Here is a 144,179-nt window from a genome sequence, read left to right as displayed (position 1 = left end):
TCAGAATTAATGGAAACGAGTCCTTAACTGACATAGACTAAGAATAACTAGCAAGATGTCCGAAAGTTGTCTACGTGAGATGCGGTGGACCTGGGCACGACATTTAATGGGGGAAAAAGGGGAAGGTCGGTTCTACAGAGTGTTGTTTACAGACAATGGGACTAGGGAATGGGGGATTGGGGATAGTTGGGGAGTATTGGGGGAAATAAGGGAATATTTACAAGCGGATATGGAGGCCAAATTCCATATTCGCAACAGTATGTTTCTTGGTAGAGGATACTATAAACCAAAGAGACAACGGGGTGTTGGACATCAATTTCGAAATAAAGGAGATGGGATAATTGATACTCCAATGGGTATTGGTTCAACCATTCTTAAACATAAAGACCTAATTGGTTCAAATGCTTCTGCCGTGGGCTCAGTTGCGGGTGCTATAAAGAGTATAAAAGATGCTCAAAAGGAGTCTGATAAATTACAAGCAATCAAAGAAATAAAAAAGGTAAAACTCAACTATCTTCACAAGAATGACAAAAAATCATTAAAATACTTGGGTCAGGGTTTCAACAATTTTAATGCTATATAAATACAAGTATGGAAGCGATTGATAGTATCTATGATTTGGATGATACAATTATCATTTCAAACTCCACTAAAAAGGAAGACTATTTCAAGGTAAATGCGATAACAGGAACAGACTGGAATTCAAATGGAACAAAAAGTTTTGAAATAAATAATCAACAAACTTACTTGAATATAGCTGATAGTTTCTTGCTGTGTAAATTTAAATTCACTAAGGCTGCGAATAATACTAATGCTACACTCGTAAATGATTTCTTCTGGAAAATGTTTGATAGTGTCCGCCTGTATATTGGAACACAAGAGGTTGAAGCGGTTGATTATGTCTCTGCTACATCTGAAATGATGAAATTTACACGATATACGTTTAGTGATAGAATGGGTAAGGGAGCTGTTGAAGGTTTTATTCCTGATATGTCAACGGGAACAAATGCTGACCCTGGTTATAGTCAAAGGAAGTCAATGTATAATGATGATACAAAAGCAGAGAATAGTTTTACCATAGCAGTACCTCTTAAAGGTATATTGGATTTTGTGATTATGATAAAGTTTTGTATGGGCTTAAAATTAGATTTCAACGACAAAGGAATAATAATGTAAATAGATTGCTTTTTGGGGCTCAAAATGCTTTTGGTGATAATAATAAATTTGTTATTAATGATTTGTGTTGTTATATTAGTGAATATACTCCTAATCTTAAAACGGAAGAGATGTTAAATAGAATACTTAACTCAAAGAAATCACTAAATGTATCATACCTTAAAAGAAGATGTCAACACGTTAAACTGGAACACACTACCTACACTTGGAATTTAGGTGTTCTTCAAGGAAAGCCACGATACCTATGGCTCATTTTTAAGAAACCAGATGGAGATGAAGGTACTGATAAGAATAATGCGCTGAGTGATAATGCTAAGGTGAAACAACTTCGGGTTTCTCTTGATGGTACATTTTATCCGCGAGATAGATTGGAAATTGATTGGGAAAAAAATGATTATGCAGAAGCCTACAAGTCTTACCAAAAGGTGTGTGAAAGCAACGGTAATAATGAGCCAATTTTGGATATGGTTGCGTTTCAAAAACTTTATACAATCTACGCAATTGACCTGAGTTCTCAAAAGGAAACTATAAAGTCTAATAGAGTGGATACTTCTCTATACATTGAAAGAGGAGAGAATGCAGAAGTTGATGCTTATTGTTTGCTTTTGGAGGAAACAGAATTACAGATTAATACAGATAATGGTATTATGATTAATATCACATAGGTTTTTTCTCATAAATAAATGAGTCGGAAAGAACCGGTATATGTTAATCAAATCAATCTTAATAAATTAACATCTTGTATTCAAAATCAAAAGCCTTGTATTATTAATGTTAATACAATTCAAAGAAAAGGAGCAGTAAGAATTGATGTTTTACTCACAAGAGAGCAGGTAAAAACACTAAATGATGCTGGATCACTTAAAATTAAAATGACAAAACCTATGTTAAAGAAATATTCAATACAAGAGGGAGGATTTCTCCCGTTTCTAATTCCTTTATTTGCTGGTTTAAGTGCGGCGGGAGCATTGACTGGTGGTATTTCAGCAGCGGTAAAAACTGCTAACGAAAGGAAGGCACAACTAAAAGCTCAAAAAGAATTGGAAAGACATAACAAGGAGTTGGAGAAACAAATTAGTGGAAGTGGTGTAATTGTAGATTTTGCTCAAAAACTTGAAAGTCTACCTGATAAAGCTAGATTGTTGGTTGGAGATATGCTTTCCTCTATCGCTCAAGCGGGTGTTAAACTCACTAAACGGGGTAATGGATTGTATCTTTCTCATAAATAAATGAATAAATGGTTTAAACCATTTGGAAAGACTACAACGTCAAATATAGAACTAGCTAAGTATTGTAAAAAACTAAAAATTGATAACGTGGTAATCTGTATGAGAGATGAATTAACAAAGTTGTCCAAGAATACAAAAAATATTATTATGAATTTAGACACACAGAATGGTTCTCATTGGGTTTGTATTCATAATAGTCAGGATAAATATTATTTTGATAGTTATGGTATGCCACCGCCTGTTGAAGTAATGTTTATCAAACATTTCAAGTTCAAGAAATTGAATCTAAATGTTGTGGTCAATTATGTTTATATGTATTATTTCAACTCAACAATAATGAAAATTTTAATGATATCATTTTTTATCTAATATAAATGACTTATGTTGGAAAAGATGGTTCTATCTTTGGAGAATCCTCTCAGGATATTGATTTATCAAATTATTATACAAAGGCCCAGGCTGAACGACAAAAAATATAGTCTAAGTAAAAATATTAATATGAAGAATACTTATAAATTAATCAATTATCCAAACCCTACAGATGCGAATGACTTAGATACAGTGATTTATCACAATATATATTTTTAAAGAAAACAGCACGTTTTGTTAAACAAGTAAAATTTACAACCACAACACCTGGTTATACTGACCATACACCTTTCCTCATTGAATTTAACTACCTGCTTACAATTGAATTTTATAAATAAGGACATATAGTTAATATGCGAATTATTAAATGGGGGTATGATATGCCTGATTTAGGGTATAATTGGTCTTTTTCAATAAACATAGAAGACCTACATGATTTTAATCAGTCTCGTAAAGAAGAATATTATCCGCTTGGTGAGGATAAGGATTTATGTGGAAGTACAATTAATAAACAACAAATACATGGTTTTAAGAAAAGAAAAATATATGATAGTATAGCGATGGTTAGCATGACAAAGAAGGAAGGTAATGAGATAAGGATAGAAAGCCGAGGAATACAAACCGATTTGGTAGTGGGAAGATGGGGTGGTATTACCTGTCATAATATTAATCTCACATATATTTCTGATACATAAATGGCAGGAAGAAGACTACAAGAGAATTATAATTTTTGTATTCAGGGATACCTACAAGAAAAGGGCGCTCAGTATTACATACCTTATGATTTGGAGCATATACATGGAAATTTTCATTAAAAACTGGCCTTATACTGATATTGCTAAACCCACAAATAGAGACTTGTTTAAAATATTAAATAAAAATGAACTTCTCAAAGTTATGAAATATAAAACTCTTTTAGAAATCATCAACAAATCTTATTGGTATCCTATTATGATAAAAATAATTATAGATACAAGAATATCTCAAAATCCAGATGAGTATATGTATAATATTCTTTGGGGCTCAAACTCAAGGGTAGCAAGGAATGAGGAAGGAGTTGAAGAAGAGAAGGAGGAAAGAGAGTAAAAGGAGAAGGAGGAAAGGGAGAAAAAGGAGAAGGAGGAGAGGGAGAAAAGGGAGGAGGAAAGAGAGAAAAGGGAGAAGGAGGAAAGAGAGAACAATGAGGAGGAAAGGGAGAAAAAGGAGGAGGAAAGGGAGAAAAAGGAGGAGGAAAGGGAGAAAAAGGAGAAGGAGGAGAAGGAGGAGAGGGAGGAAAGGGAGCAAAGAGAGAGGGAGGAAAAATATAAAAAGATGGAAATCAGTGAGATTCGTAAAAGATTGAGTGTATTACAGCAAATAAATCAATCTCAACACACCGAAGAGGAAAATAAAGAATTAACAACTCTTACTAAGATAATGATTTTAAAAATGGTTGAGATGAGTTCAGCGAGGAGATTTACATGAAGAAGACAAAGGTCATATAGTTGATGATGTTGGTGTTATTGACTTTAGTGAAGTGTGTGGCTGTAAAAAGTGCCAATTCATCTCTCCTAAAAGTGGAGGAGACATACAAAAGTTTCTGTCAGGAAGTAAATTTACAACAACTGGAATTCCTGGGGAACTACATCTACCTGGATATTCTTTCTGTGGTCCTGGAACAAACCTGGATAAAAGATTAGATGAGGCTGACAATCCTAAACCTTGGTCCAAGCCGATAATAGGGTTGATGAAGTGTGTATGAAGCATGATATTGCTTATGGGAATACCACTACATTGGATGAAAAACATGAAGCAGACAGAGAAATGTTGTATAATTTGTCCTTGATACGAAATCCTACATTGAGAGAGAAAGTTGATCGGTTTATTGTGAAAAAAATGATAAGTGTCAAATTGAAACTTGGTCTTGGTTATTTCCCAAAAAACTATTAAACTCCAATGATGTTATCAAGACTGAGGAGCTTTTGGCTAATGAATTACATAAACCTATAATCACAAAGTTTAAAAGAAGGAAAGTTTATTCTAAATACACCGACCACATATGGTCCGCTGATTTAATCGAACTAAATAATGATAAGGGATACAGGTATGCTATAACCGTTATTGATTTGAGGAGTAGATTTGCCTGGGTTGTTCCTTTGAAAAACAAGAGAGGTAATACTTTAATGTTAGCCTTTAAGCTAATATTTGATAGGAATAAAAGGAAACCAAAGAAGTTATGGACTGATGAGGGAACAGAGTTCTATAACAAAATATTTATGAAATTTCTTAAGGGGGAGGGTATTAAATTATACAGCACCTTTAATGAAGGAAAAGCAGTTGTTATTGAGCGTTTTAATCGTACTTTGAAAGAGAGACTATATAAAAAATTCACACAACTCGGTTCTCAAAAATGGGTGTATTTAATTCAGGATATTGTAGATAATTACAATAATACAGTTCATTCATCAACAAAATCAAAACCATCGGAAACATTTACAAAATTAGAATATGAAAAGGAGATTAATTTGAGAAAGCCCAAGTTTAAAGTTGGTGATATTGTAAGAATATACAAATGGAAAAGTCATTTTGAGAAAGGTTATACACAAAAATGGACTCGTGAATTATTTAAAATCATTGATGTAATGGATACAGTCCCTTGGACCTACAAATTATATGATTTAAATGGAGAAGAAATCTTGGGTTCATTTTACTCGCAAGAATTACAAAAAACACAAGTAAGCAGATAATACCCTTGAAAATAATAAATAAATAAATAAAATGTAATGGGGATACGTTTTTAAATCTGTGAACCCCAAACACAGAATCCCACAACTTTTTAGTTGGGGCTTAACTTTTGTGTGTGTATAATGGGGACATGTTTTTAAATCTGTGAACCCCAAACACAGAATCCCACAACTTTTTAGTTGGGGCTTAACTTTTGTGTGTGTATAATGGGGATACGTTTTTAAATCTGTGAACCCCAAACACAGAATCCCACAACTTTTCAGTTGGGGCTTAACTTTTGTGTGTGTGTATGTGTGAGTGAGTCATAATAATATACAAACCCTAACCCAACCCCATCCCTAACCCAACCCCATCCCTAACCCAACCCCATCCCTAACCCAACCCCATCCCTAACCCAACCCCATCCCTAACCCAACCCCATCCCTAACCCAACCCATCCCTAACCCTCACATTCAAAATCCCAACCCTAACCCAACCCCATCCCTAACCCAACCCATCCTTAACCCTCACATTCAAAATCCCAACCCTAACACAACCCCATCCCTAACCCAACCCCATCCCTAACCCCAACCCTAACCCTCACATTCAAAATCCCACCCTAACCCTAACATAATCTTTTTCTTCTTTTTTAAAATACGTATTTCATTTATTTTTTTTCCTCTTCCTCCAATTCTGTCTTTCAAGGCTTTCAAGTTTGAAGAAGTAGAAATGGGAAGAAAGAATTTTCCAGCATTTTCTTCCTCGAACTTTCTTGATATTGCTTAAATCAAGCGTCATTAAACAAAGAACATTGTTCATTGCTTTAAAATCCAAAGAGTCTCCAAGATGGACCCCACAGGTAGAGTCTCCAAAATAAAACCAACTTTCCAAGTTCCCAAGGTATAACCACATTCCTGTTGAGCCTCCAAGATAGGTATCACATTCCGAGTCATCAAAACAAAACCCCCATTCCGAGCCTCCAAAAATATAACCATCTTTCCAAGTCTCCAAGGTAGAACCCCAATTTTCAGAAATATTGGGGGTTTCCGTGATAAGTCTCACATAGTATAACTGCGGACCATCAGGGAAAACTCCCTTTCCCAATTTTTTAGGGTTTCTATGATGTGTCTCACATAGTATAACTGCGGACCATCAGGGAGAAATCCTGTTTCCCAATTTTTTAGGGTTTCTATGATGTGTCTCACATAGTATAACTGCGGACCATCAGGGAGAATTCCCGTTTCCCAATTTTCTGAAATTTGTGGGTCTCCAATGTATGACTTGTATTCTGGCTCATCAAGGTAGCACTTGTTCAGTGGGTTTTGTTTTGATAACTCACAATAAGTATCATCATGGTAGAACTCTTTTTCAGGATTTTGTGGATCTCCAAGGTATAACTCTTTGGCTGGGTCATCAAGGTAGAACTCGTTCTGGGGGTCTTGGTTGTTCAAAATGTCTTCAAACAAAAAAAAAAAACTTCATCCCAAGTTGTGTTAAAAGCAGAAGTTTCATTTCGTATCTCAGATACAATTTCCTGTGAAAGAAAATAACAATGTATTAATTTAATTCAATATTTTTATTTGTATAAATCAAGCTCTATGAATATTAAAATAAACTTTGTTAACTCTTACACGAGTCTCATCTAAAAAAAAACAATAAAAAAAAACAATAATTAAATAAATAAATAAACAAACTTACCTCCATTGATAAGAGGTTCGAGTCCAGTTCATCAATCTGAAGGTGGAGTTCTACACGTAGTAGGACTCCAAGGAATAGCAAAATTATCCCATTCCATTTCGGCATAGTAGTCCATTCTCAAGTGAAGCAGAAAGCGTGTTTGAAAAAGCCTGTGTGGTCGGTGCCTTTTATAAGGACAGGGTGTGTCATTTCCTGTGGAAATTCCCTGGGCATGTCTTAACTGGAAATGATGTGATGAAAATTCCCTGAAAATGATGTAATGTCTTAACTGAAAATGATACAATGGCAGAGTTTATAAAGTGGGTGGGGCTTAGCAAAATGGGCGGGGCTTAGCAAAACGTGGGCGGGTGAGTAAAAAGTGGGCGGGGCTTAGTAAAAAAGTGGACGTGGTTTAACAAATAAGTGGGGGGAACTTAGCAAAAAGTGGGCAGAGCCGACCAAAAAGTGTGTGGCACTGGAGGCGCTCAAACAAGAACATTGAGGGAGGTTTATCATTTTATCTTAACTCAGTTAAAATATCTTAATAAAGAACCAAAATCAAACATCTTTTTTGTTAATATATTAGATGGTGAAGGGAGTGGCAAAAGATTTAAATTATTTCCCACGCATAAACAAATATTTGTAGGATCAATGTTTGAGTGGTCTACTCGGGATCATTGATAGTAAGAGTACCATAAGACCAAGGGGGGATCATTGTTTGAGTGGTCTAATGAACAACATTAAGGATAGGTGTCAAAAGGCTAAAAGGTTCGTAAAGAGGTGAGAGGAAAATTAACATGTAAGTGAATGGGTCGATGTTTGAGTGGGTCAAAGATAATCTGCCAGATGATATGTAGAAGAAGGATTATAGGTCTATAAGGGAAAACAAATATTTGTAGTGTTTGAGTGGTCTAATGAATCCCTGGTGTTGGGCTAGCGGCTAGGGTGCCGGCTTAGGATCCTAGGATCCTGGGTTCGAATCTCGGTCGATCGCCGAATTAATGCCAGGGGGGTTGACTCAGCCTGTCATCCTTCCGAGGTCGGCTAATTGAGTACCAGTTCACTGGTAATTCCCTGTTTGTCGTTGAAGGCGGCAAAAAGGGTTGGCGTCAGGAAGGGCATCCGGCCGTAAAACATTGCTTCAAAAAGGGGACCAAAAAACAACAACTACCACGGTCCCCGAAAAGGCCAACCCCCGCTTTGCGGGGAAAAATGGCCTCTAAACGGTGGGTTTTTTTTTGGGGGGGGGGGGTTTGAGTGGTCTAATGAACAACATTAAGGATAGGTACTATAGACAAAAGGTTCATAAAGATTAGGGTGGGAGAAATAGAGGTGTTAATGGGCAATGAGGTTAAGAGGAAAATTAACATGTAAGTCAATGGGAAAATGAGAGTGTCCCAGAAGCAACATATATACACTACTTATATATCGTTTTTGGCCCTATCACTCAATGGTGAAGAAGCACTTATATTTTTAAGGCGTTGCCCATCTGGCAAAGCCGTCGAGAACAGTGTTTGTCCATCTGTGTGTATGTTCCCTCAAACGTATACCAATCAGAGCGGAGGATCTGGTCACATGACAGGGTGATGTGATTACATCTGATGTCATTATGGCATACAACGGCTGACTCTCCACAGTGCGCCATTTTGATTCCAATGTCGGTCAGGCCGAACATATTGTTGCGGATATGGGATTTGACCTCCATCCATATCCGCTTGTAAATATTCCCCTATTTCCCCAATACTTCCCAACTATCCCCAATCCCCCATTCCCTAGTCCCATTTTCTGTAAACAACACTCTGTAGACCCGACCTCCCCATTTTTCCCCCATTAAATGTCGCATCCAGGTCCACCGCATCTCACGTAGACAACTATAGGACATCTTGCTAGTTATTCTTAGTCTATGTCAGCTAAGGACTCGTTTCCATTAATTCTGACTCTTCGTTGCACCAGAATGTGATTGTATGGCACCGTTAGAAAGTTTAGGACCTCCCAATACCTCCCCGCAGCTCTTCCTCATGGTACAACAACAACAACAACAACAACAGCGGCGGCGGCGCGGGGAGTGTGCGTCCTCACTCCGGCTTGGTCAGCCGCCATTGAACATGTGCTCCGACGGGGTTACTACGCAGGGGCTCGCTGTCAGCTCCTCGTCAAGGGCGGAGCCCAGTAACCCCCCGCACCCAATGGAAGCGGCGGACCGATTCCATCTGGGGCGGAGACAATGAGCCGAGGGCGTGTCACTCCCCGCTGAGCATGCGCAGAAAGAGGGAGGTGACGTCAGATGCGCCTCAGCTTGGAGAGAGAAGGACGCCACCTCCGAGCGCGACAATACCTCCCCGCATCTCTGGACCGGACCGTGTTGATTCTGCCCCTGAGCCAAGGTGCACCTTGTGCTATCGACTGCCTGTCCTTCCCCGCCATCAATCCCTGTGTAAGTCAGTCTTGTCCCGTTTGTCTGTGGTCTGTCGGGGATAGATAAGACTGTGTCTAAGTGCCCATCTTTTCTGTGCTTTACCTCTTACCGTGTAATCTACCTGTTTCTGCATCACCAATTATATCCTCCTCCGGAGGTCTTGAGAACTGTACCCCTTGTGTCGTTGCATTTATCCCAGCCGTTGTGTCCTTTCCTTCATTGATTGATTTAGCGTAGCGCGATTCGGCCAACGTTCGAGTGGAATCGGGTGAGTTGGGGAAGAATCGGGTGAACTGTGCGAACACGGCGGCCATTCCGCTCGGTCAAGCAACATCTTAAGTCGTGTCCGTAACAATATCGTCGATCCTGTCATATATCACAATTGCCATGCTCTACCTTGACGTTTTTCATTCTGTGGGGAGGAGGCAGCTTTGAGGAGGAAGTGGGAGGGGGATAATTTGGGAGGGATGGTTGGGGAGAAGATTTGAAGGGGAGGGGTTGGGGGGGAGTTTTGAATGGGAGGGGAAAGGGGGGGTTTCGGAGGGGAGGGGCAAGGGGGGATATTTGGAGGGGAGGGGCAAGGGTGGAGATTTGGAGGGGAGGGGCAAGGGGGGAGTTTAGAAGTGTATGATTAATGAAAGACGAACATTTATAACAATTTGGGTTTATTGTGATTTTCAAGTTAGCGATCCATTTAAGAATGATGGAGGAGGGGTGGAATGAATGTGAATTTAGAGCATGGAGTGAAAAATAATTATAAGAGACTGAATATTTTTTTTTAATGAAATGAGTTGGAGAGGAAATTGAAAAAAGGCTTTTAAATAGGAAGAAAAACAGCCGGTTGTGATATACCACTGAATAACACTGCAGGGGAAAGTTTAAACATATTTAAACAGAACCGTGAAGAACAGTCTTTATTCACAAAAATACCAATGGGGAGATAGTCCGGCAGCCAAACTGGGTTTTTGGCCCAAACTTGCACTGGAGTACCTACAATTTTATGTTGCAGATTATGCATCTATGGACCCTCCATATCAAGATTCCGAGTGATGCCAAGCTGGCATCATTGAGCATTTTGAGAAAATGGCCTGTTTCCATGGCAACCATTACTAAAATCGAAAAATACAAAAACTCAAATATCTCAGGATGTAGATGAGCGATTTTCACAATTTTGGTGTCTAAACAAATATTTGAGAGGATGGTCTATCGATTGGGGTCATGACCTTGATGTTTCAAGGTCAAGGTCATTGCGAAAATCCAAGGTCAAACTAAAGCGCCGCCCCCCACCCCCGCGATCGTAACACATATATTGTTAATGCCATAAATTATGATATTGGCATTTGTCTAACGCTCTGTCTCTCTTTTCTTTTCAGATGTGAATCATGGAGGAATGTGTCTTTTCCAAGGTGAATTTTTGCGGAAATCCGAGGAAGCCATTGTCTGATGCGCCACCCCGGAGAATTGCTTATATCGTCATTGCCAGTAGGATCAGGGATGATGGACTATATTGTCACCTGGAAGAGAACTGGCTACAGATCCGAACTTCAGCGTGAAGTTCCATAGAGACTGTGTATCAACATATACATCAAAACATCACCTCGAGAGATTGCCTAAGAGGGCTGTTTCTGCACACTCATCCAGTCATGACGCAAAAAGGCTGAGGCGATCTGAACTTCTTCCGTTTGACTTTCTCCGCCATTGTATATTTTGTGGTAAAGTTTGTGAACTTGAAAAGGACAATAAAAATCCCTCTCGCTGGAGACGTGTTGTGCTGTGTCGAACAGCAGAACACGGTGCACAAAAAACGTTCAAAGACATTATCTTAGATACCTGTGATTCACGCGGAGATAGGTCAGCTGGTGAGGTCCGTTTGCGAGTAGAGGGAGCTGTTCGTGACTTGCATGCAGCCGATGGACGTTACCATTTTGATTGCAGAACAACATTTATGGCTCCAAGGGCCGCCCAATTTGCCGCTTCAAGTAGAAGTGAAGCCCAGGAATCCGACAGCAATGACGAAGCATTCTATAAGGTTGTAAAAGCCATAAATGAGGACAAAATGCAAATCAGAAATTCCATCGATACTTACGAACTATACAAACATTTTGGGGGGAAAGTTCTTTCCAGAAGGACGCTGATCTGACTTGTCAAACCACTTCGGCGACGAGCTTCTTGTTCTCAGAGCGTCATGTCAATAGCGTCATGTCGGTATCAGGATCCGATGGCGTCATGCCGATAAGCGGTGTATAGACACTTAAGGATGGAGGGCTCATTGAATGACCTTCTTCTCTGGCCATTCGACTGTTGAAGCCATTCCACTCTGGACCCGGGTTCTCGCCTCTAACTTCTTCAAAGAAGGCGAAGTCCTTTGCTCTAGCTCTTCTTTCGGCCAAGACCTGTGTCACCAAGATCTTCAGCGATAAAACCGACTTCCTTGCTCTCGCTTGGGGCATATCTGGTTTCTTTGGTCCCGTAAATCTGAGGACCTTTACATCGTCTTCTACTTGCTTGACCATTTCTTCCTTCTTTATGTGGCATATGGTCTCGGCATGTTGAACACTATAATCTTTGTTTCCCGGCTGTGTGAGCAGCATAGCAAGGGTATGTGTTGACTGCAAACCATTCTGACTGGATATGTTCGCGTCAAAATTGTCTGCAATTACTTGAACCATTCCTGCGTCTGGTTGGCATACTTTATGACTTCATGGCTCCACAGTGGGAGTTAACCCTCTGTTGGTCAGTCGTTTCGATGCATGAGCAGCCGATCTACGAAATCTTAGAACCTCATCATAGGTACATACCACTCCAAATCGGTTTAATTCCAGGATTAGTTCCTTCTCATTGATAAGAGTGCCAAGGGCAACCTGCAGCGGCGTTGGGAATTTCGTATGCAGGCCAGTGATCATGTTGCACAGCATTAGAAGCGGAGGTTTTCTGTCTTTTACGCCTGGCAGCAGTGTGCTGAAGAAGTCAAGCAGTGTGTCGCTTACATATTCTTTGGCTATGTCCACATTCATCCTGCACTGATAGCTATCCTTGTTTAAGGGAAGTGATTTCAGTTCTTGTTGTACATGCTTTGCAAACCTACCGATAGAAAGTTCAATGTCACCCTCATCCTCACGAGCTACCACTTTGAAGACTTCTTGAGCTCTACTACGAAACGCTAGAATACTTACACAGCCTGCTGCTCTGAGAACAAGAAGCTCGTCGCCGAAGTGGTTTGACAAGTCAGAGATCAGCATCCTTCTGGAAAGAACTTTCCCCCAAAATGTTTGCATAGTTCGTAAGTATCGATGGAATTTCTGATTTGCATTTTGTCCTCATTTATGGCTTTTACAACCTTATAGAATGCTTCGTCATTGCTGTCGGATTCCTGAGCTTCACTTCTACTTGAAGCGGCAAATTGGGCGACCCTTGGAGCCATAAATGTTGTTCTGCAATCAAAATGGTAACGTCCATCGGCTGCATGCAAGTCACTAACAGCTCCCTCTACTCGCAAACGGACCTCACCAGCTGACCTATCTCCACGTGAATCACAGGTATCTAAGATAATGTCTTTGAACGTTTTTTGTGCACCGCGTTCTGCTGTTCGACACAGCACAACACGTCTCCAGCGAGAGGGATTTTTATTATCCTTTTCAAGTTCACAAACTTTACCACAAAAGATACAATGGCGGAGAAAGTCAAACGGAAGAAGTTCAGATCGCCTCAGCCTTTTTGCATCATGACTGGATGAGTGTGAAGAAACAGCCCTCTTTGGCAATCTCTCGAAGTGACGTTTTGATGTATATGTTGATACACAGTCTCTATGGAACTTCACGCTGAAGTTCGGATCTGTAGCCAGTTCTCCTTCCAGGAGACAATATAGTCCATCATCCCTGATCTGACTAGCATTGACGATAGAAGCAATTCTCCGGGGTGTCGCATCAGACAATGGCTTCCTCGGATTTCCGCAATAATTCACCTTGGAAAAGACACATTCCTCCATGATTCACATCTGAAAAGAAAAGAGAGACAGAGCGTTAGACATATGCCAATATCATAATTTATGGTGTTAACAATATATCTGTTACGATCGCGGGGGTGGGGGGCGGTGCTTTAGTTTGACCTTGGATTTTCACAATGACCTTGAAACATCAAGGTCATGACCCCAATCGATAGACCATCCTCTCAAATATATTGTAACGAATTTGAGAAGTGTAACGGTTTTGAGAAGTGTAACAATTTTGGAGAAAGTGTAACGAATGTGAAAAGTATGGTTTTGTTGTGTGTAACACCCTCGTAATGTAAATAATGGTCGCAGCCGTCCTCCTAGTTAATTCCATGAAACTTACACACAGGCCACGATATATCTTTTTAAATAGTTTATTTCCTTATTCTATGTAGGCTAAATATGTGTTTCCCACTAGATCGACTCTGCATTGCATCAAACGAAATAAAGCGTAGGCCCCTCCGATGATCCATGGCAGCTCAAGTGCCAGGGATTCCCCCACTTGAGCTTTGACAGCAACCGTTTATTGCAGTACTGAACTGCTGTGCAATGTGACGGCGCCTTACCTGCAGCTGCTGACCGGTTTTCGCCATTTGCGGCCATTACGAACAAGGGGAGTGGCTAGAGAAGACGGGTCGCCCCCCTCGTCATAGGGGGGAGGAGTAAGTCGGCCCCGCTCATCCAACCCAGAACAAGGGGTTTGGCTAAGAGAGGGCGGAGCGGGAACCCCCGAGAAAGTGCGCGAAGGTTCGGTGAGAAACCAATATAAGCTGCCGCGGGACGCACTCCACCCTCTTGCTCTGACCCCGTCCTCTTGCTTGCTGTCGCTCGTTGTTGCTGGGGAGAAGGAAGACGCCTGAACGAGCAGGTGTGTGCGAGCCATCGTGCGACAAGCTGCGCTGCAGCTAAGGGGGCAGCTAAGGGGCCGCAGGTCACGAAAAGGACGCGCCAGGCAGCAATCCACGCTGGTCCCTCCATTGCCTCCCAAAACAACCATCCATCCTCAAGCCATACCTGCCTGCAATATCCCCCATGTAAGTGTGAACGTCGTCTGTCTTGAATGTTGTCCTGGGGTTTTTAAGTAAATTGAATAGTATAAGCTAACGATTCACTGTGTGACTGCTTCTTCCATCCATTGCTTGTAAATAACTTTGATCGCTCCTTCTTTTTGCTTGTGTGTATAATAAATCCTGTTATTCCTCCATACTCTGTCTTCTTCTCTCTTCCTCTTTACATTCGGTCGCTTTAGAGGTTTCCCGATTGAATGCCTGTGGCGCGATTGGTCAACGTTGGGGGAGTCGGGCTAATCGGGGATCCTGTAACGGTCGCGGTTGACCATCCGCTCGGCCCAAAGTAACATCTTGTCCGCGACCCGTAACAATATGTTTAGACACCAAAACTGTGAAAATCGCTCATCTACATCCTGAGATATTTGAGTTTTTGTATTTTTCGATTTTAGTAATGGTTGCCATGGAAACAGGCCATTTTCTCAAAATGCTCAAAGATGCCAGCTTGGCATCACTCGGAATCTTGATATGGAGGGTCCATAGATGCATAATTTGAAAAAACATTTTGTAGGTACTCCAGTGAAAGGTTCACCCCCCGGGCTGCCGGACTAAGAGGGAGCCCAGAGGGAAACCACGAGTCACGTGAACAGGGGAAAAGGTGGAAGGCGGGGCGAGATAATGGGGGCAGGGCGAGACAGCGCACCTGGACAGAAGCACACGATGGGACACTTCACACTTGGAGAATGGGAAATAATTATTATTATTTTTGTTGTTTGTTTTTTTTGGGGGGGGGGGGGTTAAAACGTTAGTCAAAGAGTAGATGTTCGGGGAAGTTTGGGTTGGGGGAGAAGGGAAAAATCTAAGAACCAAGCAAAAACAGCGAAGGAAGAAACAATCTTCGACGGGTGACCGGGGAAGCCTGAGGCAAGGCTGCACACGCGCCGCAAACAGAAATGATTAATTTATGAAGGATTCAAAGGAACTTTTGAAAGATTTATGAAAGATTCAAAGGAGCTTTGTGAAAGGAACTGAGATTGCCTTCATTTGGATTTGCCTTCCATGAGGCAAAGGCAGCTTGCTTCACGGCAACTGCCTCACCACAAGATTCTGTGTACCATGGATGGGAGGAAGGGTATGACAACTGAAGACAAGATGGGATAAATCTGTGCATGAGAGAGCAATTTTCTTTAGAAGAATTCCCAAGATGAGTTGATGTCAGAGGCAGTGGAGATGTGAGACCAGTCCAGGTGATTGATGGCTGCCTGAAGACCGTGTCAGTCGGCCTGAGGGAAATGTCAGACTCGTCGACACTGAGGAGGCTCTCTGAAAATGGCCATAGAGATGTCCACTTCAACAAGCACATCATCAGAAGAACTGATTGGAGCAGAAGAAGAACAGCAGACATTTGCAAAGAATTTGGTCATAACCAAGTCGAGAGAGATGATGTACCGTTGACTGAGATCCTTTTGACTGAGAAATTGACAGATTGCGTCAGTCGCAGTGAGTCGCAGAAGTCCTTTCCTGAGGTGCCATGGCTGGTGAGAGAGGAACCCACACCCAGCCAGCTGGCATGATGACAGTTGAAGTCACCACATATGAGGAAGAGAGAGTTTGGATGAGTGGATAGAAGTTGGTCCATGTTGTCAGACAGCGAGATGTAAATGGAGTCATCAGTTTGGTGGACGATACAGAACACATATGCAGAAAAGGTGGGAGCGGAGGGGAAGCCGTATCCAGAGGTACTCCTGCGGGTGTGTTGGAGAGAGGGCAGTGCAGGGAGAGTGAGGAGGAGAGTTTTTGATAAAAAAAAAAATAGCAACCCCACCACCAGGACGAGGCCAGGAATTTATTGATTAATCAATTAATTACGTATTTCATTCATTTTTTTTTCAGTTACAAATTCGGATGAAACGGTGGTGCTTTTGGGATTGTATTAGCTAATTGATTAATGATTAATTGTTTTACTATTATTATTTATTTTCATTATTAATCACTTATTTATTTTCTTTCTCAATTCAGCAATATCTCAGGCACTTTTTGAGCTGGGATGCTGATATTTGGACATGACAGTGACCAAGGGATTTGGCTATAAAGGGTATTTTTGATATTGTCCTGTGATTCCCCTCGGTGAAAACAGGAAAATCACGGAAAGCCAAAGCCAGCTTTAACTCCAAAGGCGTTCAGTTCAAATTGCAGATTTTATATCTACATGCGGGTGGAAGAAAGAAGAAGAAGAAGCTGGAGGCTTTTATCTGAGCGATCCGCCGAGCAGTCTTCAACCCTGCAAAAGTAACTCAAACGAAAACCCGGGTTTAAAATGTACAGTGAAAATAATACAAGGCGTTATTGTCACGGATGCCGATAACAAGAATAAGCGCCGGTTACTTAATAGGGTTACTATATGGAGCGTTCCCACACCAGACGTATAACATGGACGAAGGGAAAATAAATGTAAAGGAATGGGTGTGTGATTTAATTGTGGCACTCAACTCAATTGGTGCCTTGGCAGCGATCGTCCAGCCCCGAGCGCGCAGTCCGTACTTGGTGGGAAGTCGGCCTCCTCCTGTGGCTTCCCGCGTGAGGTGAACGAGCAGGCACGCAGCCGGCTCCCCTGGGCTGGTGTGTCCGTCCTCAGGTGTTCGGCACAGGAACTGCGATGCACCCAACATCTGTATCAGAAAGGAGAGAGAGTCGAGGGTGAAGGAAGGCGTGAGGGCAAGAGGTCGAGGTAGAGGAAGAGGAAGAGGAATTGCGAGGGCAGTATCAAACGAAGTCTGGGCACGAAGAGATCCAAAAACGAAAGGGACAAAATGCCTGCCAGCCGTGATTTTTATGTCCTGTGTCCAGACGTCATCGGTCCTCCCTTCCAATGCCCGCAGGCCACGCAGCCCAGGTTCACCTCTCCCAATCAGTGAGTCACCCACATTCGTAACGCAATCCGCCTCTCTCCACCAATCCCAGCAGGCCAACCTCTACAGCCTTAGCTCTCCACCAATGGCCCTGTCGCCTCTCCCTCATGCCATCAGTCAGTGGCCAATCAGTGCGTCACTTCTCTCTCTACCAATCGGCGGCCTTCATCCTGCCTCGTGTCTTCCTATTGGTCAACTCCCGCCCAATGGGGTGCTTCTGGGCGTGGCTCTCGGCCTGCTTGTGCTGTGTGTGCCTGCCAAGTCAAGGGTTGTCAGCCCAAGTGCGTCATCTGGGTTCCGGTTAGTTTTATTGTGGGGGGGGGGGGGGGGTGATTTATTTTGTGTGTGTGGTGCGATTAATGGTGGGATTCCTCACTCGTGTTTATGCGTGGTGCCCTGAGCGACAGCGGTATGATCACAAGGTCTCATACACAGGAGAATTAACATAATCCGTTAGGTGCTTTTTAGCAAACTCCAAGCGGGCATTCATGTGTCTTTCACTGAGGAGAGGCTTCCGTCTGGCCACTCTGCCATAAAGCCCTGATCGGTGGAGTGTTGCATTGATGGTTGTCCTTCTGGAAGTTTCTCCCATCTCCATACAGTATCTCTAGAGCTCAGCCAGAGTGACCATCGGGTTCTTGGTCACCTTTATTACCAAGGCCCTTCTTAGTCCTTGAGCCAGACCAAAAGTAATGCTCCGGCGGGGGGAGTAATTCTCATTATGATTTTCCATTAGACCAATGTCTCAAGTGTCAGAAAAGGTGTGATGGACATCTGAGAACGGTAGCTTAGTGCCCGGATGGACGCCATCTTTGAAACCACCCAGCTCGAAAATGCCCATTTGGTGGGGTACATTGTTGCACGTGTATCTGGACTTCTATACTAGCTATCGATGTGCGGTTGACGACTAAATATACGTCCGATGTGTACCGTCTAAATAAAAAATAATATGAAGCATTTTGTTTTAGATTAATTATTATAAAAATCAATTATCGAAAAAAAATCATATATTTTTCAATATTTTATTATTAGACTTGTACTTTTTTTAGTGAAACAACACTGGTATGATTTTCCAAGTTATGCATTGTGCTACACCGTTTATCTGTCTATAAAAATAACTCAAAAACTAAAACATATCATCCACCACGAGTTTACAACAAATAAATGTAAAGAGGCATAAAATGACTTAGGCCGCCGCTGGCATTATCTATTCTGACGATAACGCAAGTTAGGAATGTCGTACGGAGAGGATTTTAACACCATACGATATCTAATAAGCAGGCGGAAATTGTTACATAGGAAATCTGCACTTTGGTGGCCATCTTGGATTTCAAAATGGCCGCCAATTATATTAATTATTCATTACTAGAGTTTGGAAAGACGTATGGAGCTGATTTTAACACCATACTAAAGCGCGGCGTTACGCGCGCTGCTTGTGAGCAAGGAGGAAGCGGACAAGCGGTAACATATAAACGTCTTTATTGTAAGACTACACTGTAACACTGTACCGCTCCGGGCTGGGCGCCCGGTGTATATCATGAGGCCACGCCTACCCCTCGGACGTGGCCACCGCCCACTTGGTGCGTGGAATGATGTCACCACGCCAGTGGGCTTTTGTGTCCGCCACACGCGCCCCCCCAGAATTCCCGCGCACCTGGAGGGCCAGTTTGCGGGGCAGACGAATGACCCGGCCGAAGCGCCCCCTGGCGATCGGCGGCGTCCGGGGTGCAGGGATGCCAGGTGGGATGCCCCTGGCTGCTCCTGGGATGGGTGCAGGACCGGGTGGCGGCGGGGCTGGGCGGTGCCGGGGGTCCGCCCGCAGGAGGGCGGCCCCGACGTGGGGGTCGGGCCACTGGCGGTGGATGGTCCACATCGAGGTGGGCCGGCTTGAGGCGGTCTACCGAAACGCGGTCAGGAGTACCGCCGATGTCCAGGGTGAAGTGCTTCGCCCCGGTCTCCAGCACGCGGAAAGGCCCGTCGTACGGGGGCCGCAGTGGTGTCCGATGGGCATCGTGGCGGACGAAGACGTACTCCGCCGTGCGAAGCTCCGGGGCGATGTGCGTCGGTGGGTGCCCGTGGCATGCCGTTGGCACCGGGGCGAACCTCTGGGCGGTCTCTTGCAGAGCGGAGCGCTGCTGTGCCGCGGACCATGGTGCCGTGGAGTCGGGGAGGAACTCGCCCGGCACCCGCAGCGGTTGCCCGAAGACCAACTCCGCCGCGGATGCGTGCAGGTCCTCCTTGGGCGCCGTCCGGAGGCCCAGCAGGACCCAGGGGAGCCTGTCGACCCAGCCGCCGTCGCGGAGGGTGGCCCGGAGCGCGGCCTTCAATGAGCGGTGAAATCGCTCACACAGGCCGTTAGCCTGGGGGTGGTAGGCCGTGGTTCGGTGCAGCCGGACCCCGAGCCCCTGCGCAACCGCCCCCCAGAGCTCCGAGGTGAACTGGGGGCCGCGGTCGGATGAGATGTCTGAGGGGGCGCCGAACCGGGCGACCCAGGTGGCGATGAAAGCCTGCGCGACATCGGCCGCCGTTGTCGACGCCAAGGGCACGGCCTCCGGCCACCGGGTGGTGCGGTCCACCATGGTGAGGACGTGGGTGAAACCCCGCGAGGGGGGCAGAGGTCCCACCAGGTCCACGTGGACGTGGTCAAACCGGCGTTCCGGCACCGTGAACGGGGCCAACGGGGCCTGGGTGTGCCGGTGCACCTTGGCGCGCTGGCACGCGAGGCATGTCCTGGCCCAGCCGCGGACGGCCTTCCGGAGGCCATGCCAGACGAACTTGTCGGCGATCAGCCTTTGGGAGGCCCTCGCGCCCGGGTGGGACAGGCCGTGGATGGCGTCAAACACCTGGCGCTGCCAGCCCGCGGGCACAATGGGGCGAGGACGCCCGAGGGAGATGTCGCACAAGAGGGCCGCGCCCGCGCCGTCGAACGGCACCTCGGTGACGCGGAGGCCCGTGACGGCGGTCCGCAAGGCCTGGACGTCGGGGTCAGCGGCCTGGTCTGCTGCCATCCGGGCATAGTCGATGCCGAGGTGGACTGCGTGGGCGACGGCCCGGGAAAGGCAATCCGCCACCGGGTTGTCCTTCCCCGCGACGTGCTGGATGTCCGTCGTGTACTCGGACACGGCCGAGAGGTGACGCTGCTGCCGGGCCGACCACGGCTCGGTGACCTTGCCCATCGCGAAGATCAGCGGCTTGTGGTCGACGAAGGCAGTGAACGCCCGGCCCTCGAGCAGATGGCGGAAGTGCCTGACCGCCAAGTGAAGTCCGAGCAACTCGCGGTCGAAGGTACTGTAACGGCGTTCGGGCGGGCGAAGCTGCCGGCTAAAGAACGCCAGCGGTTGCCAAGCTCCACGCACCCATTGCTCGTGCACCGCGCCCACCGCGTAGTCCGAGGCATCGGTGGTGAGGGCGATCGGTGCATCGGGCGCCGGGTGCGCGAGCATGGTGGCGTTAGCCAAGGCGAGCTTCGCGCCCGTGAACGCCGTGTCCATCTGCTCGGTCCAGGTAACGTCGCCTTTGCCCGGCTTACCTCGGAGAGCTTCGTGCAGGGGGCGCAGGAGCTGGGCGATACGGGGCAGGAACCGATGGTAAAAGTTCACCATGCCCAGGAACTCCTGCAGCCCTCTGATCGTGCGGGGGCGCGGAAACCCCTTCACTGCCTCCACCTTGGCCGGCAGGGGGGCGGCTCCGTGCCTGGTGACACGGTGCCCCAGAAAATCGATTGTGGCGGCGCCGAACCGGCACTTTGCGGGGTTCACAATCAGGCCATGCTGGCCCAGGCGTTCGAAGAGCGTGCGGAGGTGGCGTAGGTGCTCTTCGCGGGACGCGCTGGCGACGAGGATATCGTCCAGGTAGACGTAGACAAAATCCAAGTCGCGCAGGACGCTGTCCATCAGTCGCTGGAACGCCTGAGCCGATTCTTCAGACCGAAGGGCATGCGCAGGAACTCGAAGAGTCCGAATGGCGTGATGACCGCCGTCTTCGGGACGTCCTCCGGCCTGACGGGGACCTGATGGTAGCCGCGTATGAGGTCCACCTTCGAGAAGAAGGACCTGCCCGCCAAACGGGCGGAAAAGTCCTGAATGTGGGGGACGGGGTAGCGGTCGGGAGTCGTGGCGTCATTGAGACGGCGATAGTCCCCGCACGGTCGCCATCCCCCGCCGGGCTTCGGCACGATGTGCAGCGGCGACGCCCAAGCGCTCTCTGAGCGCCGAACGATGCCGAGTCGCTCCAGGGTAGCGAACTCCGCTTTTGCCACCGCCAGCTTCGTCGGCTCGAGGCGGCGTGCCCGGGCGTAGACCGGTGGCCCGACGGTGGGGATGTGATGGGCCACCCCGTGCTTGACGGCCCCCGCCGAGAAGGTGGGCCGCGTGAGGGCCGGGAAGCCGGCGAGGAGGCGGGTGAATGCGTCCGCTGCCGGAAGCGTACAGACCAACGTGGCCGGAACCGAATCGTTCGGCAAGCCGCTTGGCAAGCCGCTCGTTGAGCTGGGCAACGCACATGCGAGCGAGCTGAACGTCTCGGCCTGGACAAGCCGTCTGCGCTTGACGTCGACCAGGAGCCCATTAGCGCACAGGAAGTCCGCGCCAAGCAGTGCCATGGGCACGTCGGCGGTGACGAACGTCCATCGGAAAACCTGCCCTCCAAACCGCAGAGAGAGGCAGCGTTTTCCGTACGTACGGATGGGCGTCCCGTTCGCGGCAAGCAGCGCGGGGCCCCCACCCGCGGCGTGCTTGTCTGACGTGCCGGCGGGAATGACACTCACCTGTGCTCCCGTGTCGCACAGGTAACGGCGCCCGGAGAAGGTGTCCGTTATGAACAGCAGGCTGCTCGAACGGCCGGCGCTCATCGCCACAATTGAGCGCCGGCCCGGGCGTTTCCCGACCCGTTGAAGGAGCACGGCGGATGACACCGCCGAGCTTCGTGGCCGAACTTGGCGTGGAACCAGCACCAGGTGGTGGAGCTGGAGGAGCGCGGCTGGCTCCGCCAGGCCGGTGGAGTCGACGGGTTTCCCCGCGGTGGCGGTTTTCGCCGAGGCGGTGGGCGGGGCGTGGCGGCGTTCACGAGGTGCGTATCAGCATGCTGCTGAAACTCAGCGTGCTGTAGAAGATGATGCTGTGGAACAGCAGCGTCGAAGGCCGTGACGGCCACGCCAACGCTCGCCCGCGTGTCCGAAGCGGCGAAGTACTTGTCCGCCTCGGCCGCCAATGCTCGGGGTTCCGTTAGCCCGGTCCCGGCCAACGCGAGGCGAACCTGCGCTGGAAGTTGGCGACGGAAAAGCGCCCGGAATAGCGAACCGGGGGCTTCGTCGCCCAACAGTGACAGCATATGGTCCATTCGGACCGACGGGCACGTCTCACCGAGCTCGGGGAGATCCAGGAGGCGGTCGGCCCGTGCGTCGTCCGTGAGGCTGAACGTGGCTAGGAGTAGCCGCTTGAGTGCCTCGTACTTGTGGCCGTCCGGTGGGTGGCGAAGGACGGACACAACTCGAGCGGCCGTGCCGGGCCCGAGGGAGGCGACGACATGGCAGTAGCGCAGGTCGTCGTTGGTGAGGCGCCGAAGCTGAAATTGGGCTTCGGCTTGAACGAACCAGACCTCGGCCTGGGCCTCCCAAAATTCGGGAAGTTTAATCGCCATTGACTTGTCGTTGGCCATTGCAATGGCGTCGTGTTCGGAAGGATCGCTACGGCAGATCCAACGTCGAGGGTCACCAGTAAAGCGCGGCGTTACGCGCGCTGCTTGTGAGCAAGGAGGAAGCGGACAAGCGGTAACATATAAACGTCTTTATTGTAAGACTACACTGTAACACTGTACCGCTCCGGGCTGGGCGCCCGGTGTATATCATGAGGCCACGCCTACCCCTCGGACGTGGCCACCGCCCACTTGGTGCGTGGAATGATGTCACCACGCCAGTGGGCTTTTGTGTCCGCCACAATACGATGTATATTCCTAATAAGCAAGCGGAGGTATCATTGAACATGTCATGTTTTAGTCAAATAACACCGGTATGATCTTCCAAATTATACATTTTGCTAAACCGTTTATCTGTCTATAAAGATTTTCAGGCAATTTGGCCTGCATTATAATAGAGAACAACATATGCTATACAATATACAGTGCACACAAAGTTAATCATCAGAGTCGCCATCAGAGTCATTGGCATCCTGAGCCACGATAGCATCATCCTGCACCATGTTGGAGCATCCCTGCAGCTTACACACAACAGTGCACTTCAACCCATTCAGTATGCAGGAGCAATCTGACGGTCGACACGTCCTTCTGCATGTGCATGAGATGAGATTCAAGACGACATCTGGAGCTGGTAGACCCGCCATCCATCGGATTGTGAGCGAACCGCCATCATCGAGTTCCCAACCATGTCCTGCTGATGGTGTTGGGACGTCTGGTAGGTTTTCAAGGCTGCGTCGCCAGATAGCCGCCTGATAGTTGGCCCTAAGCGTATGCTGCATCAAGAAGTCTTCACAAGGTGGCAATTGTCCAGATTCGATCTGGCCCTTCTTTGCACAGAACATGTGATAACGGAGCGAATTAACACCGACGATCTTCGTGTTCTTGGCGTACAGCTGACACGTGAAGGCCTGAATGCTATTGAAGACGTCTGTTGGTACATTCCACGAAGATCCCAGATCTGTGAATGCTTGAAGATACAGCTCATTCGCTTGCACAAGCTTCAAAGCCTTTATCTTTCCTTGGCTAGCCAGAGCACTCACAGTGTCACACCCGCTCCATGCATGAAGCCCTGGCAATGCACTGCAAACTCCAGACCCCAATACCGCAGCCAACTTTCCAACGTCGATCATTCTGACTCGAACCTTTGTTCCTCGTCTGATGAAGAGCTGACTATCGATGGTTCTGCTGAGATGAAGACTGATGATCAGAACGTCGGTGTCATCTGCCACTAAGATGATCGTCTTGTAGTGGGTAGCGGCGTGCTTTGCGTGGAGAAACATACGCGTGTCTGCTTCCTCGTGGCTACATTCGAGTGCTTGCACCAACTTCCACCTATCGCGGGTCAGTACCAGACATTTTTCACCACAGGTGACATACAGTGTTCTGTTGCCTAGCTTTTCGCGATTTGTTTCATGTTTCCACGACTCCGCCAGAAACACAACCAGTTTCTCCTTTGTCTGGCTGCAAGCAAGGAGACGCCGCCAGTTCATGATTTTGTGTGCGGGTCTGATCTCGCTGAAACTGATGCCTTCATTTGAACCGCGGTTCACACGCTCAGCTGCTTTGATGGATTCTTCTGTGTATGTGTCAAAGACAACATCGATGCGCTCACTGCCTTGACCGGCGTGAAGCGCTGCAGCAAGGATGCGGTCAGATAGTTCTTCAAACGTGTCGTTCTCGCCATGCATCTTTTGTATGAGAGCCATCGCATCAATTATTGTTGCACTTCGCTTGTCAACGTTCTCGGCTGGTTCCACAAGACCTTCCATGTGTTTCGCAAGTGCAGCTTTGTTCGTTTTTTTCATTGACCCATCAAAGTTTGCCAAAGACCATGGTAACGGCCCTAGTGGGTGACAAAGGACAAGTTGCATGTCGAGGTTCCTTGTCTTGGCGATGAGTATCATGGTGGCAAACAGTTGTCTGTCAGCTCTCAGGACGATCTCCTTGTTTGTGCCCTTCACAACTTTCTGCTTGATCTTACCAAAGGTCTTCAAGTTTAGCTTGTTCAATGTGTCATGAAAGCCTGTTCCCTCTTCAAGACGTTTCTGGAAGCTTTGATACACCGCTTCCCCCCTTTTGCAGGGTGTTGAGTAGGTCATTAGAAACGTCCTCCCTCGCAGCCGCTCCGGTAGATATACTGAGAAGACATGACGGATCATCGGCGAATGGATTGGTCCAGTCATTTTCCAGTAGATCACAGATAGCTGTGACGCCAGACTCATCACGTTTGATGCGAGAAGTAGACAAGTCAGGGTGCTTGGCGTGAGATGTGTCGCTGCCATTCACAAGGATAGTTTCTCGTAGTTGCCTCAGTGCAGTAGCCCGATTTTCTGCAGTTAGATAGTATCGTGACACAGCCCCTTGTCGAAGACTAAAACCTCGTGTTCCTCCAGCTGTTTGCGTATCTTTGTTTACTGTTTCTTCTGTTGTCTGATCAACAGCGATTCTGGCAAATGGATTCCCTGGTCTAAGCTGTACGGAGAAGTAGCCTTGATTGAAATGCCTGTACAACTCGGGGCATGTTTCGTGGAGTTGCGTCATCTGTGCATAGTACACTGGTAGATATCTAGCATAGTTCACCTTGTTCATTGCGAAACACCAAGGGATCACTCTTCTGACACAAGCCAAGTGAAGCATCCAGTCGCCTTCTCTATCCGCACGAATCAACCCCAGCAGGGTCTCTACCATATCAATATACATCATCCAGAAGCGAGCCAGGTCTCCATGTTTGGTTCGCAGAAAATGTAGGTATTTCGCGAACATGTCAAAGCTCTGTACACATGAATCATCATCGAGAGCAGCAGCGAGAGTCTCGTGGCAAACATCCTCCTTGATGCTGCGAATTTTGAGGTCAGTGCTTTGAATCTGGGGTTCCTTGTCAGGATGATTGCTTTCTATCCACACCTGGAAGCCCTTCCAAATGATGCGCATTAGTGCCTCGTACATCAACTTGTGGAGTCGCACAGCACGGTTGTATTGCTTGCCTTCCAGAACCCTGTTGATGGAACCTTCAGCGATTACTCCTGACTCAACAGCTACATCCCGAAGGCCTGCATCTCCAAACATTTTCCCAATGCTCGACATGAAGTTACAGATGGTATGGAAGTTCCCCATCATGAGCACGATTCTTCCATATCGATCGACATCTTTCCATGCTATTTCGGTCGCCTTAGCAAATAGTGCCTGGTCTAGCACCACCGGTATACGCTCAAGCTGAAGTGATGACATGATGTTCAGAGCTTCTCTGAGGATTTCTTGCACTGTTGCCATATCTGTGGCAGGCGCGTTTATAGTCGGCAGGTAGCCAACTACATCCTCCGTCACCTGAACACGATCTCTAGTCATGATGTTGAAACCAGTCCACGAACTGATTGTCTGGTCGCATGGTTCCAGCATGCGAGTCATAATCCATACGTGATTTCGGCGCTGCGCAAGGGATGTTGCGCCTGCAAGAGTGTCAGAAAGATCTGCAGGCTTGATTGCAGGTGGGCCCTCTCGTTTCCCACCGCTGTATATTGGAACTAAATCGCTGGATGACGGGATAGATCGCTTCTTATCTGCTTTGGATACTGCCGATGGAGGTTGGGGCGGCAAACACGACTGCGACTTCGGTTGGACGATGATACCGTTGACGCGATGCGATGTTCCGCCACCACTCAGCGATTCCTCTAGCCTGTCGATGTTATCGAATGCTAATACAGTCGGGACCGAAGGGTGCACATGTGACGGAAGTGGTACTGTATCTTTCTCCACACTTGCTAATTTGTCTATGCATAGCGCTGTCTCGATTTCTTCCAGAACTGTGTACGAACATCCGTGCCCGAGTCGATTCAATATTCTGATGACCTCTGTATTACCGGTGAGCGTTTTCATGACCCACGGAAGTAGGACATGCTTCGATGTTCTGATGGTACCCCGGTGTACAGCATTGATGATATCTTGAGCCATCGACCATACCAGTGTGTCGGCACGCGCAGAGCTACCCCCACTCCCGCAAATCAAAGTATGCAGAAATACACGAAGAGAATCTGGTATCTTCACGTAATCTGAAGTGAGTTCTGCTGGCTGAGGCGGCCAACGTTCATTGTAATGAGCATCTTTGATCTGGTGTCGCAGTGAAGAAGCTGCACGCACAATGTTACTTTCACCGTCCGTTCGTTCAAATGCTTTCACTTCTGCTTTCAGGTTTACGCACTCTGCAGCAATCTCTCGCTTTGTCAGATTATCGGGCATCAAGTATACACGGTGTTTCACATTGAAGAAGATGAGCGATTCTCCAAACTCTCTTTGTAATGTGCGCTGCAGATTCTTCTTGATGGAGTCACGAACATCAACTGAAAATGTATCTGAAGACAGGATATCTGTTGCAACATCAACTATTGGAACAATCCTCGGGTTCAAGAACAAGTCAGTGCGAATGAAATTGAATATACATCGTATCATTTCTTTTTTCTCGATATTATCTTCAATGTCAGTTTCTACTTGAGGTTTTTGGGGCCGTGTGTAGTTTCTATAGCAGGAGAAGTGGTAGTGAGCCTCAGCTGCAACCATATCTCGTGTAGTCAATGCCAAAACTCTCTCATCATTGCGAGCTGTCGCAGCATCTCTTATTGTCTTATCTGCTCGAAGTTCAACAGCCAAGACAACTGTTTCACGGGTACGACTGCCTTTTATGAATTTTGAAGCACGCTGGCAAAAAATGCATTTATCATCGTAGACCGTTGAAGTTGATCCTGTCTCTTCCCGTGATGATCGCCGTCGCACCGCATCGCCAGTATCAACTGAAGAACTTCTAGCTGCATTGGTCAAAGTAGCTAGGTGGTTTTTGTGAGTGAAGTCTGATCTACAAGCCCTATGGTATAATATTGGAATATTAGGAAGTTCAACTGCGCCTTCTTGGACTAGCTTTAGAATTGGATAAAAGTTTCTAACCGCGGCTGCGTCACACAATGTCTTCCAAGAACTGTTGCCCGCTGCCTTGCTTAGTTCAGAGAGTGGCGACTTTTTGCTGCACAGGATGCACGTTCCGGACTCAGGTTCAATCTTCGCCCGTTTCGCCTCGACACCGGCCATCTCAGCTGAAAGAACAAAAAGACTGACGTTAGATTACTCCGATATCCGAAAAGCTCGCCAGCTTACATAGACATACTCATCCAAGTCAGTGAACATGTTAGATGGCGCCACAATACAACTCTATAATAGAGTTGTATGTGGCGCCATCTAACATGTTCACTTTTAGTTCTTAAGCCACCCACCCCCCCCCCCCCCCCTCAGAAATTAATCAGGTCACCGCAACAAATCTCAGACTGAGATATAGAATATAGAATATAGATATAGAATAGACTGACGTCACTTTCGGCACTGGGTTCTGTGGGTTGATTATTATCGGCGGGAAATTCCAACTGACATAGTTTCGGTTTGTGGAAAGTGCATGCCTTTTCATATATTTTTTGTGTACACTCGTGGTGGATGATATGTTTTAGTTTTTGAGTTATTTTTATAGACAGATAAACGGCGTAGCACAATGCATAATTTGGAAAATCATACCAGTGTTGTTTCACTAAAAAAAGTACAAGTCTAATAATAAAATATTGAAAAATATATGATTTTTTTTCGATAATTGATTTTTATAATAATTAATCTAAAACAAAATGCTTCATATTATTTTTTATTTAGACGGTACACATCGGACGTATATTTAGTCGTCAACCGCACATCGATAGCTAGTATAGAAGTCCAGATACACGTGCAACAATGTACCCCACCAAATGGGCATTTTCGAGCTGGGTGGTTTCAAAGATGGGCACTAAGCTACCGTTCTCAGATGTCCATCACACCTTTTCTGACACTTGAGACATTGGTCTAATGGAAAATCATAATGATAATTACTCCCCCCCCCCCCCACCCCCCCCGGAGCATTCACTTCAAAAAATGGCCGGTTGGCTCAAGGACTATCTCCCCCGATTGCTCAGTTTGGCCGGGCGGCCAGCTCTAGGAAGAGTCCTGGTTGTTCCAAACTTCTTCCATTTAAGAATTATGGAGGCCACTGTGCTCTTGGAAACCTTCAATGCAGCAGAGATTTTTTGGTAGGCTTCCCCAGATCTATGCCTCGACACAATCCTGTCTCTGCGCTCTGCAGGCAGTTCCTACGACCTCATGGCTTGGTTCTTGCTCTGATATGCATTGTCAGCTGTGAGACCTTATATATATAGACAGGTGTGTGCCTTTCCAAATCATGTCCAATCAATTGAATTTACCACAGGTGGACTCCAATCAAGGTGCAGAAACATCTCAAAGATGACCAAGAGAAATGGGAGGCACCTGAGCTAAATTTCAAGTGTCATAGTAAAGGGTCTGAATACTTATGTCAATGTGATATTTCAGTTTTTTCTTTTTAATAAATCTGCAAAACATTCTAAAATCTTGTTTTCTTTTTGTCATTATGGGGTATTGAGTGTAGATTGATGAAGGAAAAAATGAATTTAAACGATTTCAGCATAAAACCTACGTCACACATAGGCGGATTTGTCGGCGACTACTGGCGACTGGAAAAATCGCCACCACCCGCCGACAAGCGTCATGAAACCGTAATGGACGGTCTTCTGTAGTCGTGGTTATCCTCCCCAGGTCGGTTGCAGTCGGCAAGAGCCGCAAAGGGGCCAAATATATTTTTAAATGTTTAAAAACGGCGCGCTCAGTCGTCCTCAAAAAATATCCGCCATGCTGTCGTGATGGAACCGCCATGCTGTCGTCAGTATCCGTAATAAGACCGTAAAGCGGCCGCAACCCAGTCGCTCATAGTCTTCCACAATCGCCCCAGCATCGCCCCACCAGCTAGCATGGCAGAGATGCGAATGCCATACGGCCTTCCTGCGGCATCTTCCCGACTATGGGCCGACACTGTTGCGGCTGCATATCGACTACAGAAGAACTGCCACATCTCCCCTGCGGCTATGGGAGACTGACGACGACAGCAGTAGGACTAGTGGCGGCCGAGTTACGGCCATTGGCGACAGAGATACGACTGCCTGGCGACTGCATTACGACATACCACGAATCCATGGCAAGACAGAATGGTGTGAGGGTCTCCGTGGAGTGAGGTCCTGTGGTGCCGACAAGGATATGGCGTTATTGTTTGGACTTGGGACTTTTGGGAACTTTCTTTTTGGGACTTTGGTCCTTTGGAAACTTTATTTATGGGACTTGGGACCAGTGGAAATAATTTGTTGGACTTTATTTCCATTCTCTCTCCCTGCAGAAAAGTTTGATTATTACATTACAATGATACATCTTTATTAACTTTCTTATTGTACATCAAACATCTTTATGCTTCATGTCATACATCATTGAAATGAATAAAGTGAAATGTAAAATAGAGAAATAAAGATTTAAAAAGTTGTGTGAATCGTCTCCAATCGCCGGCGGTCTTATTGCAGTCTTGCGGACGTCGGAGTAAACCGCCACCCGGCCCCAATGCAGTCGCCGCGATCCGCCATCGGTCGTCATCTAGCCGCCAGACTGTCGCCACGCGGCCACCATGCATCCGCAATGCAGTCGTCGTCGATCTTCAACAGTCGCCATCCCATTCGGGGCGTCGTCGCAATGCAGTCGCAATGTGGCCGCCTGCAGTCGCCATACTGCCGCCTGACCATATTTGACCGCCCGAAATCGCCAGTAGTCGCCAAAAAATCTTGATCGCCGGCAGTCGCCAGTAGTCGCCAAAATATCCGCCTATGTGTGACAGGGGCCATAACTGCAACATAACAAAATGTGAAGAAAGTGAAGAGGTCTGAATACTTTCTGAATGCACTGTATAAACGAGAGGGCTTACCTCAGCTAGGGTGAACAGTTTACATTTTGTTTCCCTCCGATTATTGATAGGTCAGATCTGGATCCAAACGTGACCCAAAATCGAATTGGCTTGTTCTTTTTGCCCAACCAACTCATCCACCATGTTTGCTCATAAGTCATCTCCAACTTTTTGAAATGTCATCCTATATATCGTTTTTGGCCCTATCACTCAATTGTGAAGAATCACTTATATTTTTAAGGCGTTGCCCATCTGGCAAAGCCGTCGAGAACAGTGTTTGTCCATCTGTATGTTTGTTCCCTCAAACGTATACCAATCAGAGCGGAGGATCTGGTCACATGACAGGGTGATAATGATTACATCTGATGTCATTATGGCATACAACGGCTGACTCTCCACAGTCCGCCATTTTGATTCCAATGTCGGTCAGGCCGAACATATCGTCGAACCTGTCATACATCACAATCGCCATGCTCTACCTTGACGTTTTTCATTCTGTGGGGAGGAGGCAGCTTTGAGGAGGAGGTGGGAGGGGGAGAATTTGTGAGGGGTGGTTGGGGAGAAGATTTGAAGGGGAGGGGTTGGGGGGGAGTTTTGAATGGGAGGGGCAAGGGGGGAGTTTCGGAGGGGAGGGGCAAGGGGGGAGATTTGGAGGGGAGGGGCAAGGGTGGAGATTTGTAGGGGAGGGGCAAGGGTGGAGATTTGGAGGGGAGGGGCAAGGGTGGAGATTTGGAGGGGAGGGGCAAGGGTGGAGATTTGGAGGGGAGGGGCAAGGGGGGAGTTTAGAAAGTGTATGATTAATGAAAGATGAACATTCATAACAATTTGGGTTTATTGTTATTTTCAAGTTAGCGATCCGTTTAAGAATGATGGAGGAGGGGTGGAATGAATGTGAATTTAGAGCATGGAGTGAAAAAGAATTATAAGAGACTGAATATTTTTTTGAAATGAAATGAGTTGGAGAGGAAATTGAAAAAAGGCTTTTAAATAGGAAGAAAAACAGCGTGTTGTAATATACGACTGAATAAAACACTGCAGGGGAAAGTTTAAACATATTTAAACAGAACCGTGAAGAACAGTCTTATATTCACAAAAATACCAATGGGGAGATAGTCCGGCAGCCAAACTGGGGTTTTTGGCCCAAACTTGCACTGGAGTACCTACAAAATGTTTTTTCAGATTATGCATCTATGGACCCTCCATATCAAGATCCGAGTGATGCCAAGCTGTCATCATTGAGCATTTTGAGAAAATGGCCCGTTTCCACGGCAACCATTACTAAAATCGAAAAATACAAAAACTCAAATATCTCAGGATGGAGATGAGCGATTTTCACAATTTTGGTGTCTAAACATATATTTGAGAGGATGGTCTATCGATTGGGGTCATCACCTCCATCATCGGGGTCATCGATAAAGACACCTGTTCAACTTTGCGAGCCTCTGCCTAGCCGAGAACCCATTCAAGAATGAGGATGGTACAAGGCTTGATGAGTGTCTCCCCAATCGAGTGGGGATTTTTCTTCTTTGCAATTTCAAGAGAAACTTCATAAGAAGCCTGGACAGTTGCTACATTTTGTTGTTGAAAAGCTCCTCCTTCATCCAACTTCTGTCGCTTTAAATTTCTTTCATGCTGCTTGAAAAATTCGGGATCCTGCTTTGCATGTTGTGCGTGATTCGTCTCGAGGTGCAACTTCAACTTGGATGACCTCATGGATTCAGTACTCAAAACCTTGTGACCCAGCACACATTGTGGTTTCTCTTGGCCAGACACAGTGATGGACGTGAATCCAAGCTTTGAAAGCCTTCTTCCTTTGAAAGACTGATAACTCAGCTGTGTGAGCTTTATCCATCATTTCTCTTGGGAAATCATTTACATTGTTCTGCTGAACTATTGTTACGTGCTCCTCCCCGACCCCCTGGTCACGGTGTACCTCCGAATCCCGAGAGGAGCCACGGCATAAAAATTATGTTATTCTGTGTTAGAAATCAACAGTGAAACCACACCAATGATTTTCAACAAACAAATATTGTATTAAAAATCACACACAAGAATAACAGTACAACCCATAGCAATCCAGAGTGCACTCTATATATCTTAGGATGGTACCATCAACTAAAGTCAGATAACTCACTGCGCTCCACGTGAGTGACAAAGGACACTCCTCAATGTCTCTATAACCTTCTCCAAGGCGAAGTTAATTCGCTCCGGCGAGTAGCGATGAGGCGAAGAGGCGATGAGGCGATGGGGTAAAGTGTGGACCATCACGTGGTCCAACCAGAAGCAAACTGGCTTCGGAAAGGGAAATCCCAAAGGCGCGATCCAGCCGTACACGTTCCCAGCTCAATCCACAAACCGCAACGTAATTGGAGATGACGCGGTCGCACACACACATCCCTGACAGACAATAGGATGTTTAAGAGAGCTGACGCTTAGTAAAACCTTTGTCGGTGAATGACGCACGAAGTTCAAAATGGCCGACGGCTCTTACTTGAGTCGATGCGGCCAGGCAAGGATTCGTCGGAATCTCAGCCTAAGCCTGACTACGCAGACTTCTCAATCCCAGCGATAATACCTATCACAGGATGTCCTTTCAAGGAACTCAAAATTCCCCTTCCTTTGTTACCTTTGTTAGACAACGCATGCTACGGAGCTCGACGTCACGTGTCTTGTCTGACTTTTCTCGCCACCTCCTCCTCTTCTTCTTTTCCCTCGTCATCTTCCGGTTCCCGATCCAGCTTCCTGTCTCTTTTTAACAGTAACGCTTTTAACCTTTGCAAACTGTTCATGAACAATAAACCTTTTTACATTTTGATTATACTAATGGCCATTTCACTTAAACAATGATAATAATAATACATATAACCAGAAGTGTGTCAAGTGGATGAAAACCACAACAGCGGAAGTGACGAATCCGTAACACTTCCCCCCCCCCCCCCCCCCCTCAAGAAAGAAAGTTTGAACACAGCGAGAACTTTCTTTGCAGGCAAACTCTTTAAACAAACAAAAGTAAACTCACAACCCAAATCATCAATTCCCGTGAGCAACAATAATCAATATTCCCCAAAAATAAAGCAACAAAACTTCGAACAACCCACAGAGATTTCCAAAGTTAATTCACTCTGGACAAAGCGTCAACAACGACATTGTCCCTGCCCTTTACATGTTCAATTTCCCAGTTGGACTCCTGGAAAGCCAAGCTCCATCTTAGCACCCTCTGATTTTTTACTTTTAGTTTCTTTTGAATGAAGGTGAAGGGGTGGTGATCAAAAATCCAAAGTCAAGCAAATCTACAGCACTTTTTCCGGGAGGCCGAGCTGAGAGCCAGGTTCCATGGTGGTTGGGTGGTGAGGCCTGGAAGTATTCACCACATGGACGCTTTTAGGAACGTGGAGTTCACGGTTAATCTGTGTAGGAAAGTTCACAACATGGATGCCTTTAGGAACGTGGCGTTCACGGTTAGTCCGTGTAGGAATCTTGGCTTGGCTGCTCCGCAGCATTCAGTGCTTCAACTCTTCCGAACTTTCATAATAATCACGGTTGTACCGCTTGTCACTGTAGTCACATGAATAGCAGTCTCCTTCACGGCTACTAATCTGAGAATCATTCCTTCGGGACCTGCCGTAACTCTGGGAGCCTCCATAGTAATATCGACTGCGGCCACCACAAAAACCACTACTTCCCTGTTGTCCTCCTCTTTAGCCCCCTCGACACCTACGAAAGGCCTTCTCTACTGTTATGGTCCGACCCTCCAACTCCTTGTTATTCAGATCCTTTTCTGCATCTCTGGTGTCCTTTGTGTTTTCAAACGTGACAAAGCCAAACCCTTTTGACTTTTGTGTCTCCCTGTCTTTTATCAGCAGCACTTCCAAAACCGGGCCATATTTGCCGAAGACAGAGGCCAGAACATCTTTCCTTGTTTTGAAGTTCAGTCCACCTACAAAGAGCTTGCCAACATTGCCTCCATCCCTGACTTGGGTAGTGTTACTTTCCATACTCGGCTTTTTAACAAACATCGGCTTACCAGAAACTTGACCACTGGCCAAATCATTCCCGATAACAAAAGATACTCCCTCTACAGGAAGAGTGGCTTGTAAACCTACGGTGACTGGTCCTGACACCAAATCAGACTCTAAATGGATGACATGAAGTGGAGCTTTAACACAGCCACCAACCCCCTGTAAACGAACACTAACAACAGTTGCCGTCTTCTCTGACAATGGCAAAATGCCTTCAAGCATCAAAGATTGATGTGCTCCTGTGTCCTTCAATACCCTAACCAGTTTCTGGTTAGTCGAGTCTCCATCCAGTGACACAAACCCCTCTGAAATAAATGGTTGGTAACCCTTTTGAGGGCGATTTCTCACATTTGCCATTGCATTCGGAGTTGTACTAGTCTGACTCCGCTCCTGATTTTGCCTTTCCATAGCATAACATCGGGACATCAAGTGTCCATGTTTCTTGCAAAACCCACAAGTAGGCCCGGAGGAGAAACTCGTGGTTTGTCTCGAGCCCCCCGGAGGATAAGTCCGTCTTGGAACTGTAGACCTCTGATCCCTAAGAGTCGCGGTATCAGATCTGTCCTCATAGTCATCTCTAGGCCGCCCCCATGAATCTTCGTTCTCCGCACCGGATGCATCATAACTCTCCGGGTGAACTTTAGGCGGGAAGTTGGGTTTATGGAACCTCATCCTGTGTGTTAAGGCATAGTCATCTGCCATGGTTGCTGCCTCATACAACTTGGGTACTTTCCTTTCCTCCAGATGTACTTTAATGTCCTCGTGGACACACTGTTGGAATTCCTCCACCAGGATCAATTGTTGCAATAGATCGAAGTCTTTCCCAACCCCTTTTGAATCACACCACCGATCAAACATGGTTTCTTTCATTCTGGCAAACACCACATGGGTCTCACTCTCCCTCTTCCTGGCATTCCAGAATTTTTGCCGGTAAGCTTCAGGGACCAATTCATAGGCTTTGAGAATGGTTTTCTTAACTATCTCATAATCTGCACATTGGTCAATCAGTAAAGCCAAATAAATATCTTGAGCTTTACCCACCACAACACTTTGCACTAACATGGTCCAGGACTCCTCAGGCCATTTTAGCATTTGAGCCACTTTCTCAAAGTGTGAAAAAAAATTGGCTACATCCTTTTCATTGAAGAGTGGAACCAGCCTCACATGTCTACCAACATCCCAGGTGTTCTGACTAGTTGTCGAACCAGCCGGCATGGATGGTACCTTTCCCCGTTCTTTCATTAAATCCAGCTCCTTGACTTTACTTTCCTGCTGAAGCGCCATTTCACGTTCCCTTAACTCCCTTTCGGCATTTCTCTCCTCTGCTTCGAGTTCCCTTGCAGCTCTTCTTTCCTCTGTTCTTTCCTGTTCTCTTCTTTCTTCAAGTTCTCTTTCCTGTACGGATCTTCTTTCCTCGAGTTCTCTTTCAACTCTCCTTTCCTCTGCCTTTTTCTCTTCTAACCTTTCCTGGCTCTGCAGTTGCATCTCCAGTTTCCAGAGCTCCATATTTTCTTGTTCCTTGGGTAACCAATCCAAGGCTACCTCTTCCCATGTTCCTTGTCCCATCAGAGATTCTATCACCAATCTCTGCATCTCTGCTTTCTTCAGATTAGCTCGGACCTCCAAGCTAAAATGTCTGGCCAATACCAAGAGGTCTGATATTTTAAATGCTTGGAACTGTGCCTCACTAGGGGATGCCGCAAACTTTCCTGCGTCAAACACCATGGTGACTATCCGTTAACACCTGTTAACCTTCACATATATTTTTTAATTTTTTGAAAAATTTGGGAATGTTGGAAAAATTCCAAATTTGGGAATTCTGGGAATGTTAGGGAATTATTTCCCAGACAAGATTTAGGGAATTTAATCCACAGTACGAGATTTAGGGAATTTAATCAGCAAAGCCGAGCCCCCAATTTCTCCACAGTTCGAGCCCCCAATTTCAATCTGGGTCAATCCCGAACGGATGTTATTAGGGAATTTGATCCCGGACGAGCCCCCAATATCTGTTATGTGCTCCTCCCCGACACCCTGGTCACGGTGTACCTCCGAATCCCGAGAGGAGCCACAGCAGAAAAATTATGTTGTTCTGTGTTAGAAATCAACAGTGAAACCACACCAATGATTTTCAACAAACAAATATTGTATTAAAAATCACACACAAGAATAACAGTACAACCCATAGCAAGCCAGAGTGCACTCTATATATCTTAGGATGGTAACATCAACTAAAGTCAGATAACTCACTGCGCTCCATGTGAGTGACAAAGGACACTCCTCAATGTCTCTATAACCTTCTCCAAGGTGAAGTTAATTCGCTCCGATGAGTAGCGATGAGGCGATGAGGCGATGGGGTAAAGCGTGGACCGTCACGTGGTCCAACCAGAAGCAAACTGGCGTCGGAAAGGGAAATCCCAAAGGCGCGATCCAGCCGTGCACGTTCCCAGCTCAATCCGCAAACCGCAACGTAATTGGAGACGACGCGGTCGCACACACACATCCCCGACAGACGATAGGATGTTGAGAAGAGCTGACGCGTAGCAAAACCTTTGTCGGTGAACGACGCACGAGGTTCAAAATGGCCGACGGCTCTTACTTGAGTCGATGCGGCCAGGCAAGGATTCGTCGGAATCTCAGCCTAAACCTGACTATGCAGATTTCTCAATCCCAGCAATAATACCTATCACAGGATGTCCTTTCAAGGAACTCAAAATTCCCTCGCGACCTTCGTTAGGCAACGCTTGCTACGGAGCTCGACATCTTGTGTCTTGTCCGACCCTTTCTCACCACCTCCTCCTCTTCTTCTTTTCCCTCGTCGTCTGCCGGTTCCCGATCCGGCTTCCTGTCTCTTTTTAACAGTAACGCTTTTAACCTTTGCAACATGTTCATGAACAATAAACCTTTTTACATTTTGATTATACTAATGGCCATTTCACTGAAACAATGATAATAATAATACATATAACCAGAAGTGTGTCAAGTGGATGAAAACCACAACAGCGGAAGTGACGAATCCGTAACACTATGTTTCTGTAAATGGTGTTCCCAATTGCATCTCTTTTCAGTGCACATCTTCTCAATTTTGCAGGATATCATGTGACCCATGACTGCTTGCAAACACCTAAAATGGAGCAGATTCTGTAAATCATTCTGGAAGAATGACAACAGCATGGCATGTGCCCACAAATGATTTCTTCTTCGAGTTCATTGCCTTCACACATTTACGAGGAGAGATTAAATGAAGTGTGGAGGAATAAAATGTTCATATACAGACGGCATTTAATATGGAATATTTTTTTTGTGGGGGTGAACTTACTTTTCAAGATGTCTTAGAACCAAAAGTTCATTGGAATTATGTTGAAATTATTCTACATTTTGTTAATGTGACCTTTAAAAGAAACAAAAACCACATTTGACATTTCGAAACAAATAAATTGATCCTTGAAAGTGATGTAAACTGATATCGAACTCAATTCACGGACAGTACTGTGTTAAACTTCTGTACGTTTTCCAGAAGTATCTCTTTAATTTGCACATTAGCCAAAAATGTTTTTAACAAAAACAAAAGTTAAATTACGACTGGGATAACGGACAGTAAAATTACAGTTCAGTACTTCGTGTAACCCCCACGAGCATTCAGGAGAGCACGTACACGTTGAGGCATGCTGTTCGCGAGATTTGCCAAGGTTTGGACAGGAATTGCTTGCCATGCAGTGACAATAGCCTGCTGCAATTCACGCACAGAGGTCGGCTGCTGGTCCAAGTGGTCGATTTGACGCGTTTATTTTGCCCACAAGTTCTCGATCGGATTCATATCCGGTGACATGGCAGGCCACTCCATATGCTCTACACCACGGTCAGCAAGAAAGTGTTGGATCATGCAAGCAGGATGAGGCCGTGCATTGTCATCTTGGAAGACAAAGTTTCCTCGAAAGGCTGCACGAGCAAATGGAAGCAATGTTTCTTGCAGAATGGCCCTGTACTTGACCTGGTTCAGGTTTTCTTTCAGAACAACCAGGTCAGTTTTGCCCCCTGCATGAAAAGCAGCCCAAACGGTCACCCCACCACCTCCAGCTTGGACTCTTGGCACTATACAATCTTTGTTGTAGGCTTCATGCACTTGTCTGCGCACTCAGACCCGGCCATCTTGACGATAGACCAGAAATCTAGACTCGTCACTGAAGATCACGTGATTCCAGTGTCCTGGCTGCCATTGACGGTGCTCTCTGGCCCACTGCAATCGGCGCTGGCGGTGTTGTCTGGTCAGGCGTGGCTTTCTCAGGGGTCGCCTGTCACGATAGCCTGCTTGAACCAGTTGTTGGTTGACTAGCCTTCTGGATACAGGCACATTTGTCAGTTGCTGTCACTCAGCCCTAAGCCGATTAGCTGACTTGGTGCGGCCATTGCGGACTAACCGATGCAGCTGGCAATCATCGCTCCTTGTGGTTCTGTGGGGATGTCCTGGCCTCGGTATTGGAGTAGGGACACCCCTCTGAGCATTTCGTTTCAGGATCTTTGACACCTGACCTTGAGTGATGCCATACTGCCGAGCAACAGCATGCTGTTTCATGCCGTAATTTCGTAAAGCCACCACTCCATGAGAAACAGCATTGTCGAGTTGACGGACCATCTCCAGAGGAAGCGGCAATAACTTTTGGAGACGTGCAGCAGTTGTTTTCCACTAATACAGAACGCAACAACCCTTGTATACCCAACTGTGAAGCCAATCATCAAATGCACCTGTCCATACATTTTGCCACGCCACCTGTGATATAATCCTGTTGTTGACTTCTTGCTGTGACAGACAATCAGTGACATGGTTCTTTTAACAAAGAAATCACCAAAGTGTAAAAGAAACTCACCAGATTGATATACTGAGTTAAGAAAGTAAACCCAAGTCAAGAAAAAAAAAATATTCCATATTAAATGCCAAGTCTGTATATATTGACAGTTGTTAATATCGTATCTCAATGTGATATTGTGTAATAAAGTGCTTTAAACCGTGTAAAGCCTTGGAATAAAATATATAAAGAGGCAAGTTATTGCCCACTGCTAAATTAGTATTTAAATATCCCTCATGTGCTTTCAAAACTGCAGTGTGAGCAAAGTCTTGGGGATGGACCCAAAGCGATGACAGGGCGCCTGGAAGAGATAACCTTTGTCCTTCCGCCAAACACGTACATCCGCCAAACACGTACATCCGCCAAACACGTACATCCGCCAAACACGTACATCCGCCAAACACGTACATCCGCCAAACACGTACATCCGCCAAACACATACATCCGCCAAACGCGTACATCCACCAAACGCGTACATCCACCAAAATCAAACATCAGCCAAAAGCAAACATCCGCCAAAAGAATACATCCGCCAAAAGCAAACATCCGCCAATTCCTCCCCCCCCCCCCCCCCCCCCTCCCCTTCCCACGCCTCCTGCCCCCAAGCCCTCTCCCTCCCACACTTCTCCCTGCTCTCAAATGTTGTGTTTGTGTGCTTCCCCTTCTCTCCCCATCTTGTTTTCCGCTCCCTCTTTTTGTGTGTTTTGTTTGTCTGGTTGATTTGTTTGTGAAGTAAATGTTAGGTCTTTCACGAGCCTCGATTCGGTATACAAAAAAAAAAAAAAAAAAAAAAAAAAAAAGCTCAGGGAAAAGTGATGACTTACCCTGGGTAAGTCACAAGAGTCAACTGACTGAGATTAATTTGTCAAAGAATGTTGACCTGTTTTGGTCCAAACAATGACCCTATTCCCTTTTTCCATGATAGTTATCTTTTGTAAATGTCGTTGAGTGAATGAGAATGCTGAGCAGATGTGTCTTGGGGTCAGAAAGACGAAATGCTGAGCTCTGTGTTGATCTTTGAACAAGATCAACACATCAAAGGGGAAAAGATCTATTTAACCATCATGCTCGGAGAGAAGGAAAGTATTCATCTGAAGACGCGGTACGAGAGGAACTGGTGATGGGAAGAAGCAGAAGAGAGGGCAGGAGGAAGACGACGCGACGTCATGGTTATTTGTAAAGTATAACTGTATTTTCGTGTAAATATTCGTTACAAGATATAAATAAATTTATATTTAACTTGAGTGAATCTTATAGAGTTTTTGGCTGAGATGCGTCCAAAAAGGGTCACGAACGAAGTTCCCCGACAGAAGCCATATTTAAATGAACAGCAGATGAGCAAATTCAAACACAATATTCATCTGTTTAATCAGTTTTATTTGCAGAAACAAGACATTCATGCAAGAGCATTACACAAAAAGTATAGGATGAGCAAGCAAATCAGAAGAAGAATGATAAAAGGTTAATTGACGTGCATAATATGAAGAATTTGTCAAAAGACTGCCCCATTATTTCACTGATGAACCCAACAGAATACCATCTCCCAATTATTCAATAAATCATTCATATAATTATGTTAAGCATACCATTTGCACAGAGACAACATTAGCAGAAATGCTGAATGATCACACATTTATTGGATACGTGGCGCACTAATTTATTTATGCCTTTGGTGTGGTGGCTCCAGGTCCAATTCGATAGGGTAATGGTCCATGATACACAGGCCCTGTGGGAGTGTGAGCAAGAGGAATGCATTAGCAAGGTTACTGTCAACATGTCATCATAAACATTTCAAAGCTCATTTTTTCTTGTGAGATAACATCTATTGTTGAGAATTTTACACTCTTCTCTGAGTATTTCACATTACAAACAAACATTGGTCATCTTATGTGTTTACGATGGACATTTATCTCCGCCTGAAATTTTGGTCCAGGTTTATTGAACCCTCAGTTACAATGGGGAAAAAGTGTAATCTTAAAACAGAGATTTAAATTAACTGGGATAACCAAAAAAATAGTTGTGTCCATGGAACACACACAACTGTATTAATTATAAACCTGATAATTCTAAATCAAGTAAAAATACAACATTTTCATCCTTTGAGGCCATGTAAAACCCGATTGGTGTACTTCTGCAGATTGTATGGAACGCCAGGTATAACCAAGTACAAAACAATGAACCGTCAATATCAAACTTCACGATGAATAATCGGTATGTTTTGAATCTCCCACCGGTGGCAGGTATACACTGCATCATACCTCCTCCTGACTGAGAGAGTAATTGATCAAAAAGTTGAAAGGTTTTGCTGATCCAGGTACAACAGCATTTTGTACTTTCGTTCCAAAAGCAACAAATCTGTAAGTTGGATAACACGTGAGTATTATGTCTCAGAAATGAAGGGGAAATGTGGGGGCAATAAACCCTTACACAGAGTAGGGCAAGGAGGGATGATGGGGACGGGATTCAAAACTGGTGTTGCGATATACTAGGAATAGCGACATGGTGTGTCCCGGAAATAACTGGTCACATGGGTCATGGGCACCATTTTATACAAAGGGTGTTTCCCTGAAGAATGTCTCTTTTCCCGAAACGAATCATCCGGTTGGGAAAAAAGGCATTCTTTCGGGAAACACCCTTCACATTGACTGCTCATTCAATGAAAACACGACAGCTCATCGCTATTTTTACATTTAAAAAAAAGGAAAAACCTTGAGGGATGACATCGCACAAAACAACCAAACAAGGAAGGAATGACACCACAATACAACACCACTTATGGATGTTCTTATGGATGCTCTTATGCAACTATGCTATCTGATGAACCCTTATGGATGACCATATTTTGACATTTTGCTTTTGTTGTGGGATTGTGATGGAATACAGTTTCCCTTGTTTCCAATAAGTGATACTCATTTTGCCAACCTTAGAAGGATGAGAGACTGAGTCAACCCACCTGGTGTTATTGAATAGCATGATAGGGGTTTGAACTCAAGACCCTAAGATCTTCAGCCAGCCACCTCAACCGTAAAGCCAAAAGCAGGCTTGCGTATAACAGCTGAAGGTATGTCATTGTTGCAGGAAAAGGAACCAAAAGGAAATAGGTTGAGACCAAGGGATATAAAGGAAAGGGAGTAGGGGTAGGTCATATTTAAAGAATCAGAAAAGAGTGTGGACGGGAGAACTGCAATTTTGCGATTTTTGTGAATGTTGAAACTGAATATTCCCAAATAGTATAATCATAAAGTATTGTCGGTGCTCATACTATATAATGTCCCAATGCAATTGAGGAATAGCAAACAAACCGGTCATTTGCGTAGTTGATATCCGTTTTCACCATTGTGTCCATTTTGCCATCAATAAGCCATTGGAATTTGCCAGAATTCATTCTTTGCTTCTCATGCGTATCCAAATATTTTGCGATGGTGGAAAAGTCTCCAAGAAACATGACATTCTGTATAGAGAATAAATAGAAAAAGGTCACATTCTCTCTTTGAATCCTCCATCACCAGAATTATATATTTAATTTCCATCCTTCTTTCCAGTTTAAGGATTGAGGGATGTCTGATCGTAGTTGTGAAAATTTATTTGAATCCAAGAAACTCCTTTAATGACAGCATTAATGGCGTTTGCTTGTTGGATCCTTAAAACAAGGAATGCATCCAAACACACGTACGTATTGAGGCCGAGTCTTTGCAACATGGGTATTAAACTTTATGGAGCATGTCTCAAAGTTTTATCAAAGATTAAAGGAACAATATTTGATTATAACCTCTTGAATTTATAGTTGTGATAAAAATATTTCAAGAGTCCTAAAGTATGTAGAAAGGCTATTCAATTTGCAATAGGACAGCTGCCCAAGTGATAAAAACGAGTTTTCTATTGTTCTTACCAGGTTGGACCAATGCTTTTCAACTGAATCAAACATATCAAAAAGTTCATCAACTTCTTTTTTCACGTTTGTAGTTGTCAAAACAGGGAAAAGAGTGCAATCACCGATACCTGAGAAAACCAAAATTTATTGTAGTTTCTAATTGAGAAACTAAATTCAGTAACAGACATGCACAAAAGGTACCATCCGGTGTATCTCCAATAGAATTTCAGGTCTCGCGAGATCTCGATCGGGGCGGTCACGGATTTTCGAAGCTGTTCCACGATCTTCACGCACGCTCGAAGCTAAGTCATTGTCACATTTGTATTCTTGTCTAAACTGTTTATCTTACGTGTGTGTACCTTTTAAGTGTCCCTCGGAAGTTTTATCGGGGTTAATCTTTCATACCTGTAAAAAATAGTCGAGTATCTCGTGCCGCGCGCGGCCACGCGGCCTAGTTGTTGAAGCTTCCGACCTGGAGGCTTGGTTTCTCTCCAGGCATCCAAAGTGGTTATTTTTTCATTCGTGTGTTTGTCAAATTTCAACTCGTTACTTTATCGTCCATGCTTTATTGTTTGTTTATAGTTAGTTTTGGTTTGAATTTCCTGTAACTCGTAATTAATTATCCTGTTCTGCGCCTCATGTGCGGCCTTGTACCCCTGTCGGTGTTTGTTAACTTAAGTCCCCTACATCGTGTTTTGCTTGGCTCTCAGTTTTTCCCTTCTACACCGAACGTAATACTCTCTGTCTAAGGTTTTAAATCCCCACCCCACCCCCCCCCCCCCCCACTCCCCCAAAAAAAAGAATTTTTTTTTTTACCTTTCTCCACGTGTGCCGTTGTCTCATCCTGTACTTTCTGTCCAGGTGTATCGCGGTGCTTTTCGCCCCGCCCCCATTATCTCCTTGCCATCCACCTTTTGCCCTGTTCACGTGACTCGTTGTGGTCCCTCTCGGCCCTGCCCCCGTTGGTATTTTGTGCATATAAGATAGTTCACGGTTCTATTGAAATATTATTTTAAATATGTTTAACCTTTCCCCTTCAGTGGTTTATTCAGTGGTATATTACAACACGCTGTTTTTCTTCCTATTTAAAAGGCTTTTCTCAATTTCCTCTCAAACTCAAAAAAAAGAAATTCAATATCTTATACGTCTCCCTCACTACATGGTCTAAATTCACATTCATTCCATCCCTCCTCCATCGTTCTGAATCGGATTGCTAACTTGAAAATCACAACAAACCCAATTTGTTATCAATGTTCGTCTTTCATTAATCATCCACTTTCTAAACTCCCCTCTTGCCCCTCCCCTCCAAATCCCCCCCCCCTTGCACCTACACTCCTAAACTCCCCCCTTTCCCCTCTACTCTTAAACTCCCCCCTTGCCCCTCCACTCCTGAACTCCCCCCTGCCCTTCGCCTCCTAAAGTCCCCTCTTGCCCCTCCCCTCCAAATCCCCCCCCTTGCCCCTCCACTCCTGAACTCCCCCCTTGCCCTTCCCCTCATAAACTCCTCCCTTGCCCCTCCCCTCCAAATCCCCCCCCCTTGCCCCTACACTCCTAAACTCGCCCCTTGCCCCTCCACTACTAGACTCCCCCCTTGCCCCTCCCCTCCTAAACTCCCCCCTTGCCCCTCCCCTCCTAAACTCCCACGTCACTCCTCCCCTTCAAAACTCCCCCCCAACTCCTCCCATTCAAATCTCCCCCCATACCATTCCTCTCAAATTCTCCCTCCTCCCCCCTCCTCAAAGTTGCCTCCTCCCCACCTCGTCTCCCTTCTATCTCATGCCTCCACCCCCCCCCAACCTTCTACTGTCCCATGCCCCCCCTCAAACAACCCCTCACTCTGCCTCATCCCTTCACCACCAAACCTTTCATCCTCCTCATCCTTCCCTTTCTTGGAACTCTTCTGTAATCTCTGACACACTATCAACTGCTCTCCCTACCTCCCCCTCTCATCCTTCATCTTACCCTACTCCTCCCCTCCCATGTCCTGTACCGGATGCTCCCCCTCTCTCTTCTTTAACGGTATGGACCTCAAACATCCGGGGCCTTCGCTCAAACCTGACTGATCTCTCCATACAGGTTGCTTCTGACAATCCAGACTTGATCTGCTTAACAGAGACTTTCCTCCTTCAAGATGTCTCTGATTCCTCAATATCTCTTCCTGGTTACTCCCTCTTCCGGTATGATAGACCTGAGCCTCGTCCTGGTGGTGGGGTGGCTATCTTTATCAAAAACTCTCTTCCTCACTCTCCTTGCACTGCCCTCTCTCCTCCTCACCCCCAGGAGTACCTCTGGCTATGGCTTCCTCTCCGCTCCCACCTTTTGTTCATATGTGTTCTGTACCGTCCCCCAAACAGTGATGACTCAATTTACATTTCACTCTCTGACAACATGGACCAACTTCTATCCACTCATCCCAACTCTCTCTTCCTCATATGTGGTGACTTCAACTGTCATCATGCCACCTGGTTGGGTGTGGGTTCCTCTCTCACCAGTCATGGCACCTCAGCAAAGAACTTCTGTGACTCACTGGGATTGACACAATCTGTCAATTTCCTGACCCGGATCTCAGCCAATGGAGTTTCTTCTCTTCTAGACTTGGTTATGACAAACTTCCCTGCTAATGTCTGCTGCTCTTCTTCTGCTCCAATCGGTTCTTCTGATCATGTGCTTGTCAAAGTGGACATCTCTCTGGCCATTCTCAGAGAGCCTCCTCAGCGTCGAAGAGTCTGGCATTTCACTCAGGCCGACTGGGACGGGCTTCAAGCAGCCATCAATCGTCTGGATTGGTCTCCCATCTCCACTGCCTCTGACATCAATTCTTCCTGGGAATTCTTCCAAAGCAAACTGATCTCTCTCATGCACAGATTTATCCCATCTCATCTTCAGTTGTCTTACCCTTCCTCCCGTCCATGGTACACCGAATCTTGTGGTGAGGCAGTTGCCCTGAAACAACTTGCCTTTGCCTCTTGGAAGGCTAATCCAACTGAAGGCAATCTCAGTTCCTTCCACCAAGCTCGGAACAAGTGTGTGTCTACCCTCAGGAGTGCCAGGAAGCACTATCTCTCCTCACTCAAGAACGAACTCTCAAACCTGTCTCCTTCCTCCAAATCCTGGTGGTGTCTGGTCAAATCCGTTTCTGGTGTTTGTTCCCCCTCCATCCCCTCCCTTACCTCAAATGGCCACACAGTTGACATCGCACGTGACAAAGCCGAATGCCTCAACTCTGTGTTTGCCTCAAAATCTTTAGTCCCAAACCCATCTCTCTCTGTTCCCACCTTTCCCAGTCGAACCCAACTGCTCCTGGACTCTGTGTCCTTCTCTCCTGACAAGGTGGAGGAGTTTTTGTCTAACCTCGACTCTGATTCTGCACCTGGACCAGACGGCATCAGCCTACGGGTCCTAAAATCCTGCTCTGCCGCTCTATCTCACCCTCTCTCTGTTCTTTTCACCCTATCTTTTGCTCAAGGTCATCTGCCAGCATCCTGGAAATCAGCAAACATTACCGCTTTACACAAAAAAGGTGCAAAAACAGATCCTTTTAACTACAGACCGATCAGCCTGCTCCCAATTATCAGCAAAGTCATGGAATCCATCATTGCTTCGGATATGAAATCTTTCCTCTTCTCCAATGGCTTGATCTCTGATCATCAATTTGGATTCAGACCAGGTCACTCTACTCTGGACATGCTGCTTCTCCTGTCTCAACAATGGATGGAGGTCCTCAATGCCAAACAGGAAATCAGAGCTGTCTCCCTTGACATATCACGTGCCTTCGATACGGTCTGGCACCCCGCTCTGCTAACCAAACGCTACTCCTATGGTATCCATGGAAATCTCCATGCATGGCTTGCGGCCTTCCTCTCTGGTCGTAGTCAACGTGTGGCCCTGAATGGATTTCTCTCATCTCCCCTTCCTGTTCAGGCTGGAGTTCCCCAAGGCAGTGTGCTGGGCCCTGTGCTTTTTCTGGTCTTTATCAGTGATCTCTCCGACTCTCTGGAAAATCCTCTCTATCTCTTTGCTGATGACTCCACTCTCTGCCGCTCCATTCCTCTTCCCTCAGATCGGCAGTCTGCAGCCTCCTCACTCTCTGAAGACCTGGACAAAATCACAGACTGGTCAAACAAGTGGAACATGTCTTTCAATCCTGACAAATCTCACACTCTTACTATGTCTCTCCGAAAAGATCGACTGGACAACCCTCCCATCTACTTTCTCAACAATCCTCTCCAAGAAGTTCTGTCGCTCAAGCTTTTGGGTCTCACTATCTGCCATGATCTTTCTTGGGAAAACCACATTTCCAAGCTGGCCTGCAAAGCCAGTCGCCGACTGGGCATCCTCCGTCGTGCGAAGTCCCTCCTAGGCACACCTGAGCTTCTCACCACATACAAGGCTTTCATCCGCAGCTCAATGGAATACTGTTCTCCCCTATGGGCTGGTGCTCCTGCCTCACACCTAGCTCGGCTTCATGCTGTTGAAACCAAAGCTTTCAGAATCATTGGAATCTCCCGCGATGAAGCTATCTCTGAGGGCCTTTCACTCACTCACCGCAGGCAGGTAGGTGGTCTTTCTGTCTGCTGTCGACTCCTCTCCGGCCTTGCTCCCCCAGCTCTCTCTGTGCTCTGTCCCCCAAATATTCCTACAGGTCGCACAAGATCTGCCAGCAAGCCTCTGATGGTTAAACTGCCGAAATCTCGGCTCTCTGCTCACCTTCACTCCTTCATTCCTCTTTTCTCCCGCCTCTGGAACAAACTCCCACACTCCCTTCAATCCCACTCCTCCCTCCAGGTCTTTAAAACAGCTGTTCACCACCATCTCTTATCTTCCCCCATCCAAAACCTTGATCTTTTCTACCCCCACTAATTCACCCCAGATCCACCTTGTTTGTAATTCCAACTTCTTTCCTGGTAGTCCTGGCAGTGTCCATATGTTTTATGCCTCTCCCACCCCCTTTCCCATGCCTCCCCCCCAAAGCCCTCTCCCTCCCACAGATCTCTCGATGTCTCCATGTCTCTCGGTTCCTGCTCTCAAATGTTGTGTTTGTGTCCTTCCCCCTCTCTCCCCATCTTGTCCACCGCTCCCGATGTTATTTGTTTTATGTGTCGGTTTGTCGGTTATGTGTCGGTTTGTCGGTTTGTCTTTCTGTGTGATAAATGTTCGCTCTTTCACGAGCCTCGATCTTGTATACAAAAAAAAAAAAAAATAGAAACAATATGTCTATATAATAAAAGGAAATGTCTGTTTGTGGTGTCGTTAGGTATACAAATCTGTATGCGCCTACTTCGAGGTCTCAATGGTGCGCAACTCCTGGTAGTTTTCTACTAGCAGAAGTACCCGGCTTTGCTGGGCGGAGAGGGGAGGGGAGGGGAGGGGAACGGGGGGGGGAGGAGGATAGGGGGGAAGGGAGGGGAGGGAAGAGGGAAGTAGGAAGGAAGGGGAGGGCAGGGGGGAGGGGGAGGGAGGAGGGGAGGGAGGGGGAGGAGAGAGAGGAAGTGGATGGGGAGGGGGAGGAGGGAGGGGAAGGGGAAGGGGAAGGGGAAGGGGAGGGGGGGAAGTGGAGGGGGAGGGGAGGGGGAGGAGGAAGGGGAGGATGGAGGAGGGGGTGGGGAGTGAAGGGGAGAGAGAGGGGGGAGGGGAGGGCCAGTCAACAATGACGTTGCATTTCTCATGGTAGGAGAGCAGTACAACAATCGCGACATCGTCCTGCATCTTCGCGACAACAGCACGAAGCGGCTTTTGGGGACTCACCGATCCTATGATGCCCTCCAGTACCGGCATTGCCGGGCGGGGGAAGGGAGACCCGTACATTCCCAACCCGTACAATCGCCTTCTCGGCTCAAACTCACTCGGACAAAAGCCTCGCACAAGTTACACCGTGATATATGGTGCGAGTCTGGTGGCGAGGATGGAACATCACGTGATCGCTCTGAGCAAATCAGCGAGCTGCTCTGGCACAGGCCCAATGGCCATGTCTATGCCAAAAATCAAGTACGTGAGCGAGTCTGGCACACTGAATTGAAAATATATAGAACGCTCATACTCCGTGAAAAGTGTAGCCGCCGTGTCGCCATCTTGGCTAGCATGACTCGACCGACTCGCTTCGCGGATCTTGTTTGTTTTGAACGTGTACCAGATTTTAAAAGCCAGACAACTGTTAAAATGCCATTTTGTGTGGCAATAAACTGCTCCAATCGGTTACAGAAGGCTTGTGGAAAGACGTTTCACAGCTGTTTCAAAGACATTTAATTCATATCGCACAAAATCGACAAAAATCGACACAAAACACGATCGCACAAAAGGTGAAAAAACGCAATCGCTTTTCACTCTGAATTACGTGCAAACGTATGACGGAAATCACCATCGCCCCGCATCGAGTGCCAACCAAGATGGCGCCCGGTAGCTGCACCTCCACCTGTGTGGTGTGAATGGCAATGGTCATTCTATCTATTGTCAGTTCAGTGGTCTGGCGGAGAGGATGGAACATCACGTGATCGCTTTGAGCGAATCAGCGAGCTGCTCTGGCACATGCTGAGATTCAGTGTATAATGTTCCTCGCTGAAATGCGTTGAGGTAAATATGATTTAAAAATATGGATCTCGTCATCGGAGGTCATTTTTAGGTGGGCCATGTCCTTCCAAGGCCCAATGGCCATGTCTATGCCAAAAATCGAGTACGTGAGCGCATCTGGCGGCGAGGATGGAACATCACGTGATCGCTCTGAGCGAATCAGCATGCTGCTGTGGCACAGGCTTCGATTCAGTGTATAATGTTTATCGCTGAAATGCGCTATGTTAGCTATAAATAAAAAATATGGATCTCGTCATCGGACATCGGAGGTCATTTTTAGGTGGGCCATGTCCTTCCCGGGCCCAATGGCCATGTCTATGCCAAAAATCAAGTACGTGAGCCTCTCTGTTTAGGGGTCTATAGGTAACACACAAACAAACAAATTGTGTTTTACATACTATATAGATGGGAAATCCAATGGCAGTCTTTAAAATTACTGAAATCGCACCCCCCGGGGTCGAACTCAAAAAAAACCCAAAAAGGCGGGACCACGAAATATTTGACCTTTCTAGAACGGTCAAATTTTTTTACCCTTTTTCTATTGGACAATTTAAATAGTCTCCGCCTCCCTAAGGTTTCCGCCCCTCCTAATAATCCTATATAAGCCGTGGCGTTACTTCAACATTCATTTTAATAGCAAACGTTTTCGCCACGTTTCTTCATTATTATTATTAATTTCTATTTCTCCGATTTATTCCTATTTTTTTATTCCGATTTATTCCTACCTTCGAAAAATCTCCGATTTATTCCTAGTTTATAAGTAAAGCGAACGTTTTCCATAAAAAACGAGCGTTTTCCCCACCTCTTCCCATTATCAAACGAAAAGTGACAGTTTTCCCTACTGCGATGCCACCCAAAAAGCAGCCAAATTTCGGAAAGTCGCCTGCAGCCCTCCATATGCAGACACGAAGAGAAGCACGGACAGATGCGGAACATCAGCAGGAACTTCAAACCCTGGCACGCAGGCGATCAGCTCTTATAGACCAAGAAACACTCGAGGAAAGACAGTCACGACTCCAAAGAAAACGCTGCCAGACAGAGCTGAAAGGCAGCAGGAAGCACTAGAACAGAGGCAGTCTCGCCTCCAAGAACAGGTCTTCCGACAGTCAACTCGACGGCAGGAGGAAACTCCAGATGAACGTCAGACAAGGCGTCAAAGAGATAGGACAAGTCATACTGAGGTAAGATCTCGACCATTCACTACCCAACAGTGGTACCAAGGTGCTTTCAACTATGATCCAAGCCATGATTATGCATCACACGAATTAGTGACCATTGGTTCCATGTCTAAGATTTGTGACAAGTGTAGCGCCAAAAACTGGGATAAAGAAACACCAGGCATGTGTTGCAGTCATGGCAAAGTTCAGCTGACTATGCTTCCTGAACCACCTGAGCCACTTAAGGATCTTCTTCTTGGCACCACTCCAGAGTCCAAACATTTCCTTCAGAATATTCGGAAATACAATTGTGCCTTTCAAATGATGTCATTCGGCGCCAACGTCATCACAGAGGGAGGATTTATGCCAACATTCAAAGTGCAGGGACAGATTTACCACAGGATAGGATCCCTCCAGCCTCTACCAAATGAACAGCCTCGGTATTTGCAGATATACTTTGTTGGAGATCTTCAACAACAGGCCCAGAGTAGATACAACAGCAACCAGGGTACAAGATTTGATTTAATTTTGAAGCTGCAAGAAATGCTTCATTCAAGTAACAGCTATGTCGAAAGTTTTAAATATGCCCTTGAGAATGCTCCTACCCTGGAATTTCAGATCATCATTGATGCTGACAAAAGACCATCCGGTGAGCATGCACGCCGATTCAATGCTCCAGAACGTAATGAGGTGGCTGTCATTATGACTGGCCAAGAATATGGCAGAAGAGACATTGTCCTCAAATGTCGTGACAACAACCTTAACTTCATCAGTCAAACCCATAGGTCTTACGATGCCCTCCAGTGTCCTTTGCTCTTCGTGAATGGAGAAGATGGCTACCACTTTAATATTCCACAGGCTGGGACAAACTCAACAAAAACTGTCTCTTGCATGGACTTCTATGCTCATCGCTCTATGGTTCGTGGCAATTCCTTTAACCAAATTCATCGAAGTTAGAACCTCTTCCATCAATTCGCTGTGGACATGTATGCAAAGATTGACGCAGAGAGGTTGCGTTACATCAGGATCCACCAAAAAGAATTAAGATCTGACTCCTACATACACTTGCGAGACGGAATGAACAATGATGTGGCTGGAGGAAAGCTTGGCCAACTCTGCATCCTACCATCAAACTTTACAGGCAGCCCCAGATACATGCATGAAAGAACTCAAGATGCAATGACATATGTCCGCATTTATGGGCGACCTGATCTCTCTATCACATTTACTTGCAATCCAACATGGAAAGAAATCCAGGATGAGCTACTTCCCGGACAAACACATTTTCACAGACATGACCTCACTGCCAAGAGTATTCCGTCTCAAAGTGGTGAAATTAATGGACCTTATCACCAAATCACATATTTTTGGATCAGTACATTGCCACATGTACACCATCGAATGGCAAAAAAGAGGATTGCCTCATGCACACATTCTAATCTGGCTTTCCGCGAAAATTCGTGCCAACCAGATTGACTCCATTATATCAGCAGAATTTCCAGATCCAACGAACGACAAAGATCTGTTTGAAATTGTCAAAGCACAGATGGTTCATGGTCCTTGTGGTTCACTTAACTACAACTCGCCATGCATGAAAGACAGAAAGTGCACCAAACGTTTTCCAAGGCAATTCTTGAAAGAGACACAAACAGGAGAAGATGGCGACCCCTCTTACTGACGAAGAAGGCCTGAGGATGGAGTATTTCAGACAAAGATTGGACAACATGAAATAGATAACAGATGGATTGTCCCCGACTGCCCACTGATCACTAAAACCTTCCATGCACACATTAACGTTGAGTTCTGCAATTCGGTCAAGTCAATCAAGTATATGTGTAAATATGTGAACAAAGGATCTGATGCTGCTATGTTTGCACTTCAGCAGCAAAATATTCGCGATGAGGTTACACAATATCAGCAAGGCAGATACATCAGCAGCAACGAGGCTTTCGGGAGAATCTTTGCCTTTCCCATACATGAACGACATCCTGCCATACAGCAGCTTGCTGTTCACTTGGAGAATGGACAGAGAGTTTACTTCACTGCTGAGACAGCTGTACAGCAAGCACTAGCTCCAAAGGACACCACACTGACCGCATTTTTCAAGCTGTGTCAGCAAGATCCCTTTGCTCGAACATTGTTATATCCTCAAGTTCCATCGTACTACAAATGGAACAACAAAAAATGGATCAAGAGAAAGAGAGGGGCTGCAGAACAAGGTCATCCAGATATAAGTTTTGACAATTTTCTGGGCAGAGTTTACACTGTTCATCCCAGTCAGCATGAGTGCTTTTCCTTACGACTACTTCTTCACGACGTCAGAGGTCCTACATCGTTTGAAGACCTCAGAACTGTCAATGAACATGTTTGTGCTACATACAGGGAGGCATGCTTTAGACGTGGCCTGCTAGAATGTGATACTCAATGGGATGCAACATTATCAGAAGCCTCAGTATGCCAGACAGCAAGAAGTCTCAGAAATCTTTTTGCCATCCTTCTAAAAACTTGTGAACTTGCCAATCCTCTAGGTCTAGCATTAGGGCTCAAGTACAGAGATGATCTGGCAGAGGACTTCAAACGTCAGGCTCAGCTAAGATTCCCTGAAATTGAAATAGGTTATACTGATGAGATATACAACGCTGCCTTAATAGACATAGAAAACCAGGTCATGTCAATGGATGGACCAGAATTATATGTATTTGGTCTCCCGCACACTAACCGAACTGAATTCAACAACCTCACAACTGAAATTTTAAGAGAGACCTCATACAACATTGATGCACTGACAAGATATGTCGATTAAAATGAACCCATGCTGTTGGAAGATCAGAGGGCAGCTTACTCCACTATTATTGACAGAGTTTGCCACCAGAAAGGAGGTATATTTTTCTTAGATGCTCCTGGAGGAACAGGAAAAACTTTTGTCATTAAACTATTGCTGGCCAAAGTTCGCCAACAGAAGCGAATAGCTGTTGCTGTTGCTTCTTCAGGCATTGCTGCCACCTTACTTCCAGGAGGTCATACTGCCCATTCTGCATTCAAGCTTCCGGTAGACCTAGCCATCAATGATGCCACTGTTTGCAGGATCACCAAAACTTCTGGAGCTGGTCAAGTTCTAAAGAGATGTCACTTAATTGTTTGGGATGAATGCACAATGGCCCATAAAAGAGCATTAGAGGCACTTGACAGAACATTGCAAGATTTGTGTAATTGCAAGGCCCCAATGGGGGGAGTCACTGTTCTACTGTCAGGTGACTTTCGGCAGACATTGCCTGTAATTTCCAGGGGAACCAGAGCTGATGAAATCCGTGCTTGCCTAAAGTCATCATTCTTGTGGCACCATGTCAAGACCATGACCCTGTCAACAAACATGAGAGCACGTCTTTTTGGTGATCAGCTTTCTGCTCAGTTTGCTCAGAATCTGCTACAGCTTGGAGAAGGGCGAGTAACTGTACTTGCTGATGGTACCATAAATCCAGCTGCGATCAGCACTGTGGTCATTTCAGTCAACGATTTGATAGGAAAGGTGTTCCCAAACTTGCAGCACCATTATCAAAATCACAAATGGTTGTGTGGGAGGGCAATTCTGGCACCAAAAAACACCACAGTCAATGCAGTAAATGATCAACTCTTGCAAGCAATACCTGGAGACTCACGTACATACAAATCTGTTGACACTGTTGTTGATCAATCTGAAGTTGTAAATTACCCCACTGAATTTCTTAATTCGCTAGAACCACCTGGCCTGCCTCCTCATCGGCTTGAACTTAAAGTAGGAACACCAATAATGCTGCTACGCAATTTGGATCAGCCTCGACTGTGCAATGGCACAAGACTTGTGGTCAAGAAATTAATGCCCCATGTTATTGAGGCCACTATTCTCACTGGTAGTGGCAAAGGAGAGGACGTCTTCATTCCTCGCATTCCTCTCATACCATCTGACTTACGCTTTCAGTTCAGGGAGACTTCAGTTTCCTGTCAGGGTCAGTTTCGCCATGTCTATCAACAAATCACAAGGGCAAACATTAACAGTGGCAGGATTGCATCTGGAAGAGTCTTGCTTTTCTCATGTCAGCTATATGTAGGCTGTTCCAGAGTTGGAAGTCCCTGCAATATTTTTGTTTCCACTCCAACTGCAACAACTCACAACATCGTCTGTTCTGAAGTGCTGAAGTGAAATTGCCCATCATAAGTGGGCCCAAATTGTCCAAAATGTCCTATAGATATATTGGTCAATTGCAGAATAAGCTATGACTATTAAGCAGTTGCAGACCATCAGTGGTGGTGCTATTAGAGTGTGGCTGGACTGCAAGTCAGGCAAGCTCTTACTTCTAAAAAAAAGGTCACAATACTCAATGACGGTATCGTGTCAAGGCGGGTGAACCTCGCCATAAAGGTGCCAAATGCCTACAGGAATAAACCTGGAATAATAAATCCGAGTGGCTGTTGGGAACCCACTCATAACCCAAATTCCCATGAAACCTCCTGAACGAAGCCGGGTACTTCTGCTAGTATTTTTATATTTTCCAACTAAATATTTGTAAGTGTATGTTGAAAATAAAATATTTATTGGTGTGTATCGGGCTGTTCTGAGTCTCGCTCATGAAGCTTTTTGAATATAGCTCATATCAAAATGCATTCGCATGTTTATAAATACGTCAAAAACAGAATATTTCCATTTCCTCTCGGTATCCATCCTTCCCTGTCGTACACAACTTCTCCTGGACTCTGTCTCTGACTCTGACTCTGGTACAAGACCAGATGGCATCAGCTCACGTTTCCTAAAAACCAGCTCTGCTTGTCTTGCACGTCCGCTGTCTTCTATTTTCACCCTTTAATTTACGCTCAGTCATCTTACATCTGCTTGGAAATCTGCCAGCATCACTCCATTCAATAAAAGGTGCAAAAACAGATCCCACTCAACTACAGACCAATCAGCTTACTTCCAATCATCAGCAAGGTCATGGAATCCATCATCACAGTTGATGTGAAATCATTCCTTTTGTCCAAAAACCTCACCTTGGATTACCAATTTGGTTTCAGTCCAGGTCATTCCACTTTGGACATGCTGCTTCTATTTTCCCAGCAATTGATGGAGGTCCTCGATGTCAGACATGAGATCTTTGCCATCAAGAACCAACACCCTCCGGCAATACGACATGTGTGATATTTCAGCGCTTTATATTCAAAGCTACGTCTGAGTATCGTCAGCTATGAAAATATATTTTGACAACCTGAAGCGCTCCTTAATTTCAAAATTATATTTGTTCAGAGTAGCAAATATTGTTTTGTACCAATAAAAGAGCATTATGTAAAGTAGAGCGAAAGTTTTTCATACTGACCGGTGTTCTGGGCCTGAAATCTGATGAAGAATCTTCTTACAGCAAAGTATTTATAATCTTCCATTCGCCGAGCTGAATATAAATCAATAAAACGGATCCAGACCAAGTCTGACCTGCAAACATAGAAAACGAGTCATTAAACTTAGATTGACTCATGTACCTGATGTAATACAAACGTCCTGCTCACATTTCTTACATGAAGGGTTTTAAGCTTCTTTAATGTTTGGGCTGACCCCATGACACCAGGATTGCAAAAGCAAAGACCCCTTTCAGGGACTGGTCCCTCTCAGGAAATTAATACTTCTTTAAGACATGAAAGTTCTTTGTTCCTGACAAATGCACGCAATTTCAAAGGATTATTTTTTTCTACTTTGTCTCAGACTCCTGGAGAAGTTGCACAACAAATCACACACACACACACACACACACACACACACACACACACACACACACACACACACACACACACACACACACACGCAGACACATACACGTGGATTAACCACTTGTTCCATGATTTTCAGTCAGCTCACTGTTCTTCATATCCGTTGAATTTTTCGTTGTGGTCACTTGGAAACTGTTGGGCCGTACTTCCCTGGGTCATACTTCCAGCACTAACTAGATTATACTTAAATTGCTTCAATGTAGATTGTTTCACTCTTGGCCATTTCTCTCATGGGGTTGTTCCACTTCATAAATGTTCTTTAACTGAATGTTGTACACTGCACCTTTCCTTTGCCTTCTCCAGGTATTGCAAAACGTCATTGCCAGGCACTGAAGGGGGCTCGGCAGTGACGCACGCTGAAAGGGAGTACTGTACTCAGTTTTCACTCTGTTTGTTTGTTTTCTGGTTTGTTTTCTTGTTTGTTTGTCCGGGCGATATCTCAGCCATCCTTTGAGCGAGGAAGCTGAAATTTCGGCACAGTAGTGAGCAAGTCCTTTGTCCAAAAAAATTTTTTTTTTGTTATTTGATTAATCAATTAATTGAGGAGTTATTTAATTATTAGGGATTAATTAAATACTTATTTAATTAATCAAATTTCCTTTCTCTTCTGACCATTAACTGAGGCACCTTTTGAGTTAGGAAGCTGATATTTGGACATGCCAATGACCAGGTGATTTGGCTGCAAAGGCTATTTTTGATTTATTAATTAATCAATTAATAAATTAATTGATTAATAATTTAAATATTCGATTAATGACTTCTTTTTTTTAAGTTACAGATTCTGATGAAATGGTGGTGGTTTATGTGTTCTGTGACCGAATTGATTAATAATTTAATTTTTTCATGACTATTATTTATTTATTTTCATTATTAATCATTTATTTATTTTCTTTCTCATTTGGCCGAATATCTCAGGCACCTTTTGAGCTGGGAAGCTAATATTTGGACATGACAGTGACCAAGTGATGTGGCTATCAAGGATATGTTTGATTTATTGATTAATCATTTAATCGATTAATTATTTAATTCTTCGATGAATGACCTAATTAATTAATTTTTTAAGTTACAGATTCGGTTGAAATGGTGGTGGTTTATCAAGGATATTTTTGATTTATTGATAAATTATTTAATCGATTAATTATTTATTGATTAATCGATTAATTATTTATTGATAATCGATTAATTATTTATTGATTAATCAATTAATTATTTAATTTTTTATAAATGACCTATTTAATTAAATTTCTAAAAGATACATCTTCAGATGAAGCACTAGTGGTTTAGTTATGCTATTAGCCAATTGATTAAGAAAATATTTTGTGATAATCTTTTATTGATTTTAATTATACAATTAATCAATCAATTAGTGTACACCTTTCCCTCCCAATGCAGCCTCTATGAGCTGCACTGCGGTATTGCCGGACGCCGGAGGCAGGATATTTAATTATTTGGCATGGGGGCGGTGTACTTTGAATGTATCTTTACTTGTTTGTTTTCTTTCTTGTTTGTCCGGGCGATATCTCAGCCATCCTTTGAGCTAAGAAGCTAGGATCCTGGGTTCGAATCCCGATCGATCGCTGAATTAACGCCAGGGGGGTTGACTCAGCCTGTCATCCTTCCGAGGTCGGCAAATTGAGTACCAGCTTGCTGGGATGAATGATCATGGTGTGTACCCCGACTTAGAATAGGTACACCGTATCCCTGCACATCTTAAGAGGCGACCAAGGGTTGGCGTCAGGAAGGGCATCCGGCCATAAAAACAATGCCTCAAAACAGGGAACCATGATTGTCATGGGGCCAGCAAGGCTAACCCCCGCTCCAGCGGGGAAAATGGCCTGAAAACGATCATTCTATATATTCTGTATAGTGAGCAAGTCCTTTGTCAAAAACGGTATTTTTTTTTTTTGATTCATCAATTAATTGAGGAGTTATTTAATTATTCGCGATTAATTAATTAAGTACTTATTTAATTAATCAAATTTCCTTTCTCTTCTGACCATTAACTGAGGCACCTTTTGAGTTCGGAAGCTCATATTTGGGCATGCCAATGACCAGGTGATTTGGCTGCAAAGGCTATTTTTGATTAATTAATTAATCAATTCATCAATTAATCAATTAATCGATTAATTATTTAATTATTCGTTTCATGACTAAAAAATATTTTTTAAAGTTATAGATTCTGATGAAATGGTGGTGGTTTATGTGTTCTCTGACCGAATTGATTAATAATTTAATTTTTTAAATGATTATTATTTATTTATTTTCATTATTAATCATTTATTTATTTTCTTTCTCATTTGGCCAATATCTCAGGCACCTTTTGAGCTCGGCAGCTAATATTTGGACATGAGTGACCAAGTGATGTGGCTATCAAGGATATTTTTGATTTATTGATTGATCAATTAATCAATTAATCATTTAATTATTCGATTAATTACTAAAAAAAAAAAAAAAAATCAGTTACAGATTCTGATAAAATGGTGGTGGTTTATGTGTTCTGTGACCGAATTGATTAATAATTTTCTTTTTTTAATGATTATTATTTATTTATTTTCATAATTAATCATTTATTTATTTTCTTTCTCATTTGGCCAATATCTCAGGCGCCTTTTGAGCTGGGAAGGTAATATTTGGGCATGACAGTGACCAAGTGATGTGGCTATCAAGGATATTTTTCATTTATTGATTAATAATTTAGTCGATTAATTATTTATTGATTAATCAATTAATTATTTAATTTTATAATAATTAACTATTTAATTAAATTTGTAAAAGATACATCTTCGGATGAAGCACAAGTGGTTTAGTTATGCTATTAGCCAATTTATTAAGAAAATTTTTTGTGATAATCTTTTATTGATTTTAATTATACAATTAATCAATCAATTATTGTACACCTCTCCCTCCCAATGCAGTCTCTAAGAGCTGCACTGCGGTATTGCCAGGCGCCACAGGCGCCCCGGCAATGCCGCGCTGCAGGATAATTTATTATTTGGCATGGGGGCGGTGTACTTTGAATGTATGTATACTTGTTGTACACCACTCCTTTCCTATGCCATCTCCGGGCTTTGCAAAACGTCATTGCCGGGCACCGAAGGGGGCTCGGCAGTGACGCACGCTGAAAGGGAGTACTCAGTTTTCACTCTGGTTGTTTGTTTGTTTTTGTGGTTTCCTGTTTTCTTGTTTGTTGTACACCGCACCTTTCCTATGCCATCCCCAGGTGCTGCATAACGTCATTGCCGGGCACCGAAGGGGGCTCGGCAATGACGCACGCTGAAAGGGAGTACTCAGTTTTCACTCTGGTTGTTTGTTTTCTTGTTTTCTTGCTTTCTTGTTTGTTTGTCCGGGCGATATCTCAGCCATCCTTTGAGCTAGGACGCTGAAATTTCGGCACAATAGTGAGTATGTACTTTTTCAAAAAATGTTATTTTTGGTTTTTTGATTAATCAATTAATTGATGAGTGATTTAATTATTCACGATTAATGAAGAACTTATACATTTCCATTCTCTACTAGGCATTATCTCAAGCACCTTTCGAGTTAGGAAGCTGATATTTGGACATGCCAATGATCAAGTGATTTGGCTGCAAAGACTATTTTTGATTTATTGATTAATCAATTAATCAATTAATTGATTAATTATTCAATTAATGACGATTTTTTTAAAGTTAGATTTTGATGAAATGGTGGTGGTTTATGTGTTCCATGAGCGAATTGATTTATTATTTATTTTTTTATGATTATTATTTATTTATTTTCATTATTAATTATTTATTTTATTTCTCATCTGGGCAATATCTCAGGCACCTTTTGAACTGGGAAGCTAATATTTGGACATGACAGTGACCAAGTGATGTGGCTATAAAGGATATTTTTGATTTATTGATTAATCACTTAATCGATGAATTAATTATTTATTGATTAATCAATTAATTATTTAATTTTTTTATTAATTACTTATTTAATTAAATTCCTAAAAGATACATCTTCGGATGAAGCACTAGTGGTTTAGTTATGCTATGAGACAATTGATTAAGAAAATATTTTATGATTATCTATTATTGATTTTAATTATGCAATCAATCAATCAATTTATTGTACACCTCTCCCTCCCAACACAGTCTCTATGAGCTGCACTGCGGTATTGCCGGGCACCACAGGCAGGATATTTAATTATTTGGCATGGGGGCGGTGTACTTTGAATGTATCTTTACTTGTTTCTTTTTCTTTTTTATATACAAGATTGAGGCAAATGTAAGAGCTAACATTAATCCCCAAAAAAATACATGACACATAAAACATATAATAAAGGAAGAGGGAGACACGATGGGGAGAGAGGGGGAAGGAAACAAACACAACATTTGAGAACAGGGACATCGGGAGATATGTGGGAGGGAGAGGGCTTGGGGGGGGAGGGAATGGGAAGGGGGAGGGGGTCGGAGAGGTATGAGACACAAGGACACTGCTAGGACTTCAGGAAAGACGTCGGTATTTCAAAAAACTGGCTCTGGGGTGAATTAACGGGTGTAGAAAAGATCAATGTTTTGGATGGGGGAAGATAAGAGATGGTGGTGAACAGCTGTTTTGAAGACCTGGAGGGAGGAGTGGGATTGAAGAGAGTGAGGGAGTTTGTTCCAGAGGTGGGATAAAAGAGTAATGAAAGAGTGAAGGTGAGCAGAGAGTCTTGATTTTGGCAGTTTAACCATAAGAGGGTTTCAGGCAGATGTTGTGCGACCTGTAGGAATATTTGGGGGGCAGAGCACAGACAGAGCTGGGGGAGCTAGGCCGGAGAGGAGTCAGTAGAAGACAGAAAGACCAACAACCTGGCTGCGGTGAGTGAGTGAAAGGCCCTCGGAGTTTGCTTTATCCCTGGAGATACCAATGATCCTGAAAGCTTTGGTTTTCCACAGCGTGAAGCCGAGATAGATATGCGGCAGGAACACCAGCCCAGAGGGTAGAGCAGTATTCCATTGAGCTGCAAATGAAAGCCTTGTAAGTGGTGAGGAGCTCAGGTGTGCCAAGGGGGGACATCGCTCGATGGAGGATGCCCAGTCGGCAACTGGCTTTGGAGGCAAGCCGGGAAATGTGGTTTTCCCAGGAAAGGTCATGGCAGATAGTGAGACCGAAAAGCTTGAGTGACAGAACTTCTTGCAGAGGATTGTTGAGAAAGTAGATGGGAGGGTTGTCCAGTCGGTCTTTTTGTGGAGACATGGTGAGAGTGTGTGAGATTTGTCAGGATTCAAAGATATGTTCCACTTGTTTGACCAGTCTGTGATTTTGTCCAGGACTGCAGAGAGTGTGGAGGCTGCAGAATGCCGATCTGAGGGATGAGGTATGGAGTGGCAGAGAGTGCAGTCATCAGCATTGAGATAGAGAGGATTTTCAAGAGAGTCAGAGAGATCATTGATGAAGACCAGAAAAAGCACAGGGCCCAGAACACTGTGTTGTGGACCTCCAGCCTGAACAAGAAGGGGAGATGAGAGAAATACATTCAGGGCCACACGTTGAAGGAGAAAGGGTTGAATAAGTATGCTGGAAACTAGAATTGGAGAGGCGAGTATCGGCTGGAGATGGAAGGAAGAGGTGGAAGAAAAGGAGATAAAGGGGGTGGGGCGAGACAACAAGCATACGTGGGCAGGCCCCGCGAAGAGAGAAGGAAATAAAAAATAAATAAATAATTTTTCGTATTTAAAACGTTAGACAAAGGGTAGATGTTCGGGGAAGTTAGGGGGAGAAGAGAAAATCAAAGAAACAAGCAAATACAGCGAAGCAAGGAACTTAAATTCACTAAAACACCAACGGGGGGGGGGTGGAGGTGCGGGGGGGAGGGAAGCCGAGAGAAACCAGGCCGCACACGCGGTGCGATCATAAAACGATTAATTACACACAGGTTTGCACGAATTACAAACCAACACTAACTTGAAACACACAGTAACACATACACAATAAAATAACCAATGGATATTTGACAAAGATACGAATGGGAAAATACTTAAACTCTGATGACGTGGAGAGATCGAAAAACGCTTCCTCGCCATGGGAACCAGAAGTGGAAGTCCCATCTCTTATTGACCCAATGTATGGAGTTACCTGTTGTTGCAGCTCTCCCGATGTGCCCACTTATTTCAGTGATGGGTCTTATGTTACTCCAACATCTCTTTCTTGCCGTGTTTATATTATGATAAAGGTATGATTAAAAAAAGACATGAATACATCGTTATCTTCCTTGTGTTCAACACTGGCATCCCTTGGTATCGTTTCCTTGAGTTTGCCTGCTACAGAGCTGAAGTTTTGCAGGTTGATAATTGTCTTGTTCATTCCTCTTTCCTTTTTTTGAGCAGCACTTCATCAGCTTTACTCTAGGCTGATGGAAATCTGCCTTTGAGAAGGGATTTCTGATAAATTAAACAGATGGATGTACCAACTTCATTCAGAGCCTTGGAATGGATCTTGTCTTGTCCTTGGAACCTGTCTTGTTTCAATCATTTCAGGTGTTTTGTAACTTCCTCCTCAGTTACATTAAAGCACTCTGCAATGTGTCCTGTGGTTCTAGAATGTGGTTCTAGAATGTGGTCCTGTGGTTCTAGAATGACTCATGTCTGTGACATGTACCTGATCTGGTTCTAGAATTACTTGTAGATATTCAATGGTGTACACTCAACAAAAAATAGTATTCATACTTCATTGAATAATTCAGCTTGGTCCTTGTTTGGTTCTTCATGTAAGTCTAAATATTGTTATGTCTGTTGGGTAAGCATATCTAGATCTAGGTAGATCTGTGTATGTATCATGCTTCATCTATCGTGATAGACAGAACCACCTCGATGTACAATAAGTAGTTATGTGTTTAGCCCGGTTTGTCGGAACAAGTGTACACCTGTGATCATACAAGGATGTTCGTGTGTTAAATAGTTGTTGGGACTAAGATAAGACCCCTGTGTGTCAGACCTGGTGATCATTCCTTTGTCCCTTATGTCAATGCACTCTTATAGACATTAGATAGGCCCTTAGTGCACACATTAATTAAATCCCCCCCCCCCCCTTACAAGAACTGACCGGAAAGACAAGCAGGCAGCGGCCGCACAGTGGTACACCATGGTTTTCATACATTGACCAGGCAGGCTGGGAGCCACCCCCAGGAGGACTCTTGATTGGCCAGGGGGAGGGTTGAGCAGCAAACACCACACCGATTGGCAGAGTAGGGTAGAGAGCTTCCCCATGATTGGAGAGAAAAAGAAGGACTTGTGGTTGGCCAACGACCAATGGCATGGAGCAGGGTGCCAAGTGCTTGGCCAATGGGAGGGGACGGAGGAGATCAGAAGATTCGGGAAGGTTAGAAGTGACGCACTGGTTGGAAGGGAAGGAGCTGGCGTCGGAAGTTCACGAGTAAAACCGCTCGCTCGCCGGCATTTTCCTCTCTCTCTTCTTCCCTTGGCCTTCTCGTTCCTGGTTCCTTTCTGCCCAGAGTTCTTCCCTTTCCCTCTTGCCTTCCCTTGACTGTCCCTTCGTGTTGGACCTGTTCCACTGTGTGGACATTCGAAGGACGGTGGAGAGACCAGCGTTGACGATCATCCTCCCCTGTGTCGTGCTCCTGGTGCCTGTGTGCTGTGCTGTGTAGCGCGGGACGGACCGTGCAGAGTGGTGTGTTTGCGCCAACACCCAAGTGGTTTGCGCCAATGCCCAAGCCATTTCGCGCCAACCGGAGCCGTGCCCAGACTGCACACTTGGGTCCCGAACACCAGAGCCTAGACAATTCCTGACAGATGCTACATCGACAGACAGCTAAGACGCATCACACACGAACACAATGAAACGTTAATTTTATTAATCAATTCCTGTGTTGTGTATTTGAAGTGAGTTGTGGGGATGTCCCGATTTAGGACATTTATTTACCGACGCGTTTCCCTGTCCCGATATTTATTTTAAATAAACCCTTTTATTATTTTCCCTTTCATTCCAAATCCCGTGTTCGTGTGAGATTAATTTGCAGGGTTGAAGACTGCTCGGATCGCGTCAAGTAAATTCCCGCTCACCTTCTTCCCCTTCTTCCTCCCGTGCTTGCATAGTCAAATCCGCCATTGACCCGGACGCCTGGTTAAGCCTGATTAGCCATCCGTGGCGTCCTCTTGGTGTTAACTGAGCGAGCCACAGGACAATATTATTGGGGTTTTCCTTTATGTCTGCGACAATCCCTCTCTCAAATAATTTTCATGAAGACCTCATTTCTGCCATAGTTTTGTTCTTGCTTGTTTACAGCTTTCCCAGTTTCGTGCTGACTTGATATTTTGGTGGTTGTTCCAAACTTCGTGTTTTCCTCCAATCGTATCCTTCGCAGATTAGGGCATCCAGCCAAGATGATTGTTTCCTTTATGCTGGGACTTGGGTAAACGTCTCTCTAATGTCTGGCTGCTTCTGTCTTTGACCAGGTTCTTGGCGTCCTCAGTGCACATATTTGAGTTCTTCCTCCCAATTAACATTGCTGATGTATTTTATCATAGTCTCATGACCTACCTTGCAGTAATGCACGTGATAACACCAGACTTGACTTCAAACAAACACAGCCACTGAGCTTGGGGCACATGACGAACTTCCCAGCAGCATTGTGTTTACTTGCGACGCCATCTTTGTGTTTCTTTCTCTTCACACTCGGATAACATTGATATTTCCTCCTTCCCATGGATGCCAATATATGGTGCTTATCATTGATCTATTCTTCAAATGTTGAGCATTAAGCAAGGAAGTCGTACTCACCATTTATAAAATCATTGCTATGACTCGCTGAAGTGCAGAATCACACCGCTGACCTCCCATACTCACACCAGATGCTCTCACCATAATTCTTGGGGTCTGCTTTAGTATTTTAAAATGATTGGTATTTTATAAATTTGTGTAAGATGATGGTTGTAACAGAAAACAAAAATTGAAATCAAAGCCATATTGTGCATCAAAAATGTACACATTCCAATTGAGATTTAAATTTGATACTTCCCCCACTGAAGGTGGATATAGGTTTTGTTTTCACACCTGTCTGTCTGTCTTTTTGTCTGTCTGTCTGTGAACAGGATATCTCAAAACGTTGTGGATGGATTTGGACGAAATTTGGTGGACAGGTTTGGGATGTGACAGCCAAAGTGATTAGATTTTGGTTAAAATCTTTATCGGGATGCGAGAGTTAAAAAAAAAAATTCGTTATGCTTCACCATTGAGAGATGGGGTCAAAAACGATATAAAGCAGGATATCTCAAAGAGTTGTGGTCTGATTGTGGCAAAACATGGTGTACGAGTTGGTTTGGTGACAAGAACAAACAATTTGATTTTGGTTCTGGTGAGAATCCAGATCCGGTGGGTCACAGAACGTAAAGTTTTCAGCTTGGCAGAGGTATGTGCTCTGCAGACGTTCGAGTTTCATTCTATATTTTCTTCCTGTTTTGCAGCTTTATCCTTCCTCTTCATCACAAATGGACAATTCATTACATTGTAGATCCCTTGGTAAGTGCGTGCAGTGCAAAAAGGAAAGGATGTGTCAGGTATGAGAATTGAGCCAGGAAGCATGTCGGTAAGACACGATCGAGGTAAGACACGATTGTTCTCCCTCTTTAATGCCTTAATCCTCCCTTACCTGAACCATTGTAACCTTGCCTGGGCGCGCTCTAGTTTCAATCAGCCACACTCACTCTCAGTTATTTAAAAGAGTGCTGCAAGGATCTGCACCGTCTCTCATCCACGTGACCACACTGCACCATTTCTTTCTTTTTTACCAAACTTAACACATTGACACTTTTTGACATTTAATAAATTACATACAGGGATATTTATGTTCAAGCATATCAACAAACTTCTCCACAAGTCTTTTCATGATATTTTACAGCAGCTCATGATATCCACACACATTTCACGAGATCACAAGATGACTTATTTCTCCCTTTTCTCGCACATCATACTCTATTGATACACGACGTTATTTTCGGCCACGTCTTGGGAATAGAACTGTTGGAGCAGTGAAGGCAAAGTCGTCTGTGTGCCGGTTTAAGTCTTCATATAAACAAAATTTGATCTCGTGTTGTTGAAAGTTTCCTTTCCACATGTTCATTTGTTGTTCACTCTTGTAAATCTCTGCGTTATTGCTATTTCATTATTTTTATCTGTTTATTCTAGTTATTGTTATTTCCAATATTCTTGAATGTTTTTTCCTTCATTTTTTACCATTCGGTAGATTTAATCCAATTTATCGTTTGTCATTTATATTGCTAGTGCATAAGCATATCAACACAAGCCTTGGCTTCTGATGATGCCTCCATATTGCTTCTCTTTATGTTGTCTTGATTGTATCCTTCTGAGGTCATCAAGTTCCAGATGTATTGCTTTCGTATATTTTTGTTTGACTGTCGTTATATTGGCAACTATGGAAATAAATGTTTCTTTGAATTGAATTATTGAGATGGTGGGAATGGAATTGTGAGTCAAAAATCCGAGTTTTTGCAGATATAATGTGTAGAAAGCCACTAAATAAGGATTTTTGATCCACTATTCATATCCCATCCTGTGGGTTTAAGTAAGACTGTCTAAGGATTTGCGCTGTGTCTTCTTCTTCTGTAAATTACTTTAGTTCCCTTCTTCTTTGGTTTTGGTTTTTGTGTAAATAATTAATAAATCCCTGTTCCTTCTTATTCTCTGGTTTCTTTCTCGTCCGATCGCTTTAGTGATTTCCCCATTGAGTACCTGTGGCGCGATTTTGGTCGAACCGCTTACAATCGGGTTTAGTCTTCTGTTAACGGCCCACGTCGCAGCTCGTTTCGCTCGGCGCAATCCATCTATTACGCTGCGGCTCGGTCGGGAGTATTTCCTCGCGTACCGGAAGGCGCTGGTACTTAGGTCATAGGAAGGATTGGCCTACTACCCTATTCAGCGCTGACCGGGCATGACCCACAGGACCGGTCAGACGGCCAGCTTAACAGGACAAGGGGATTAACCCCCCCTTGCTAACGGGAGTGCCGTCCCCCGGATCCGTAACAATTCTGTTTTACCCCCTCGCGACCGATAACGTGACCTAGATAGGCCACCTCTCTTGCAAACAAGGTGCACTTACTCGGACTCAGCTTCAACCCTGCCTGCCTGAGGCACCCAAACACCTGGTCCAAATTAGCTATAGCCTGGGGGAATGTCTTGGCATGTACTAGAACATCATCCAGGTATAGCAGGCATGATTGCCATGGCATGCTGCCTAGTACATGCTCCATTAATCGCTCAAAGGTGGCGGGGGCGTTACACAAACCAAACGGCATCACAAACCAAACGGCATCACAGTGAACTGATACAGCCCCTTACCTGTGGAAAATTCCGTTTTCTCCTTCCCTGCCCTATCCATCTCCACCTGCCAATACCCACTCTTGAGGTCTAAAGTTTAAAACCAATTTGAGCCCGCAACGGCATCGAGGGTGTCATTAATTATTGGCAGGGGATATGAGTCCTTGAGTGTCACGTTGTTTAGCTGGCGATAGTCCACGCAGAAACGCGTGGTCCCATCTTTCTTTTTAACCAGCACAACAGGTGACATCCAAGGACTTCCCGAGGGCTGGATGACGCCTGCATCGAGCATCTTTTCTACCTGCTCGTCAGCTTCCCCCCTCTTGCTCCAAGGGAGCCGTCGGGCAGGCTGACGAATAGGCCGGGCCTCACCGGTGTGGGTCTGATGTTTCACCAGGCCCGTACGTCCAATATCCTCGGGGGACAAGGAGAAGAGATCCAAATGGGATCCAACGAGTTTGTGTAAGGCCTCCCTCTGGGTACCTCCCAACTCTACGCTACTTCAATTTACCATCTCGCAAATGGGATCGGGCCAATTCCTACTATTTATTGAAGGCTCCCCCTGGGGCCGGCTCGGCTGGATGTTCTCGCCCCTCACTAACGCGACTTCTCTAACTGGGGTGCAGCCAGCTACCTTCGTGCCCCTCACTATAGTGCGTGGTTCTGTGCTGATATTAATTACTCGGACGGCCACCACCGGCCCGTCCGTTTTTACAAGGGTGCGGCCCACGATTAAGCCAGGTATGGATTGCGCTGCCACCGGTTCGACCAGGCCGCAGGACTCCTGCCATGTTGGGCGAGCTAAGCATCGGGCCGGCACTATGGCCTCGGCCCCCAGAGGGATGATCACGGCCTCAGGAGCCTCCAGCTCCACCCTTTCGGCCGTGCTCACCCCCTCCAATGGTAGCTCTTCCACTCCCACTTGCAGGATCCCCCGGAACAAATCGATTTTACAACCGCTGGCAGTCAACAAATCCAACCCTATTAAGCATGGGTCGCACACCTCCGCCACCCAATCCTCTATCTCTTTCTTTACCGATCCCAACTTGAGGGTTACAAAACCACGCCCTATGATCGGAGCCGTTACCCCGGTAGCCAGCTGCAAACTATGATTTTCCAGACGCTGGATTTTATCCCAGCCGTCTTCACTCGAATTAAGGATCACAGGGCTGATGATCGTGGCGCTGGCTCCTATGTCCACAACGGCGTCCACCCCCACGCCGGCAATTTTGCATCGAATTGTGAGGCTACCTGTTCCAATTTGGCCACAATGAATGACCTGTCGCGTCAATGAGGGCTCTTCTCTATCCCCTATTGCCGAATACCGCCCTGCATGCTCGGGACCTTCTAGTTTCCCGGGCTCTGGCGGGGGGGGGGGGGGGTCTGGGGGGTCTGAGGTCGGCTAGGCCGATCGATACGGGGCGGAGTTGAGGGCATCGGCTGCCGGGGAGCGTCCCGGCACGGAGCTCGACACTGCCATGCACGGTGACCCAGCCGAGCACAATTAAAGCACCTCACCTGGTAAGCTGCTTGCTTCCGGTATTCCAAATTTCCCCCGCTAAATGTCCGAATTGGTGTACTCTGCCGTGGCCCACCCGGTGCCACCGCCGGGGCCGCCTGCCATGGTCCAGATCCCGCCAGGTGCCGTTCCACCAGCCTCCGGACCATGCTCTCCAGGTCGGGGGCGGGCCCCCTAGGGGGGCCGCCACCCATCACGGGCCCTACCTGACGCACCGCCACTGCATGTCGCTCGCCTCCTCGGGCCAGGGGCCTCGCTGCCTCCCAAAGGGCTGCAGCATCGGCCGCCTGGCTCATGGTCTGCGGGTGCCACATGGCGAGCTGTTGTCGGAGCTCCAGATCTGGAAGAGCCTGGATAAAGTGATCCAGCACCAGGCTTTCCTGGGAGCTCACTGCCATGTCCGCGTGTGCGATTCCCACTGCACGGCGAATGTCATGGGCAAGCTCCCCGATGGTCTCCTGGGGCTTGCGTTTTCGCTGGGCAAGCTGAGCTTTAACAAGCTCGCTTTGCTGTTCAATACCGAAACGATTAATTAATTAAGGCCACGCGGAGGGCTGGCAAGGTGAGAGCACCCGATGGTAAAGCTGTCAGCACCTCCGCCGCCGCGCCGCGCAGTGCCCCCACAAGGTGTACTCCACCTTCGTCTAGATTCCAACCGTTGCCTCTACATACATATTCGAACTGCGCCAGGTACGCCCTCAGATCACTTTTGCCGTCATACGGCGCGAGTGGGACCTTGTGGGTGCCCGAAGGCCGGACCCCGTGCGTCGCTCCTTGCGGGGTTAGCGCGGGGCCGAACCGTTCGGGCCCCCACAGCACACTATTCCCGGGGGGCTCTCGTGCATCCCCCATCCCTCTGAACACTACCCCTGTCGGTGTCGATGCCTGGGTCACCCCTCCGCAACCCGCTACCCACTCCATACCCGCACACCCTTGCTCACCAATACCCCTCACATTCCCCATAGTCGGACATCCTTGCACACACCCTTTGTCCACGCACTCTGCACCTGTCGCACACCTCACCAGCGGCCTCTCACGAACGCCCGGGTCTAAACCAACACCCAAACTCACTGAATCTCCCCTCACACCATATACATTCCCGAGCATATCGCCACTCACCTCGGTACCTCTTCTCTTTCGCTCTTCCTCCGCCACCTGCAAACTCTTTATTTGGTCAGTAAGTACATCATCACGCTGTGAGCACAGACCTTGCACCAATTCCATCACCTCCTCCTTTATCTCCTTCTTAGTCTCCCTCTGTCTCTTCTTAATTTCACTTATCCCCTCTTCCACTTCCTCTCATTTTTGTTTCACCTCTTTTATTTCCCGGTGCGCCCCCTCGATTTATTCCTCTAAGGCCACCTTGGTCGTTTCTATGTGCGTTCTGACTTCCCGTTCTTTTGTCTCCATTGCCTCTACCACCTCTTCTAACCTCTTCGTCAGTCCCTCATGTACCGTCTGACATTCCTTCTTCGTCGCTATTAATTCCTTCTTTATTTCCTTCTGGGTCGCTTTCAACCCTCCTATCACCGCCGTGTTATTTTCCACCTGCTCCCCTAACTCCTTTTGTCCCACTGTCAGCTGCTCTACTCCCCTCGTCATGTCTTCTATTCCCCCCTGTAACCTAGCCGTACTGTTCCTCACCTCTTTCTCCATGCGCTCGCACCCCGCTTTACCTCCTCGCGTACCCCCGCGACCTCTTCGCTCACCCCGCGCCTTATATCCTCCCCCATCTCTCCTATTTCCTTTGTAGATGCCGCCCTCATCTGCTCCAAATCCCCCTTGTGGGTGTCCAATTTGGTTTCTAACCCGATTTTTACCTCCTCTACCTGATCCCCCATTTGTTTAATTTCCCGGGCGGATTGCTCCCATATTTCCCTCACTTTGCCTTCCATATTGTTTTCTAACCCCATTAACCCATTTTTCACCCCTTCCATCTGGTTCTCCTGGGCGGCCATTCGATTTTCCAACCCCGTTAACCCATCCTTCATTTCCCCGATTTGGTTACCCACGTCCTCCAGTTGGCCCCCCAATTTACCTTCCAGTCCTTCCAACCTGTTGTCTAACCCCTCAAATTTGGCTTCTAGCCCCCCGATTTGATTTCCAATGTCATTTCTCAATTCCCCGATTTGGCTTCCCATTGCAGTTTTTAATCCACTAATTTGGCTTCCCAATTTATTCATTTCCCTGCTGGATTTGTCCCCATCACGCCACCTTCGTCCCTCTGCATTTCTATAGACGCTCGTAGTTGCTCTACGAGCAAATACAGGTCCCAACCCGCTGGTTCCGCAGGCTCGGCTCTCGCCGCCACATGCGAGGCGCCGCCATTTTGTGCTGCTGCAACCTCGTGCGAGGCACCATCTTGTGCGCCTCTAACCTCGTGCATGAGGCCGCCATCTTGTGAACCTGAAATCCCCTCTACCGCATTCGTATTGCTTCCCTCCTCTCTCTCTCCCAATTCCCCCCTGGAGTCCTGGGTTACCTCCAAACCCTCTTCTTCTACCCCCATCGGCATCCGACCGCCTTGATCATTCATGGCACGATTTAAATTTGGTATATTAATAAAAATTTCGGCCGCTCGTAATTTCGAGTGCGCACTTCGGGTCAAATCCCTCTCCCAGACACCAATTGTTATGGATCCGGTGGACGGCACTCCCGTTAGCAAGGGGGGGGGGGAGTTAATCCCCTTGTCCTGTTAAGCTGGCCGTCCGACCAGTCCTGGGGGTATGACGTCACGCCCGGTCAGCGCTGAATAGGGTAGTAGGCCAATCCTTCCTATGACCTAAGTACCAGCGCCTTCTGGTACGCGAGGAAATACTCCTGCCCGAGCCGCAGCGTAATAGATGGATTACGCCGAGCGAAGCGAGCTGCGACGCGGGCCGTTAACAGAAGACTAAACCCGATTGTAAGCAGTTCGGCCAAAATCGTGCCACAGGTACTCAATGGGGAAATCACTAAAGCGATCGGACGAGAAAGAAACCAGAGAATAAGAAGGAACAGCGATTTATTAATTATTTACACAAAAACCTAAACCAAAGAAGAAGGGAACGAAAGTAATTTACAGAAGAAGAAGACACAGCACAAATCCTTAGACAGGCTTAGTTAAACCCACAGGACAATACAGACAGACTCACACGAATAGGGAATTGTAGGCAGGAATGGCTAGAGGGATGAGAAGGGCAGACGGTCCACGGAACTGGCGGCAGGGAGGTCCGGGGATGGCGGCACGACGTCGAGGTCCCGCTTGAGCATCCGTGCTCCAGTTCAGTGGTGAAAACCCGGTCGTCAGTGCTGGTTGGTATCGCCCACGAGCGACTCTCACTCGCCGCAGGATGTTCCCGCTAAGAAAATGAATGGTCGATCCTCTCTCCCTCCTCTCTCAACTTCTCGGGTCCTGCTCCCTCACTCTTCCCCTTGCACCTCACTGACAGGTTGCAGGCTTTACAGCCTTTGCACCCGCAAAGGCCCACATCAGAGCGGCGATCGGCACGATTCCGGGGGAGGGGGGCCGGGGCGGACCTTCGCCCCCTGGCGGGGACGGGGTTCAGACCAGGCGAGCTTCGGTCGTCGGGCCGGAGACCGCAAGGCTCTGCGCCGCGATGGGCCATGGAATCTCGGCCCGAGTAAACCTCCTCCTCTGAACAGAGTGCCGGACGGATCCACCTACAGTAGACCAAACCACCCGAATGCATTGCTCGGTTTTGCGAAACCGAGCTGTGAGAATGTAACGACGCGCCGAGGCTCAGATTAATGGATGATGGTAGGGATAGGGAATTTGATTGGCAAATTGGATTGGTAAATTTGATAGGAAATAGATGATTGGCAGTAAAGATTGGCAAATTTGATTGGCAGAAAAATTGGATGGGCAAAATTGATAATGGGAGATGCCCGATGTTGAGGGATGGTAAATCCACCATCCCTCCCATCCACCCCGGGCACATGAGCTATAGTTTATGGGGTTTGGCAGTGTAAGCTCGCCGAGGGAGGGTTTGGATAATTGCATAGGGACCTAGAGATGACCATAGGTAACTGTAGGGTTAAGTAGCGACATTGTACCTGTAGTAGGGGACGTAGGTAGATTAGTTGCATGATAATGACGAGGGAGCGCAATAATATAAGGGGCGACTGGGAAGCTCGAGTTTTAGAAGGGCACCAGGTAGATCAGATGATGCCGTGTGTGTGAGAATCTTTGTGTTGAGCAAATGAGGAATTGCTCGTGAGAGATGTGTGTGTGTGAAGGAGGTGATGGAGCAGCGTATTGTGAGAAGTGTGAGGTTATTGTGAGTTGTATTGAGTGAATGGTTCTGGAGGAAGGAGGGTGCAAGAGCCACCAGGTGTGTGTGAGCACAGGTGTGCAAGTGAACAGGTGTATGGAGATAGGTTGTGTGAAATAGCTAGTATGGAATGGAGTATGGAATGGATGGTGTGGAGTGAGTATGGTGGAATATGTGGAGTGGAGTAGTTGGTGCGAAGGGAATGGATGGGGAAGATGGACCCCTATCACGAATACCCGGGGACGGTAGTTTAAGAGTAGGTAGGGGGTGTAGGTAAATTGTGGTGGATATTGGCATCTGTGGTGCGTGTGGTAGAATGGTGTTTGGATGGGTGCATTAGTGACGTGGAAATGACTGGGCGTGTGGCCTGTTAGTGTGTATGTTTAAATGGGCACTCCGCCACTGTGAGGATGTCGGCCAGGTGAAGCCGCAGGTGGGCTCTGGGAGCCGGTAGAGTTGTTCAGTGGGGCCCGAGGATCCGGAGGACGGACCCGGGTAGCCCAGTGCCAGAGAGGGCACCGAGGGGGTAATTGCCAGGGAGGGCCTTCCCCAGTTAGATAGGTTAGGATAAGGAGCAGGTAAGCTCGGAGGCAACGGGAGTGGCGGAGGTGTGCAGGTGAGCTAGGGGAGCCACACGACCCAGTCCTGAAATTGTGCAAAGGCACAGGGAATTGAATCGGGAGGAGTGAGACCCCAAATTGATGAGCACCACAGTTTGGTCAATGGGAGTTCGGTTTTAAGAACCGTATAGTGTAAGATGGCCAATGGTTTTGCAGGGAAAGACCCCAGGTAGTGTAAAGTGTGTTAATGTCATTTAGAAAGTAGTTAGGATTAAAACATCTCCTCGCACCATCTACATCCACTCACCTGAGGTGACGAGAGTGCTCCACGCCATGCCATGGTTTGATTATCTTTCTATGCAAATGTGTTTGGGATGTAAGACGCATCATGACGTGGGTGTGACATTGTGTTGTTGTTCCATCTCTTCCTCCTTATGAGGAATTGATGAGGAATTTGAATTGATGGCAAATTTGGTTTCAGAGGGATTGGTAATGAATTTGGTATTAGGGGAGATATGGGGAGGATGAGACGTAGTGACTAATTTGTAAATTGTTGTGTAAATACGGGGTAAGGGGCGAGGGTAGAGTAGGTGACAGGGGGGGGGGGGGGGGAGGGTGACGCACATTAGGGACGAGCTTTCTCCGCTTGATCTCCAGGCGCACCTCACTCTGCATTGCCTGTATTGATGTGTACCCTTGCGCCCTTGCCCATCGCTGACTCTGCTTTGTCTTCCTCCCCACCCATGGACCGTGCTCTCTGGGCACTGAGGGAGAGCGTGCGGGAGCCGCATCTGTGTGCCCGAGCCGCCCCTCCCAGCTGCCTGGATCGATGCACCACCTTATGGACCACACGTTTGTGGCTAAGCACCACACCCATATGGACCACGGTACTGTGGCCGAGCACCACTGATGGACCCCACGTGTTGGGGACTGGCTCCTCTGCTAGGACTGGCCACGATGGCCCAGGAAAGTTGGCTTGCAGACCACGGTGAGGTGGCCCCTTTTGCCCTACAGGTGGACCACCCATAGTTGGCCCCTGTGGGCCCCAAATAAAAATGGATGCGTTTTTGTGCCTTTTTATTATTATTGCAAATAGGCAGCAAGCCACCAAGAACAACAACAAGAGCACGAAGAAACATCGGCCAGCAGAGGGAGCAGAAAGAAGACCGTGCAACAGTTGTTTTTTTTCTTGAAATGTATGACTGTGCACTGGATGGTGCTTTGATAGTGCTTTGATGGTGCTTTATTGGTACTTATTGGTGCTTTGGTGCTTGCATGCTCGGGGATGCATTGCAATATCAATTCTGCATCCCCGGGCATGTAGAGGTGGTGTATCGGTGCAGTGCATGCTTTTTCCTCCCTCCCACAGGGTTCTTTTTTGTTTCCCAAAACAAATGACAGGTCCTGGGTTGCAATGTAAATACAAATAGTGTCTTGAAAATAATGCTCCCCACCATAAATGTGTAGTTTGAAAATAATTCTGCAATTCGGTTAATTGTGGGTGTGAATCTATTAGGCAGGATGCAACATAGCAGGTGGGACATATTTAACTCTTTTAAAATTGTCGCACTCAGGGTAAGGTTAATAGTAGAGGGGATTACACCTGAGTGTCACATTAAGTAAAGTTTTCGGCCCGGGTCGTGCCGTGAGGAATGAGGGTGCTGTGTTACGGTTTTTAGAACCTTCACATGTAAATTTAGTAGTAAATTCCCTTATAAATGACCCCTGTGTACATGTCCCCTTAATTGGCTGTTAATTAAAGATTGCACCTTAGTTAGTCCATGTACAACATGTAGGACACTTTAGGATCTCTATAGTTAAGTCATTATTCTGTGTTCCAGGTAAGGCTGTGTTTCCAATAGTTGACTCTACGTTGCATCAATCAGCTAAGATAGGTCCCCTTTCAATATCCCCAATCGTCTCCTCAAAGTGCCAGTAACAGTTGGGCTGTTTTCGTGGGCATCACACCACCTCTGCTAGCCCAGCAGCGTTCGCTGCCTGGCGCCAAACTCCATTACGCACGAGGCCAAGAAGGGGGGAGGAGCCGCCAGAGCACGGGCGTGGCACCACGTCATCATCAAAGGTGGAGTCAAAGAGCCCTTAACAACCAACCAGGGCCCGGTGGGCATGGCTTGATAGGGCGTGGCAAGAAGCGTCAAGAGAGTTCGAGAGGGTTCCAAGGGCGTGGCAAGAAACGTCTGGAGAGTTCGAGAAGGTTCCAAAGGCGTGGTAATAAAAACCCTTGGCGCGAGGCCCCCCACCAGAGACGCGTGAGGAGGTTCAAGAGAGTCGGTAAGAGGCGGATGAGTGAGGGAGCACGACCCGAGAAGTTGAGAGAGGAGGGAGTTTGCTACAGAGCCACGTGCTTGAATGAACATTAGATTATATAAAGGTGTGCAATATATTGTTGCGGATGCGGCTTTAGATGTTATATTGACCGAGCGGTGGTGTATTTAACCGCGTCCGAACAGTTACTCCCCGATTAAAACCCGATTCCACCCGACGTTGACCAGATCGCCCCACAGATATTCAATCGGGAAATCTCTAAAGCGACCGAAAGAGAATGAAAAAGAAGAAGAAGAAGAATACGGCGGAAGAACAGATTTTATTATACACACACAAGCAATGGATGGAAGAAGCAGTAACACAGCGAATCCTTAACTTACACTATTCATTTTTACTTAGCTCCAAGACAAACGAGCAGGACAGGACGTTCACACTAACACAGGGGATAATGCAGGCAGGTAAGGCTTGAGATGGAGGCAAGGTCGGGAGGCCGCCGTTCGCAATTCCTCGCGGTTTTGGCGGGAAACCCTCCGTCGTGTATCCGCTGTGGTCGACGGCACGCGCTGGTTCGGCACACCTGCTCCTCTTCTGGGGTGGGGCCGTCTCCCTCCTTTCAGCGCGTCTCTCCAAAGCTGGTCTCCTTGCCGAGTACCTCTCCTCTTTGGCTTGGAGCGTTTCGCATCTCACCGCCTATTGGTGCAGTCTCTTTTCTCATCTCCCAAGGCCTCTCTCAAGTCATCTCGTAAAGCAGTCCCTTGCAGGCGCTTTTATCACCTCAAGCGAAATCAAGCCGCCGACTCCGAGGGCACGCCTACCGGGTCACTCACCGCGGTGTTGATTGGCTGTTAGGGCTGGTTCACTCCTTCCCTCTTATGACGAGGTGGAGACACGCCTTTCTTCCCCAACCTTACCTCGTGGCCAATGGTGGTTTGAAGAAAACCGGCCAAAATGCGGAAGGCAATTGGAAGGGAGGTTTTGGGGAAATTGGAAGGGCCTACGCTTATTTTGTTTGATACAATGCAAAGTCAATCTAGTGGGAAAACACATACTTAGCCTACATGGAATAAGGAAATACACTATTTAAAAGATATATCGTGACCTGCGTGTACATTTCATGCAATTAACTAGGATGCTGACTGCGACCATTATTAACACTAGGGCATGCCCGTACTATATATATATCTAAAATTATATCCCCCCCCTCTATTTACATGAAATGGTTTGGTCCAAAGCGAACGGCTTGCGAGTACGGTGACAATCCCCCCCCCCTCTATTTACATGAAATGGTTTGGTCCAAAGCGAACGGCTTGCGAGTACGGTGACAATCCCCCCCTCTATTTACATGAAATGGTTTGGTCCAAAGCGAACGGCTTGCGGAGTTTGGTAAAGAAATCGCCATAGCGTGCACAAACGCGCAGGAAAGCGAAAGAATCGCAAATTAGTTTTAAAACATAGTTTAACGGCAACATAGCGGCAACATAGTTTGCCAACGTGAAATAAATGAATACGCTCTCAAATGTGCCGTCCGAGGCAGAGTCTGTTCGCCACGTTCGGCACACGTGATAGCTCGCTGCTCTCTGATTGGTTGAATCGTTTTTTGGACATAGCTCGGTAACTACTTCTCCGATTAATATGAAACCTTGAAAAGGCACATCCTCGGGTCCCCAGCAATATACCTGGCAAGTTTAAAGTATATCGGACCCGTGGTTGTCGAGAAACAGCGGTCACAGACATACAGACATACAGAGATTACTGGAATTATAGATAGATTACAGGGTGGTACCGTACGTTTGTAACGTTCACATTGTAACGTTTCCACATTCGTTACACGGCACCCTCCTTTCTTCAGGCCCGTGCTCGGGCCTATTAGACTTTAACTTAGTGTGACACGTAGGTGTAATTCCCTCTACAATTAACCTGACCCTGAGTGTGACAATTTTAAAACACAAATAAGTATGTCCCCCTATTGCATTGCATCCTGTCTAACAGACTCAAGCCCACAGCTAACCGAATTACGGAATTATTCTCAAACTATACATTTACGGTGGGGAGCATTATTTACAATGACGTGATTTCTTATTTACAACGCAACCAGGACCTGTGTTTTTTTCTTTTTTTTTCTTTTTAGGGAACAAGAGAAAGAAATTCCTGTTGGGAGGGAGGAGACAGCACGCATTGCATCGATGCACCAGTACCAATACCACCAAAGCACCCAAAAGCACCAAACACCACAAAGCACCCAAAAGCACCATCCGGTGCGGTCACCATGGTTCATAATAAACACAACAAAACAACTGGTGGTGGTCTTCTCTTTCTCTGCTGGGCCGATGTTCTTCCCGACGTCTTCTGGCTTCATGCGGCCTATTTGGACATAATAAAAAGCACAACTTGTGTCCATTTTTATTTAGGGCCTCAGGGGCCAACTAAGGGTGGTCCACCTGTTTGGCATAGGTGCCACCTTACCGAGGTCCGCAAGCAAGATTCCCTGGCCACTATGGCCGGTTTCCAACAGAGGTGCCCTGCCCCAGAACCTGGGGTCCATCAAGTGGTACTTGGCCGCAGAACAGCGGTCCATAAAGTGGTACATCAACGCAATGCATGCTGGTTCTGGGAATCTCGGGCGCACAATGGCCACCTCACGCACGCTCCCATCGGCACCCAATGGCGCACAGGTCATGTGGGAGACAAAAGAAAGACAATTGAGCGAGGGGTAAGGTCACAAGGGTACACGTCAATAAGGCAATGCAAGGTGAAATGCGTACGGAGGGCGAAGTGAGAAAGCTCGTCCCTACCGTACGTCACCCCATATGTACAAAAATCTACCCATTTACAAATTCGTCACTACTGTCACGTCTTCCCCATATTTCCCCTATACCAAATTCGTCTCCACAATCCCTTTACTTCAAAATTTGCCATCACCAATTCATCATCAATCCTCATAAGGAGGGAGAGATGGAATTACGCACAAGGTCACACCCACGTCATGATGCGTCTCACAATCCAAACATTTGCATCATAAAAAATAATCAAAACATGGCATGGTGTGGAGTACCTGTCACCTCAGGTGAGTGGATGCAGATGGTGCGAGGAGATCCTTCATCCTAACTATCCTCTAAATGACTTTAACACACTTTACACTACCCGGGGTCTTTCCCTGCCAATCCATTGGCCAACTTACACTATGGGTTCTAATAACCAATTCCCATTGACCAACTGTGGTGCTTCTCAATTTGGGGTCTCACTCCCCCGATTCATCTCCCGGTGCTCTAGCACAATTTCTGGGCTGCGACGTGTACCTCTCCCAACAGGTCTACCCACCTGCACACCTCCACCACTGTAGTTGCCACCCGAGCTTACCTAGCTCCTCACCCTAACCTAACTACCTGGGGACAGCCCCTCTCCTGGCTCTGTCACCCCATGGTGCCCTCTGGCACTGGGCTACCCGGGTCCGTCCTCCGGATCCTCGGGCCCCATCCACAACAACTACTACCGGCTCCCAGAGCCCACCTGCGGCCTCACCTGGCCGACATCCTTACAGTGGTGGAGTGCCCAAACCAACTACTCACACTAACAGGCTACACGCCCAGCCATTTCCACAACACCAACGCACCCATCCACATACCATTCTGTCACCCGCACCACAGATGCCAATATCCAACCACAATTTACCTGTACCCTCTACCTAACACTTACACTACCCGCCCCGGGTATCCGTGATGGGGGTCCACTCTTCCCCCATTCACACCTTCGCACCATCCACTCCACTCCACAATTTCCACCATTCTCACTCCACGACCATCCATTCCAATACTCCAGATATTCCACACTACCATTTATTCCACACAGCCACATACACCTGCTCTTCATTCACCTGTCGTTGCACACCTGTGCAATCATACCTGGTGCCACCTGCACCCTCCTTTCTTCCTGGACCATTTGGTCAGCACAACACGCAATCACCACTACTCCCTCATACACTGCTCCATTCACCTGTTCAGTTGCACACCTGTGCAATCACACCTGTTCCATTCTCACCTGTTCAATCCTCACACACACGGCATCATCTCAGCTAACTACTCCCCTCTGAAACTTGCGCTTCCCAGTCGTCCCTTTAAACTATTGCGCTCCCGCGTCATTATAATCCACCCTAATCTACCTGCGTCCCCACTACAGGTATCAGTCACTAACTAAACTTAACGTCACCTAATGTCATCTTCGCTAGGGCCCTATCAATATAACCTAACCCACCCGGGCTAGTTTTCACTGCCATACACCCCATAAGCTATAGCTCCTTTGCCCCCACGTCTGTGAGGGATGGTGGATTTGCCATCCCACCACATCGGGGGTCTTTCACTATCAATTTTGTTCGTCCAGATTCCAACCAATTCAAAAATTTTCCATTTACTGCCAATTCTATTCACTTTTCTAAATTTCGTTTCAAATCACTACCATCATCACAGTCCGCTATATCCTAGCCTCGGTGCGTCATGACATCATTAAACTCGGCTTCGTAAAGCCGAGCAATGAATTCGGGTGGTTTGGTTGCCTGCAGGTTGAATCCGTCCGGCTTTCGGTTCAAGGGAGGTGGTTTGGTTGGACCGAGGCTCCACGCACCATCTCGGCGCGGCACCTTGCGGTCCAGGGCCCGATGGCTCAATCTCCCCCGGTCGGAACCCCGTCCCCACGAGGGGGCACCGTTCCGCCTCCTCCCACTCGCCCTCGAACCGGACCGGTCGCCTCGCCCGGCAAAGCCCGGACTCGACCGTGCGGGGTGGGGCCAAGCCCGAATCGGCAACGACGCTTCGAAGAGAAGCGACGCAGCATCGATCCGCGCCGGGCCTCGCACCCAACAAAGCACCCCCCTCGCACCGAGCGCTCGCATCGGCTATCCGTCGCCCTAACCGCTAACCTGGTTACCATCGATGCTTTACTTGCATGCTTACAAGCATACGCTACCCCTTTCACCCTCACAAAACCTGGCGTTCCAACGCCGTCCGTACATTCCACCAACGCTCTCCCTGTTACACACCACACCTCTCGCGCACACTTTGGTCCACACCTCTCCTCCGTTACGTCCTCCGTAACACTCACCATGGGCGTGCACTCTTGCATCCACCCACTAACGCGCTCACATGGGCTCTCCCACACCCGCGCCATGACCAATTCAGGTGTGCTTTCTCGCACACGTTCCACCACCACCTTACTCTCCGTGTCACACTTCGTACACCCCGACGTGCATTCTCGCTCGCACTCGGTTTCACACTCGCGCTCCGATGTGCCCTCTCGCACCTGCGCCACCACCAACTCACTATTCGTGTCACACTCCGTACACCCCGACGTGCATTCTCGCTCGCACTCGGTTTCACACTCGCGCTCCGATGTGCCCTCTCGCACCTGCGCCATCACCAACTCACTATTCGTGTCACACTCCGTACACCCCGACGTGCATTCTCACTCGCACTCGGTTTCACACTCGCGCTCCGATGTGCCCTCTCGCACCTGCGCCATCACCAACTCACCATTCGTGTCACTCTCCATACACCCCGACGTGCATTCTCGCTCGCACTCGGTTTCACTCCCACACTTTATAACACACCCACTCGCCGACGCACACTTTTTTCTCCCACGCATGCCATTTCCACTCACACGGGACCCTTCACCAACGCCCGGGTGCCATATCGATCCCAATCGCGAGACAATTCTTTTGTCGCCAAACATCCTCTTACAAAATCTCCCCGCACAATACACAACAGCACGACTCACCTGGGGGATCCTTTTCTCCACGCGAACCTGCAAACTTCCATTCGGGTTAAGCACAGCATCGTGATGTGAGCAGGGACTTTGTACATAATCCATTTCTCCCTGCAATTCCCAGGCTACCTCCGTCATCTCTTCAATTTTAATTATTCCCGCTACTGCTTTTTCTTTATTAACCTCGACGACCGTTGGCTTTAATAAAACACCCTCCTCTACCTCAGCGGTCGCCGGCTTTTCTAAACCCCGTGTCGCGATTTCTACCCCCGTCATTGTACCCGTGCTTTCCTCCGCTTCGCTCAACCAGCGCTTTTCGACCCGCGTTACTTCCTTGTGCACCCCTGGAACCCTTTCGCCCAACTTGCGGTCTCTGTCCCTCTGCTCCCTTTCCTCCCTATCGGCCCTCATTCTGTTTTCTATTTGTTCCATAATGTCGTTTTCTCTCTGCATTTCCACCATGAATTGGGCCATGAAGGCTCGCATGTACCCTGGCATCTCTGGCTTGGCTGCCGCGACCACGAGCGCGGCTAACTTTGGTGCCGCAATAACCATGTGCGCGAGAGCGCCATTTTGTGCGTCTGAAACCTCCGCAACCACATTGCCATTTTTCTTCTCCCTTTCCTCCACATACATTTCCCCGAGGTCCTGGGTCGATTCCACCCTGTCTATCTCTCCCACCGACATCCGATCGCCTTGATTGTCCATGGCGCGATCTCAAAATTCGGGTTTTATTTTTTTTTCGTAAAACAAAATCAAATTTCGCCGTTATAATTTCGAGCGCGTGAAACGCGCTACGGATCGAATTCTACTTCCCAACAACAAGTTACCCTAATGGTACAATTGGTGTTCCAAAATTTGGGCCTAACAAATTTAGTCCCAGGTCCGAATCCAACTCCTCGACACCAAATGTTACAGACGCGGGTTTTAGATGTTACATTGACCGAGCGGTGGTGCATTTAACCGCGTCCGAACAGTTACTCCCCGATTAAAACCCGATTCCACCCGACGTTGACCAGATCGCCCCACAGATATTCAATCGGGAAATCTCTAAAGTGACCGAAAGAGAATGAAAAAGAAGAAGAAGAAGAATACGGCGGAAGAACAGATTTTATTATACACTCACAAGCAATGGATGGAAGAAGCAGTAACACAGCGAATCCTTAACTTACACTATTCATTTTTACTTAGCCCCAAGACAAACGAGCAGGACAGGACGTTCACACTTACACAGGGGATAATGCAGGCAGGTAAGGCTTGAGATGGAGGCAAGGTCGGGAGGCCGCCGTTCGCAATTCCTCGCGGTTTTGGCGGGAAACCCTCCGTCGTGTATCCGCTGTGGTCGACGGCACGCGCTGGTTCGGCACACCTGCTCCTCTTCTGGGGTGGGGCCGTCTCCCTCCTTTCAGCGCGTCTCTCCAAAGCTGGTCTCCTTGCCGAGTACCTCTCCTCTTTGGCTTGGAGTGTTTCGCATCTCACCGCCTATTGGTGCAGCCTCTTTTCTCATCTCCCAAGGCCTCTCTCAAGTCATCTCGTAAAGCAGTCCCTTGCAGGCGCTTTTATCACCTCGAGCGAAATCAAGCCGCCGACTCCGAGGGCACGCCTACCGGGTCACTCACCGCGGTGTTGATTGGCTGTTAGGGCTGGTTCACTCCTTCCCTCTTATGACGAGGTGGAGACACGCCTTTCTTCCCCAACCTTACCTCGTGGCCAATGGTGGTTTGAAGAAAACCGGCCAAAATGCGGAAGGCAATTGGAAGGGAGGTTTTGGGGAAATTGGAAGGGCCTACGCTTATTTTGTTTGATACAATGCAAAGTCAATCTAGTGGGAAAACACATACTTAGCCTACATGGAATAAGGAAATACACTATTTAAAAGATATATCGTGACCTGCGTGTACATTTCATGCAATTAACTAGGACGCTGACTGCGACCATTATTTACATTACAGGGTGGTACCGTACGTTTGTAACGTTCACATTGTAACGTTTCCACATTCGTTACAATATGTTATTACATGCAAATATCATGAAACCATTATTAAATCAGATTAATGATCTTCATTAAACAAGAACTTTAATATCCATATATTTGCATGTAGATCAAATATAGATAAATGTAGGCTGTAGTTCAAATCATGCAGATCACAGAGTATGAAAGAAGTTGTCCTAGCAAGCATTATGAGACGTGAATCACTCCTTCAAAGCATTTACACTGGATATATTAGTACATGTATATTAGGGTGGTCCAAAAAACATCGATCTCTCCGATTTTGATGCTCTACTGGATTATTGTTAGAAATGGTCTAAAACATTCACCCACCAAATATTTTCGCTCAATTCCATCTAGAAACTCATACACACTTCAATTGAAATATGGCGTTTTTCACCAAATTTGGCTAAATGAGAACAATCCAATAGCAACCTAGGGTGGAAAAAGTACATGCACTATTGTACTGAGCCATTCTGTGGTTCATGACTTTTTGCATGCGCTTGCGCCTGTGAGTGTGAAATCATCATGGTCGAAACATGTTTGACAATGCTTGAAACATGTTTGAAACATGTTCATACATGTCTGACTCGTGTTTCGACCATGAGGACTTCACAGGGGTATGTACCATCAATGACATTATTTAGGAAAAAAATATTTCTAAAGTCTTTGTAAGCCTCTCAACATGGACGATTTTCATTAAAATTGACCAAAATGACAAATTTATATATTGAGTGTGTATGAGTTTATAGATGACTCAGATGCAAAATATTTTTTGGGTGAATGATTTAGACCATTACTAACAATAATCCAATAGAGCATCAAAATCCAGATAAAAAAGTGATTTTTTTTGCATTTTTGGACCACCCTAATGTATATGTACCTCAAAGGGTTAAAGGGATGCTGCTAGAGTGAAATCCATGTTTATGGATTTATGGGTTGTGCTATACAAAATGATGATGGTCATAACTGAAATATGCAGTAAGATTTGACTTTAAAAAGTGCAAATTCATCAGAATGCATCTTAATGTACCCTGCTTATGGTGATTATGATGGGATATATGAGCAAAAAAAATTATGACAGGATATTTGTTTCAAGACAACAGAATATTGACACCTGGAGACTTCGTAACAGACACAATAATGGTCGTTCATTTTACGTTTGCCGATTTTACCAATGATAAGCATTTAAATTTGAAATTGAATCAATGCTCAGGACGCCTTACAAGTGAAGTAACCATACAAATGCATTCCAAAATATGCTTTTAGTTGATGTCATGACCATCCCAAAGGTTTACTTGTGCATTACTTTCTGTGCTTTCCTGTTTTTTCGCTGTTTGCTTAATTCCATCAGGTTTCTGTTCCTGAATTTCAGCGCATAGTGAATACGCAAACTCACGAAAGTACAAACAATTTTTGATTTCACTTGGTCGCTGCATAGTTCTACTTCTTTGTACTCAAATAGATTGCTGTGATTCTGAGATGAGGAACGAGACACCATTGTTACCATCTGGAACATGTGTGTTGTGAACAGCTTCCGGGTTGTTGGCGAGCGCAAGCTCACTCTGCCTGCCTGCTAAAATGGCCGCCGAGCGCGTCCATTGGATACTTCACTGTTTCGCACGAGTGGGCTAACTTGCTCCGCTTTACGATCTTTGGTTCGAAGTGAGCCGATTGTAGATGGGGAGGAGCATAGGGATGGAACCTCCCTCGCTTCCGAGACGGTCCCGATAGATACCCAGGCCTTAATGCAATTTACGAAGGGAATGGAGGAGCGAAGGAATAACAAAATGGATGCTCAGAGTGAGCAGATAGGGGGATTGAATGAAAGGATGGATGCCCAAAGGAATGACATAAATGCTCAGAGTGAGCGATTGGAAAATAAATTGATGAATTGAAGGGAGACATGAAGCGAATGATTAACAAAATGGATGCCCGGACGAATGAAGAATTGAAGGAAGGACGAAAGAATGGTGCCGGTGGGGCACAGGAGCAGGGAATTTTAACGGGATTCGAATTAAAACGGGAGACTGTTTGGAGGTGAATGGGGAGTGTCTACAGGTGAATAGGGAATGTAAAAATGTATTTGGGGGAAGTTGGGGAAGGAAATTTGGAAGTAAATGGGGAATGTTTGAGGAATGAAGGCCTGGAACTGGAAGGTTATCGGGGCCGGGTGCATGCCCCAACACACCAAAAGGGGGAGCAATTTGGATCCTTGCTGCACAAGTGCAGTGGTGCAGAGCAAGAGGGGGTAGGGGTATTGGAGGTCTGTGTGGCAGAACCGGACTGGGTGTGTAATGATGAAGGTCTGTGGGGGATCAGAACTGATTGGGAATGTGAGTGATGATGATGATGTACAGGATTTGATCCAGCGGTTGAGGACCTGGGACAGTCCCATGGAGGACAAGGTTGATTAGGCCCAAAGGAGTTTGGGGGATGAGGTGAGTCGGTCCGAGGAGGTGATCGAGGGGACCCTCACCATGCACTACAATTTGGTAACAGAGGCTCCGAAATTACATACCCAGCAGGGGGAGTGTGTTGGCTCCGAAATGGATTTGGACTTGGGAGAGTCGTGAGATAGAGTCTCGGAGGATTTGGTCCCTGTAGGGAATGTGGAACAGCTGCAGGGAGGGGCAGAACAACATGGAGGGGTTGTTACCTGCAGCTGCGGTTTGGCAGTGGGGATGAAAATTTTTAAACGAAAAATAAACTTAGATTTAAATGGGAATGTGAATTGGAGCAGCCTTGGTGGGAGTTGGTCCCCGGGTTGCGGAATTTGGACCAGGAGAGGTCATTGGGGATGGCCTTGGGGGAAATTTTCCCCCTGGAAATGTTGTTATGCCAGCCAGCTGGGGGGCTGGGCAGGCGAGATTAGGACGTGGGGTCCAGCCATGGGTGTCATGGTACGACTTGGGCCCCATCGGGATCTGGTGGAGGGTGGCGTCCCTTGTCCAGCGGGGTGCCACCCGAGCAGGTGGCTTGGGCCGGCAGGGTCACCGGACCCTCGTGGGGGTTAAGACATCCATGGGGTCCGGGGTGGTTTCTCACAGGCCTGGGATGGCATATATTGAGGACCACTGGGGGGAGGTGTTGTGGGTCACGCTTTGGTGGTGGCATCGCGGACGGCCAACATGGGCCTGATGTGATGACCGCCCGGGCATGTGGCCTGACACCCTCTCCCTGAGACTCTGCAACAGCCAGCATGTGATGACCTGCCTGCTGCTCTAAGGAAGCGGGTCAAACCGCATGGACAGGGATGGATTATAGACCACCGGACAACCATTAGAGCATCTGTGGAACATGATGGTATGAGAATGATCTTCCACAGATGTCCTGTTGTGATTTGTGGACTCTCAGCTTGGGAAGTGAGCCATGGGAATTGGTAACGAGCCGAGCATATGGGCCATGCTCGGCTGGCAAGTGTATGGTGAAGCACCCTTCTTTGGTGAGATTAGTAAAATGTGAGAAATGTTTGGCATGGGTAATCTGAGGGTAGATGCAAATTTAAGGGTGAATTTTGTAATGCAATGGTGGTCACTGAGAGCCGTGACACCATTATTGATCCAGGTGTGTTAGACCAAAGTGTTGGAGGCTGTGATAAAATTTGACAGGTTAGCAGGACACAGCTTTCAACTGGTTGTGGGGGCGATTGCGCCAATATTTGGAACGCGGGGTTATGGTGATGTAGTTGGGGGTCTGGGGGTCAATGTGGTGCTATGGGTGTCCAAGGTGTGTGGACCATGTCTTCTGGAGGAGTCTCCTGGTGGAGCATGGCCGTCGACTGGACCTTGGCATGGTCAAGTGTGGGTGGGCACTGGGGGCTGCAGTTGTGTTGACTGGGGGATGAGGGCAGCGGAGATGATTTGAGGGTGGATGCCACGCACTGCCACCGTCTCCCCCAGGGCCAAAGTTGTGAGTGTGTTTGTGTTGTTGGCAGCAGGTGCTCACCACGTTGGTCAGCTGTGGCTATAGCAGCTGTGTTCCTCGCAGGGGGGCCAAAGGATGGATGGTGGGTCACACCCTTATGGACACTCATGGGCCATGTTGGCATTTCGACTGCTCAGCTTGTCCCAATGACCCTTGCACGGTAGAGGTGCGGAGCTGTTGTAGCCACATGTAGTTGTTTAGAACAGTTCACATTTGGATGTGGATCCACATACCTGCCAGTACAGTGGGGAGAAAAGTGAAATTTGGTGGAATTTGATAGGCCCAATGAGAAATTTTGGGATTCTGTAGGGTGGATGACACTTTGGACCTGACGAACTGGCAAATACCTACATATCATGGTAGGGGTAAGGCCTTGATGGTTACTGTCCCGGCTTCAGGACTTGCTTGAGAAATTGGGGACATGTAATTTGGAGTAGGGGGCGGGTGAGTGTGATGACATGGTCGGTGAGGGGGATGCAATGTGTGCCACAGTGTCTTGTCGGTGGCGTTTGTTTATGTGTAGAGGTTTGGTGTTTTTGTGTGGTCGTGAGGTTGGAGATAATGGATTGAGTGATTATATTATTGTGTTTTGAGATGTAATGTGATTTAAATGTAAATGGGGATTTCACATGAGGCAGGCCATAACATCTTTATGGTACCATCTTTTGATTGGAAATGTGTTTGAGAATTGAATGGCAGCGGGGGAGGAAATGTGTTTTGGGGATTTTTTGGGTGGGGAAGGTGTGTGTGTTGTCAAAGTATTTCAGGACTTCAGTATGATTGACTCTCTGAATATGTCCATCTAAGTGAGTTTTCACTTACATCCAAACTGCTTGGGTCTAAAACTCTGACAATAGCAAGATATTACAATTATTTTTGTGCTCATGCTAATAATAATGAAGATGAGCTTTGGGAAAATTATATAATCATTAGAAATATGAAATGAAACGTGCTAGAGCTTAGAGCAGAGAGAGGCTCGTGTGGTGATTTTTTTTGACCTGCTCTGAGCAGTTTGCTGGCTAAAGTGCAAACTCGTCCTCTTATCTCGGACTGCACATTCTTCCAGTCTGTAACTTGTGAAAATTCTGGACGGCGGCGCCTACTTGTCTGGGATAAAATGAACTATGATGACATTTTAAGACCCATCTGCTTCTCTCCACTGTCTTCAAAGAAACCACACAACTCTAATAGAGACAAGTCAGGAGACGACGATGGTTCACGAGCTAGCGGTATTCAATGACAAAAGTCAAAACTGACATTGAAAATATATAAATAGGAAAGTATTATCTGTTATGAGACTAGCTAGCTACACAATACCGAAAATTTGTTCGATTCCGACAACTTTGAAAATTTGACCTTTGTGACCTTCAAATGTCAAAACGAAGGTTACTGACCTTGAAATGAGATAGAAAATAATGTATAATCAGTTATGAGTTTAGTTAGCGACACAATACCGAAAATTCAGTTCGATTCCGACAACTTTGAAAATTTGACCTTTGTGACCTTCAAAGGTCAAGGGTCAAATATTCTGAAATTTGTTTCAAAACTTGTATTCCATGATGTATGTGATAATATAAGAATGTACGACATTTCATCCCATGAGGAAGCGAACAATGTAATAAAACCATCAAAAATCGACTTTTCTAAATTTCGTGACCTTGTGACCTTGACCTTGGGCCGAAAATGAAAAATCGAGCTGCGTGGGGCTCCGAGCCCTAACACATGACATTAGCCTGACTAAATATTGAAACCCCTGTCAGATTCCACCAACTCCCTCGAATAAGATGTAGCTTGAACTCGATTACCCCCTAAAAATACATCTTTTTCGGGCGTCGCTCCGCCCACAATGGGCGCAATACGCCCACTCTAGGCAGGACACAACTAGATCATGATGTCAACCTCCCACCCAAGTTTCATCAAGATCAGATGATATCATTGGGAAGTTATGCTGTGGACAGACAGACAGACAGACAGACAGGCAGACAGACGCACACCCATGACGAATATAGTGGTCACTCTGTTTGATAACTCATGAACCAACAGAACTCTCGGAGTGAAGAGAGAATCTATGTGGACGTCCACTGTGTGGTGTCGGGATGAAGTGCATGTGACTGTAATCTGTAAAAAAAAAAAAAAAAAAAATTTGTTTTTTTTTTCGTGTGACTGTAATCTGTGTTAGCAAGTATTAAATATATTGCCCTCAAGAATGTGGTTTTCTCTCTCAGTCATCTTATTGAGTAGAGAAAATAGCCACATCAGTTGGCGAGCCAGGCAACTCCGCAACTCAAAGATCTACCAAGATCCCATGCCGAACAAGGTAAGACCTACTTGGCCGGCATTTGTATTTTGTGGACCTCTGAAGACGCGGGTATACCTATGAATGAAGGGACAATTTAATTAACTTGCTGTGTTGTTTGTACTGTGTTTGTGGCCTAAAGTATTTTATCATGCAAGTACATCTTGTCATTCATTTTGTTGTCTTGTTATCTCTCTTGTTGTGTTGTTGAATGGATGGGATGAAGAGCTCTCAGGGAAACTCTGCTTGTCTAATGACTCGAATGAAGGGCTCTCCGCGCAAAATGGCAAAAACCCTGCTTGTCTAATGACTCGAATGAATGTGATGAAGAGCTCTCCAGGAAACTCTGCTTGTCTAATGAGGGATTGTGGTTGTGGATTGCAGTTGTTGTAAGAATCAGAGATACAACATTGTCTCAAGTAGAGTTTAATCGTGATCGATCTCAGACAGCATCTAGAGAGAATCAGCAATCATAGTATCAGTGTCACTACAGGTACATTCAGGTGTGTACAGGTGATATCTAATGAAGCGAGCATGCAGCGCGCAATGCAGAATCCTTACCATTCTATGGAAGCCTGGAGGTGCTATAGAGTTGCATGGCACAGAACTACCTTCTGCGCTGAAAGGCAGTCTCTTTTATAGGAGCCGCGGAGGAGTCGCGTAGCGGCAATGAGTAGAATAACATCAGGGTCGTAACTTAGGTGACAATTTCACCACATTCTCCCCACGTTTAAAACTTTACTAGCAGGCCATTGAACAGTAGGCAGATATTGATAAACAGCAGATGGATATATAGAAATGCAAAGAATCGAAATACATCTGAAAGGATGTTACTGCCAGTCGAAATGCCCGGGGCATCATCATTCCCAATTACGGGGTTTTTTTTTTTGTATACTGTATCGAGGCTCGTGAAAGAGCTAACATTTATTTCACAAACAAATCAACCAGACAAACAAAATATATAAAAAGAGGGAGTGGAAGACAAGATGGGGAGAGAAGGGGAAGCACACAAACACAACATTTGAGAGCAGGGAGAAGTGTGGGAGGGAGAGGTCTTGGGGGGAGGAGGCGTGGGAAATGGGAGAGGTATAAAACACAAGGAGACCAAGGACTTCCAGGACAGAAGTTGGTATTTCAAAAAAGTGTAGGATTTGGGGTGAAATTAGCGGGGGTAGAGAACATCAAGGTTTTGGATGGGGGAAGATAAGAGATGGTGGTGAACAGCTGTTTTAAAGACCTGGAGGGTGGAGTGGGATTGAAGAGAGTGAGGGAGTTTGTTCCAGAGGTGGGAGAAAAGAGGAATGAAGGAGTGAAGGTGAGCAGAAAGTCTTGATTTTGGCAGTTTAACCATAAGAGGGTTGCAGGCAGATCTTGTGCGACCTGTAGGAATATTTGGGGGACAGAGCACAGAGAGGCTGGGGGAGCAAGGCCGGAGAGGAGTCGACAGCAGACAGAAAGACCACCAACCTGCCTGCGGTGAGTAAGTGAAAGGCCCTCTGAGATAGCGTCATCGCGGGAGATTCCAATGATTCTGAACGCTTTGGTTTCAACAGCGTGAAGACGAGCTAGGTGTGAGGCAGGAGCACCAGACCAGAGGGGAGAGCAGTATTCCATAGAGCTGCGGATGAAAGCCTTGGAAGTGGTGAGGAGCTCAGGTGTGCCAAGGAAGGACTTCGCACGACGGAGGATGCCCAGTCGGCGAATGGCTTTGGAGGCCAGATTTGAAATGTGGTTTTCCCAGGAAAGATCATGGCAGATAGTGAGACCCAAAAGCTTGAGTGACAGAACTTCTTGGAGAGGATTATTCAGAAAGTGGATGGGAGGGTTGTCCAGTCGGTCTTTTCGGAGAGACATCGTAAGAGTGTGAGATTTGTCAGGATTGGAAGACATGTTCCACTTGTTTGCCCAGTCTGTGATTTTGTCCAGGTCTGCAGAGAGTGAGGAGGCTGCAGACTGCCGATCTGAGGGATGAGGAATGGAGCGACAGAGAGTAGAGCCGTCAGCAAAGAGATAGAGAGGATTTTCAAGAGAGTCAGAGACATCATTGATGAAGACCAGAAAAAGCACAGGGCCTAGAACACTGCCTTGGGGAACTCCAGCCTGAACAGGAAGAGGAGATGAGAGAAACCCATTCAGGGCCACACGTTGACTACGACTAGAGAGGATGTCCACCAGCCATGCGTGGAGATTTCCATGGGTTACTGCAATTCAACCGCACACTCATAGTTTGGTTAGCAATCAGTTTCTAGATATATATGTAGAGAAAGGAAATCCCAAACAAGAAGATATCGAACAAAGCAAGCAGTGCACACCCCGTGCATCCCGAGAGAAGACGGAGAGCCCTTTGGCGGAACCTACGGACTGGACCCATCGAATTCTCCGCTAGACTTGAGATGAAACGTCGCAGTAGTCTTACAGTGGGGTAGCCGGGCACAGTAGCTAGGTCGGATGATTTGTACCACGGCGAAGAACGAATCGTCATTGGACGCACGGCTCATTTACAGGAAACAGATCCACCTCCACGTCGGCCTTTACCTGTACTAAGCCTACAGCGGATCATTCGTGCTAACCAATCACTGGCAGCGATGCACAATCGCAACCGAACAAGCAGGAGCCGCATGCAGTGAAGCGTCCAAGGGTCCATGTTGGCATGGAACAATAGCGAGAGCAGGGGTACACATCGAGGGGGAGAGAGAGCAACGATATGAGCCATTCGGAGCCAATAGCTAATGCCTGACGTGCGGCCGCAGCCCCTCGTGACCAGGCCTCGCTCGGCACATACGACGAACGTCCTTGCGCACGTTAAAGTCAAACGTCAAAGATATCGTACTCGCGTAAAATGGCGATTCATGAAAATCGCGGAGAATGTCGCCTGCGGTGAGGCCCGCTCAGTCGGCCCACATTGTCACATCCGCAGCGAATGCCCCTCACCAGATCCACCCCTCACCAGATCCCTACACCAGCCGATAAGCAAAGGCCCCACGAGGCCTCCGTTTGTCTCAAACACGCCCGACGGCCATGACGCGTCCCGCCCAGCAGCACAGCACTCTGTGGGTCGGTAATTACCTCGGACGGAACAAGCACGGCATGCGATGTCTCGTGACCTAACCTAAATTGTCCTCCGGAACCTAAATTAGCGTTAAGGTTATGGCGGCGGAATGGAGGACGAACTGGATCGGCCCAGTTATACTGATCGAATGAGCTCAGACCTAGCTGGATCGCTCCATGCACCGATGGCAAAGTGACGCACTGACGCCGTGGACTCGCACGTGATGTCCTGGATGGGTTCCCCCTATTGACAAAACCGAGAGGATGTTCTCATCCACCCCTCCTCCGAGATTGCAGCTGCGCCCTGAGTACCGAAGTAGAGCGACCTTCGCTGTCAAGGTCAGAGGGAAAGTTATGCAGGCAAGAACTGGATGAGGCGTCTCGCAGTCTCGATCCCGGCGCGAATGAGCTGTAAACAATCCAAGAGCTCTGTTCAAGGGCGAACAGTCGGGCGGTGCCACCGTGTCTAGCACGGGAGGCGAGGGAGTCGGGCCCCGCGCGCAGTGTTATCGTCTCTCAGGTCACCGTGTACCCCGACTGCACTATAGTCCTACCGGATAATGGAATGAGTCCTCGTTGATGCTAGTCTGCTCGGGCGCGCATGCCTCTAGGAAGCGCCGCAAGTAACATTATAACACACACGTATTGAGCTACAGCGGCCAGTTTGAGTATGTCCGCAACCATGGAGGTACCAAGGTAGATGGAAACTCAGATAAACGAATCTCCGATCTTGAGAAGATTTGAAAAGCATGCAATTATATTAATGCGGGCAACGCGTGATTTGATAGGTGACGTCATCGGTCGCACTCGAGTTACATCAATGCCGCCTGAGGGCAAACGCGTGATTTGATAGGTGACGTCATCGGTCGCACTCGAGAAGCATGCAACGCATCATCAACGCATGCAATTACGTTAATGCCGCCTTTGGGTAAACGCGTGATTTGAGAAGGCCATCGTCCTGGCTGTAAGACCCGCGATCCAGGACTGGACCGATGGTGCCAGGCACTGCGTATTGGGTCCTCAATGTCGATTGGATCGAGCGCGTGCAGGCGGGGTTGACGGTGAATTCCCCATCATCGGATTCCCCGGGCTGAGTTCCAGCTTAGCGGAATCCCCGCAGTAGCCCCGCACAGAGCAAAATGACGCACCGAAACTATAGACTCGCATCCATTTGGCAGCAGCACACGAGCGTGCTCAGGATTGGGGTACCGAATACGAACCTTGTTGACGAGCAGGTCGTATTTACTCGGGCAGACCGTGCGTTTGAGGAAAGCCCAAAATATATCGAAAGCGGCCTGTCGAACCAGCGCTGGGCATGCCAGGTCGAGTGGGCGAGCATGCTGGGCAGCGATAAATTGCACATCCTGAAATAGCGTCTCGTTCGATAGCTATCGGCCATGTTTGTCAGGAGTTAGATGCGGGGATAGCGTCATTAGATGATAGTTAGATGTTATGGATATATGTTATGGATATATGATATATGATAGATGTTATGGATGGATAGTTAGATGCGGGGGTATTCGGCAGAAACATGACGGATAAATCATCGAACTTCATCTCTGGCCACCCATGTCGAGGGAGGAAATTCGTGTCGAAGGTGAGCAAGACCGTTAGGCGATCATCCGTATACATCATGCTATGGTGTAACAACAACTAGCTTGATACGACATTCCCCTGTAGCGCCCGTGTGCCTGGGAGTCTATGAAGATCCCGCACAATGTCCTCAGAATTGGCCTTCCATGCAGTGGTGGGTCTGCTAGGGATGCCAATCGAGCCTCAAGCATTGAGGCGATTCAGGCCAGCGGCGATCGCCGGCCTCGCAGAGTAGTCGTGCATAGGCGGGATTCCGACGATCAGCAATCCGTAGTCGCGCATAGGCGGGATTCTGACGAGCAGCAATCGGGATCGCCGGCCTCACAGAGTAGTCACACATTTTTTTATTTTATTTTTTTTTATTTTTTTTATTTTTATTTTTTGTATACTGAATCGAGGCTCGTGAAAGAGCTAACATTTACTTCACAAACAAATCAACCAGACAAACAAAATATATAAAAAGCGGGAGCGGAAAACAAGATGGGGAGAGAAGGTGAAGCACACAAACACAACATTTGAGAGCAGGGAGATGTGTGGAAGGGAGAGGGCTTGGGGGGAGGAGGCATGGGAAGGGGGGGGGGGTGGAGGGAGAAGTGTAAAACACAAGGACACCAATGACTTCCAGGACAGAAGTTGGTATTTCAAAAAACTGGAATTGGGGTGAAATTAGCGGGGGTAGAAAAGATCAAGGTTTTGGATGGGGGAAGATAAGAGATGGTGGTGAACAGCTGTTTTAAAGACCTGGAGGGTGGAGTGGGATTGAAGAGAGTGAGGGAGTTTGTTCCAGAGGCGGGAGAAAAGAGGAATGAAGGAGTGAAGGTGAGCAGAAAGTCTTGATTTTGGCAGTTTGACCATAAGAGGGTTGCAGGCAGATCTTGTGCGACCTGTAGGAATATTTGCGGGACAGAGCCCAGAGAGAGCTGGGGGGGCAAGGCCAGAGAGGAGTCGGTAGAAGATGGAAAGACCACCAACCTGCCTGCGGTGAGTGAGTGAGAGGCCCTTGGAGTTAGCTTCATCGCGGGAGATTCCAATGATTCTGAATGCTTTGGATTCAACAGCGTGAAGACGAGCTAGGTGTGAGGCAGGAGCACCAGCCCAGAGGGGAGAGCAGTATTCCATTGAGCTGCGGATGAAAGCCTTGTATGTGGTGAGGAGCTCAGGTGTGCCAAGGAAGGACTTCGCACGACGGAGGATGCCCAGTCGGCGACTGGCTTTGGAGGCCAGATTTGAAATGTGGTTTTCCCAGGAAAGATCATGGCAGATAGTGAGACCCAAAAGCTTGAGTGACAGAACTTCTTGGAGAGGATTAGCGGAGGAGCACACATAGACGGAATTCTGACGAGCAGCAATCGGGATCGCCGGCCTCGCAGAGTAGTGCCCGCTATGGGTGCAGCACGCGATTCGCGCATAGAAGGGGGTTCCATCCAGCGATGATCGGGTACGCCGGCGGAGTGAGGCGCGATAGACATGGGAGTCATGAGCACGCGCGTAGAAAATCACATCTCGTGCCCGGCACGCAAATCCAGGAGGACTCCGATTCTCGCATAAGCAGCCGCTAGCATTTCCCGTAACCGAGGCAGTCACAGCCAGTCTTGTACCTTCGGTTCCGAGCACGCCCGTCGACCCGACGGGGTTTCAGCTGCAAGACGTTTCCCAGTAGCATCGTTCTCCAGGCGTCTTGCTGGAGTTCGTCGCACCTCAGCTGAATCTCAGCTGTTTCCAAAACGAAGTAGTCAACAAATAGTAGGAAAAGGAGCAGATCAAGATGAAGCACTTGATTCTGATGAAACATCTTCTACTCCACTCTTTAGTGCTTTAATTGCTCAAGAGAGTGAGGTGGGTGATGACAACACCATCTATATAATAATACCGTAAGGACTCGACTTTGTTATCCCTTTTACGCCACACCCAGTGACCCGATGCCCACGGCACTAATGCATTTTCCATCTACGAACCGCGCTCTTTGTTTATCACGTACAGCCATACTCGAAAAATCTGAATTCGCCGACTTTGGGACCCAAAAGCATCCGATTATCGGCCGATACGACGCCATCTTACGACACCATCGTATTGGCGTCTGCTGGGCGAAGGCGATGCGAGCCGTCCGCTGATTCGACAGTCGAGTGGTGTGAACCAAATGGTCTTTTTATTCCCTTGAACATTTTAAATTAGGATATATAAGGAAACGTCTTTATCGTCATTTTAATAAAGTTAAATGGAGTGACGCGATACTCGGGGTGCGTTGCATAAATCCTCGTAACTCAGAGAGGTGTAGCAGGTGGCGAGACGTAAGGAAGCTTAAAGATAACGAGCTGAAAACAGACGAACGATATCCCTTCCGTGGATGTTCCACGGGTTTCATGTCTTTATCGTCATTTTAATAAAGTTAAATGGAGTGACGTTGCGATCAGTGAGTTGTATACGAAGAGATAAAAGAATGGCATTGACTTCGAGACGGTACGTGATAGTTGGCTGCGGCTGGCTGATGCCACGTTTTTTTTTTCTAAGTGCCATGGATGCTGATGGACATAATAAAGGTATCGGCTGATCTCTCATCGTAATATTACCCGATGGAAATGAACTGTTTCTTTGTTTGTCATTTCCTGTGCAATAATGTCAAATTGATAAGTCAGACATCCTTTTCTATTGACAGCTGCTCTCCTTTTCGATGGCATCGTCTATTGATATGCATGTTCTTCTTTCATATAATTTTACACATTCACAATCAGTATTTCAACTCTTGCAGACATTGGAAAGGAAGTTGACTCACAGGCCAACTCTCTGGCTCAATCACAGGCCGACGCACAGGCGATGTAATTGTGAGTAGCATTTTTGCACAAGTGAAAATTGATCTTTCTTCCTAACTCTTACTCGGACAAGCAAATCCCCTATGCCATCCATAATGGTACACTCTATCCATACACCACATCCTCCCTTCCGTGGATGTTCCACGGGTTTCGGCTAGTCACCATGGTTTCTCAAGAAAATGTTATTAAGTTCCTTGATGAAACGTTGAGGAAAAGACATGTAAAAATCAAAGACTACTTTCCGAATCTGGATGATTTTACTTTGACTGCAAAGAACATGACTCGTGAACCCTATCAGGTTAACATGTCAGAACCTCAATTCCGGAGGCTAAGAAAATGTGTAACTCGAGCGGGTAAGGAACTTCATGAATAGTTAACAGAATGGAGATAAAAGTAGCATCCTTAAACGTCAACGGTGGTCGCAGTTGTGTACGTCGTCTCCAGGTGTTTCAAATTTTTCAGAATGAAAAAAATGATGTGCTGATGTTACAAGAGACGCATGCAAATCAGTCTTCTGAGGTTGAGTGGCGTAAAATCTTTAAAGGTTGTCACTTTTTCTCCAGTGCTTTCGTTGATGCCAAGGCTGGTGTGGCAGTCGTGTTACATCCCAGACTCCAGCCGTTGGAGATCAGATGTAGGGAAATTTGCAAGGGCCATTTACTATCTGTGGAGTTTGTCAGTGGTAATCAAAAGATTTGCACGACTAATGTATACTGCCCTAGTGCTAACTCTGCAAGAAGTGCTTTTCTTCACAAGTTAGCGGGTTTTTTAAGCACTATTGACCTGTCCATGTTGGTTTGTCTGGGGGGAGACTACAACTGTACCCTCAACCCACAACTTGATAGAAATACTCCTGAGCCTCATCCACCGAGTGCAAGGCCTTTGGCACAGCTCATTAAAAAATTTCAACTTGTGGATTTGTGGCAGGTACAGAACCCTAACATCCGGCAGTACACGTGGGTTTGTGCCGCAAGAAATCTTTTGACAATGGCTCGTTTGGATAGAATTTATGTTAACCATGATAAGGTAAATCTTGTCAAGAATTCTTATATAAGGCCATCTGGTTTTTCTGATCATCACATGGTCGTTGTTGTATGTGGCTTACCTCATCACGTTTGTAGAAGTGCATATTGGACTTTCAATGTCAAACTTTTACAATGTGAGCACTTCAAAGAAGCATTCAGAATGGTATGGAAGGAATGTGAAATGCAAAAGTTTTCCTACCTAAATTTTAGGCAATGGTGGGATTACACAAAATCCCAAATTAAGTGTTTTTGCCAGCAATACTGCCGTTATAATACATGTAACACACTTGGTGTGATATCTGCCTTAAAAAACGATATACTTTATTGTGAGCAGAAATCTGGAATGTCCAACGAAAATGTCCAGCAGTTGTCAGAGAAAAGAACACTACTGGCTGAAATGGTGAAAGAGCGTGCATCTGGTGCTTTCGTCCGACTGCGAATGCACAATATCCAACTTGAAAAACCAAACAAACACATTTTTCAATTTGGAAAAGACAGCCAAGATCCCTCAACAAATTCACGCTTTGCGCTCTTCTGCCGGTGCGCTTCTGTCTTCTCAAAGTGACATCAAGAATGAATTACGAAACTTTTATTCAAAGCTGTTTGCCTTGAGAACGGTGAGCCAGGAAAACAGAAACAGGATGTTTGAACTGCTCCCATCTGTCTGAAGACCAGCAACAACAACTGGAGCCTGGCATCTCACTCGGAGAACTTACTGCTACTCTATCACCCCTGTCAAGTGTGAGTCATCGTTGGAGAAATCAAGCTCCTCCATTACACGCCTTTCCGCCATTTCGGCCTCGAAGAAGAAGAGGCTGTCTGCTTGGTGCATCTTGTTTTGCCATTGGGATTTCCATATCGACCTCATCATGTTGATGGCCGTTGGTTTACCTATCGGCTCAATTCCCAAATCGACCTCTCACCTCGTAACTCCTCATCCAGTCGTGCCAATACTTGCCTGGTTGGCGTATCGACTCACAGTTGGCGTATCGTGAGTTCATTGCTTCGAGAGCATTGGGGAATGATGGTACCATCATAGGTATTGTTAATTTGATGCAAGTGACCTTTTCATTGTAGTTTCTTTAATAGTGTTATTATTGTGTATGTGAGAGTCCTTCATGCAATGACTTGTTTTGTTCTACAATTACATTGGTGTGGTTTTACCAAGGTTTATTAGAAAACGCAAAATAATAAATCTTTCTGCCGTGTTCCCACTCCAGACTCTGAGGTGCACCGTAACCTTTTGGGGATGGGTTTGGGGAGGTAATACATAACAGTAGAGAATGTCCCTTGAAGAAAAATGCCCTTTCCTTAGTGCAACAAGTGTGTGCTTGTTCAACCGGAAAAAAATGCTTCCTTCTTGATTTAGGAAGGAACAAAACGTGTTGTAAAATAAATGTTTAAGGTGTAATTTTGTTTTTGCATGAAAGGAGCACTGTTTAAAAGACTGTTATTTTTTTTACCTCGGCCACCAAAGGTGGATGGAGGTTATGTTTTCACCCCTGTTTGTTTGTCTGTCTGCCTGTGAACAAGATATCTCAAAATGTTGTGGACGGATTTAGGCGAAACTTGGTGGACGAGATGGTTAGATGACAACAACAAGCCGATTCAATTTTGGTGACGATCAGAATCCGGATCAGGCCCATCAGTGGGATACAAAACAAACTGTACAGGCTGGCGGATGTTTGTGCTCTGCCCGTGCTGTTCTCTTTCACAATGTACTCCCTGCAAGAAAGCAGGTATCAGCATCTTTCATCAGTAAAGCCACACCTCAGACAATAAAAGTGTTGAGAGGACAAAAAGTGTTAAGAGCACAAAAAGTGTCGAGAGGACAAAAAGTGTTGAGAGGTGCTATATAAAGACCAGGTTAGACCTCACTATTTGTGTAAACCTTTGAGTCCACAGTTTCTACAGTTTGGAGACTGTTTTTGCCAGCCAGAAAAAGATGGATAAGTCTTTGTTCTTGTTCTTTTTCATCCTCGCTTGCTGTTTTGACATCAACCATGCCTTGAAAGTTTGTTCATTTAGTGGGCTGAATCGCAAAAGAAATACAACGAGCTGTCCTGACGCTGTAACGACCCTGCTCGATGTAAGTAAAAACCTATCTGATGATAAGGGCTTTGGATGGAGGTTTTAAAAGTGGAGATGATGAAAGGGACGAGGAAAGTAATTGTTGTGTCTTCGTTGCAAAAATAAAGACAGTTCCATTAAAACTGTCTTTATTTGTGGACGGATTTGGATTTGTCACGTGGTCAAGTTCTATCATTATTCGCACATTTTAGTCAAATTAGTGACATTATAAGGTTGTACATTTATCTTAATTGTTTCGAATGTAAAATAATTTGAAGGAGTGTCTCTTCATGCGATTTTAACGAGTGTAACATCACGATTTACTAAATGTGTGTCACCTCAAGAGGGTGCTCTGATCCCTCTGAAGGAGGAAAGACAACTTCTGAAGAGTTGCTCCATGACTGTACAGACAGTAAGAGAAACTTTCAATGTGGTAAAACACCTTATAACAGGTCAATATGGTCAATGATTGCTTTGAAGAGTTTCACATCGTTTCATTTGTTAATGTTTAATACTATACAAGGGGCTACCCGGCGCTACCCGATGCAGGGAGGGGTGGGGTACCCAGCTGGTGAGCTTTTCCCGACGTTGGTTTCAGAACGTGTCGGACATTGCAAAGCTTTGGTTTTATTGGACTCATGGTTGTTACCTTTTCCTGAGAGACAGAGACAGCAAAACGGACGTCGAGGACAATGCGTGGTAGCGTAAAGCCAGATTCTGAAGTACATACACCCAAAACTTGTGGTCTCTTGGTGGTACGGATCGACTGTGAAAGAGTAACGTACAAACGCACAAACAAACTCGCAAAAAAACAGGAAAACAAATATTTATGTCCTATAATTGTTTTGCTTTTTGTAACCATACAAAATGAATTCTTGCATTTTTGGAATCCACACTCAAACCGTAGACTTGGGAATTTTTATGCACAATCTTCACAAATGTGGAAATGAATCATACACCTGTAGTATAGAAAATGCATTCAGTAGTTGTTCATTGTGAAACTTTACTTTATCCATTGTTTTGAATGAATTCAGGTTAATTGAGTCTAAACATGGACCTGCATCAATCCTTGTGCTTACTTTGTCTTTTCAACTGCAGCTCATCATCAGTATATTCTTGTTTGTTCTCTTCAGATGGTTTCACGCTGTGACATCAGCGTCTTTTCTCCAAGGTTTTATCCAGAGGATAAAAAAATAGATAAAGTACAAATGTTTGTCGACAACCTAAACAGGTTTGGCAACTTCACCAATAACTGATTTTACAAAATCGATGTTTTTGCTGACCCTGTCTATATGAGCTATATGAGCATGAACAAGAACTTGTGTGAACTTTGCACGTGTCGATAAACAAGAGGGAAAGGGGAATTAATATAATTCACAGAATGAACCACTTATTATTATTAATTTTTTTTCTGCATATGAGATCAAGGCTCGTGTAAGAGCCAACATTAATCACAAAAAAACACAATAAAGGGACCGGGAGACAAGATGGGGAGAGAGAGAGGGAAGCACACAAGTACAACAGCAGAGAACAGGGACATCAGGAGATCTGTGGGAGGGAGAGGGCTTGGGGGAAGGGCACGGGAAAGCGGGAAGGGGCACGGGAAAGGCGGGGGAGTGTGGGGAGAGGGGGGGAGAATAAAACAAATGGACACTGCTTGGACTTCCAGGAAAGAGGTTGGTATTTTAGAAAAGTGGATCTGCGGTGAATTAACGGGGGAAGAAAAGATCAAGGTTTGGGATGGGGGAAGATAAGAGATGGTGGTGAACAGCTGTTTTAAAGACCTGGAGGGACGAGTGGGATTGAAGAAAGTGAGGGAGTTTGTTCCAGAGGCGGAAGAAAAGAAGAATGAAAGCGTGAAGGTGAGCAGAGAGTCTTGATGGTGGCAGTTTCACGAGAAGAGGGTTGCTGGCAGATGTTGTGCGACCTCAAGGAATATTTAATTTGGCAGACAGAGCACAGACAGAGCTGGGGGAGCTCGTCCAGAAAGGAGTCGACAGCAGACAGAGAGACCACCAACCTGCCTGCGGTGAGCGAGTCAAAGGCCCCTGAGAGTCAGCTTCATCGCCGGAGATTCCAATGATTATGAAAGCTTTGGTTTTTGCAGCATGTTTTGAGACAGATCTGGAGACTAAATATCTTGTTATGTTTCATCATGTTAAACTAATGGATAATTCAGTTTAAATTTATTAATCTATTTTATTTACTTACTCCATTATGTCATGGGCTGGCAGGATGGCCCAGACCCAGAGCGACACACACTCACCTCGAATATGTCTCGTCTCGGTTTGAATCTCAGCACAGCTATAAACTGTCATCTCGGTGTTTCACATGCAGTGTGTGTGTGTGCAATGCCTTGGGTGGACGTTGAACAGGACATCTCATCTGCCGGCATTAGTTTTTGGACATTAAAGATCCCACAGTGTCAGCGAAGGGTTGACGAGCGATCTCCAGCACTTTGGTCAAATTACAAATTTCTCTCCTGACTTCTTATGTCGGAGTAGCCACCTGTCCAGGATTGTAACTCGAGCCATATAAACTGCTTCGGCAGTACCGACGCTCGGTGTAGAGCATGCTTCATGATCGGATCTTTATTTCATCACATTTTACAATTACTTTGCAGATTGCCTGTTTTTCATTGCATATCTTTACGTGACTAGTACATTTTTGATTACATTTACCTTTACCTGGTCCTTTGAAAGGAGTATTCATAAAAGTGCCTGGAATCTTTGAAAGAACATTTACAAGGCATTGAAATCAAACTTACAAAGACTCAGGTTTTACTGTTAGTTATTAATTGAAGCATCTCCCACAGCAAATACAGTGGAAAGACCTTCGCTCACGTCGAGAGTGACATCTTCACGGTGAAATCCCAGAAGTTTTGGCATGTGATCATCTATCGGTACGTCATCTCATCATGCTGATGAGGATCATTAAATACAACGATGTGACATTAATTGTATTCACTGCTATACACATCGAGAGGTGACGTTTGTTGTACCAAGATTATTTGAGAATGAGACATGAATAGTGGATCAAAAAACCTTATTTAGTGGCTTTCTACACATTATATCTGCAAAAACTAGGATTTTTGACTTACAACTCCATTCCCACCATCTCAATTCAATTGAAAGAAACATTTATTTTCATAGTTGCCAATATAACGACAGTCAAACAAAAATATATGGAAGCAATACATCCGGAACTTGATGAACTCAGAAGGATACAATCAAGACAACATAAAGAGAAGTTTCAGGGTAGGAAGAATGCTGCCCTGCAAGTTATTTTGGAGTACAATTATTTCTGTTTCATAAACATTCGATCTCGAGTTGCGTGCACAACTTGTTTGCGATCGTATTCATTTTAGGTGTGGTGAGTTTTACCGCGTAGGTCCTGCCAGGAAATTTGTGGGTCCACCCGAGGCAGTCATTACGGTAGGCTGGTGCAGCCCTCGGAATGCTTCACCCATAAGTAGAAAACCGATGGATATGGAGTTTGAGTTTGAGAAGCAAATATGGAGGCATCATCAGAAGCCAAGGCTTGTGTTGATAGGCTTATGTACTGACAATATAAATAACAAACGATAAATTGGATTTAATCTACCGAATGGTGAAAAATGAAGGAAAAAACATTCAAGAATATTGTAAATAACAATAACAAGAATAAACAGATAAAAAGAATGAAATAGCAATAAGGCTGGTTAAAAAAAAAATCCTGTTTATCATCGCCACCCGCCCCGTAAAAGTCGTCCGCCTCTAAAAAAATCTTTTTCTTTTTTTTCCTGCTCACGAAGTCAGTAAAATCCGTTCCCTGTAACTGCTGATAGATAGATGTATAAATGCGAACCAGACATCCTTTTGATGTGGTTAATGTCCTCTTCCATGTCTGCCAAACTGCTCAATATGCATGTACCGGTACCATGAAGTGATATTTCGTGGCGAGGAATTCTAGTCAAACATCCTTGAGTGCTATGGCAAAAGCTGCTGATAGATACATGTATGGCAACCGGACATTATTCTTAAAAGCCGAAGTTTTGGTCTACCACTGTTATATGTATCAGCAAATATGAAAAGTAAACAGAACTCAATGTGACATAGGTTTCTTTATTTTCTTTATTTGAATCATATCAGTGCGTACATACGAAGGTTTACTAGTTCAGAAATCATAACATGATTCATCATGTATGTCCGATCAAGTATATTTAAGAAAAAAACATATTGTGCGTTAAATAATCCATTAAAATTTCACTCTGAAAAAAAAAAAACCCCTCACTCCCTACCCACTTTTTTGAAAAAAAGTGATGATAAACAGGAAAAAAATTTTAACCAGCCTAAGGCAGAGATTTACAAGAGTGAACAACAAATGAACATGTAGAAAGGAAACTTTCAACAACACGAGATCAAATTTTGTTTATATGAAGACTTAAACCGGCACACAGACGACTTTGCCTTCACTGCTCCATCAGTTCTATTCCCAAGACGTGGCCGAAAATAACGTCGTGTATCAATAGAGTATGATGTGCGAGAAAAAGGGAGAAATAAGTCATCTTGTGATCTCGTGAAATGAGTGTGGATATCATGAGCTGCTGTAAAATATCATGGAAAGTGTTGTGGAGAAGTTTGTTGATATGCTTGAACATAAATATCGCTGTATGTAATTTATTAAATGTCAAAAAGTGTCAATGTGTTAAGTTTGGTAAAAAAAGAAAAAAAGAAGGTGCAGTGTGGTCACGTGGATGAGAGAGGGTGCAGATCCTGGCAACACTCTTTTAAATAACTGAGAGTGAGTGTAGCTGATTGAAACTAGAGCGCGCCCAGGCAAGGTTACAATGGTTCAGGTAAGGGAGGATGAAGGCATTAAAGAGGGAGAACATTCGTGTCTTTCCACGATCGTGTCTTACCGACATTCTTCCTGACTCAATTCTCATCACATTCTTTCCTTTTTTCACTGCACGCACTTACCAAAGATGTACAATATAATGAATTGTCGATTTGTGATGAAGAGGAAGGATAAAGCTGCAAAACAGGAAGAAAATATAGAATGAAACTCTAACGTCTGCAGAGCACATACCTCTGCCAGGCTAAAAACTTTACGTTCTGTGACCCACCGGATCTGGATTCGGACCAGAACCAAAATCAAATTGTTTGTTCTTGTCACCAAACCAACTCGTACACCATGTTTTGCCACAATCAGGCCACAACTCTTTGAGATATCCTGCTTTATATCGTGTTTGACCCCATCTCTCAATGGTGAAGAATAACTTAAAAAATTTTTTTTTAACTCTCGCATCCGGATAATGATTTTAACCAAAATCTAATCACTTGGGCTGTGTCACATCCCAAACCTGTCCACCAAATTTCGTCCAAATCCATCCACAACTTTTTAAGATATCCTGTTCACAGACAGACAGACAGACAAAAAGACAGACAGACAGGTGTGAAAACAAAACCTATATCCACCTTCAGTGGCGGAAGTATCAAATTTAAATCTCAATTGGAATGTGTACATTTTTGATGCACAATATGGCTTTGATTTTAATTTTTGTTTTCTGTTACAACCATCATCTTACACAAATTTATAAAATACCAATCATTTTAAAATACTAAAGCAGACCCCAATAAGTATGGTGAGAGCATCTGGTGTGAGTATGGGAGGTCAGCGGTGTGATTCTGCACTTCAGCGAGTCATAGCAATGATTTTATAAATGGTGAGTACGACTTCCTTGCTTAATGCTCAACATTTGAAGAATAGATCAATGATAAGCACCATATATTGGCATCCATGGGAAGGAGGAAATCTCAATGTTATCCGGGTGTGAAGAGAAAGAAACACAAAGATGGCGTCGCAAGTAAACACAATACTGCTGGGAAGTTCGTCATGTGCCCCAAGCTCAGTGGCTGTGTTTGTTTGAAGTCAAGTCTGGTGTTATCACGTGCATTACTGCAAGGTAGGTCATGTGACTTTGATAAAATGCATCAGTAATGTTAATTGGGAGGAAGAACTCAAATATGAGCACGGAGGACGCCTGGAACCTGTTCAAAGACAGAAGCAGCCAGACATTAGAGAGACGTTTACCGAAGTCCCAGCATAAAGGAAACAATCATCTTGGCTGGATGCCCTAATCTGCGAAGGATACGATTGGAGGAAAACACCAAGTTTGGAACAAGCACCAAACTATCAAGTCAGCACGAAACTGGGAAAGCTGTAAACAAGCAAGAACAAAACTATGGCAGAAATGAGGTCTTCATGAAAATTATTTGAGAGAGGGATTGCAGCAGACAACAGCATACATGCAGCAGATTTCAGCATGTGTGCTGTTGTCTCGCCCCGCCTCCTTTATCTTATTTTCTTCCACCTTTTCCTTCCATCTCCAGCCGATACTCGCCTTCCAATTCTAGTTTCCACCATACTCATTCAACCCTTTCTCCTTCAACGTGTGGCCCTGAATGGATTTCTCTCATCTCCTCTTCCTGTTCAGGTGGGAGTTCCCCAAGGCAGTGTTCTGGGCCCTGTGCTTTTTCTGGTCTTCATCAATGATCTCTCCGACTCTCTGGAAAATCCTCTCGATCTGTTTGCTGATGACTCCACTCTCTGCCGCTCCATACCTCATCCCTCAGATCGGCAGTCTGCAGCCTCCTAACTCTCTGCTGACCTGGACAAAATCACAGACTGGGCAAACAAGTGGAACATGTCTTTCAATCCTGACAAATCTCACACAATCTCACTATGTCTCTACGAAAAGACCGACTGGACAACCCTCCCATATACTTTCTCAACAATCCTCGACAAGAAGTTCTGCCACTCAAGCTTTTGGGTCTCAATATCTGCCATGACCTTTCCTGGGAAAACCACATTTCCAAGCTGGCCTCCAAAGCCAGTCGCCGCTTGGGCATCCTCCATCGTGCGGAGTCCTTCCTCGGCACACCTGAGCTCCTCACCACATACAAGGCTTTCATCCGCATCTCAATGGAATACTGTTCTCCCCTATGGGCTGGTGATCCTGCCTCACACCTAGCTCGGCTTCACGCTGTTGAAACCAAAGCTTTCAGAATCATTGGAATCTCCCGCAATGAAGCTAACTCCAAGGGCCTCTCACTCACTCACTCACCACAGGCTGGTCGGTGGTCTTTCTGTCTTCTACCGACTCCTCTCCGGCCTATCTCCCACAGCTCTGTCTGTGCTCTGTCCCCCAAATATTCCTCCATGTAGCACAAGATCTGCCAGCAACCCTCTTTTGGTGAAACTGCCAAAATCAAGACCCTCTGCTCACCTTCACTCTTCTTTTCTCCCACCTCTGGAACAAACTCCCCCACTCTCTTCATTCACCCCAGATCCACTTTTTTGAAATACCGACTTCTTTCCTGGAAGTCCACTCAGTGTCCATGTGTCTTATACCCCTCTCACACCCTCCCCCACTTCCCATGCCTCCTCCCCTCAAGCGCTCTCCCTCCTACAGATCTCCCGATGTCCCTGTTCTCTACTGTTGTACTTGTGTGCTTCCTTCTCTCTCCCCATCTTGTCTCCCGCTCCCTTCTATTTTATGTTTTATGTGTCCGTTGTTTTTTTTTTTGTGATGTGTGTTAGCTGTTACACTTGCCTCGATCTCGTAGACAAAAAAGAAAAAGAAATAAAGAGGGTAATTGAAATATGTGGACAAAAGAACATTTGACCTTCTTTACAAGTCGCCATGGTAACACCCAAGTTGGAATATTGTTTACCAGTCTGGAATCCCCTCCTAAATAAAGATGAGGAAACACTGGAAAAGATGCAAAGTATCATGAAAAAAACTTATCAATGAAGTGAAGGATTGCATACATCAAAATGATGAAAAACCCAAAATTATCCCAATTTTAAAGAAGAGGAAGAAGAGAGCCGATAGGTTGGTTGCAAGTCTTCAGACTAATAAACCAATTTGATAACATCCCTGAGGACATTTTCTTCAGCAGACCACCAGACAAATGCACATGAGTAAAATGGTTCACGAGATTCAAGGGGGAATTTTCGGAAGGAGATGAAGAAAAACATTCAGTCAAAGAACATTTATGAAGTGGAACAACACCATGAGATAAATGGCCAAGAGTGAAACAATCTACATTGAACCAATTTAAGTATAATCTAGTTAGTGCTGGAAGTATGACCCAGGGAAGTACGGCCCAACAGTTTCCATGTGACCACAACGAAAAATTCAACGGACATGAAGAACAGTGAGATGACTGAAAATCATGGAACAAGTGGTTGCTTTGTGTGTGTGTGTGTGTGTGTGTGTGTGTGTGTGTGTGTGTGTGTGTGTGTGTGTGTGTGTGTGTGTGTGTGTGTGTGTGTGTGTGTGTGTGTGTGTGTGTGATTTGTTGTGCAACTTCTCCAGGAGTCTGAGACCAAGTAGAAAAAATAATCCTTTGAAATTGTGCGCTTTTGTCAGTAACAAAGAACTTTCATGTCTGAAAGAAGTATTCATTTCCTGAGAGGGATCAGTCCCTGAAAGGGGTCTTTGCTTTTGCAATCCTGGTGTCATGGGGTAAACCCAAACATTAAATAAGCTGAAAACCCTTCATGTAAGAAATGTGAGCAGGACGTTTGTATTACATCAGGTACATGAGTCAATCTAAGTTTAATGACTCGTTTTCTATGTTTGCAGGTTAGCCTGGTGTTGGCTTGGCGGTTAGGGTGTCGGCTTGGGATCCTCGGATCCTGGGTTTGCATCGCGATCGATCGCTGAATTAACACCAGCGGGGTTGACTCAGCCTGTCATCCTTCCGAGGTCGGCAAATTGAGTACCAGTTCACTGGTAATTCCCTGTGTGTCGCAAGAGGCGACTCACAGGGTTGGTGGCGGGAAGGGCATCCGGCCATAAAACATTGCTTCAAAAAGGGGACCAAAGTGCCCGAAAAAGGTCAACCCCTGCTCTGCGGGGAACAATGGCCTCTAATGGTGTTTTTATGTTTGCAGGTCAGACTTGGGAGAGGTCAAATACATTGCTTCAACAAGAAGTCAGCGAATGAAAGATTATGAAATCTTTGATACAAGGAGATTCTTCATCAGGTTTCAGGCCCAGAACACCGGTCAGTATGAAAAACTTTCGCTCTACTTTACATAATGCTCTGTTATTGGTACAAAACAATATTTGCTACTCTGAACAAATATAATTTTGAAATTAAGGAGCGCTTCAGGTTGTCAAAATATATTTTCATAGCTGACGATACTCAGACGTAGCTTTGAATATAAAGCGCTGAAATATCACACATGTCGTATTGCCGGAGGGTTTTGGTTCTTTGTGTGCTGAGTGCATCAAGAGCCCCCAATAAATGGTGACCAATGAGAGCCTCTTGTCTGGATAGGCAGGAATATTTGGAATTTGGTCAGAGTGATGGTGATTGCTTCCTAAATATTCACCCAGTGACTGTGGGATCATTCACATATTCCAGCCATAGTTCTGAGATGTGTTTGATCAGATGATTTTGACTATTATTTTGTGGAGAAAGGATTCCTTTTGTATTCTATTGATGTTTTGTACTTGGAGTATAAAATGACCGAACAATATCGCTGAGACATACGCACACTCACCTGCAAGCTATCTCGCCTGGGTTCGAAGCTGACCAAGCTATAAACTGTCATCCTGTGGTTTCATAGACAGGGTGATTCATCAATGTGTGTTCCGTCCTTCAGATGGATGTTAAACTGGGCCTCTCATCTGCCAGCATTATTTACCTGAACAAGTTCCAAATTCCTGCACACTTAGTTGGCCATGCTGCATCAGAATGGTGACCCATCCAAGATTGTAACATTCCAAATGAAACTGCTTCGGGAGCCTTACGCACCCCAAGGCAGGAAAAGGGGTTTTTTTTAATTCCATGGAAAGGTATTTAAATGTGTATGTGGAAGCATGATAAAATATCGTAATTTTCGAAAAGCCGAATGACAAATTGAAATATTCCATCCTGAGACAAGGTTCCAGAGGTGGAAGCATAAATTTGGAGAAATAAAATATTGACCAATGTTTTTTCATAAAAAGCATCTCTATCAGAGTTCATGAAGATCTGAATACTACAAAAGTCGAGAGCACTTGTATCCTCATGGATGTCGCCAATATCCCCCCTTTCCCTCAGCCCGGATTTTGTGTCCAAAAATATGGATTAAATTAAATATAAAGTAATTATTTTCCATTACAACCCAAGGATATTAGGGGAGGAGAACGTTTTGTTGAATGCGTGTATCAACTTTGAACTCTCCTTTGCATCTCATGTCAGGATGAATTGATGAACAAAACTAGACGACACTTGGTGGAGCGCAAACCTCTGCCAGGCTGAACAGTTTACGTTTTGTATCCCACTGATGGGCCAGATCCGGATTCGGACCGGAGCCAAAATCGAATTAGCTTGTTCTTGTCGCCTTCCCAACTCATCCCCGTAGTTTTGTCATAATGCATCCACAACTTCATGAAATATCATGCTATATATCGGTTCTTTCCCCCGATCTCTCAATGGTTAAGTGATCGGATCCAGATGTGGATCCGGAACTTCACCAAAATCGAATCGAAAGACAATTTTGTCTGAATCCGTCCACAACTTTATGAGATATCCCATTCACAAATAGACAAAAGCAAACAGACAGGGATGAAAACGTAACCTCTATCCACCTTCTGTGGTGGAGGTGATAAGGTTATGCCTGACAGACATCATCATTCTGTTCGGTGGAGACATTCGCCAGTGTGTCAGAAAATAAATGAACATTCTTGTTTTTGGTTTATCTTGCACCATCAGAGTTCTAAAAAGATGACACAACAATCATTCTTCCAATCAGGGAGTTCTGCATTTACTTCAGGTTTAGGCAGTCTAGATGAGTAATGGGAATTACCTGAACTCTTTTTTTGTATACATCGTCGAGGTTCGTGGAAGAGCGAGTACTAATATGGTCAGGCAACAACAGGCCAAAAGAAACAGTGGAGAGAAGGGGAATACCAACAGCAGGGCTGAAGGCTAAGATCGAGGCAGGAAAGACTTTGTATGATGGAGGATGTCCATTCGGTGGCTGGCTTTGGAGACCAACTTTGAAAGGTAATTTTCCGAGAAAGATCATGCCTCAAAGTGAGACCCAGGAGTTTGAATGACTGCACTTCCTCAAGAGGTGTTGTAGATAGGAGGGTTTGCCACATGCCACATGGTCCTTTCAGAGAGATCGTGAGAGAGATTTCTCAGCATTGATAGACATGTTCCATGTGTTTGACAATCTTGTGATTATTTTCAAGGTCTGAAGAGAGCACGTCTGGCTATCTGTCTGAAGGATGGAGGATGTCATGGCAGAGGGAGGAGTCATCAGCAAATAGCTGAAGAGGACTTTTCAGAGAGTCAGCGAGATCATTTCTGAATATCAGGAATATGACTGGGCCAAAAACACTGCCTTGGTGCACTCTAGTCTTGACAGAAAGAGGAGATGAATGGATGCACATTGACTATGAGAGCAGAAGTAGTCAGGAAGACATATGTGGTGTTGGCCTTGGATTCCATGGGCAGAAAGTTTGGAGAGCAAGGTGGGATGCCAGACTGTGTCGAAAGCACAATATTTATCCAAAGAGATGGCAAAGATCTCATGTCTGACATTGAGGACCTTTTTTTTTTTTTTTTTTTTTGTACACAAGATCGAGGCTCCTGAAAGAGCTAACATTAATCACACAAAAAGTCAACCAACACATAAAACACAAAATAAGGGGAGCGGAACACAATATGGGGAGAGAGGGGAAAGGACACAAACACAACATTTGAGACCAAGGACATCGAGAGAAATGTGGGAGGGTGAGCGCTTGTGGGGAGGTGGGAGATGTATAAAACATATCAACACTGCAAAGACTTCCAGGAAAGAACTTGGAATTTCAAAAAAAAGTGTATCTGGGGTGAATTAGCGGGGGTAGAAAAGATCAAGGTTTTGGATGGGGGAAGATAAGAGATGGTGGTGAACAGCTGTTTTAAAGACCTGGAGGGAGGAGTGGGATTGAAGGGAGTGGGGGAGTTTTTTCCAGAGGGGGGGGGAAAGGGGAATGAAAGAGTGAAGGTGAGCAGAGAGCCTAGATTTTGGCAGTTTAACCAAAAGTGTTGCTGGCAGATCTTGTGCGACCTGTAGGAATATTAGGGGGACAGAGCACAGAGAGAGCTGGGGGAGCAAGGCCGGAGAGGAGTCGGTAAAAGACAGAAAGACCACAAACCTGCCTCCGGTGAGTGAGTGAAAGGACCTTGGAGTTAGCTTCATCGCTGGAGATCCCAATTATTCTGAAAGCTTTGGAAATATATTGTTTCTATTAGAGATACACCTGGTGGTACCTTTTGTGCATGTCTGTTACTAAATTGAGTTTCTCAATTAGAAACTACAATAAATTTTGGTTTTCTCAGGTATCAGTGATTGCATTCTTGTCCCTGTTTTGACAACTACAAACGTGAAAAAAGAAGTTGATGAACTTTTTGATATGTTTGATGCAGTTGAAGAGCATTGGCCCAACAAGGTAAGAACAATATATAACTCGCTTTTATCACTTGGGCAGCTGTCCTATTGCAAATTGAATAGCCATTCTACATACTCTCGGACTCTTGAAATATTTTTATCACAACTATAAATTCAAGAGGTTATAATCAAATATTGTTCCTTTAATCTTTGACAAAACTTTGAGACGTGCTCCATAAAGTTTAATACCCATGTTGTAAAGACTCGGCTTGAATACGTACGTGTGTTTGGAGGCATTCCTTGTTTTAAGGATCCAACAATCAAACGCCATTATTGCTGTCATGAAAGGAGTTTCTTGGATTCAAATAAATTTTCACAACTACGATCAGACATCCCTCAATCCTTAAACTGGAAAGAAGGATGGAAATTAAATATATAATTCTGGTGATGGAGGATTCAAAGAGATAATGTGACCTTTTTCTATTTCTTCTATATACAGAATGTCATGTTTCTTGGAGACTTTTCCACCATCGCAAAATATCTGGATACACAGGAGCCAAGAATAAACAATTATGGCAAATTCCAATGGCTTATTGATGGCGAAATGGACACAATGGTGAAACCGGATATCAAATACGCAAATGACCGGTTTGTTTGCTATTCCTCAATTGCATTGGGACATTATATAGTATGAGCACCTACAATACTTTATGATGATACTATTTGGGAATATTCAGTTTCAACATTCACAAAAATGGCAAAATTGCAGTTCTCCCGTCCACACTTTGTCCTGAATCTTTAAACATGACCTACCCCTACTCCCTTTCCTTTTTATCTCTTGGTCTCAACCTATTTCCTTTTGGTTCCTTTTCCTGCAACAATGACATACCTTCAGCTGTTATACGCAGGCCTGGTGTTGGCTCTACGGGTCAGGTGGCTGGCTGAAGATCTTAGGGTCTTGAGTTCAAACCCCTGTCATGCTATTCAATAACACCAGGTGGGTTGACTCAGCCTGTCATCCTTCTGAGGTTGGCAAAATGAGTATCACTTATTGGAAACAAGGGAAACTGTATTCCATCACAATCCCACAACAAAAGCAAAATGTCAAAATATGGTCGTCCATAAGAGCATTGTGGTGTTGTATTGTGGTGTCATTCCTTCCTTGTTTGGTTGTTTTGTGCAATGTCATCCCTCTAGGTTTTTCCTTTTTTTTAATGTAAAAATAACGATCAGCTGTCGTGTTTTCATTGAATGAGCAGTCAATGTATACCAAATGGTGCCCATGACCCATGTGACCAGTTATTTCCGGGACACACCATGTCGCTATTCCTGGTATATCGCAAACTCGTTTTGACTCCCATCCCCATCATCCTCTTTGCCCTCCTCTCTGTGTAAGGGTTTATTGCCCCCACATTTCCCCTTCATTTCTGAGACATAATACTCACGTGTTATCCAACTTACAGATTTGTTGCTTTTGGAACGCAAGTACAAAATGCTGTTGTACCTGGATCGGCAAAACCTTTCAACTTTTTGATCAATTACTCTCTCAGTCAGGAGGAGGTATGATGCAGTGTATACCTGCACAGGCGCGCCAAAACTCTTAATCCACAGGCGCGCCAAAACCTGCCTGTTGTTTTGCCGTTCTACACGAACTCCAGCTTCACCCCACGTGGAGATTCGTGCACGGATTTTGGGGAATGTTACATTCTACTCACGGTTGGCGTATCCTGAGTTAATTGCTTCGAGAGCATTGGGGAATGATGGTACCATCATATGTATTGTTCATTTGATGCAAGTGACATTTTCATTGTCGTTTATTTAACAGTGTTATTATTGTGTATGTGAGAGTTCTTCATGCAATGACTTGTTTTGTTCTACAATTGCATTGGTGTGGTTTTACCAAGGTTTATTAGAAAGCGCAAAATAATAAATCTTTCTGCCGTGTGCCGCTCCAGACTCTGAGGTGCACCGTAACCGGGGTTTGGGGAGGTAATACATAACAGTAGAGAATGTCCTTTGAACAAAAATGCCCTTTCCTTCTTGCAACAAGTGTGTGCTTGTTCAACCGGAAAAAAATGCTTCCTTCTTGATTTAGGAAGGAACAAAACATGTTGTAAAATAAATGTTTAAGGTGTAATTTTGTTTTTGCATGAAAGGAGCACTGTTTGAAAGGCTGTTATTTTTTTACCTCAGCCACCAAAGGTGGATGGAGGTTATGTTATCACCCCTGTCTGTTTGTCTGTCTGCCTGTGAACAAGATATCTCAAAATGTTGTGGATAGACTGAGACGAAAATTTTCGTTGAGGTCGTGTATGTGACAAGGACGAAATGATTACATTTTGGTGAAGATCTGGATTCGGATCCGGCCAGTAGAATGCTTTAAGTGATGTTTCACAATTGGAAGATAGGGCCAAAAACTATATATAGCATGATATCTCAAAAAGTTGTGGACGGATTTAGGCGAAACTTGGTGGACGAGATGATTAGAAGACAAGAACAAGCCGATTCAATTTTGGTGACGATCAGAATCCGGATCAGGCCCATCAGTGGGATACAAAACAAACTGTACAGGCTGGCGGATGTATGTGCTCTGCCCGTGCTGTTCTCGTTCACAATGTACTCCCTGCAAGAAAGCAGGTGTCAGCATCTTTCATCAGCAAAGCCACACCTCAGACAATAAAAGTGTTGAGAGGTCAAAAAATGTTGAGAGGACAAAAAGTGTTGAGAGGTGCTATATAAGGACCAGGTTAGACCTCACTGTTTGTGTAACCCTTTGAGTCTGCAGTTTCTACAGTTTGGAGACTGTTTTTACTCGCCAGAAAAAGATGGATAAGTCTTTGTTCTTGTTCTTTTTCATCCTTGCTTGCTGTTTTGACATCAACCATGCCTTCAAAGTTTGTTCATTTAGTGGGCTGAATCTCAACAGAAGAAAAACGAGCTGTCCTCACCCTGAAACGACCCTGCTCGATGTAAGTAAAAACCTCTCTGATGCTAAGGGCTTTTGATGGAGGTTTTAAAAGGGAAGATGATTTTTTCGTTGCAAAAGTTAAGACAGTTCCATTAAAACTGTCTTTATTTGTGGACGGATTTGGATTTGTCACGTGGTCAAATTCTATCATTATCCACACATTTTAGTCAAATTAGTGATATTATAAGGCTGTACATTTATTTTAATGGTTTCGAATGCAAAATCATATGAAGGAGTTCAGAAGAATCATGCGATTTCAACGAGTGTTACATCATGATTTACGAAATATGTGTCACCTCAAGAGGGTGCTCTGATCCCTCTGAAGGAGTAAAGACAAATTCTGAAGAGTTGCTCCATGACTATATAGACCAGTGGTTATAGAATCAGTGGTTATACATAGAATCTGGCTTAAAGCCAGATTCTGAAGTACCTACACCCAAAACTTGTGGTCTCTTGTTGGTACGCCTAGAGATCGCCTGTGAAAGAGTAACGTAGAAACGCACAAACAGACACGCAAAAAACATGCAAACAAATATTTATAATGTCTTCCAGTCACGTGAAAAAGTAACTACACCCCATGTAAAGTTTTGACTTTTTCAACATATTTCAACATACAGCTATTTGATCTTCATTTCAACAATATTGAGAGATAAAGGTGATATAATATAACAAATATCATGAAACATTTACATTTTGTAGTCCATTGTATAATTTAAATAAACATAAATGCAAATTTCACATGTGGAAAAAGTAAGTATACCCCTACATTTATCACTACTTCAAATACCTAAAATTAGAATCAGGTGCACCAGCTCAGGTGCAAATGATTAGAACATCGTTAGAGTGGATCTTGGAGGAACCTGTCTTATTTAAACCTCAGACATTTAGTTTGGTTTGATCTTTGTTGTTGAAGTGTGCGGCGTCACCATGCCAAGATCAAAAGAGCTCTCTGAGTCCTTCAGAAAGAATGATATAGATGCCTATGAGTCTGGGAAGGGATTTAAAAAGATCTCCAAACAAATTGAAATCAACCATTCGACTGTCCGGAAGATCATCTACAAGTGGAGAAGATTCCAAACAACTGCCAACTTGTTCAGGCCAGGCCGCCCCACCAAGTTCAGCCCGAGAGCAGACCGCAAGATGCTGAAAGAAGTCTCTAAGAATCCCGGAATGTCATCCCGGGACCTACAGGTAGCTCTTGCCACTGTTGATGTCAAAGTGCACGAGTCTACCATTAGAAAGAGGCTGCACAAATTTGATCTCCATGGGAGGTGTGCCAGGAGGAAACCTTTGCTGTCCAGAAAGAACATCAGGGCAAGACTAAAGTTTGCCAATGAACACCTCGGCAAAGACCAGCACTTCTGGAACAATGTGCTCTGTACAGATGAGTCAAAGGTAGAGCTGGATGATCCAAAGGTTGGATCAGGAGTTCGAGTTGAGCACAGAGAGCCCAAGCAGTGCGCAGTTCGCAGTTCAAGTGCAGAGCCCGAGTCCGTTTTGAGCAGTTGGTTTGAGATGCGGCAGGACTTTGGTCCGAATCGACCTCGTGTGGAGCCGCTAGCCTGCGTGGGATGCGTGGCGTTTGAAGCGAGGCCTTGTGGGACTTGGAGCGAGGGACCTCATGGTGTGCGATCGGGCCGGAAGGAGCGGTGTTGGACGGCAGCCACCAAGACGACAAAGACAAGATAAGGCCAAGCTCCGCGTACACTGTACACGACGTGACGTGTTCTTTTCTTTAATTGATCTCCCTCGTATCGTGTTTGATATCTGTTGTGTGTGGGATCCCAATTTAGCTACCTTATTTTATTGCTGACACGTGCTTTTTCACTGTCTTTGCTTTTCCTTGAATAAACCCTTGTATTTGTTTCCTTTCCCATTCAAACCTGTGCCGCTTGAGTTAATTTCCTCTCACAGGACCGGAGCTGCAGTTAAGTGCTTTCGCCGCAGCCTCCATTTCCCTTCTTCCTCCCGCGCGGCCATAGCCGAATCCGTGTTTGGATAGTTGCCTCTGAATAAGACCGTTTAGGCTATCCACAACTCTGATGTTAATTGGAGTTGCGTGACAATATTTAAGAATCATAAAAAAATATTTAAAACTTTTGAAAATCCGACCCGAGAAGTATTTGTTTTAGTATTTGTCGTGCTTGCGGGGTTAGTTCGGTTTTACTCCTTTTAATTTCTTTAAGTTCTTTGAGAGCCTGTAATTTATGAGACTCCTGAGCATCTTTTATACTCTTTACAGCACCCACTACATTTCCTACGGCAGAAGCGACTGGACCAATTAGATCTTTATGTTTAGGAATAGTTGAACCAATACCCATCTAACCAGAGTATCAATTAACCCATCTCCTTTATTTCTAAATTGTTGTCCTACGCCCCATTGTCTCTCGGGTTTATAGTATCCTCTCCCAAGAAACATACCTTCAACCTTATAGTACGGTGAAAGATACATACCTTCCTCAATCCCATCTCCATCTTTCGTAATGATTTTATATTTTCTCAACTCATGTTTTTAAACAACAACCATCGTGTTTTTATTTACTAAAAAAAAAAAAAATTCCATGTTATATTGTTTTATATTGTCAATTAATTCTTGAAAAACTCCACGTAGGTGGGTTCCATCTATTTGTTGAACAACTTCACGTATGTAGGTGAATTCTGATGGTTATAATTTCATCATTGAAATAAATCAGACGATTATTTTGATCGGTTATCCTAAAATGTTCTTTATTAATGGTTTTTCTTGACACGGGCAAATAGTTGGGATTTGTTGGTTCCATACTGAATTTATAACCAATCGGGGTCGAGTAAGCGATAAATGAGAATATTGTATTTGTTCTCACACCGTCGTCATAAGCACCATCAATCAAATCGCAGTGAATTAACATTGAAATTGTACCTGAGGATATATCAATGACGTTATCACCGACAAACGTATTATTATCTTCAATATTTTTTGAGGAGAAACCCAATAGCTCTCTGAATGAATTATTAATCGTGAAATCAATTTTATAATTATTTTTAAGTTTAATGGTTGATTTTGATGTGTGTTTGAATCCCTATAACAATATTTTTTGGTTCATCTCCCTGTTCTTTTATAAGACGACCAATTTCAGAAGTTAATGTAGAAATCTCGAAAGCTCCGGGTTTAACGTCTATAGTTTTATATCCACTCCCTGGATTATAACTAAACTTGTTATTTTTTCCCGTGATATTAAACAATGTATTATAAGTTCCCACAGACACTAACGCCGCTCCATATTCCTTTGTGGGATCAAGTTGTAATGGGTATGGCAATGAAGCCGTGTAATCACTCTTTGTAAAGTTAAAACTTAAAGGTATGTTTCTCATTTTATTTAACATGTGATAAAATATCTTTGTATTGACATTTATTAATTATTTTCATATTCATCAACTGATCTAGAATGGCAGATGTTTCATTAAAACAATTGTTGTTTCCCACCTCCTTACTACCTAACAACAGTAATAATCTATTAACTAATTGTGATAAGCCACTCGGAAGAAAACTAACGCCAGAGCCTGAAGCCATTCCAAGCATATCTAAAGCATCGTTAATATGCTTTTATTTCTTATTCTTTTTATTTTTATTATAATCACTATAACCAAGTGAGTTTAACAACTCAATATACCCCATATCTTCATCCTTTTCTATATCAAGGGGATTATCAAAATATTTTGAATTAGCATACCCCGCGCTTGTGAGAAGAAACATTAATCTTGGGTTTAATTTAACATTTGGGTGAGTAGAATTTAAAAACATCAATTCATCACCAAATATCAATATCGGTTCTTCCACAAGAAAAAACACCCCTGGTTTGTTTTTTGATGGAATGAGACCCGTTATGGTTTTTTAGTCTTCTATATAATCACTGGTTTGAATGGCTGCTACAACATAATCGGGATTATGATTGTGGCATAACATGGTGTTAAATTTACCTCTTTAATTTCTTGAAGTAGTAATCCTTCATCATATTTTGGATATTCTAATTCTCTTCTCGCTCTTATATCTCTTATATCTCTAAGCTCTTGCTCTGTTTTTTGGCTAAGGTCTTCTTACATTTGTCGTTTTTGGGGAGTAAATTCCACTGTTGGATTTTGAAATGAAACCGCTTTTTGTTCGGCAGATTTTAAAAGAGGTTTAAAAAAACCTCTTGTTTTCTTTCAAATATTTCTTCACCCGATACTTTCCGACTCCATTTCTTCTTTATCTCTTCCTGTTGTTTAACAACTTTTGAAAGCAATTGATTATATTCCTTAAATTTTCTTGCTTGGTCTTCGGCATTCATTTTATTTATACGAGAAAATTATTGGTTATTATATCATCTTCTTTAACAACAATATATTTATATTTTCCAACCGTATGTTTCATAACACCCTCAAATTCCTATTTACTACATAAGGTAGAGCAGTTATCTCTCCAAAAATTATTTATATCTATTGAATTTAGTTTGAATAAAATAAAAGTATTAGCATTGTTTCTTATTGAGCGGCGAGGGAGTTGAAAGTATGACTGACTGAGATAAATACAATTACAAGAAGAATGTCGCCCCCTTGTATAGTAACTGTCCATAACCGTTTGGTTTCTCTCATTAACACAATCGTCAAAGATAACGAGATTCTCTTTTGTTTCATCTAAATCTTGGGGTAAAGGTATATCATCCGTATTATCTCTGAGAATACAAGTTATAGGTATAGACGATGTGGGTTTTGATTTATTTTTACCCTTTTGTTGAGTATCACAAAATAGTTGTATTACATCTTCAATGTTATAATCATTTGGTTTGTGTTGAAGTTTAAATACCCGATTATATCTTCTTTTTTAAGCCCTGCATTAAAACCTTGTGATAGTAGTTGATACTCTGGTTGAAAACTTGACTTTGTGAAAATTATTAAATTTTCATAGTCTAAAAAGTTTGGGGTAAGGAGCATCTTTAAAAGCAAACAGGTTTTCCCACAGCTGCTTAAACCAACGAATTAGACATCTTAATGAATTTGGGATATTCTCATGATTGTTAAATTTTCTCTTACTTTCCCAAACGGGTAAAAAATCACTCATTTTATATATGTTTAAAAAGAATTAACGTTTAATCATTCATCCTGTGCGTTATCTCTATTTGCATTATAATTGTTTATACATATTAGAAGTTTCTCAACCAAACGCTTAATTGCGTTTAAGTGTATATTGAAATATTCTGTCTTGTTGTTCATTCATTTTATATATACCAACAAAAAAATTGATTTTTTTTCGAAACATTACATGTTATTTTCAAAATCTACTATTTTGGGAAACAAGAGGGATGTGGAAGCCTGCCCTTTGCGTCACATGTTAGTTAGGTGCACCCTTTACCCCACTTGCGTCATATATAGAAATTTGAAAATGTGAAATTTTGGGACATTTTGGGGAAATCGTGAAAATGCGAAAAGGTGAAATTAATTATTTAATAATTTAATTAATTAAATAATTCGACCACTTGCGGTTTGTGGTGAGTCACCTCCTGTTTTGGGGGCAAGGGGGGATACGGGGATGTGGCCTGTCCCAGAACCGACCATTCTACACTACTATTGTGAAATTTACTTTATCCATTGTTTTGAATGAATTAAGGTTAATTGAGTCTAAATATGGACCTGCATCAATCCTTGTGCTTACTTTGTCTTTTCAAATGCACCCCATCATCAGTATATTATTGTTTGTTCTCTTCAGATGGTTTCACGCTGTGACATCAGCCTCCTGATTATAAAGAAATCTCAACAACAACACAACAGGCATTTTGAGGCCATTTTCCCTGCTGGAGCGAGGGTTGGCGGATCTGGAAAGAAATCTCAACAACAACACAACAGGCATTTTGAGGCCATTTTCCCTGCTGGAGCGAGGGTTGGCGGATCTGGAAAGAAATCTCAACAACAACACAACAGGCATTTTGAGGCCATTTTCCCTGCTCCAGCGAGGGTTGGCGGATCTGGAAAGAAATCTCGAAAGCATGAAAAAATAAACAAAGAACAAATGTTTGTCGACAACCTGAACAGGTTTGGAAACTTCACCAAAAACTGATTTTACAAAATCGATGTTTTTGCTGACCCTATAAGTGGCTATATGAGCATGAACAAGAACTTGTGTGAACTTTGCACGTGTAGATGAACAAGAGGGGAAAAAATAAATTTTATTTTTTCTGGATATGAGATCAAGGCTTGTGCAAGAGGTAACATTAATCACAAAAAAACATAAGTGGACACAGAAAACATATAATAAAGGGAACGGAAGACAAGATGGGGAGAGAGAGAGGGAAGCACACAAGTACAACAGCAGACAACAGGGACATGAGGAGATCTGTGGGAGGGAGAGGGCTTGGGGGGAGAGGCACAGGAAGGGGGGTAGGAGTGGGTGGGAGAGGTATAAAACAAATGGACACTGCCAGGACTTCCAGCAAAGAAGTCGGTAATTCAAAAAAGTGGATCTGGGGTGAATTAACGGGGGAAGAAAAGATCAAGGTTTTGGATGGGGGAAGATAAGAGATGGTGGTGAACAGCTGTTTTGAAGACCTAGAGGGGGGAGTGGGATTGAAGAGAGTGAGGGAGTTTGTTCCAGAGGCGGAAGAAAAGAAGAATGAAAACGTGAAGGTGGGCAGAAAGTCTTGATTTTGGCAGTTTTACCAGAAGAGGGTTGCTGGCAGATGTTGTACGACCTGAAGGAATATTTGGCAGACAGAGCACAGACAGAGCTGGGGGAGCTAGTCCAGAAAGGAGTCGATAGAAGACAGCGAGACCACCAACCTGCCTGCGGTGAGTGAGTGAAAGGCCCTTGAGAGTCAGCTTCATCGCCGGAGATTCCAATGATTATGAAAGCTTTGGTTTCTACAGCATGTTTTGAGACAGATCTGGAGACTAAATATCTTGTTATGTTTCATCATGTTAAACTAATGGATAATTCAGTTTAAATTTATTAATCTATTTTATTTACTTACTCCATTATGTCATGGGCTGGCAGGATGGCCCAGACCCAGAGCGACACACACTCACCTCGAATATGTCTCGTCTCGGTTTGAATCTCAGCACAGCTATAAACTGTCATCTCGGTGTTTCACATGCAGTGTGTGTGTGTGCAATGCCTTGGGTGGACGTTGAACTGGACATCTCATCTGCTGGCATTAGTTTTTGGACATTAATGATCCCACAGTGTCAGCGAAGGGTTGACGAGCGATCTCCAGCACTTTGGTCAAATTACAAATTTCTCTCCTGACTTCTTATGTCGGAGTAGCCACCTGTCCAGGATTGTAACTCGAGCCATATAAACTGCTTCGGCAGTACCGACGCTCGGTGTAGAGCATGCTTCATGATCGGATCTTTATTTCATCACATTTTACAATTACTTTGCAGATTGCCTGTTTTTCATTGCATATCTTCACGTGATTAGTACCTTTTTGATTATATTTACCTTTACCTGGTCCTTTGAAAGGAGTATTCATAAAAGTGCCTGGAATTTTTGAAAGAACATTTACAAGGCATTGAAATCAAACTTACAAAGACTCAGGTTTTACTGTTAGTTATTAATTGAGGCATCTCCCACAGGAAATACAGTGGAAAGACCTTCGCTTACATCAAGTGTGACATCTTCCCAGGATCGACAGGATATCGGCACGAGAGAATCGGCTCGAGGAAATCCCAGAAGTCTGTGTGTTTGATCATCTATCGGTACGTCATCTCATCATCCTGATCATTAAATACAAGGATGTGACATTAATTGTATTCACTGCTGTAAACATCGAGAGGTGACGTTTGGTGCACCAAGATTATTTGAGAATTGGACATGAATCGTGGATCAAAAAACCTTATTTAGTGGCTTTCTGCACATTACATCTGCAAAAACTAGGATTTTTGACTCACAATTCCATTGCCACCATCTCAATAATTCAATTCAAAGAAACATTTATTTCCATAGTTGCCAATATAACGAGTCAAACAAAAATATACGAAAGCAATACATCCGGAACTTGATGACCTCAGAAGGATACAAGCAAGACAACATGAAGAGAAGCAATATGGAGGCATCATCAGAAGCCAAGGCTTGTGTTGATATGCTTATGCACTCACAATATAAATGACAAACGATAAATTCGTTTAAATCTACCGAATGGTAAAAAATGAAGGAAAAAACATTCAAGAATACAGGAAATAACAATAACTAGAATAAACAGATAAAAATAATGAAATAGCAATAACGCAGAGATTTACAAGAGTGAACAACAAATGAACATGTGGAAAGGAAACTTTCAACAACACGAGATCAAATTTTGTTTATAGGAAGATTTAAACCGGCACACAGACGACTTTGCCTTCACTGCTCCAACAGTTCTATTCCCAAGACGTGGCCGAAAATAACGTCGTGTATCAATAGAGTATGATGTGCGAGAAAAAGGGAGAAATAAGTCATCTTGTGATCTCGTGAAATGAGTGTGGATATCATGAGCTGCTGTAAAATATCATGAAAAGACATGTGGAGAAGTTTGTTGATATGCTTGAACATAAATATCCCTGTATATAATTTATTAAATGTCAATAAGTGTCACTGTGTTAAGTTTGGTAAAAAGAAAGAAAAGGTGCAGTGTGGTCACGTGGATGAGAGAGGGTGCAGATCCTTGCAGCACTCTTTTAAATAACTGAGAGTGAGTGTAGCTGATTGTAACTAGAACGTGCACAGACAAGGTTACAATAGTTCAGGTAAGGGAGGATGAAGGCATTAAAGAGGGAGAACAATCGTGTCTTTCCTCGATCGTGTCTTATTATCAGTATCAAAAGTATCAAATTTAAATCTCAATTGGAATGTGTACATTTTTGTTGCACAATATGGCTTTGATTTCAATTTTTGTTTCCTGTTACAACCATCAGCTTACACAAATTTATAAAATACCAATCATTTTAAAATAGTAAAGCAGACCCCAGTAAGTATGGTGAGCGCATCTGGTGTGAGTATGGGAGGTCAGCGGTGTGATTCTGCACTTCAGCGAGTCATAGCAATGATTTTATAAATGGTGAGTACGACTTCCTTGCTTAATGCTCAACATTTGAAGAATAGATCAATGAAAAGCACCATATATTGGCATCCATGGGAAGGAGGAAATCTCAATCTTATCCGGGTGTGAAGAGAAAGAAACACAAAGATGGCGTCGCAAGTAAACACAATGCTGCTGGGAAGTTCGTCATGTGCCTCAAGCTCAGTGGCTGTGTTTGTTTGAAGTCAAGTCTGGTGTTATCACATGCATTACTGCAAGGTCGGTCTTGAGACTATGATAAAATACATCAGCAATGTTAATTAGGAGGAAGAACTCAAATATGAGGACTGAGGACGCCTGGAACCTGTTCAAAGACAGAGGCAGCCAGACATTAGAGAGACGTTTACCCAAATCCCAGCATAAAGGAATTGGAGGAAAACACAAAGTTTGGAACAAGCACCAAAATATCAAGTCAGCACGAAACTGAGAAAGCTGTAAACAAGCAAGGACAAAACTATGGCAGAAATGAGGTCTTCATGAAAATTATTTGAGAGAGGGATTGCAGCAGACAAAGGAAAACCCCAATAATATTGTCCTGTGGCTCGCTCATTTAACACCGAGAGGACGCCATGGATGGCTAATCGAGCTTAACGAGGCATCCGGGTCAATGGCGGATTTGACTATGCAACTACGGGAGGAAGAAGGGGAAGAATAAGAAGTGGGGATTTACCTGACACGATCCGAGCAGTCTTCAATCCTGCAAATTAATCTCACACAAACACGGGATTTGGAATGAAAGGGAAAATAATAAAAGGGTTTATTCAAAATAAATATCAGGACAGGGAAACATGCCAGAAAATAAATGTCCTAAATAGGGACATCCCCACAACTCACTTCAAATACACAACACAGGAATTAATTAATAAAATTAACGTTTTGTTGTGCTTGTGTGTGATGCGCCTTAGCTGTGTGTAGATATAGCGTCCGTCAGGAATCGTCCAGGCTCCGGTGTTCGGGACCCAAGTGTGCAGTCTGGGCATGGCTCCGGTTGGCGCGAAATGGCTCGGTCATTGGCGCGAACCGCTTGGGCGTTGGCGCGAACACCCCACTCTGCATGGTCCGTCTGGCGCTACACAGCACAGCACACAGGCACCAGGAGCACGGCACAGGGGAGGATGATCGTCAGCGGTGGTCTCTCCACCATCCTACGAATGTCCACACATTGGAACAGGTCCAACACGAAGGGATAGTCAAGGGAAAGCAAGAGGCAAAAGGAACAACTCTGGGCAGGAAGGAACCAGGAACGAGAAGGCCAAGGGAAGAAGAGAGAGAGGAAAATGCTGGCGAGCGAGCAGTTTTACGCTCCGGTCTTCCGACGTCAGCTCCTTCCCCTCCAACCAGTGCGGCGCTTCTAACCTTCCCAAATCTTCTGATCTCCTCCGTCCCTTCCCATTGGCCGAGCTCTTGGTGCCCTGCTCCATGCCGTTGGTCGATGGCCAACCACAAGTCCTTCTTTTTCTCTCCAATCACGAGGAAGCTCTCTGCCCTACTCTGCCAATCGGTGTGGTGTTTGCTGCTCGCCTGTCCGCCTGTCCAATCAAGAGTTCTCCCGGGCGTGGATCCCAGCCTGCCTGGTCAATGCGTGAAAGCCATGGTGTACCACTGCGCGGCCGCTGCCTGCTTGTCTTTCCAGTCAGTTCTTGTAAGGGGGGTGATTTAATGAAGGTGTGCACTAAGGGCCTATCTGATGTCTATAAGAGTGCGTTGCCATAAGGGACAAAGGAATGATCACCAGGTCTGACACACAGGGGTCTTATCTTAGTCCCTACAACTATTTAACACACGAACATCCTTGTATGATCACAGGTATACACTTGATCCTACAAACCGGGCTAAACACAGAACTACTTATTGAACATCTAGGTGGTTCTAGCTATAACGACAGACGTAGCATAATACCTACACAGATCTACCTAGATCTAGATATGCCTACCCAACCGACATTACAATATTTAGACTTACGTGAAGAACCAAACAAGGACCAAGCTGAATTATTCAATGAAGTGTGAACACTATTTTTTGTCAAGTGTACACCATTGAATATCGACAAGTAATTCTAGAACCAGATCAGGTACATGTCACAGATATTGCAGAGCGCATTTACGCAACTGAGGAGGAAGTTACAAAACAACTGAAATGATTGAAACAAGACAGGTTCCAAGGACAAGATAAGATCCATTCCAAGGCTCTGAATGAAGTCGGTACATACATCTGTTTAATTTATCAGAAATCCCTTCTCAAAGGCAGAGTTCCATCAGCCTGGAGTAAAGCTGATGAAGTGTTGCTCAAAAAAAGGAAAGAGGAATGAACAAGACAATTATCAACCTGTAAAACTTCAGCTCTGTTGCAGGCAAACTCAAGGAAACGATACCGAGGGATGCCAATGTTGAACACAAGGAAGATAACGATCTCTTCATGTCTTTTTTTTAATCATACCTTTGCCATAATATAAACTTTGCAAGAAAGAGACGTCAGAGTAACATAAGACCCATCACTGAAATAAGTGGGCACATAGGTAGAGCTGCAACAACAGGTAACTCTATACATTGGGTCAATAAGAGATGGGACCTCCGCTTCTGGTTCCCATGGCGAGGAAGCGTTTTCCGATCTCTCCACGTCATCAAAGTTTAAGTATTTTCCCATTCGTGTCTTCGTCAAATTTCCATTGGTTATTTTATTGTGTATGTGTTACTGTGTGTTTCTAGTTAGTGTTGGTTTGTAATTCATGCCAACTTGTGTGTAATTAATCGTTTTATGTTTGCACCGCATTGCACGGCCTGGTCTCTCTCGGCTTCCCTCCCCCCTCCACCCGCCGTCGGTGTTTTTGTGAATTTAAGTTCTTTGCTTCGCTGTATTTGCTTGTTTCTTTGATTCTCTCTTCTCCCCCGAACTTCCCCGAACATCTCCCCTTTGTCCAACGTTTTAAATACGAAAAAAATAAAATAAAATAAAAATTCTTATTTCCTTCTCTCTTCGCAGGCCCTGCCTGAGGGCTGTTGTCTCGCCCCACCCCCTTTATCTCCTTTTCTTCCACCTCTTCCTTCCATCTCCAGCTGAAACTCACCTTTCCAATTCTAGTTTTCACCATACTCATTCAACCCTTTCTCCTTCAAATTGTGGCCCTGAATGTATTTCTCTCATCCCCCTCTCCCCCTCCCCCCCTTCCTGTTCACCTGTTCAGGCTGGAGTTCCACAAGGCAGTGTTCTGGGCCCTGTGTTTTTTCTGGTCTTCATCAATGATCTCTCCAACTTCCTGAAAAATCCTCTCTATCTCTTTGCTGTTGACTCCACTCTCTGCCACTCCATACCTCATCCCTCAGATCAGCAGTCTGCAGCCTCCTCACTCTCTGCAGACCTGGACAACATCACAGACTGATGAAACAAGTGGAACATGTCTTTCAATCCTGACATTTTTCACACACTCACTATGTCTCTCCGAAAAGACTGACTGGACAACCCTCCCATCTACTTTCTCAACAATCCTCTCCGAGAAGTTCTGTTGCTCATGCTTTTGGGTCTCACTATCTGCCATGACATTTCCTGGGAAAACCACATTTCCAAGATTGCCTCCAAAGCCAGTCCCCGACTGGGCATCCTCCATCGTGTGAAGTCCCGCCTTGGCACACCTGAGCTCCTCACCACTTACAAGGCTTTCATCCGCAGCTCAATGGAATACTGCTCTCTCCTCTGGGCTGGTGCTCCTGCCGCACACCGAGCTCGGCTTCACGCTGTGGAAAACCAAAGCTTTCAGGATCATTGGTATCTCCCGCGATGAAGCGAACTCCGAGGGTCTTTCACTCACTCATCGCAGGCAGGTTGGTGGTCTTTCTGTCTTTTACCGACTCCTCTCAAGCCTAGCTCCCCCATCTCTGTCTGTGCTCTGTCCACCAAATATTCCTGAAGGTCGCACAACATCTGTCAGCAACCCTCTTATGGTTAAACTGCCAAAATCAAGACTCTCTGCTCACCTTCACTCTTTCATTCCTCTTTTCTCCTGCCTCTGGACTCTTTCTCCTGCCTCCCCCACTCTCTTCAATCCCACTCCTCCTTCCAGGTCTTCAAAACAGCTGTTCACCACCATCTCTTATCTTAACCCCTCCAAATCTTTGATCTTTTTTTACGCCCGTTAATTCACCCCAGAGCCAGTTTCGTTTCGTAATTCACCCCAGAGCCACCCCAGAGCCAGCCAGCCAGAGCCCCAGAGCCAGTGAAATACCAACTTCTTTCCTGAAGTCCTAGCAGTGTCCTTGTGTCTTATACCTCTCCCACCCCTCCCCCCCCCATTCTCGTGCCTCCTCCCACCAAGCCCTCTCCCTCCCACAGATCTCCCAACGTCCCTGTTTTCAAATGTTGTGTTTGTGTCCTTCCCCTTCTCTCCCCATCGTGTCTCCCGCTCCCTTTATTATATGTTTTATGTGTCCGGTTTTTTTGTGATTAATGTCAGCTCTTACACTTGCCTCAATCTTGTATACAAAAAAGAAAAAGAAAAAAGAGATAATTGAAATATGTGGACAAAAGAACATTTATCCTGCTTTAGAAGTCATTGTGACGCACAAGTTGGAATATTGTTCACGAGTCTGGAATCCCGTCCTAAATAAAGATGAGGAAACACTGGAAATGATGCAAAGTATAATGAAAAAAAACTTATCGATGAAGTGAAGGATTTCATTCAGCAAAAAGATAAAAAACCATCCCAATTTTAAAGAAGAGGAAGAAGACAGCCGAGAGGTTACAAGTCTTCAGACGAAGGAACCAATTTGATAACATCCCTGAGCACATATTCTTCAGCAGAACACCAGACAAATGCACATGAGTAAAATGGTTCACGAGATTCAAGGGGCAATTTTCAGGAGATAAAGAAAAACATTCAGTCAAAGAACATTTATGAAGTGGTACAACACCATGAGATAAATGGCCAAGAGTGAAACAATCTACATTGAAACAATTTAAGTATAATCTAGTTAGTGCTGGAAGTATGACCCAGGGAAGTACGGCCCAACAGTTACCATGTGACCACAACGAAAAATTCAACGGATATGAAGAACAGTGAGATGACTGAAAATCATGGAACAAGTGGTTGCTTCATGTGTATTTGTCTGCATGAGTGTGTGTGTGTGTGTGTGTGTGTGTGTGTGTGTGTGTGTGTGTGTGTGTGTGTGTGTGTGTGTGTGTGTGTGATTTGTTGTGCAACTTCTCCAGGAGTCTGAGTCAAAGTAGAAAAAATAATCCTTTGAAATTGTGCGCTTTTGTCAGTAACAAAGAACTTTCATGTCTGAAAGAAGTATTAATTTCCTGAGAGGGACCAGTCCCTGAAAGGGGTCTTTGCTTTTGCAATCCTGGTGTCATGGGATAAACCCAAACATTAAATAAGCTGAAAACCCTTCATGTAAGAAATGTGAGCAGGACGTTTGTATTGCATCAGGTACATGAGTCAATCTAAGTTTAATGACTCGTTTTCTATGTTTGCAGGTTAGCCTGGTGTTGGCTTAGCGGTTAGGGTGTCGGCTTGGGATCCTCGGATCCTGGGTTTGCATCGCGATCGATCGCTGAATTAACACCAGCGGGGTTGACTCAGCCTGTCATCCTTCCGAGGTCGGCAAATTGAGTACCAGTTCACTGGTAATTCCCTGTGTGTCGCAAGAGGCGACTCACAGGGCTGGTGGCGGGAAGGGCATCCGGCCATAAAACATTGCTTCAAAAAGGGGACCAAGGTGCCCGAAAAAGGCCAACCCCTGCTCTGCGGGGAACAATGGCCTCTAATGGTGTTTTTATGTTTGCAGGTCAGACTTGGGAGAGATGACATATATTGCTTCAACAAAAGCTCGGCGAATGAAACATTATGAAAACTTTGATAAAAGGAGATTCTTCATCAGGTTTCAGGCCCAGAACAGCGGTCAGTATGAAAAACTTTCGCTCTACTTTACATAATGCTCTGTTATTGGTACAAAACAATATTTGCTACTCTGAACAAATATAATTTTGAAATTAAGGAGCGCTTCAGGTTGTCAAAATATATTTTCATAGCTGACGATACTCAGACGTAGCTTTGAATATAAAGCGCTGAAATATCACACATGTCTTATTGCCGGAGGGTTTTGGTTCTTTGTGGACTGAGTGCATCAAGAGCCCCCAATAAATGGTGACCAATGAGAGCCTCTTGTCTGGTTAGGCAGGAATATTTGGAATTTGGTCAGAGTGATGGTGATTGCTTCCTAAATATTCACCCAGTGACACTGTGGGATCATTCACATATTCCAGCCATAGTTCTGAGATGTGTTTGATCAGATGGTTTTGACTATTATTTTGTGGAGAAAGGATTCCTTTTGTATTCTATTGATGTTTTGTACTTGGAGTATAAAATGGCCGAACAATATCGCTGAGACATACGCACACTCACCTCCAAGCTATCTCGCCTGGGTTCGAAGCTGACCAAGCTATAAACTGTCATCCTGGGGTTTCATAGACAGGGTGATTCATCAATGTGTGTTCCGTCCTTCAGATGGATGTTAAACTGGGCCTCTCATCTGCCAGCATTATTTACCTGAACAAGTTCCAAATTCCTGCACACCTAGTTGGCCATGCTGCATCAGAATGGTGACCAATCCAAGATTGTAACATTCCAAATGAAACTGCTTCGGTAGCCTTACGCACCCCATGGAAGGAAAAGGATTTTTTTTAAATTCCATGGAAAGGTATTTAAATGTGTATGTGGAAGCATGATAAAATATCGTAATTTTCGAAAAGCCGAATGATAAATTGAAATATTCCATCCTGAGACAAGGTTCCAGAGGTGGAAGCATACATTTGGAGAAATAAAATATTGACCAATATTTTTCATAAAAAGCATCTCTATCAGAGTTCATGAAGATCTGAATACTACAAAAGTCGAGAACACTTGTGTCCTCATGGATGTCGCCAATATTCCCCTTTCCCTCAGCCCGGATTTTGTGTCCAAAAATATGGATTAAATTAAATATAAAGTAATTATTTTCCGTTACAACCCAAGGATATTAGGGGAGGAGAACGTTTTGTTGAATGCGTGTATCAACTTTGAACTCTCCTTTGCATCTCATGTCAGGATGAATTGATGAACAAAACTAAAACGACACTTGGTGGAGCGCAAACCTCTGCCAGGCGGAACAGTTTACGTTTTGTATCCCACTGATGGGCCAGATCCGGATTCGGACCGGAGCCAAAATCGAATTGGCTTGTTCTTGTCGCCTTCCCAACTCATCCCTGTAGTTTTGTCATAATCCATCTACAACTTCATGAAATATCATGCTATATATCGGTTTTTCCCCTTATCTCTCAATGGCGAAGTGATCGGATCCAGATGTGGATCCGGATCTTCACCAAAATCGAATCGAAAGACAATTTTGTCTGAATCCGTCCACAACTTTATGAGATATCCCATTCACAAATGGACAAAAGCAAACAGAAAGGGGTGAAAACGTAACCTCTATCCACCTTCTGTGGTGGAGGTGATAAGGTTATGCTTGACAGACATCATCATTCTGTTGGGTGGAGACATTCGCCAGTGTGTCAGAAAATAAAGAAACATTCTTGTTTTTGGTTTATCTTGCACCATCAGAGTTCTAAAAAGATGACACAACAATCATTCTTCCAATCAGGGAGTTCTGCATTTACTTCAGGTTTAGGCAGTCTAGATGAGTAATGGGAATTACCTGAACTCTTTTTTTTGTATACATAGTCGAGGTTCGTGGAAGAGCGAGTACTAATATGGTCAGGCCACAACAGGCCAAAAGGAACAGTAGAGAAGGGACCACCAACAGCAGCGCTGAAGGCTAAGATAGAGGCAGGAAAGACTTTGTCTGATGGAGGATGTCCATTCGGTGGCTGGCTTTGGAGACCAACTTTGAAATATAATTTTCCAAGAAAGATCATTTCTGATAGTGTAACCCAGGAGTTTGAATGACTGCACTTCCTCAAGAGGTTTTGTAGATAGGAGGGTTTGCCACATGGTCCTTTCAGAAAGAGATCATGAGAGAGATTGAGAAATGATAGAGATTGTCAGCATTGTTACACATGTTCCATGTGTTTGTCAATCTTGTGATTATTTTCAAGGTCTGAAGAGAGCCCATCTGGCTCTCTGTCTGAAGGATGGAGGATGTCATGGCAGAGGGAGGAGTCATCAGCAAATAGCTAAAGAGGACTTTTCAGAGAGTCAGCGAGATCATTTCTGAATATCAGGAATATGACTGGGCAAAAAACACTGCATTGGTGCACTCCAGCCTTGACAAAAAGAGGAGATTAATGGATGCACATTGACTACGAGAGTAGAAGTAGTCAGTAAGACATATGTGGGGTTGGCCTCGGATGCCATAGGCAGAAAGTTTGGAGAGCAAGGTGGGATGCCAGGCTTTGTTGAAAACACAATATTTATCCAAAGAGATGGCAAAGATCTCATGTCTGACATCGAGGACCTCCATCAATTGCTGGGAACATAGAAGCATCATGTCCAAAGTGGAGTGACCTGGACTGAAACCAAATTGGTAATCCAAGGTGCGGTTTTTGGACAAAAGGAAGGATTTAACATCAACTGTGATGATGGATTCCATGACCTTGTTGATGATTGGAAGTAAGCTGATTGGTCTGTAGTTGAGTGGGATCTGTTTTTGCACCTTTTTATTGAATGGAGTGATGTTGGCAGATTTTCAAGCAGATGTGAGATGACTGAGCGTAAATTAAAGGGTGAAAACAGAAGACAGCGGATGTGCAAGACAAGCAGAGCTCGTATTCAGGAAACGTGAGCTGATGCCGTCTGGTCCTGGGTGCAGGGCCGACGCCAGACTATTTTGCGTCCTATGCAAGGCCAGCTACTTGCATCCCCTCCCTCCCCCCTAAAAAATTTTTTGCCAACTTCGATTATTAAAAAGATGTTTTGTAGAAAAAATAAAAAGCAGAAAACTTGAAACTGCTAAATTTATTTTAAATTGCAAGAATAAGTACCATAAGATGCCAACAGCACCAATATTAAAGGCGCAATATCCATTAATATGGCAGTGGCCCTGTTACCCCACGCTTTGGGGCAAATGGGCTTTCACTTTAAAAAAATATGACACTTCATGTGGTTTGCAATGCAAAATAAACAAAGTGGTCCCTTTATGAGTGTGTCAATGGAAATTACAGATAAACAAAACAGTTTTTGGTTTGAGCAATAAGTTTTAGATATGCAAAATCAAAATTTTAAATAATCAATCTTTGATTATCTTTCGCAAATACAAAATAAAATATTTTGGCACACATCATTTTGAACTAAAGGGCACTCGGTATAATGCATACCTCAGCCATTGGCAACACAACTTTCAAACCTTTTACTTCACACACCTTTAAGTATATATACCATTTAAGGATACTTGGCGTAACCAACCCGTCATGTCACCACAATATTTCGCTTACAGTCAGACAGAGAAACAAACAAAAAAACAGACAAACAGAGTTAAAAATGTCTCATAAAAGTTTCAATTTCAGACACATCAACATCTCACTTTGCGTGCCTTTTCCTTTGCACATTTTGTCACAAATTCAACCAGATCAAGTGCTGATGCCTGGGCATGTTCAATTGATATCGTTGCCAAGCCAACTAGTCTCTTTTCCAACATTGTAGAGCGTATGTAAGTTTTTATAACTTTGAGCTTTGAGAAACTAGGTTCACCACGTGCCACTGATACTGGAAGTGTGAGAAGGATCCTCAAAGCAACGGAAACATTGGGCACATTATCCAGGAGTTTTTGTTGTAGTCGGAAGAGAAGTACTTCTTGTGGCAGCATAGACTTTGGAAGTCTTCGAGCTATTGCTACAAGTTCAGTAATGCGCCCCTCTGATGTCTGCGCCCCAGGTGGCTGCCTAGTTGGCCTAATGGTAGCGCCGGCCCTGCCTGTGTCAGAGTCAGAGACAGAGTACAGGAGAAGTTGTGTACGACAGGGAAGGATGGATACCGAGAGGAAATGGAAATATTCTGTTTTTGACGTATTTATAAACATGCGAATACATTTTGATATGAGCTATATTCAAAAAGCTTTATGAGCGAGACTCAGAACAGCCCTGCACACACCAAGGAATATTATATTTTCAACATACACTTACAAATGTTTAGTTGGAAAATAGAAAAAATATATTGTTTCTATTGGAGATGCACCTGGTGTTACCTTTTGTGCATGTCTGTTACTGAATTGAGTTTCTCAATTAGAAACTACAATAAATTTTGGTTTTCTCAGGTATCAGTGATTGCATTCTTGTCCCTGTTTTGACAACTACAAACGTGAAAAAAGAAGTTGATGAACTTTTTGATATGTTTGATTCAGTTGAAAAGCATTGGTGCAACAAGGTAAGAACAATATATAACTCGCTTTTATCACTTGGGCAGCTGTCCTATTGCAAATTGAATAGCCATTCTACATACTCTCGGACTCTTGAAATATTTTTATCACAACTATAAATTCAAGAGGTTATAATCAAATATTGTTCCTTTAATCTTTGGCGAAACTTTGAGACATGCTCCATAAAGTTTAATACCCATGTTGTAAAGACTCGGCTTGAATACGTACGTGTGTTTGGATGCATTCCTTCTTTTAAGGATCCAACAAGCAAACGCCATTAATGCTGTCATTAAAGGAGTTTCTTGGATTCAAATAAATTTTCACAACTACGATCAGACATCCCTCAATCCTTAAACTGGAAAGAAGGATGGAAATTAAATATATAATTCTGGTGATGGAGGATTCAAAGAGATAATGTGACCTTTTTCTATTTCTTCTACATACAGAATGTCATGTTTCTTGGAGACTTTTCCACCATCGCAAAATATTTGGATACGCAAAAGCAAAGCATGAACAATTATGACAAATTCCAATGGCTTATTGATGGCAAAATGGACACCATGGTGGAAACGGATATCAACTACGCAAATGACCGGTTTGTTTGCTATTCCTCAATTGCATTGGGACATTATATAGTATGAGCACCTACAATACTTTATGATGATACTATTTGGGAATATTCAGTTTCAACATTCACAAAAATCGCTAAATTGCAGTTCTCCCGTCCACACTCTGTCCTGATTCTTTAAACATGACCTACCCCGACTCCCTTTCCTTTGTATCCCTTGGTCTCAACCTATTTCCTTTTGGTTCCTTTTCCTGCAACAATGACATACCTTCAGCTGTTATACGCAAGCCTGGTGTTGGCTTTACGGTTGAGGTGGCTGGCTGAAGATCTTAGGGTCTTGAGTTCAAACCCCTGTCATGCTATTCAATAACACCAGGTGGGTTGACTCAGCCTGTCATCCTTCTGAGGTTGGCAAAATGAGTATCACTTATTGGAAACAAGGGAAACTGTATTCCATCACAATCCCACAACAAAAGCAAAATGTCAAAATATGGTCATCCATAAGAGCATTGTGGTGTTGTATTGTGGTGTCATTCCTTCCTTGTTTGGTTGTTTTGTGCGCTTTCATCCCTCAAGGTTTTTCCTTTTTTTTTAAATGTAGAAATAACGATGAGCTGTCTTGTTTTCATTGAATGAGCAGCCAATGTATACCAAATGGTGCCCATGACCCATGTGACCAGTTATTTCTGGGACACACCATGTCGCTTTTCCTAGTATATCGCAAATCTCGTTTTGACTCCGTTTTGACTCCCGTTTTGACTCCCACAACGTGTGGCGCTGAATGGGTTTCTCTCATCTCCTCTTCCTGTTCAGGCTGGAGTTCCCCAAGGCAGTGTTCTGGGCCCTGTGCTTTTTCTGGTCTTCATCAATGATCTCCCCGACTCTCTTGAAAATCCTCTCTATCTCTTTGCTGATGACTCTACTCTCTGTCGCTCCATTCTTCATCCCTCAGATCGACAGTCTGCAGCCTCCTCACTCTCTGCAGACCTGGACAAAATCACAGACTGGGCAAACAAGTGGAACATGTCTTTCAATCCTGACAAATCTCACACTCTTACAATGTCTCTCCGAAAAGACCGACTGGACAACCCTCTCATCTACTTTCTGAATAATCCTCTCCAAGAAGTTCTGTCACTCAAACTTTTGGGTCTCACTATCTGCCATGATCTTTCCTGGGGAAACCACATTTCAAATCTGGCCTCCAAAGCCAGTCGCCGACTGGGCATCCTCCGTCGTGCGAAGTCCTTCCTTGGCACACCTGAGCTCCTCACCACGTACAAGGCTTTCATCTGCAGCTCAATGGAATACTGCTCTCCCCTCTGGGCTGGTGCTCCTGCCTCACACCTAGCTCGTCTTCACGCTGTTGAAAGCAAAGCATTCAGAATCATTGGAATATCCCGCGATGAAGCTAACTCCAAGGGCCTTTCACTCACTCACCGCAGGCAGGTTGGTGGTCTTTCCGTCTTCTACCGACTCCTCTCTGGCCTTGCCCCCCCAGCTCTCTCTGGGCTCTGTCCCGCAAATATTCCTACAGGTCGCACAAGATCTGCCTGCAACCCTCTTATGGTTAAACTGCCAAAATCAAGACTCTCTGCTCACCTTCGCTCCTTCATTCCTCTTTTCTCCCGCCTCTGGAACAAACTCCCTCACTCTCTTCAATCCCACTCCACCCTCCAGGTCTTTAAAACAGCTGTTCACCACCATCTCTTATCTTCCCCCATCCAAAACGTTGATCTTTTCTATCCCCGAAAATTTCACCCCAATTCCACTTTTTGAAATACCAACTTCTGTCCTGGAAGTCCTTGGTGTCCTTGTGTTTTATACTTCTCCCACCCCCCACCCCTTCCCACGCCTCCTCCCCCCGAGCCCTCTCCCTCCCACACATCTCCCTGCTCTCAAATGTTGTGTGCTCTCAAGTGTTTGTGTGCTTCCCATTCTCTTGTCTTCCGCTCCCTCTTTTTATATATTTTGTTTGTCTGGTTGATTTGTTTGTGAAGTAAATGTCAGCTCTTTCACGAGCCTCGATTCAGTATACAAAAAAAAAAAAAAAAAAAAAATACCCATCATCCTCTTTGCCCTCCTCTGTGTGTACGGGTTTATTGCCCCCACATTTCCCCTTCATTTCTGAGACATAATACTCACGTGTTATTCAACTTACAGATTTGTTGCTTTCGGAACGGAAGTACAAAATGCTGTTGTACCTGGATCAGCAAAACCTTTCAACTTTTTGATCAATTACTCTCTCAGTCAGGAGGAGGTATGATGCAGTGTATACCTGCCACCGGTGGGAGATTCAGAACATACCGATTATTCATCGTGAAGTTTGATATTGACGGTTCATAGTTTTGTACTTGGTTATACCTGGCGTTCCATACAATCCGCAGAGGTACACCAATCGGGTTTTATATGGCCTCAAAGGATGAAAATGTTGTATTTTTACTTGATTTAGAATTATCAGGTTTACAACTAATACAGTTGTGTGTGTTCCATGGACACAACTATTTTTTTGGTTATCCCAGTTAATGGAAATCTCTGTTTTAAGATTACACTTTTTCCCCATTGTAACTGAGGGTTCAATGAACCTGGACCAAAATTTCAGGCGGAGATAAATGTCCATCGTAAACACATAAGATGATCAATGTTTGTTTGTGATGAGAAATACTCAGAGAAGAGTGTAAAATTCTCAACAATAGATGTTATCTCACAAGTCAACAGGTTGGAATGGAAAAGATGAGGTTTGAAATGTTTATGATGACATGTTGACAGTAACCTTGCTGATGCATTCCTCTTGCTCACACTCCCACAGGGCCTGTGTATCATGGACCATTACCCTATCGAATTGGACCTGGAGCCACCACCCCACGGGCATTCAATTGGCGGCGGGTATGCAAATAAAATTGGCGGCGGGTCTCCAAAACAAGGTGGCGGTTATCATGAAACAAATGTGTGATCATTCAGCATTTCTGCTAATGTTGTCTCTGTGCAAATGCTATGCTTAACATAATTATATGAATGATTTATTGAATAATTGGGAGATGGTATTCTGTTGGGTTCATCAGTGAAATAATGGGGCAGTCTTTTGACAAATTCTTCATATTATGCACGTCAATTAACCTTTTATCATTCTTCTTCTGATTTGCTTGCTCATCCTATACTCTTTGTGTAATGCTCTTGCATGAATGTCTTGTTTCTGCAAATAAAACTGATTAAACAGATGAATATTGTGTTTGAATTTGCTCATCTGCTGTTGATTTAAATATGGCTTCATTTAATCTCTCCTCGTAAATGTGTGAAGGCGATGAACTCGAAGAAGAAATCATTTGTGGACACATGCCATGCTATTGTCATTCTTTTTTTCTTTTTTTTTGTATACTGAATCGAGGCTCGTGAAAGAGCTGACATTTGCTTCACAAACAAATCAACCAGACAAACAAAATATATAAAAAGAGGGAGCGGAAGCCAAGAGAAGGGGAAGCACACAAATACTTGAGAGCACACAACATTTAAGAGCAGGGAGATGTGTGGGAGGGAGAGGGCTTGGGGGGAGGAGGCGTGGGAAGGGGGGGGGGGGGGTGGGAGAAGTATAAAACACAAGGACACCAACGACTTCCAGGACAGAAGTTGGTATTTCAAAAAAGTGGAATTGGGGTGAAATTAGCGGGGGTAGAAAAGATCATTGTACTGTATTGGGGACGTCGAGAGATTAGGTGGATGTTAATGACGAAGGGAGTGCTTAGTTTAATGGGATGACGGGGAAGCACGAGTTTTAGGGGAAAAGCAGCTAGATAGATGATGCTGTGTGTTTGAGGAATTGTGTATGGAGAACCAAAGGAATTGTGTTGAAGTGTATGGAAAAAGGTGTGTGAGCACAAAAGGTGTGCGAATTTGGTGTGTGAGATAAAAGGTGTGTGAAATAAATGGTGTGGAATGAGTAGTGTGGAAAGCTTTGTGTGGAATGAGTGGTTTGGAGTGCATGGTGCGAAGGATTGAATGAGGGAAGAGTGGAACCCATTCGCGAAAGCCCGGGGGGGGTGGGGGGGGGTAGTGTCAAGTCAGGTAGAGGGCTCAGGTAAATTGTTTGGATATTGACACCTGTGGTGCAGGTAGTGGCAATGTAGTGCTTTGGAGGGTGCATGAGTCAGTGAAATGACTAGGCGTGTGGCTTAATTGGTGCGTATGGTTATTGGGGCACTCCGCCACTGGTAGTTTGTCGGCCAAGTGAGGCCGCAGGTAGGCTCTGGGAGCCAGTTAGGGTAGTTATGAGTTGTTCAGTGGGGCCCGAGGATCCAAGGGAAGGACCCGGGTTGCCCAATGCCAAGGTGGGCATCAGGGGGTAAACTGCCAGGAAGGACTTTCCCCAGTTTAGGTAGTCGCAGGAGCAGGTAAGCTCGGGTGGCGACTTCAGGGGCGGAGGTGCACAGGTAGTTGGACCTGCTAGTGGAGCCACACGACCCAGCCCCGAAATTGTGCAAGGGCACAGTATGAAAATTCAGTGGGAGTGAGACCCAAATTTTGGAAGGCACCAGGTGGTCAATGGGAATTCGGTTTTTAGAACCACATAGTTTAAAGATGGCCGATTGGCCGGGTAAGACCCCGGGCAGTTTAAAATTAAATGTCAGTAGAGTAGTTAGGATGAGAGAAATCCCCTTCGCGCCATCCACAGCCATTCACCAAGGAGGACGAAGTTCCAGAATAATTTACAGAATCTGCACCATTTTAGGTGTTTGCAAGCAGTCATGGGTCACATGATATCTTGCAAAATTGAGCAGATGTGCACGAAGAAGAGCTGCAATTGGGAACACCATTTACAGACACATAGTTCAGCAGAAAAATGGAAATGATTTCCCAAGAGAAATGATGGATAAAGCTCACACAGCTGAGTTATCAGTCCCTTGAAGGACATGTTCCATGAAAAAACAGAACTAAATTGGTCGCCATTTATTTTATGATGGTGCAATGTTTGAAAACCTCATGCAGTTTTTTGGTGAATGTTCATTAAAACTTGAAGAATTTCAACACAGTGAAGGTTTTTGTCCAATTTTCCAAAAACGAGTCAAAAGTGGTTCTTTGTAAATGAGGTAGGGAAAGTATCACAACATCACAATTACCCCAGATTCAGTGACGTAATGGTTTAATAGTCCATTGTGAATCTGGGAGGTCGGTGGTTCAAACCCCGGCCGAGTCACACCAAATACTTTAAAATGGTATGTGCCACTTCCTTGCTTGATGATCAGAATTTCTAAAGACTAGGGCATGCCCGTACTATATATAAGCTAGGACGTGCCCGTACGTGGGTGCCCGTTCCTTGCCAAAAAAAAAAAAAAAAAAAATTTGTGTAGGGGTGTGTGTGTGTAAACATCCTAAGGCGTGCCCGTACGTGGGTGCAAAAAAACATGCGTGCAAACAACAACAACAAAAAAAAACTTTGAAACCACGTGGCAGTAACGACCACAGAACCCCCCCCCCCCCTCTATTTACATGAATGGTTTGGTCCATTCGCAACGACCACAGAACCCCCCCCTCTATTTACATGCAATGGTTTGGTCCATTCGCAACGCCAAAGCGAACGGCGAACGGCTAAATCGCCATAGCTCGGTAAGTACTTGTCCGATTAATTTCAAACCTTAAAAAGGCACATCCTCGGGTCCCCAGCAATATACCTGGCAAGTTTCAAGTATATCGGACCCGTGGTTGTCGAGAAACAGCGGTCACAGACAAACATACAAACACACATACACACATACACACAGAGATTAATGGAATTATAGATAGATGAAGTATGATGGCAGTGCCATTTCCAACAACCATAAGATGGCAGTTCGTAAGTAAGTGCGCAAGTGCAGGTTTGGAAGATGGCCTCCTCTTGCATCGAAGTTCATTGTCAAAATGAACCAAAATGAACCAAAAATCATTGGTCAAATCCATTTCTGGTGTTTGTTCCCCCTCCATCCCCTCCCTTACCTCAAATGGCCACACAGTTGACATCGCACGTGACAAAGCCGAATGCCTCAACTCTGTGTTTGCCTCAAAATCTTTAGTCCCAAACCCATCTCTCTCTGTTCCCACCTTTCCCAGTACAACCCAACTGCTCCTGGACTCTGTGTCCTTCTCTCCTGACGAGGTGGAGGAGTTTTTGTCTAACCTCGACTCTGATTCTGCAACTGGACCAGACGGCATCAGCCCACGGGCCCTAAAATCCTGCTCTGGCGCTCTATCTCACCCTCTCTCTGTTCTTTTCACCCTCTCTTTTGCTCAAGGTCATCTGCCAGCATCCTGGAAATCAGCAAACATTACCGCTTTACACAAAAAGGTGCAAAAACAGATCCTTGCAACTACAGACCAATCAGCCTGCTCCCAATTATCAGCAAAGTCATGGAATCCATCATTGCTTCGGGATATGAAATCTTTCCTCTTCTCCAATGGCTTGATCTCTGATCATCAATTTGGTTTCAGACCAGGTCACTCTACTCTGGACATGCTGCTTCTGCTGTCTCAACAATGGATGGAGGACCTCAATGCCAAACAGGAAATCAGAGCTGTCTCCCTTGACATTCACGTGCCTTCGATACGGTCTGGCACCCAGCTCTGCTCACCAAACTCTCCTCCTATGGTATCCATGGAAATCTCCATGCATGGCTTGCGGACGTCCTCTCTGGTCGAAGTCAACGTGTGGCCCTGAATGGATTTCTCTCATCTCCCCTTCCTGTTCAGGCTGGAGTTCCCCAAGGCAGTGTTCTGGGCCCTGTGCTTTTTCTGGTCTTTATCAATGATCTCTCCGACTCTCTGGAAAATCCTCTCTATCTCTTTGCTGATGACTCCACTCTCTGCCGCTCCATTCCTCTTCCCTCAGATCGGCAGTCTGCAGCCTCCTTACTCTCTGAAGACTTGGACAAAATCACAGACTGGTCAAACAAGTGGAACATGTCTTTCAATCCTGACAAATCTCACACTCTTACTGTCTCTCCGAAAAGATCGACTGGACAACCCTCCCATCTACTTTCTCAACAATCCTCTCCAAGAAGGTCTGTCGTTCAAGCCTTTGGGTCTCACTATCTGCCATGATCTCTCTTGGGAAAACCACATTTCCAAGCTGGCCTCCAAAGCCAGTCGCCGACTGGGCATCCTCCGTCGTGCGAAGTCCTTCCTCG

General features: G+C 45.0%; 2 protein-coding genes across 2 annotated transcripts; both read left to right on the top strand.

Annotated features, from left to right (window-relative positions):
• The first annotated feature begins 55,677 nt into the window (after positions 1–55,677).
• LOC137422526 (deoxyribonuclease gamma) lies at positions 55,678–115,656 on the top strand. Its single transcript, XM_078772877.1, has 8 exons — positions 55,678–55,739; positions 101,500–101,683; positions 102,798–102,895; positions 104,480–104,566; positions 110,611–110,723; positions 114,042–114,151; positions 114,590–114,738; positions 115,554–115,656. Exons 1-8 carry the CDS (start codon positions 55,678–55,680, stop codon positions 115,654–115,656), a joined length of 906 nt encoding a protein of 301 aa, XP_078629003.1.
• A 7,296-nt stretch (positions 115,657–122,952) lies between these two features.
• LOC137422219 (deoxyribonuclease gamma-like) lies at positions 122,953–140,250 on the top strand. Its single transcript, XM_068108978.2, has 7 exons — positions 122,953–123,103; positions 124,643–124,765; positions 131,904–132,016; positions 136,362–136,471; positions 136,910–137,058; positions 139,192–139,288; positions 139,838–140,250. The coding sequence occupies exons 1-7, from the start codon at positions 123,081–123,083 to the stop codon at positions 139,979–139,981; spliced, it is 759 nt and encodes a 252-aa protein (XP_067965079.2). The 5' UTR covers positions 122,953–123,080; the 3' UTR covers positions 139,982–140,250.
• Positions 140,251–144,179: the final 3,929 nt, after the last annotated feature.

This window comes from Myxine glutinosa, chromosome 2 (genome assembly GCF_964187855.1).
Source record: "Myxine glutinosa chromosome 2, kmMyxGlut1.1, whole genome shotgun sequence".
NCBI classification, from domain to species: Eukaryota; Metazoa; Chordata; class Myxini; order Myxiniformes; family Myxinidae; genus Myxine; species Myxine glutinosa.
The sequence above is the reverse complement of the archived record's forward strand: the minus strand, read 5'-3'. Positions and strand labels throughout refer to the sequence as shown.

Bases quoted from the DNA above. Each gene is read 5' to 3' on its own strand.
- LOC137422219 (XM_068108978.2), top strand. From the start codon at position 123,081: ATGTTTGTCGACAACCTGAACAG. The intron at 123,104-124,642 runs GTTTGGAAACTT...CATCTCCCACAG, and splicing joins TTTGTCGACAACCTGAACAG to GAAATACAGTGGAAAGACCT. The intron at 139,289-139,837 runs GTATGATGCAGT...ACACTCCCACAG, and splicing joins ACTCTCTCAGTCAGGAGGAG to GGCCTGTGTATCATGGACCA.
- LOC137422526 (XM_078772877.1), top strand. From the start codon at position 55,678: ATGACTATTAAGCAGTTGCAGACCATCAGTGGTGGTGCTATTAGAGTG. The intron at 110,724-114,041 runs GTCAGTATGAAA...TGGTTTTCTCAG, and splicing joins GTTTCAGGCCCAGAACACCG to GTATCAGTGATTGCATTCTT. The intron at 114,739-115,553 runs GTTTGTTTGCTA...TCCAACTTACAG, and splicing joins ATCAAATACGCAAATGACCG to ATTTGTTGCTTTTGGAACGC.